Source organism: Rattus norvegicus, chromosome 4 (assembly GCF_021556685.1).
Source record: "Rattus norvegicus strain SHRSP/BbbUtx chromosome 4, alternate assembly SHRSP_T2T, whole genome shotgun sequence".
Lineage (NCBI taxonomy): Eukaryota > Metazoa > Chordata > Mammalia > Rodentia > Muridae > Rattus > Rattus norvegicus.
In genome coordinates this window covers 117242040-117384006 of record NC_141537.1, presented here as the reverse complement: position 1 = coordinate 117384006, position 141967 = coordinate 117242040, and the positions used below count along the sequence as shown (strand labels likewise).

The window sequence follows — 141967 nt, the reverse complement described above, 5'->3', positions numbered from 1 at the left end:
TATGGGGCAGCTCCACTGTGTTGCCCAGACAAGAGGCAGGGTCCTTTCCCTCAAGTGCTGGGGCTAGCAGAGGAGGGACAGGGCCAGCTCACCTGCTCTCATTACTCCAGGGCCAGCTCTCCTAACTGTCCCAGGTGGTGAGGGAGGAGGGGGGGGGCATCACACCTGCACACACCTCATGGCAGACAAGTGGTTAGGCCAGCTTTCCCTTACTCTCATCCTCAGGGATGGCTCACCCACACCCATCTCAGCCAGGGCCAGTCCTATTGTGCTGCCCAGGAGAGGTGCAGGGCTTGCTTTCTTAAGTGCTCCAGCCAGTTAGGGGCAGGGCCAGCTCTCCTGAGCTCATGACCTTGTGGGCAGCTTTCCTGACTGCCAGAGGTGATGAGAGGCTGGGGGCATCACCTCTGCACCTGGGCCACCCCACCCATGGCAGATGAGTGGCAGTGCAGCTCTCCCACACTCATACCTTGGGGCCGGCTCACCCACATCCCTGCCGTCAGGGTCAGCTCCACTGCACTGCCTGGGCAAGGTGCGGGGCTCACTCTTTCGTGTGCTGCTAGAGGTGAAAGATGGCATCAGCTCTCTGGAGTGCCACATTAGTGAGGGCAGTAAGGGGTGCGTCAGTTTTGCATAGCCCCTGGACATTCACGTGGTCCCCAATGGTTGCCCTGACCAAAGATATCCCCATGTTCTCTGATGGTGGTATGAGTCAGGGACATCAATATTCAACCTCTCCCACTGTGTAGCCATGGACTCAGACATGGTTTTCAGCCGCAGCTCTGGCTGGGACCTCACCATGGATGGCTCCAGGTGGCGAGGATGGCCACGCACAGAAGGCTGCTGCTCTCTACCTTCAAGTCTCCAGTTCCACCTCTCTTCATGATGCTCAAGCTGTTCTGCTTCTCTTTCCCTCCCATCTGACCACCATGGACTCTCACACTGTGGTGGCTCCAGCTGCAGGCTGACCACATGTCTGGCAGGCCCCTGGGTGACAGCCCCCATCTGTGCTGCATGGTGTGTTGGCAAGCAGGTGTCTCACCTGTGCAGGGCACTGTGCGCACACCCACAGGTGTGCGGGTGGCATGGCGGTCCACAAGTCTCTGTCTGTCTTTCTCATGTGTTATGTTGCCTGGATTTGACTTGATTTGATTTATTTTTATGAGTCCTTGGAGTCTCTGGCCACCAAGCCAGGCGTCAAGCTAGATGCACAAAGGACTGTCATCTGCTCTGCCCTCGACTGATACAAGAATAGCTACCAGGGTTGGAGAGATGGCTCAGTGGTTAAGAGCACTGACTGCTTTTCCAGAGGTCCTGAGTTCAATTCTCAGCAACCACACGGACCACAAACATCTGTAATGGGATTCAATGTCCTCTTTTGTGTGTCTGAAGACAGAGAAAGTGTACTTATATACATATTTTTTTTAAACACCACCACCACCAATAAGGTGTCTCTTTGCCCATTGCCAAGGGATGAGTTTTCTAGTTGATTATAACAAAAGGACTCCTCCAGCTATGGCAATGTACAGAAGTGGGAATCTGGGGGCTAGAGAAATGGCTTAGGAGCTAATGAAGAGTGAGCATTGCTCTTGTAGAGGCCACAAGTTCAGTTCTCAGTAGTCTTGCTAGGAGGCCAACGACTGCCTGTAACTTCAGCTCCAGAGCATCGGACGCCCTCTTTTGACCTCAGTGGGCATCTGCACTCATGCACACACACGTCATTAAAGTAAATTAAAACTTTGCAAACGTGGAATCTGTTAGATCTCCTGACCGAACAGAGCTTTACCTCATTGACACTATTTTATTATCTTTGTTTTCTTCTTCCTCCTCCTCCCCCTTCCTGTGTGTGCATAGCCATATGGCTCCATGTTTTATTTTGTTATTGAAAATTCATATAATATATTGATTATTGTTCCCTTCTCCCCTTTCCTCTCACATCCTCCCCATCTTCCCACCTATCCAATGCCATGAATTCTCTCTCTTTAGAAAACATACCAGACAGCCAAATAACCATATTTAAAAATGGGGTACAGAGCTAAACAAAACATTCTCAGCTGAGGAATATCGAATGGCTGAGAAGCACCTAAAGAAATGTTCAACATCTTTAGTCATCTGGGAAATGCAAATAAAAACAACCCTGAGATTCCACCTCATACCACTCAGAATGGCTAAGATAAAAAACTCAGGTGACAACAGATGCTGGTGAGGATGTGGAGAAAGAGGAACACTCCTCCATTGTTTGTGGAATTGCAAACTGGTACAACCATTCTGGAAATCTGTCTGGCAGTTCCTCAGAAAATTGGACATTGAACTACCTGAGGACCCAGCTATACCTCTCCTAAGCATATACCCAAAAGATGCTCCAACATACAACAAAGACACATGCTCCACTATGTTCATAGCAGCCTTAGTTATAATAGCCAGAAACTGGAAAGAACCCAGATGCCCTTCAACAGAGGAATGGATACAGAAAATGTGGTATATCTACACAATGGAGTACTACTATGCTGTCAAAAACAGCGACTTCATGAAATTCATAGGCAAATGGATTGAACTAGAAAATATCATCCAGAGTGAGGTAACCCAATCACCGAAAAACACACATGGTATGCACTCACTGATAAGTGGATATTAGCCCAAATGCTCAAACTACCCATTATACAATCCACAAACCACATGAAGCTCAAGAAGGGAGATGACCAAAGTGTGATGCTTCACTCCTTCTTAAAAGGGGGAACAAAAATATTCATAAGAGGGGATATGGAGGCAAAGTTTGGAGCAGAGACTGAAGGAATGGCCATTCAGAGCCTGCCCCACATGTGCCCATATGTATACAGCCACCAAAAACTAGATAAGATTGATGAAGCTAAGAAATGCATGCTGACAGGAACCGGATATAGATGTCTCCTGAGAAACACGGTCAGAGCATGTCAATACTCTGAGGCAAATGCTAGCAGCAAACCACTGAACTGAGAATGGGACCCCAGTTGGAGGAATTAGAGAAAGAATTGAAAGAGCTAAAGAGGCTTGCAACCCCATAAGAACAACAATGTCAATCAACCAGAGCTCCCAGGGACTAAATCACTACCCAAAGACATGGGCTGGCCCATGACTCCAGCTGCATATGTAGCAGAGGATGGTCTTGTTGGGCACTAATGGAAGAAGAAGCCCTTGGTCCTGCCAAGGCTGGACCCCCAGTGTAGGGGAATGTCTGGGGGGGTGGGAATGGGGGGTGAATGGGTGGGGAACGCCCTTATAGAAGAAGGAGAGAGGGAGAGGAGAGGGGCTTATGTCCAGGAAACTGGGAAAGGGAATAACATTTGAAATGTAAATAAAAAGATATCCCCCCCCAAAGAAAACAGTCAAATAAAACAAGTAGATTTTTTTTTAAATACAGAGGTTTATTGGTGAGAAGGGAAAGGTGGAGGGGAGAGAGAGAGAGAGAGAGAGAGAGAGAGAGAGAGAGAGAGAGAGAGGAACAGAACTCATAAAAACACAAAATCAGAAACTAAGATATAAGCAAAGACCAGTAATGTAAAAATATGCCCAAACAAAGCAATATGATTTAAAGTTTATTTTGTGTTGGCCACCTATGGCCTGAGACCTACCCTTAAATACAGTTTATATATCCAAAGTGACTCCACTGGAGAAGATTGAAATTTTTCCTTGTGATCATTGTCAGTTGGAAATAGCTTCATGATTAGATATGGGAGCCTGTGTCTGCCGCCCACCCTCACCCCCCACTCAGGGTTGGGACCTTATGTGGCTTGACCCTGTGCAGGCCCAGTTCATGCTGCCACTTTCTCTGTGTTTATGTGTGTGTCAGTCCTGTTGTGTCTGGAAGACAGTTTCTCTGGTGATCCATCCCTGCTGGCTTTACAACCTTTCTGCCTCACCTCCAAATTGTTCCCTGAGCTCCAAGGGGAGCAATTTGATGGAGACATCCTATTTTGGACTGAATACTTCAAGGTCTCTCACTCTCTGCACATCATCCAGTTGTGGGTCTCTGTATTAGTTCTCATCCATTGCAGAAAGACGGTGGCTGAGGGAGGCGTTGCTCTATCAGCATAGCAGACGCTCATCAGGAGTCATTTTACTTCATTGTTGGTTGGTTTGTTGTGTTTCTCTAGACCGTCCTCTAGATCCTCTAGGTCCAGACCTCCAGATCAAGTCTCAGTTTCTTGGCTTCACAAACTCTGTCAGGCATGGATGTGATCTCATGGGGTGAGCCAGAAATCCACTGAGGGGCTGTTGGCTACTCACACAATGCTCGTGCCACTATTACACAGTGTGTCATTCAGGCAAATCACCGTTGTAGGTCACAGGGTTCGTGGCTGGATTGGTGGTTACCTTTCTCCTCTGGCAGTGTGCAGAGTGCCTTCCAGTACCATAAACGTTAGTTGGTAGCAGCAAAGATTCTCATTAGCCACCAACTCAACTTCTCTGTGTTCAACGAGAGATGCCTGTGCTGTCTTCAGCAATAGGGCTTTACCATCAGTTTGTAAAATTCAACTAAGAGCCTTGACAACAGCCTGAGATGTCTGGGTGTTTCCACTGGACTCCTGTGGCCAATGACTTGAGTAGATGTTATCCATTCCTGGCACAGTAAGTTTTACTTGGTGGAAAGTTGTCTAGTTGGGGCATTATCTCCCTTGTTATTTGGTGACTCGATTATATGTATATATTTTAAGCAGCTTCTTTAGTAGCTTCCCATATGACCCCTCAAAAGTCCCTTAGTTTTTTGCTTTGTGTAGTAGTTGTATAGGAATGTCCCCCATAGACTCATGTGTTTGAATGCTTGGCCCATGGGCAGTGACACTATCAGGAGATGTGGCCTTGTTGGAGTCCTCTTGTGGGAGGAAGTATGGTATCATGAAGGTGGATGTTGAGGGTCTCTTATGCTTGAGCAACATCCAGTGTGGCTCATGGTCTTCTGTTGCTTGAGGTTCAAGCTGTAAAACTCTTAACTCCTTCTCTAGCAACTGTAGTTTCTAACCTCTGAAACTGTAAGCTAGGCCCAATTAAATGTCTCTCTTTAAAGAGTTGCCATGGTCAACAAAACCCTAACTAAAGCAGAAATTACTACCAAGAGTGGGGTATTGTTGTAGAGACCTGACTCTGCTTTTGTTTGGAGGAATTTTGACTTTGGGTTAGGAAAGTCTTGAGGTGCTTTAAGTGCTGCTTAATAAGTCATCCTAGTAGGAACATGGAAGTCAGCCGTGCTGAGGTCAATTTGAACTGTGGGGGCCTGGTTCAAGAGGTTTCAGAGGAGGAGAATTTTAGTTTGTTGCCTAGAGATTGTTTTTGTGATATTTTGATGAAGAGTGTGCCTGCTCCTTGTCCTTGTCTGAAGAGTCTGCCTGAGGCTAAAGTGAAGAGATTGGATTAATTCCGATGGCAGAGGAAATCTCCAAACAACCTAGGGTTGATTCTGTCATGTTGTTATTAGTGTTCGCTCTTATGAAGATCTGCAATGAAAAAGACCAAGCTGCACAAGTAAAAGTTCAAAATGTACAGATTGAGGAGAAAAGAGTCACAAGCAAGAAGAATCATGGAATAAAAGGAGTGGTGACCTCAGGGCGAGACCCTCACCAGCTAAACCTCCAACTTCTGAAGAGGAATTAAAGTTGGCATATGTCTTTAATGCCAGTACTCAGAAGGCAGAGGCTAGCAGATCTCTAAGTTCAAGGTTAGGTTGGTCTACAGAGTGAGCTCCAGGACAGTCAGTCTTAGGCAGTGAAGGAAACCATCAAAATCACAGACCTGGTGAAGTGGTGATTGAGTGAAGGTCATGTTTAGCCCCAGAAAGCAGCAGAACTTGGCAGTTTCTGCCACATGGTTCAGGCTTTCCAGTCAAGGATAGGAGAAAGGGATTATGGAATGGGTTTGAATGCTTGGCCCATAGGGAGTGGCGCAGCTTCCCACAATGAAGGAAAGATGCTGAGGCCAGGTGTGTGCTGAGTGTCCCTGCATGGAGGCCTAGAAAGGCCACTGTGTGGGGCTGTGAAGGTGAAGCCTAGGTCATCTTGGAACTCCCAAAATGTCGGAGATGTCAGACTTATGGGATACCTGCTGAGGAAAACTGCTTCCAGGGAGTGGAACCCATGCAAGAGAAAGAACTCTGTTGTAGTCAACAAAGCTGGAGGGGGTTGGAGATCTGAAGAGCACTTTGACATTAGACATGGAGATGAAGAGTTTGGAGTGTGCTCAGCTGGTTTTGGGTCTTCTCTGGTCCAATATTTGGTCCACCATGCTCCCTTCCCTACCTTTTGGAATGGTAATGTTGTAAGTCCCTGAAGTGGCCTTACCTCAGGAGTGCAACCCACAGAACACAGCTTGAGAGACTGCTGCAATGGCAAGAGGTTTAATGATCCACGTACGTGGGGTTGCTGATCACCCGCAGAGAGAGGCACACAACTTTTATTCTTTACAGAGGGCAGTCTTCAGCAACAGGGTTAGCTGGCTTATTCTCATTGGTGGTACACAGGACAAAGGATCTGGTCAGGTATTGGCTGGCCTGTTCAAGGGGCTGTTCTTGGCTCAGTTAGACACTTTCCTTATCCAGCCCTTCACCTGGCCTTGGAAATTTACTGGGAAAGGGCTAAGTTGGAACTGGTGGTCAGGCAGGCTCAGGATGACCTCTTGTGGTTGTTCTTGGGATTTACCACAGGGAGGGGTAGGGACGTCTTTCCGAGAACAGTTAATCTTTTGTTTTGTCCTAACTTATGGTCAGAATAGGCTGGTCATTCTGACTACTAAAACTTTGTCATAACATTAGGCAACATGACATCAGATGTATTTCTCAAAACCTTGTTTTTATAACTTTGTTTCTCATATCTATGAAACTTTATTTCTTCAGTAACATATATCCTGTGCCCTACCACTACCTGGACTCAAGAGTCCTCTTCTATCTGTCTTTGTTCCCTGAAACCAGGTCTCTCACTAAATCTGGGACTTAACAATCACTCTTGAGGGGCTGGGGATTTAGCTCAGTGGTAGAGCGCTTACCTAGGAAGCGCAAGGCCCTGGGTTCGGTCCCCAGCTCCGAAAAAAAAAAAAAAAAAAAAAAACCAAAAAAAAAAAAAAAAAACAATCACTCTTGAATGGGTTGCAGAACCTACCAAAATGATAATAAAGTTTCTTTCATTGTGAGACATGATAGAAAGAGAAAATTACAGGGACCTTGGTAGGGACAGGAGCCTCTTACTCAGGAATCTGGTTGGAGCCTTTTCTAGGCCAGTTGAGAATCCATATCCACACGTGGGTATGTTACACACACACACACACACACACACACACACACACACACACAGAGTCTATTTCTTTCTTTTACCCCTTGCAATTAGAAATTCATGTTGAATATCTTTTATTAGATTATAATTCCTTCTTTGGTAACACCCATATAAGTGCATTTATTAGCTTTAATAAAGCCTAATTCTGCTTCCTACTGGCTCACCCTGACGTGTATGTGTGTGTGTGTGTGTGTGTGTGTGTGTGTGTGTGTGTGTGTTTTACCTGAAAGATGAAGGGATCTCCTCAGATTTCTGCAGGTGACTGTGGCATTGCACTTCTGTCCCTCCTGCTGGGACAGTACTTTAACACAGTAGGCAGAATTCGTCATTCTTGAGAGCGAAGTATCTTTTCCAATTTGAATAGTCATATTTTTTTCTTTTTCTTTTGAGGCAGGGTCATACTATGTAGTCTATAAACTGTGTAGTCTCAAACTTTTCTTGCCTTAGCCTTCTGAGGATTCCAGTGCTGGGATTATAGACATGAACCACCATAACTGGCCATGATATTCTTTTAATATTTTGCTAGATTTAAATTATAATAGTTCATTTGTCTGTATTTCACATCTATAGCCATAGTAAAATGGCTTGTTTTTTCATCTCTGTACATACATCCAAATGTGCACACAATATTTTAATTAAAAATAATTATTTATAATTTTATACACATATATAATATTTTTATTATATTCCCACCTCTCTAATTATCTTCTCTTATCCCCTTTGTAATAGATAAGTACTTCCCTCCTTATTTTGTGTCTTTTAAATTCTGGTAGCTTTTGTGCACATGGGTGTGGGGTTCTTTCCTGGATCATGGGTGACTTCCCGTTCTCCAGCAGCCATTAGCTACCGAGAGCTCCTCAGCATGAGGCGAGCATCATAAGCCCTCTCCCGTCTATGCTAGAACTCAGGATGGCTCGATCCTGTGTAGACCCTGAGCAGAGAGCCACAGATGCTGTCAGTTCATGAGTACAGTGGCCTTGTCAAGTCTAGAAGACTGCATTTTCCCACACTCCTCTCCATTTTCAGACTCGTAGGTTCTCTCTGGCCCCTCTTTCCCGACATTATGCAGATGCTTTGTTTAGGCCTGAGCTCTGACAGTCACTCCTCTCAGGAACTGATGTTTTCCTTGATGTACTTTGATCCTTTATCTAGGGCTTTCCTAACTTTGTAGCATCAGGAGTCAGTATTGAATAATGTCCTGCTTCAGGAACATTTTCTAACTATATGAATTATTTTTATAGATGTCCCATGAGCACATTATTTAGATTCTGTTTACCATTTATTATACAAATTATCTTCTTTCAGGCAAAATACAAATTTATCACAAAAAGTATTGCTTCATTATGCAAATTACTATTTTATTATGCAAATGCCATGCATCTTTATTTATGCTTTCTCTACCCAAGCTAGCAATTTCTGTAAATTAAAAAAAGAGAGTCTTTTACTTTTTAAAATGCAACTATGAGTGTTGTGTGTGGTTGGGTGCCCCTGAGTGCAGTCCTTTAAGTGCCCAGAGAAGGGCACTGGATCCCATGGAGGCTGAAGTTACACATCGGTGCTAGGTACCAAACTCAGTGTGATGGTGAAAAGCTCTCAGGGAGAACTTTCCCTCGGGATGGAGACCCTCCAACTCTAAAGACCAGACCGAGACACCACAGGATGCAATCAGCAAGAGGATTTGGTTTATTGTCGGGATACACAGGCACAGGCACCTGTGGGCGCTTCAGTCACTCGGGGGACTGTGGCGCACCCTGGGAACCAAGGATGGGCTTTTTATAGGATTTTGGGGAGCAGAAGCAAGCATACAGAAGCAGATGCATGGTTACAGGGATATAATTGGTGGATTCTAATATGGAAAGGGTTTAGCCCGGGGGCAAGTTTCCTAGCTATTTTCCTGAAACATAACGGCTGACTCGGCCCCCCAAGGGTTCAGCCCGGGGGCAAGTTTCTTAGCTACCTTCTTGGAACATAACGACTGACTCGGCCCCCCACCAGGTTGTGGGACCTCTCCCGGGGCTTTTTTTCATTGTCAGGTGCTCAACCGAAGTCGTCCTGTTGCCAGGCCTTCAACCAAACACATCCTGCTTGGCAGCCGCTGTGTACTCAGTGTTCTAACCTTTCCCTGAACCAGTCATCTTAAGTACAGCCTTGCAAAATGGCGTTACTGCTGCTAAGCTGGGGTCTTTCAATGGTTTGTATGTGCTCAGCCCAGGGAGTGGCCCTATTTGGAGGTGTGGCCTTCTTGGAGTAGGTGTGGCCCTGTTGGAGTAGATGAGTCACTATGGGTGTGGGCTTTATGACCCTCATCCTAGTTCCCTGGAAACTAGTATTCTACCACAGCCTTCAGGTGAAGATGTAGAACTGTCAGTTCTGCCTGCACCAGGCCTGCCTGGATGCTGCCGTGCTCCTACCTTGATGATAATGGACTGAACCGCTGAACCTGTGAGCCAGCCCCAATTAAATGTTGTCCTTATAAGAGCTGCCTTGGTCATGGTGTCTCTTCACAGCAGTGAAACACTCAGGTACATTCTCTTAACTACTGAGTCATCACTATGGCCTCTATGATTTCTTTTAAATGCTTCCTCTGAGGAAGTTCACATTGACATGCATTCATTTGAGGAATATTCACTGTGTATGTTCTGTGGGCCAAGTACTTACGTTTTAGGGACTCAGCAATGAACCAATATTACAACCCCAGCTCTCACAGTGCCAGTCCTGTGGTAGGGAGGAGAGGATGCAAATCTATAGGAAAGACTCTGTGAGCTAGGGGCCCAGGGTATTTTGGAGTACAAAAAACCATGTATCACTCAAGATACTCACTGTCAAAAGACATTAGGGCTAGCTGGGCGTGGTGATGCACACCTTTATCCCAGAACGTAGGAAGCAGAAGCAGCCTCTTAAATTGTGAGCCTTAAGCGTACAATTGACAGAAGCTTGGGTTCTACAAATTGATGGGAGAAAATGACTCTAAAAGTTTCACAATTGGTTTTCTGAGGATGAGAGACAGTTTCTTAGTCAAGAAATTGAGCACTTTGAAAGAATATGGCCGGGGTTTGGGGATTTATCTCAGTGGTAGAGCTCTTGCCTATCAAGCGCAAGGCCCTGGGTTCGGTCCCCAGCTCCGGAAAAAAAGAAAAAAAAAAAAGAAAGAAAGAATATGGCCACAAACTCACAGAGTCTCATTTACATAGTGGATTCCAGGACAGATAGGCTATGTAGATTAGAGCCTGTCTCAAAAAACAAAACACACATCATCGTCGTCAACGATGACCACCAATGGGGTGGAGTGAGGACAGAGCTGTTTCCAATACCCCAGAATCAGTGCTCAGTTCCAGGCTGGCTACTTCTCCTCTAGAGGTTGACAGAGGCAGAGGGATGAAATTCTTCCCAGACTGACTGGCACCACTGAGGAGACAGATCCTCAGCTGACTTGGGGGAAGTGGGCAGCTTGTCACTGTGAAGTGCTTGTCCACCCTGTCTGTCCAGTGAGAACTCCATACAGCTGCTGTCTGTGACACGAATTGCTAGGGGTACAAGCAGGCTGTGGCAATGCCCTCCACCTATGTATACTGATGGTACTCCAGGGTTCCCAGCCCTAAGCTTGCAGTTGATGGAAGCTTGGGTTCTACAGACTGATGGGAAAGCATGACTCTGAAAGAGAAGTGGTGGACCTCACAACTGGTTTCTTGGTATGAGAGGTGATTTCTTAAGAAATTGAGAACTTTGAAAGAAAACGTAACAGAATTAAATAAACTTTTACTCCTGGGTGTGCTGTGTGCTGTGTGCTGTGTGCTTGTAGAAGTAAAGGCAGCCCTGTGAAGCTGGTTCTCCCTTTCCCCTTACATGGGCTCCAGGAGTTGAACCGGGTCAAGCCTGCACAGCAAGTGCTTTTGCCTACTGAGTCGTCTTGAATTCCGTGACAGAAGATGAGGAAGGTTAGCAAATAAAAGGATCAAGTAACACAGTCCTCCAGCAAGTCATCCCCACATGGTGGGCGGCAAATTTGTGTAATTAATGTTCAATCCTGAAATTTAGGTCCAGGACAACTCCTGCCTGAGTGCCTGGGTGGGCGACACACCCAATAGGGGTGTCTTCCCTCTTTCTTGCCTTCAGTTATAGGAGCCATTGATTCTCTGGTGGGCCACAGGATACTCCTGGTGCAGGTCAATTACCATTTATCCCCGAATCCCCAATCCAAGCTGGAAGCCTCAGAGACAGTTGGTGAGAAGGGAAGAAGCCTGGGCTGCATTTAGGATGTAATAAGGCCCATGAGCTTTAGATGAGGGAGGCCCTGGTGGCTCTCCTGCTGTAGAACTAGGCTGTGATCTGTAGTGTTCATGGCACAGTTCTGTTTCTATTACCCTCACCCCAGTATGCATTTGTGTGTGCATGTGTGCATGGAGTGCATGTGTGCATGTGTGCATGTGTGGAGGTCATGAGATAGCGATGGGTGTCAGCCCTCAGGCATCTCTACCTTCAGTTTGACACAGGGTCTCTCAGTAGCCTAACTTTGTCATGTGAGTCAGGCAGGCTGAAACCTGTACGTGCCCCTCAGACTTACATTCTTAGGACTGAAGACATGGTGCCTGGCTTTTCTGTGACACTCAGAGATCAAGACTCAGTCTTCAGGCTCCTGAGGCTGAGTGCTTTACTGATTGAGCCTTCTCCTCAGCCCCCTGTTGCCTTCTGAGCCTCCCCCAAGTCCTGCCTTTCTTGCAGTCTTCCCTCTCAGATCTTCTGCAGATCTCAGGGTGGCAGTCTAGGTCCTCCTCACACTGTCTCCACGCACCCTTCATTGCACCTCTGGAAAAGTCACCTGCACAGTCGTGCCCCTCAGCTATGGCTCGCCCAGCTCTGAGAGCCTTCTCACAGGTGCTCTGGCCACCTTCTGCCTGGGCCGTGTTCATCTGGACAACAGCAGAGCTCCTACATTATCTGTTTAGAGACCATCTTTGCCATCAGAGTCAATTTACCTCATGGGGCAAGGGGCTGGTGCAGCTCCACCTGAGTCTCTGTAGCTGGGAGAGCCAGCTTCTCATGTCTGTTTACTCCTCTGTGGGATGGCAGGAGCTGGAGAAGACCCTTGTGGGGCCGCTGTAGGAATTGGAGCCACGGCATAGAACCCTGCCTGGGGGTACATGAATGTGATCCCCATCTTGGGAGTTGGAGGCAGAAGAATCGGGAGTTTGAAGTCATCCTTCATGACAGCAAGTTCAAGGCCAGCCTGGACTACATGAGACCCTCTCTGTAAAGACAAGTCATATATAGGATGGATTTGAATCAAACTCTCCACATAGATCCTATCACGCACGTGTCCTGTGCTCACTGTGCTGAAGATGGGCTTTCTGACTCCTACTCACTCCACAGAGAGTTCTCTCTAGCCTGGCCCTCAGCAGGTGGGGAGACGATTCTTTGGAGCTTTAGAATGTGCACACAGCTGAGTCCAGGCTTCTCTGGTCCCCGTCCTATGCTGTGTCTCCCAGCGCTGCCTGAGTGGCAACTCCTCTGTGGTCAAAGCACACACAGGGCCCTGCACTGGCATTTTCTTGTGACTCATGGCTCTGAATGCCCTTGTGGGGGAAGTGATCTCTGGGTGTTCCCTATGGAGGAGACCAGGGCCAGCAGCTGAATGTCTGTTCCCTTCTCTGTTTCTGTGGAGATGCTCTATTGACCCGCTGTGAAGCTGCTGTGTGGCCAAGACAGTCACCCCAGCTTACATCTGGTGAAGGTGCGGGAAGGGCAGGCAGGGAGAGGAGAAGGTTGACTCTTTACTGCATGCCCTCTGACTGCCCAACTGAACAAGCAACCTCCCTATTTTATCTCATTTTTTATTTCTTTCTCAGTGTGGGTTGACCTGCCTTTGACTCCAGTATTCTGGAATCTGAGGCAGGAGGATGACTTGTGCCCAGAAATCCAGATCTACTTTAGGCAGTGAAGGTACAATTTAAAAAAATATTTAAAAACTAATTAAAATAGTTTTTGGAAGCGTAATGAAAGTGGTAAGCCAGGAAAGGAAAGAGGTTGTAGCCTAAACAAGGGGACCTCTCGCCAGGGAGCTCCGGAGTTCACTGCACTGTGAACTCTGTTTGCGATCTGGTAGTTTTGTCTGGGGATAGAACCCAGAACTTTATCAGTGCTGGCTGGGCAAGTGGTATATGTCTGAGCACTTCTGACAGATCCATTTTAAAGCTTTACAATGTGGGTAAACGTGTATTTGTAGCTATTCGTGTGCAAATGCCCAGGAACTCAGACCCATGAAATCAGAACCCTGGGCAGAGGCACCTCAGTGTCTCTCTCTCTCTCTCTCTCTCTCTCTCTCTCTCTCTCTCTCTCTCTCTCTCTCTCTCTCTCTCTCTGTGTGTGTGTGTGTGTGTGTGTGTGTGTGTGTGTGTGTGTGTGTGTGTGTGTGAAAGGAAACAAACCTCCCTGGTGATTCCAGCTGTTGGGATAACCCGAGAACTGCTGTGGTGACCCAGTGGTCACAATCAGCATCTGGAGGTTTTAGGTGATGCCAACCTGTGCAGGTGGTGAAGCCTCGTGGGTCCTGCCCTCCTCCAGATCCTCCCAGACTCATCCTTTGTCTCCCTTCTGCCTTTTGAAGCTGGAAAGTGTAAGGCAGGTATAAGGCCCTTTGATTACCCAATCTGACCCTTCACACATTCTGTTTCTTCATGGGTCCCTGCCTAGGCCTCCTGACAGGGTAAGAAAGGTATAGACCAGAGACTTCCTTGTGTGCCATCTTGTACCTAGATCTCCCTCCTCCCAATAGCATGTCCTAACTCATGGTGAGTCCCACCTTGGCCTTCTGAGCTCAAGGGGAAAGTATGGAAGGTCTGGGCCTGGATCTGTGACCATCTAACTTAGCCCTGTAATGCACAGAGTTCATGAGTGCAATGGCCCTGCTGTGTCCAGCACAGCAGTCACACTCCCCTCCCACCCTCAGCTCTCAACATCCTCCTGTCATCTCCTCACCAGAGTACCAGGGATTATGCACTCTTGACACAGATGCTCTTGCAGAGCCAGGCTCTCAGCTATCACGTATTCTCTGCACCTCGACAAGCTAAGGTTATGTATTACAAGTGGAGACAGCACTTCACACACACACACTCAGGCTGACCTGCAATTCAGAATCCTCCTGTCTCTTCCTCCCTAGTGCTGGCATTGCAACCATGGCAACTGGTCTAACTGTGGAACTTTTAAAAAGCTTTAAGGAAGCAGAATACTGAGAAGGAAACATACCACAAACTGTGTTATTTTGGATTGTTGAAGTTATGTCTGATTGTTTTGACAAATGTTTATATTCACATCACACACCATATATATATATATATATATATATATATATATATATATATATATATATATGATTAAAATCTAGATAGTACCAGCATCAGCTGAAAACAGAAAATTCAAGAGCAGGGACAAACACTTAAGAGAGAACCAACTGCAAAATGACAAAAAGGCCCTGGCATCATTCAACGTTTAGTTACCCCAATGAATCAAAAAGAAAAAAAGGCAAGGCATTCAGAGGCACAGGCAGAGGCTCTTCTGCTTTAGGCCAGCCTGTGGTCGACAGTGAGGACCTGTGTCAGCAAAAAGCCCACACAACAACATGCACATGAATGGATAGAACCAGGATCACCCTGGTTACGTGAGATGCACAGCAAAGGAACAGGGACAACATGTTGGAACACTGTCACCTTCAACGGCGAGGTGAGACTTCTCTGGTTCCTTCTTTAAAGAGTGCTTTGTTTTACTTATTTTGAACTTTCTACTGTGAACAGCAAAACACCCGGATCTACAATATGGGGAAATGGTTGCTTGTGTTGTCTGGCGCCAGAGGAATCTCCAGGAACTCTCAGTGCTTGTCGAGTGTAATTCACCCACGCAGAAAGTCTAAGAATCAGAGGTTATTAGGGGCTGGTGTTGGGGGAAGGAGGACAGTGTTTCATGCTTACCGAAGGTCACTTGAGGAGAGGGACTGTACTTAGGCGCAATGAGTAAACATTACAGTTCTGTTTCTCTCTCCAACATCTCTTGTGTCTGCATGGTCTTGTGAGTACATGTGTGTACATGTGCTGGTGTGTACACATGCACGTACATGTGCTGGTGTGTATACATGCATGTGAAGGCTGATGATCAACCTTGAGTGTCCTTCCTCAGGAGCTATCCACCTTGCTTTTTAAGTCACATGTCTCTGATTGACCTGGACCTCCTCCCTGAACTGTGTAAAACTTTGACTTTGCTATCTCCCCAGTCCTGTTCCCCACCCCAAAAGGTTTTATTATATATCCCAGGCTGACTTTGAACTCATAATCCTCTTGTTTCAGTCTCAAAGTCCTACCCTCCATTTGAGACAGCAAGCAAAATCCATGTAATTAGGGAAATCAGTTTCCCTATCAAAATCACCCATGAAAGAAGGCTAGACTTCACATCAGCATAAGGTGGAGAGCAATGAAAACAGATATTTAGAATACGAAGACAGAGTTCTGGGGAAGAAAAGGCTCGGGGCAAGCATAAGGCCCAGAGTTCAGACCTCAGCACCTAGGGAATGCAGTGTCCTTGTGCATCTGTGAGCCTGCTCCTGACCAAGATGGAGACAGGAAGACTGTGTGTCCTGTTCAATTCCAACCTAGCTGAGAGATCCATGAACTCCAAGTCCCAGGAGAGACCCAGCCTCAAAGATCTCCCAAAGGAATAGGGAAAGGGTGATAGAGAAGGACACTCAATAACCCCACTAATCTACATATGTGCCCCATGCAGACCCACACATACATACTCTACAGTCACACACGTGTATATACGGTCCTGTACACCGAAAACCGAGATTCTTAGAAAATAAAGGTGTTTTACTTCACTCTGCTTTGTGATAGTGTTTCATACACGTTGAATCAATGGTCAGATTTTGTTAGAAAGACCCAAAGGTGAAGAGCGCTCTTCAGGAGAAGCTTCACTCTGGGCGTCTGTTAGAGAACGAAGCGAGGGAGAATAAGCACACGCTCAAACTCCGCGATCACCTCATGCAGTTCTTCCAGACCTGTGAGATGGGCACACAATGAGACCCCAAAAAGGACAGGTTCCACTCTCCGGGAAGCTGCCATTCCAGTCTCTCTTCCAGGCTGACAAGAAAGAAAACTCACTTTCAGGTGTGAATGTCTTTGTGTAACTTGGCGTGTGTGTGTGTGTGTGTGTGTGTGTGTGTGTGTGTGTGTGTGTGTGTGTGTTACATGCACATGTGTGGGTGCATGCAGTTGTGCACATGTGTGTAGAGAGTAGGGCAACACATTGGGTGTCTACCTCTCCTGCTTTCCACCTATGACCTTGCTACAGGGTCTCTCACTGAAAGGAAGCTCATCATTTTAGCTAGGCTAGCTGGCCAGCAAACTCTCAGAATCGGCCTGTCTTCCCCCAATCTCTGTCCTGGGGTTACAGGAACATGCGATCGTGCCTGGCTATTTACACAGGTGCAGGATATTCAGACTGAGCTCTCCACACAAATTTTGGATTCTTTGAGACAGATTCTTTTCTGTAGTTCATGTTGTCATGAGTTTACTTTGCAGACCAGGCTGGCTTAGGTGTTGTAATCTCCTCTGACCTGTCTCCAAAGTGCTGGGGTTACACACAGTACCACAATGCCTTCTCTGATACGCACACACGGAAACATATTCATCTATATATTTCTGTGCTCTTTTGCATCCCACTCCTGTATGAGTTCAGAATGTGATTATTACTATGGGGGAGTCTTGAACAGGGTTTCTAGTGCTGCAATGGAACACCATCGCCAGGAAGTTGTGGAGGAAAGGGTTTATTCAGCTTACACTTCCACATTGCTGTTCATTACCAGAGGAAGTCAGGACAGGAACTCACACAGGGTAGGAACACAGAGGTGGGAGCTGATGCAGAAGCCAAGGAGGGCGCTGCTTACAGGACTGCTTCCTCTGGCTTGCAGCCTGCTTTCTTATAGAACCCAGAACTACCAGCCCAGGGATGGCACCACCCACAATGGGCTGGGTCCTGGCCCTTTGATCACGAGTTGAAAAAATGCCTTGCAGCTGGATCTCACAGAGGTATTTCTTCAACTGAGGCTCCTTTTTCTCTGTGACAACTCCAGTTTCTGTCAAATTGACACACAAAACCAGTCAGTACAAGGGGGAAAGTCTCTATATATTTGTTACTGAATGTATAACTTGCTTTCACAAAAGTTCCCCACAACTGTAATTTTCATTGAGTTGCAGTAACGACCATCCCATTGACACAGGGAATGCTATACTAATGTTTCTAGTGTAGCCAACACATTCACACACTGAAACACATTTTCATAAATTCATTTTATTCTTTATATCATAGTTAGGGCATTACATTTACAGTCTTTCCTTAAAATTATAAGAATGTAGATTATACTGATCTGGGAATCTCATTTCAGGTTAATAAAGTGACATTACCAAGTATTATAAGAAACACCAAAACAAAAACAAAAACTAGGGGCACCTGGTTGAGAATGTCCTACAAGGAGAATTTAGATTCCTGAAAGAATCCTGAATTAATTTTCACTTACCTTTTACAAAGGAACTTTGGTGGTGATTTCCCCCAGAAGTTCTTTTATTGTTGAGGAGAGTTTTCGATATCCTGGGTTTTTTGTTATTCCAAATGAATTTGCAAATTGCTCTTTCTAACTCTATGTAGAATTGAATTTTGATGGGGATTGCATTTAATCTGTAGATTGCTTTGGGCAAAATGGCCATTTTTACTATATTAATCCTGCCAACCCATGAGCATGGGAGGTCTTTCCATCTTCTGAGTTCTTCAATTTCTTTCTTCAGAGACATGAAGTTCTTATCATACAGATCTTTCACTTGCTTGGTTAGAGTCACACAGAGGTATTTTATGTTATTTGGGACTATTGTGAAGGGTGTCATTTCCCTAATTTCTTTCTCAGCCTGTTTATCCTTTGAGAAGAGGAAGGCTACTGATTTATTTGAGTTAATTTTATACCGAGCCACTTTGCTGAAGTTGTTTATCACGTTTAGTAGTTTTCTGGTGGAACTTTTGGGGTCACTTAAGTATACTATCATATCATCTGCAAATAGTGAAATTTTGACTTCTTTCCCATTTGTATACCTTTGACCTTTTTTCGTTGTCTGATTGCTCTGGCTAGAACTTCAAGAACTATATTGAATAAGTAGGGAGAGAGTGGGCAGCCTTGTCTAGTCCCTGATTTTAGTAGGATTGCTTTCCATTTAGTTTAATGTTAGCTACTGGTTTGCTGTATATGGCTTTTACTATGTTTAGGTATGGGCCTTGAATTCCTGATCGTTCCAGGACTTTTTATCATGAAGGGGTGTTGAATTTTGTCAAATGCTTTCTCAGCATCTAATGACATGATCATGTGGTTTTTATCTTTGAGTTTGTTTACATAGTGGATTACATTGAGAATTTCCATATATTGAACCATCCCTGCATACCTGTGAGAAAGCCGACTTGATCATGATGGATGATTGTTTGATGTGTTCTTGGATTCGGTTTGCCAGAATTTTATTGAGTATTTTTGTGTTGATATTCATAAGGGAAATTGATCCGAAGTTCTCTTTTTTGTTGGGTCGTTGTGTGGTTTAGGTATAAGAGTAATTGTGGCTTCATAGAAGGAATTCGGGAGTGCTCCATCTGTTTCAATTTTGTGGAATAGTTTGGATAATATTGGTATGAGGTCTTCTATGAAGGTCTGATAGAATTCTGCACTAAACCCATCTGGACCTGGGCTCTTTTTGGTTGGGAGAGTTTTAATGACTGCTTCTATTTCTTTAGGAGTTATGGGGTTGCTTAGATGACTTATCTGTTCCTGATTTAACTTTGGTACCTCATATTTGTCTAGAAAATTGTCCATTTCCTGCAGATTTTCCAGTTTTGTTGAGTATAGGCCTTTGTAGTAGGATCTGATGATTTTTTGAATTTCCTCTGATTCTATAGTTATGTCTCCCTTTTCATTTCTGATTTTGTTAATTTGGACACACTCTCTGTGTCCTCTTGTTAGTCTGGCTAAGGGTTTATCTATCTTGTTGATTTTCTCAAAGAACCAGCTTTTGGTTCTGTTGATACTTTCTATGGTCCTTTTTGTTTCTACTTGGTTGATTTCAGCTCTGAGTTTGATTATTTCCTGCCTTCTACTCCTCCTGGGTGTATTTGCTTCTTTTTGTTCTAGAGCTTTTAGGTGTGCTGTCAAGCTGCTGACATATGCTCTGTCCTGTTTCTTTCTGCAGGCACTCAGCGCTATGAGTTTTCCTCTTAGCACAGCTTTCATTGTGTCCCATAAGTTTGGGTATGTTGTACATTCATTTTTATTAAATTCTTTTTTTTTCTTTTCTTTTTTCCGGAGCTGGGGACCGAACCCAGGGCCTTACGCTTGCTAGGTAAGCGATCTACCACTGAGCTAAATCCCCAACCCTCATTAAATTCTAAAAAGTGTTTAATTTCTTTATTTCTTCCTTGACCAAATTATCATTGAGTAGAGCGTTGTCCAGCTTCCATGTGTATGTGGGCTTCCTGACATTTTTGTTATTATTGAAGAGCAGCCTTAGTCCATGGTGATCTGAGCAATAGTGATTAAAACTGCATGGTATTGGTACAGAGACAAGCAGGTAGATCAGTGGAACAGAATTGAAGACCCAGAAATGAACCCACACACCTAGGGTCACTTGATCTTTGACAAAGGAGCCAAAACCATCCAATGGAAAAAAGACAGCATTTTCAACAAATGGTGCTGGTTCAACTGGAGGTCAGCATGTAGAAGAATGCAGATCGATCCATGCTTATCACCCTGTACAAAGCTTAAGTCCAAGTGGATCAAGGACCTCCATATCAAACCAGATACACTCAAACTAATAGAAGAAAAAGTGGGGAAGAGTCTCGAACACATGGGCACTGGGGAAAATTTCTTGAACAAAACACCAATGGCTTATGCTCTAAGATCAAGAATCGACAAATGGGATCTCATAAAACTGCAAAGCTTCTGTAAGGCAAAAGACACTGTCATTAGGACAAAATGGCAACCAACAGATTGGGAAAAGATCTTTACCAATCCTACATATGATAGAGGGCTAATATCCAAAATATACAAAGAACTCAAGAAGTTAGACTCCAGAGAGCCAAATCACCCTATTAAAAATGGGGTACAGAGCTAAACAAAACATTCTCAGCTGAGGATTATCGAATGGCCAAAAAGCCTAAAGAAATGTTCAACATCCTTAGTCATCAGGGAAATGCAAATAAAAACAACCCTGAGATTCCACCTCATACCAGTCAGAATGGCTAAGATCAAAAACTCAGGTGACAGCAGATGCTGGCGAGGATGTGGAGAAAGAGGAACACTCCTCCATTGTTGGTGGGATTGCAAACTGGTACAACCATTCTGGAAATCAGTCTGGAGGTTCCTCAGAAAATTGGACATTGCACTACCTGAGGACCCAGCTATACCTCTCTTGGGCATATACCCAAAAGATGCTCCAACATACAACAAAGACACATGCTCCACTATGCTCATAGCAGCCTTATTTATAATAGCCAGAAGTTGGAAAGAACCCAGATGTCCTTTAACAGAGGAATGGATACAGAAAATGTGGTACATCTACACAATGGAGTATTACTCTGCTATCAAAAACAATGACTTCCTGAAATTCATAGGCAAATTGATTGAACTAGAAAATATCATCCTGAGTTAGGTAACCCAATCACAGAAAAACACCCTTGGTATGTACTCATTGATAAGTGGATATTAGCCAAAAAGCTTAAATTACTCAAGATGCAATCTACAGACCACAGGAAGCTCAAGAAGAAGGATGACCAAAATGCAGATGCTTCAGTCCTTCTTAAATGGGGGAAAATATTCATAGGAGGGGATATGGAAGCAAAGTTTAGAGCAGCAACTCAAGGAATGGCCATTCAGAGCCTGACATACATGTGGCCCATATATATACAGTCACCAAAACTAAATAAGATTGATGAAACTAAAAGATGCATGCAGAAAGGAACTGGATATAGATCTCTCCTGAGAGACACATCCAGAGCATGTCCAATACAGAGGTCAATGCTAGCAGCAAACCACTGAACTGAGAATAGGACCCCCTTGTGGGGAATTAGAGGAAGTACCGAAAGAGTTGAAGGGGCTTGCAACCTCATAAAAAAAACAATGCCAACCAACCAGAGCTTCCAGGGGCTAAACCACTACCGAAAGACTATACATGGACTGACCCAGGGCTCCAACTGCATATGTAGCAGAGAATAGCCTTGTTGGGGCACCAGTTGGTCCTGCTAAGGTTGGACCCCCCCGTGCAGGGGTATATGGGGGAGGGCAATAAGGGGGATGTATAAGGGGAATACCAGTATGGGGGAGGGGAAGGGGAGGGAATGGGGGCTTATGGACAGGAAAGCGGGAAGAGGAATAACCTTTGAAATGTAAGTAAAGAAATATATAATAAAAAATTTTAGGGCTGGAGAGATGGCTCAGAGGTTAAGAGCACTGTCTGCTCTTCCAGAGGTCATGAGTTCCATTCCCAGCAACCACATGGTGCCTCATAACCATCTATAATGAGATCTGGTGCCCTCTTCTGGCCTGCATGTGTACATGCAGGTGGAACGCTGTGTACATAATAAACAATACTTTAAAAAATTTTTTTTAAAGAATTCCTAAAATTATATCAGTAATTATTAAGCTCTTTTATAGTGGGACTGCTATTAGGTCCTTTTCTGGTAGTCAAAACTGCAATGAAAACTCTGCCAGTCTCCCAAGTGTCACCTGTTAATTGCTCGTAGATGGCAACCAGACTTTCTCCTACTCAGAGCACATTCCAAGAGGTTGTAAAACAACCAAAGGTCATAAAAGGGGAACTAATGATTTATTATAGGTGCTAGGACAGAAGATGAAGTATTAACTGGGTTTATGTATACAAAACTTCACTAATAACTTAGTTATGATTTTAAACCTTCAGTGAACTTGTGGAGCTGTGACAGGTGATGGATGTTTAGCCAGATAATTACTCCTGATGGGTAGACATGTAAACATTCTCTGTTGTAAACTTCTATTTCAATTTATGATTTGATTTTTTGTGTGAAATTGTGATGAACTTTGTAGCATGTGACCATGTATTCTGAAAGGTGTATAAGCACTGAGGACAAAGAGACGAGAGAAGAGATAGGAGGAACTTTTTTCCCTTAGGAGAAATTTTTTGCCTTTCCCCTCTTAGAGTAGAAACTTTTCCCTTTCCCCAGTTAGGATCTTTCTGCTTTCCCCTTAGATAGCTTTCATAGGAAACTTTTTACAACCAAAGTACAAATGCTGCAATTACTTTTCAAAGTGTCCCTTTTTCTTCATGTGACGTCCAACTAGCAGCCTGAAAGTCAGAGGCCAGCGGTTGCTGCTGAGAAGGAACAAAGGCTGTGTGCTTGATCCTTTGCTGTTTTAGGAAGAGGTGCTGGGTGCCCCAGACGGCAGTTTCTGGCCTCAGAGGAACACAGAAGGCAGGTCAGCTGCAGTAGCACAGTAACTTAGACTTAGATAAGTAAACTTTTTACTATACAGCAACACTAAATATCTTCTAAGACAAAGTCTTACCCTCTGCCGACGCTTTCCCTCCTCCGCTGCCTCAAGAAGGAACAACAAGAAAGAAGACCCCCGCTGTGGCTGGCTCCCGGGCAGACAAGGAAGCAGTAGGAGAGATCTTTGGTGCTACAGATGAGGACTTCGTTGAGATCATAGCAAGTGCTTCGGAACAAGAAGCCATGAGAATTAATGCCATCCTGGATGTTATGGGGAAGCAGTGAAGAGGGTCACAGCTTTAGGATCCTTTGTGCTAAGGTTGGGAACCATTGCCCTAAAGCCTTTTGTAGCCACTGATCTTCCCAGGGGTATGCAGTGAGGCTTACTGGGTACCTGAGGTGGTCCAGAGAGAGTCATAGCCTTCTGCAGCCGTGAGCCTGTGCAGTCAGAAGAGCACACACTGGCAAAATGTGATGAAGGAGCAGGAGCCAGCTGTTCAGTTCCTGTTCATCTGGGAGAAATAATCGGGAGAGGGGTGACTGACTCCAGCTAAGCTGAGGACCTGCCGCTGTGGCTGTGCTGGGCTCAGTGCACGTTCGCTTTCACAGTTGGAGTCTCGGGCTGCAGCTTTGCCAGGCTGCATGAGCGCACGATCGGATCGCCCTGCAGTTCCAGGGCCTCAAGGGGCTGCCCCGTCCCTACAGCATCGCTCTACTGGGGACACTCTGTGGCGACATGCCTGAGCATCCCTACAGCAGGCTTTCTTCAGGCGGACACTCTGGAATACTGTAGCTTGGCGCAGCCCATGTCTGAAAGGCACAGACCAGGGAAGCCACTTTTGTGAGTCTCAGTCTGAGAATCTGAAGAGACTAGAGAACCACACGCTCACTCCTCAGAGTGAACAGACTTGGATATCTGATGAAGAAAGCTAAAGCAAGCATGTCTATCCCAGGAGACGCAGAAGAAGTGTCTGCTCCACACTGCTTCTCCCAGTGAGGCTCTCAGATGGCTTCACATTGCTGCCTGAGTGAAGGGTGGGCCTTGCCTACCGAGTCTGTGAACCACACATAAGTTTCTTCAGAATCACTTCACAGTCAAATCCAGAAATATCACTCCATCCACTCAAACTGAGAGCAAAGTCCACAGTCACAGCTCCCAGTCAGCCCTGGCCCGACTTGGAGAATACATTTTCTGCCCACTGTGGGTCATTATGGAGAAGAGGGACTTGTGCAGGGAATCCCAGTGACTTAGAATTTCGATCCTAGGCAGTCTGTGTTTAGTGACACAGGACCCTGTGGCCTCAGGCTACTCTTTTGTGCGTTGCAGTTCTGAACATCAAAGTCATGTTCCCTGTGGTCAGCATGATCTGTGGACACAGGTCCTCCATTTGCCCAAAGGACCACTCAGAGAGGAATAGAAACATGTGGTGTCCTCTGTGGAATGCTGGTAAAGAATGAGAACTCCTCCCTGATCTGAGACTGTCTTCTCCCTTGACTTCCCGTGACTCTCCGAGAACATATCCAGGGTCAGCGTCTGTCCTTATCACTGCACAGAAGGAACAGTGCATGGTAAGGCCTGGCCATGCTGGATTAATGACTTTGTATTTGGTTCATTTTCAGAGACCCTTGAATTAACAATTTGCCTCAATTCTAGTTAGAAATATTTATTCTAGTGGTGGCTGATGCTGGTAATCCCAGCCATTTGCAAACTGAGGCTGGATGTTTCTTACAGGTTCATGGCCAGCCTTGGATAGAGAGAGAGATGCTGTCACACAGGAGAAGCAGGCAGACAGGCAGGAAGGCAGGCTCAGTGACTGATTCTTAGCAGAGGAGGACTCAGCTCCCTCTGTGTCCCGTTCTGAGCTCCTCAGTGGAGGGCCTGGGAGTATAAATCATGTAAGGTCTTCGTATGCAACGTGTGCCGTCCTTTGCAGAGACAGGAGAGACACTGGGATAGAGTGCTGAGCAGTTAGTCTGCTAAGATTAGGAAGGCAAGGCCACTGAAGAGAGAGCTTGAACCTGTTCCTCACTCCCAACAAGCCAGCGAGTGTGTGAAACAAACCACACCTAGGCCTTAAGTGAGGGGGCCTGAGCAGGGAAGCTGCTTCTGGCAGTAGAGAGCATTGGGGCCCTCTCCACAGCACCTCAAGACTCCCGAGCAGACCTGCTGGCTGCTGCAGGAACAACCCCAGGCCTAGGATGTGCTCAGGCTCAGCTCAGTATTGGCGCCTTTCTGTGGTACTCAGCAAAGCACAGGAGCAGTCAAGGTTGTGAAACTCTGAGGAAAGAGAAGGAATAGAATCAGTCATTGAGGTGGGCAGGGCTTCACTGATGTGTGCTGTGACAGCAGGATTGAGAGCCCCAGGGAACTGTGACAAGTTTTCTCTTGGCAGGTGAGAGAAGTGTACCTCATAAGACATATGATTATCCCAGAGCAAGACAGAGGCCCTGATTATTGTCACACGAAGAATGAGGAGAGCTGTTCATGATTCAGGAGGAACTGGGGCTGCTCACTATAGGCTGGATTCATGTAAGCAAATATGTCCTCCCCGAGGGTGGGCCTCCTCCTCTCTGCCTCTTAGAAGCACACTGGCCAAGTCTCTCAGCAGAGTCAAGCCATTCGATCTCTTTGGTCTCTGAGCACATGTTAGTGACCTGTTCCAACCTTGAGAGCTTTTGAAACATTTGTAAACTTTCAAGCTTCCAGTTCCTTTTGAATCTGGATGGTGATTGAGAGTCAAGATCATATGTGAACAGGCTATAGAGATCATACCTAAAAGCTGTACATATTAAACATTAAACAAGCCAAGGGCGTTCATTCTAATGACTGCATTTCTCTCTATGGAGCAGCACTTGCCTTTGTGCACATCCAAGCGCTCCCGTGTGCGTATTCTCTTCTTGTTACAGGACCTGAGACTCACACAACAGTCTGGTAGGCCACAACCAGGTGGCTTATTTCTAGATCCGGAGAGATCCCAGTCACCAAACTCAGATCTCGGGAAGGGCCGACCTGTGCACACGGCGTTCTCCTGTGATTCCTTCTTCTCTTTCAATTGTGTAGAAAGATCTTTACTGGTTTGCATGTTGTGCCTGGGGACACAAATGGGACATGACACAGAAAATGAGTGCCTGGTCACAGGAGGCAGAGTGCACTGTGTGCTCCAGGAGGCAAAAACAGGCCACCGTAGGTTTAAGAGCAAGAGGGTCACCCTGAGGTGACTTATGAGGACTTGTGAACGAGAGGGGCCAAAGAAGAGTTTCATGGGGAGGGGTCAGCGGTATGACCCATCAGAGCCATGCTCCCCACTGTCCCACGGGGAAGGAAGAACAGTGGTGCTTTAGAGTAGAGGGACAACTCTTCAGGGACTGCAGGCAGAGCAGTGCTGTGACCAAAGCCAGTGCAGATGTTGAGAGGAAGGAGCTGCAAGGCTGGGTGAGGTGGGGAGGTCAGCGAAGGTTTGGGAGCTGCTAACATGGTATGATGAGAGGGTGATGGCTGAGTGTGGGGGATTGTGGGATTTCAGAGATCCAGGAAATGATAGAAGGTGACAGGCCTGAGACAAGGCAGGCTTGGAGCTGGGCTCTCGGGGATGGCAACGATCCTCTCAGCAGCATGTCAGGGTGTCCAGAGGAGGACGGCCTTTGGAAGGGGGCTTCAGTCCCTGTGTGGAACTTAAGGCACTGTGCAATATCAGATCCGTGGAGCCATTGTTGGCCATTGGAAGCAGGTTCCAGGAAGCCAGGTGAAAGTAGGAGAGGGACCTGGAAAGCTTCCACAAGGAGCTGGCCCATGAGGCCAAGGAATGGGGACAACTGACTGCAGGAGAAGTGATTCCCTCATTTGAGGAGGAGGTCTACAAAGACAAGCAGGGAACAGTGGGGGTGACAGAGGACCAAGGCTGCAGAAGAACTGGTTCTGAGTCTCACAAGAGCCACGCGGCAGGGACAGTGGGGAAGGAACTCAGGATGGGACCCAGGGCCAGGCTCCAGCAGGAAGAGCATTCAGATCTGCTGATGGAGTTGGGCTCATGGAGAATGTCGGCTTCCTGAGTTTAGGCCATGGTGTGCAGAGACTGCAAGGTTTAAAGGAGTCATAGGATGCTGTGTGCACTGGTACACTCCTGGAATCCTAGCTCAGGAGGTTGACACTGCTGGATGGTGACATTGTTACCCCTTCATGCTACACAGGAAGATCCTCCCTCAAGAAAAAAGTCACTGGATGAGAGTTACGGTTATGGGGGAGTCTGTCCGGACTGTCATTCTGAGCCTGCCATCTGGGTGTTGGGAGAGCGATGAGGTTGCTAGGGACAGAGCTGGGCTAACCGTGCTGGCAACTGTGAAATGCTGTAATCATGGTTTGAGTTGTTCCTTTCCTTGCTCTTTGTTTTTTCTTTGACTTGACTTTAGTTATGCAAAAGCTCACTGTTTTAAAGTACAGTTACTTGTGAGTGTACAGGGACTAATGTAGTTTGCTGATTCTCTAAGCAGCCATGTGCATACACCATGTAGGGAGGAAACAGGACCCTGCCAGGAACACTTTCCCACTTCCTTCCACTGAGACTGAACCCCCTGCTCCCACCATCCCTTCCTCCCTTTCTTTAGAGTTCACCCCCTTAGTGTGCCTCCTGCCATGATGTACCTCAGCACTGCGTGGATCACACCTTGAAATGCAGTGGTTGGGTGTGTAACTTTACACCGCCATGGCTTCCTTGCCCTAACGTCCTCGAGGTTCATCCCCACTCAGCCGTGCAGTTGAGCCAGTGGCGGAGGGGAGGGAAGGGATGAGGGGTAAGAAAGTGTGACAGCAGTGCAGTACCACACCGGGAGGGCAGAGGAGCTCCTCTTCACACAGGGAGAAGTCACACAGGTCCCAAGACTGAAGGTGGGCAGCTGAGGACCCCGAGAGATTGTGGAGCTCATGTTTGGAGTAGTCATGGTAACCCATGGCGAAGATGGAATCAGAGTCAGACGTTGAGGAGGGAAGCAGCGGGGTTAGAGGTGGAGAGCAAAGGTCGGAATGGTTTAGACATCACGTAGAACATGGATGACTCGAGTCTTGTCCTCAGTGAGGGCCCAGCTAGGAAGAAACTGAGAGAAGCTCAGTTTATTTTGACCGCCATGAATCAGGAGGACAAAGCAGATCGTCCCTTCTTCTCCACCTGGCAGACCAGTGTTTCCCTGGCATGATCTGGGGATCCATGGCGGGGGCCAGTTCATGAAGCTCCCTTGGCCTACCTCCCTTGATGGATCAGGCATGGCTGGCTGGGCTCACTGGGAATTCCTGGCTTCATTGTCTTCTCAGACCCATCATCTGATCCATCAATCCCAGACGCCTTCTTGTCCAATGTCAATTTACACATCCATTTTAGATATCAAAGGATGATATCTGAATCAGTCCCAGTGCTGTGTTCCCAAAGCAGTGAGTCTGTGGGATTCAGGTCTGGAGGGTACAAGAACTACTTAAAAACGTAACATCCACAGAATGTCTTAACTGGCTGCCCTAAAAGCCTTCCTTTCAGGCACATAATTTAATTAACACCTGCTGCTTTGAAAAGATATGGTGACATCATTGATGATTTTCTTTTTTTTTTTTTTTTTTGGTTTTTTTTTTTTTTTTTTTTTTTTTTTTTTCGGAGCTGGGGATCGAACCCAGGGCCTTGCACTTCCTAGGCAAGCGCTCTACCACTGAGCTAAATCCCCAACCCCCCATTGATGATTTTCTAAGACAAACCCTGAAGAAGAGCCCTCAAGAGATGGGGGTTGAAGACATTCCAGGCCAGACACCATATCTGAGCGTCATTCATTTTCATTCCCAATGTCATGTGTACTCCGAATTCCTCAGCAGAGCACTGTAGTGTGCAAAGCATTATAGCGATGAACCATGCTTCTTTCTCTTTAAACAAACATCTGTACCCTGCATATTGTCCCACAGGGACTAGTGACTCTGGCCTTAGCATTTCCCTCTCTTGTTTCTCATATGTTGATCTGAACAGACCTAATTCTCTGCTTGATTCTTCTTCCCAGTCATCTGTACTGTTGAGTTCCTCTGCTCCATTAGGTCATTGTACAAGAACGGGATCCAGAGAGATGGAGACAAACAGGGAAGGGGTTGGCATACAGGAGAGAGAAGGAAGAGGAGAGGAAGGAAGAAAGGGAGGAAGGAAGGAAGGGAAAGGAGGATGAAGATGAGGAGGATGAGGGCAAGGACAAGGAGAACAAAGATGACAGTGATGACCAGGAGGACTAGGAACAGAAGGAAAACCACATGTTCTAGAAGAGAAAGGAAAAGTTGTGTAGAGAAGAAGAGATAAAGGGGTTGAAAGAGAGGGGGCAAGGTCGAGGAAGAAGGGGAGAGAGAGGAGGGAAGGGAAGGGAAAGAGGGACGAGAAGATGGAGAAGCGGGAAGGATATTTGGGGCATCTCTGCCTACTGTGCATTTGCTTTTCCTACTTCAGAATTGGAGTTTTCAGGGTTGGGGATTTAGCTCAGTGGTAGAGCGCTTGCCTAGCAAGCACAAGGCCCTGGGTTCGGTCCCCAGCTCCGAAAAAAAAAAAAAAAAAGAATTGGAGTTTTCATACTGACACCTTCAGATTGAAGGAAATAGTCTGCCGACTGAGAGGGTTCCATTCCCACAAGTAGGATCCATCTCTCTTCTGGGTATGTATCTCTGTACAAGAAATGAAGGCAGGTTCCCAGTCAGGACACAGAGCCGATGAGGTTTATCATCACACCTGGACGTTCAGTCCCATCACTCACCTTCCAGAAATCCATAATGGCCGTGTACCTAGGAGGCAGTGGGCTGTGGGAATGGGTTTTCTCTGGTTTGCAACCTGGTTATTTACCGTCCGTGAGGGTGCTGGCCCTTCCCACCCCTTTAGCTGGTATCTGGTGGGTATTGGTACTATGTCCTTTTCAGGATGTTGAGGGGATAAAGGAAGTAGGACTAGGGTATACCTCAGATTGTGTGCTCAGCGTGCTTGAGGCCCTGGATTTCATCCCCAGTAACATGGAGAAAAGCAGTAACAAAGTATGGAGTCCATTAGCTTATTCAGTGCTTACTGAATGTTACTTTGCTCTTCATCAATGTCACGTAAGATAGGTGAATTTACACAACTCTTATAGATCATTTAATCGGGGCTTGCTTATCGTTTCAGAGGTTCAGTCCATTATCATCACTACGGGGAGCATGCTGGCCCACAGGCAGACATGGTGCTAGAGAAGCAGCTGAGAACTCCACATCTGCATCCACGGGCAGCAGAAATAGGGAATCACTAGGCTTGGCATGGGTTTTTGAAACCTCAAAGCCCACCTCCAATGACACAGTTCTTTCAAAAAAGACCACAGTAGTGCCACTCCCTAATGAATAAGCACTCAGATCTCTGAGCCTATGGGGGCCGTTCTTATTCAAACCAGAACAGCCAGCTGCCTGAAAGCAAAGGAGAAAGCCAAGGAAGATGGCAGAATTGATGCTGGGATTTACCCTAGAGAGCAGGATCCCACCTCCCTGGGAACTGGTTCCTTCTCCCTGGCTGTGTGTGCTCATATTTCACTGTCAGGTCAGCCTCAGATCAATGACTTCTGGTGCTTTACTCCACAACAGCTTGGATTTTCCATTAAGATTGGATTCAAAGGAAATGCATCAACAGAGCAAAAGGACCAGGACTCTGTCCCCGAAGTTGTATAAGAACCAGGGATGCAGCTCTTCCGGTCCCAGGTGCTGCGGGAGCCACGGCTTACTGTGCAGACATGGCCAAGTCCAAGAACCACACCACACACAACCAGTCCCGCAAATGGCACAGAAATGGCATCAAGAGGGGTTGGGGATTTAGCTCAGCGGTAGAGCACTTGCCTAGTAAGCACAAGGCCCTGGGTTCGGTCCCCAGCTCAAAAAAAAAAAAAAAAAAAAAAAGAAAGGAAAAAAAAGAAAAAAGGAAATGGCATCAAGAAACCCCGGTCACAAAGATACGAATCTCTTAAGGGGGTCGACCCCAAGTTTCTGAGGAACATGCGCTTTGCCAAGAAACACAACAAGAAAGGCCTGAAGAAGATGCAGGCCAACAATGCCAAGGCCGTGAGTGCACGAGCAGAGGCCATCAAGCCCTCGTGAAGCCTCAGGCCATCAAGCCCAAGAAGCCAAAGGGCTCTAGCCGCAAACTCAGCCGTCTGGCTTTCATCCCTCACCCCAAGCTTGGGAAGAAGATTCGAAGCTACATGGCCAAGGGTCGTAGGCTCTGCCAACCAAAGCCCAAGGTTCAAACCAAGGCAGAGGCCACAGCTCCAGCTAAGGCCCAGGCCAAAGCTCCAGCCCAGGCTCCCAAGGGTGCCCAGGCCCCTGTGAAGGCCCCATAGAAAAGGCTCCTGCCAGTGTGAAGACAGACGACTGCTGTGACACACCCACCTACACTCTATTTGCAGATGACCAGTGTCCTATGCTGTTTTTACAAATAAATTTGAGACAAGAAAAAAAAAAAAAAAAAAAAAGAACCAGGGATGCAGCCACAGTGACCCAAGGAAGGCTAAGATCAGGATCAGAGTGTTAACTCCAAGAGGTAGAACTCCTGTGTGTGTGTGTGTGTGTGTGTGTGTGTGTGTGTGTGTGTGTGTGTGTGTGTGTGTGTGATCATAATAAATGTGGGTGCATACTTATAGTTTGCATAATACTGCTGATCCTAACAATAAATATCTAATAAACTATCTGCTTTCCTTTGTAAAATAGGTATATAATTCATTACTTTTATTTCTGTAACTTCTTGTGTAGTCTTTAAAATCAGATGATTTCACCTTATTTCTGTGTGGCTGTGGATTTGTGCACGTGGGTTCAGTGCCTGCTGTGGTTAGAAGAGGTGGTCGGAGGCCCTAGATCTGGGTCACTTGTTGAGCACTGCCTGCTCCCCCAAGAGCAGCGGGAGCTGTTACTGTGCGGTCTCTGCAGCCCCACTGTGCAGCCTCAGGCATCAAATGCAGATAGGGTTTCCAGATGCGTGCAGGGAAGAACTTTCCAACAGATCTGTTCACCGAGCTCTGGTTTGGGATGTAATGTTTAGGTACCAGGGTATTAAATAGAGATTACACACACACACACACACACACACACACACACACACACACACACACACGGAGCCTGGAACACCAGTGCCAAGATTCCCAATGTAAGGAACCCTTCCAAACCTGGCCATGGTGAAACACATCTGCAATGCCAGCACTAGGGCAGCTGCAGCAGGAGGATCATCAGTTTGAGGCCAGGCCAGGGTACACAGCCATTCTGTGTCAGGTTTCTAAATCCTACAGGGTTGCCTGTCAAGTGTGAGCATCCCCTCAGGGCCTATTAGGTCACCTTATGACTCCAACACTACAGTGACGTCAAGGGTCCCTTTTCATAAAGAATATTTCACGAGCGACTCTGGAAAATATGTGCAGAGATAATGGGGAGACACTAAGACCATGGGGGGACTGGGTGGGGGTGGTGGGTCCTGGACCCATTGCCATGCTGTCACTGACCTCACCTCTAGGCTGAGGACTATCGGCCTTCCGTGAGCTTCTTACACCAGAGGCTTGTGTATGGGGATGTGGGTCAGCTGAGAGAGTGCTCCTGTTTCAAGCACTAGAGCCGGGCTTCAGTTCCTAGCACTACTGAAATCTGTCCTGGTGTTTGCCTGCACTGGGAGCTAGTGGCAGGAGCATAAGTTCAGGATCCTCCAGGGCTGCCTAGGTTACGTGGTCTAGCCTGGGTCACATGAGTCTCTCTTTTGGTATACTATGTAAAGTATGTGTTGTTTCAAAAGGGAGTTTTCCATGCCTTAACCACATTTCCTTTTTTCTAGTTGCAGGACTGCGGCCATGTCCCCACCCTGAGCAGCATGGGGACCGTCTCAGATTTGTGATGAGTGGAATCCTGCACACCTTCATCAGTGTGTGTGTGTGTGTGTGCGCGTGTGCGTGTGTGTGTGTGTGTGTGTGTGCGTGCGCGTGTGCGTGTGTGCAGACTTTGTGTGTATGTGAGTTTGGTGTATGTGTGTGGGGGGGATAGTGTAGATATCTAAGTATATGTTCAACCTATGTCATATGTGTCACATCTGTGTCATGTATGTTCACTGGTATGTATGAATGGCACATGTGCTCATTCACAGAGTCCAGGAAGACACTTATTGTCCTCTATTGATGAACCTTACTTCAGAGTAGAACAGGGTGTTAGGAGCTCATAGTAACTAGAAGTTGATATTGGTAGATGGTATTTTTGCTAAGAGGTTAAGATGGGATTTTGTGTCTGGGAACCAGTAAGGACCCACTGCTCAGCTGCCTTGTCTGCCTCAGGATGCCTGAGGATGCTCACAAAACAACTGAAGGACAGAGGACTCAATAGATCCCAGACATGGGCCGTAGTCTGACTCTGCTCAGAGGGTTTCTGTGAGAGACAAAGTCTTACCTAAAAAGTAAGGCGCAGAACTTAAAGCCAACTGACAAACACGTAAAGTGAAGTTCCTGACTCAGGTGAGCTTCACTGATGTTCCACAAACCGCAGTTTCAGGGTGGCGTCTCCATAGGTAAGATGCTTGACAGTAGCCCGGTACCCCAGCACCATGGAAACTGGGAAAGAGATCGGTGTTTATCAGAGAATATCCTGTTGATGGGTATGCTCTGCTGGGCTCCCAGAAGAACCTTTGAGGATGCTGTTTAGGGGCTTAAGCCCTTAAAAGTGTTGACCTTTGCACTTTGGTGATCACGGACTGACTATTGAAGCTCCAGAGTATCACAGGTATGATAAGGATTTCCGGAACAGAGGGGACCCCCTCACAAGCTCTGTGAGACAAGAGGAGATGACTGCAGCCCTGTGGTCTGCATCAGGGTTGTCTTATGTAAAACTGCATGAGGCAGCCCTCTTCCCCTCCTCGTACTCCACGTCAGCCCTTCAGATTGTCCAGTCCTGCAACCATGTTGTCCTGATGACCATCATCCTGACTGAGCACTGTGACCGCTGATCACAACACAGTACACCATGAAAATCTGTCTGGCCTAGAGAGGGTCTGCTTCCTGAACATGTTTCCCGGAAGTCTGGGGTTGCTTTGAAGTTGTAACGACCTCACTGCTGAAGGCAGTGCTTGCTTCTGCCCAGCAACAAAGTTGGTGTTCTGCAAGGGGATGACGACAAATTCAGTGTCAGCGGCGGACTACAGTAAGAAGCTCACTGTGGGCTCTGAGTGGGTGCAGTCTCTTCACCGCTTCTGCTAATGATGGCCCTGCCTAGAAGTGAAGCTGCCCAGAACACAGCCATTCTCCATAAAGTTCACGGAAACTCTTATTTACTAAGTGTACTTTGAAACAGACTCGCAGTTTCTTAACACCATCTAATTCTACAATAAAAGTTGCCTGGTGTGTCGTGCTCCTGAGTCTTCGCTCTGATCCGGCGTCATAGACATTAACTGAGAGGTGTGATTGACAGCAGTGAGGATTAGCGAGGTGTTGGAGGCGACCTTGTCCTAGTTGCTCATCTATTTCCCCTTACCTCATTTTCCCCTTTTCTGTCTTTATTGTCTTTGTTGTTTATTGTGACTGGATCTCAATGTGAAGCAATTTCTGGCCTGCAGCTAGCTAGCACAGGCTGGCCTGGGACTTACAAAGATTCTTGCCTCCCAAGACTGGGATTAAAGACTTTTAATTCCCATGGCTCTAGACTTTAAAATTTATTGTCTTGCATGTCTATTATATAGACACACACAGAGACAGACAGACAGACACAGACACACTTAATGTATTTCAGAAGTGAGCTATTGTGTGGTTGATGAGGTTGCTGTGAATTGAACTCAGGACCTCTGGAAGAACAATCAGAGCTGAGCCATCTCTCCAGTCCCAATGTATTTTGATCACATTTGCTCACTACCGTCTTATATCCTCCTCCAACGCCTTCTGAAACCTCTATTACCAACTCTCTCTCTCTCTCTCTCTCTCTCTCTCTCTCTCTCTCTCTCTCTCTCTGTGTGTGTGTGTGTGTGTGTGTGTGTGTGTGTGTGTGTGTGTGTGTGTGTTCCTGTGTGCATGTGGGGTTCAGGATAGCTTGCAGGAATCATTTCTCTTGCAGGAATCATTCCATCATGTGGGATCCCTGGATTAAACTCTGCTAGTCATACTGGGTGGCAAGGGTCTTTCTTATCCCATCATGCCGGCCCCCCTTTTTTATGTTTTAACAACCCATCAAGTTTAATTGTGGTTTTTTGCATGTTCATGCTTGTGGGGTTCTATTAGATCCTAGGCAACTTTCCAGTCTCTACACCCCTAAAGAAAAATGACTCCTCTCTCCATGAATGCTGGGATTCGGAAGGGCTCCACCTTGTGGGATTTTAGTGGAAGTAACCACGGCTGCTGGGCTTTCATGAGTGCAGTGGCTTCTACCTGTGCAGAAGAGAGGCTGTCACAGCACTCCTCCCCAGCATCCATCTCTTACATTGTTTCTGTGCCATTTTACAACATGCACCCTGAATGGTGAGGTGTGTGCATGTGTGTGCGTGTGTGTGCGTGTGTGTGCGTGTGTGTGCGTGTGTGTGTGTGTGTGTGTGTGTGTGTGTGTGTGTGTGAGAGAGAGAGAGAGAGAGAGAGAGAGAGAGAGAGAGAGAGAGAGAGAGAGAGAGATGTCTCATTTGGGGCTTATCAGTCAATATTTGTTCTCAACCCTTTAACAAGTAACGAATCTATACATTAACCACTCCCTGAGCAGAAGCAGCTTCTCCGATCTGGGAAAGCAGCACTCATCCATGGACACACATATTTAGGAAAAGAAGCTTCTCCGATCTGGGGAGAGCAGCACTCATCTATGGGCACACATATATAGGAAGCAGTTTGTTCCTCCCTGGGCCTTGAATCCTTTTCAGAGTTCCGGATGGCATCCAGCTTCATGGTTCAGTTGTCTAGACACATCCACCCCGCTAAGGCCACCTGTTGACTCCCCGAGAACAACAGCTAGGACGGTGTTCGAAGCTGAAGTCAACACTGAACTTTTCTTTATGAACCGAGCTGGTGTTCCAAGGTCGTCAGTCATTCCTGCCTGAGAAAGATGAGCTCTCACCCATCTCGGCAGTCAACACTCAACAAATGGATCTTACATGGGAGCCATCCTGACAACCAACCCTAACTACAGCACGCCGTGTTCTTACCACTGGCCCGGTGGATGTCTCCGACCACATGAGTACAGGAAGTCCAGCAGTAGGTGTCCTCTCTGCGCATACTCCCATTCCACCCGCTCCCGCCCCAGAAACCCTCTTCTTTCCACTTCTTCCATTCTGCCCTTCCCTACCATGCTCTCCCCTGCTGCTGGCTGGTCCGGCCTTGGTGAAGACAGAGCTGATTTCTCTTCACATTAGAGCTGGCCCTGGAGACACAGATATCCCTCCCCTGCTGCCGCTCACCACGCTGCTGCCCAGTGCAGAGCTTTAGGAGCGGTTGCTCTGTTGGTACAGGACTGGGCTGAGCATCCAAGGTCATCACTTGTCCATGCTCCCAGATAAACAGATCGGGAGAAAGAAACCCTTTTGCTTTGCAGTGCTCTCCAGAGCACCATTTACTTTGAAGACAGTGTGCGTGTGGCCTCTAAGGAAGGCTTGGTGCTGACAATTGGGCTCACTTGTGAGGACCAGAGTTTGGATCTCAGAACTCACACTGCCCTGTACTCCCTAGTTCCTGGGGATCTAACTCCCTCTGGGACCCTCAGCTGTCACCAGGAATGCACATACCTACACGCAGGCTGAACACAGAGAAAATAGTCTTCTAAAAAAAAAAACCAAAAACAAAAAAAAAAAAAAAAAAAAAAAAACAAGAAAAATAGAGACCCATAAGCACAGGACTCTGGAAACGTTTCTGCACACAGGTCTTGCTAGGTGTGCTCAGGCTTGAGGCAGATCCCTCCTCTGGATTTCCCAGCACTGGGGCACTGACAGCAACTCCAGGAAGGAGACCTGGAGAATCTGGAGTTCCTGTGGAAGTTGAATGTGCCTAGCTAGCCTGAGGCAGCAAGACAGTGCAACGAGTGGAAATTTTCTCCTAGTGCATGTGGGATTTCCCCCTCAGCCTTCAGCTGTTCCAGGCTGGCACCAGACAAAGCACAATGGCACCCATTCTGTGGGCTCTGCAGTCCTGGGGCAGCAGGCAGAGGGCCTGAGGAAGGAGGTGGGACACAGGAGGCCATTTCTGTTCTTGCCATTGTTCATTGTCCCGAGGCACAGCCCCCTCAGGCCTCGCTCACTTACTAGCTCTGGGATGAACTTTGTCTATGTGTATATATTCTTGGCTGAGGTAAACACAGAATTTAAATAGTGTTTTTGAATCATGGGATGAGGAGATTCAGTGATGAAGTGTGGGGAAGTGTCCTGGGCTTCATGTTGTTTTAGGGTTAGAAGGTGGCTAATATCTTCTCCTTTGTTTTCACTGAGGCCTGTGGCAATTAGGTAACTCTCCAGAAGACAAAAAAACAAATGGCTTGCTGGGTGTGCTGGCTCAGTCCTGCAGTCCTGGTACTCGGGAAGAGAGGCCTTGGGGAGGGGATGCTTTCTTGAGGTCGGAGGACAACTCTGGAGTCATTTCTCTTTATCTACATTTACATGGCTCCAGGAACCGATGGGGGGTTTGTCAGGATTTCACAAAGTTTAGGGGGGAAAATGTATACTGTTCTGCTTTGGAAGCCTCAGGCCTCCCTGACTAAAAGTGCAGATGGGTTGTCCCAAATGGGGACTGGAATTTTTCTGTGATAGTACCATGCAGGTGTTCTCTCAGGTGGATCTTCCCGTTTGCTTTCTGGTAAGACACCCCATATGCAGCTCGACAACTCCATTCCTGTTTTAGTATATGGATCACACTGGTCTTGAACTCCCAATGAGGACAGCTGGCATATTTGAAGAAAGGGTTCTATATTCCTTCTGCCAGCCTATGTCCCGCCCCACCCCCAATTACTCCATACTCTAGCTTTGTGCTACACTTCTCAACCAATCAGGCACAAGACAATCCCTACCTCTGTGCCTGCACCACACCCAGTGGAGGGATCCTTCACTGGCTATACTGCTGCACAGCCTGCGAGCCTCTCAGCACAGCCTCTTCCAGGAGACAGGGGTGAGGAGGCTGGGCTGCAGGTGGGAGGAGGGAAGGTCCATGCCCCAGAGGAATGACTCTGTCGGTTCATTCTGCAGCACAAGGCTGAGCACTGCAGTGTCTACTTCCCAGCCACTTCTCCCCTCACTCCTCTGTGTGACCCAAGCAGTTGTGCTCTTTACCATTTGGTGGTGTGCATTGTTGTGGGCATGGGAGCACATGTGCCCAGCATGTAGTCATGGAGGTCAGAGGACAAACTCGGATGTTGCTTTTCGGGCACCTTCCAATTTCTGAGACAAGGTCTCTCCATGGCCAGAAATGTTGCCACATGGGCCAGGTTAGACATGGTGCCTGGCTTTTCTGTAACACTCAGAGATCCAGACTCAATCTTCAGGCTCCTGAGGTTGAGTGCTTTTCTGATTAAGCCTTCTCCTCAGTCCCCTATTGCCTTCTGAGCCTCCCCCAAGTCCTGCCTTTCTTGCAGTCTTCCCTCTCAGATCTTCTGCAGATCTCAGGGTGGCAGTCTAGGTCCTCCTCACACTGTCTCCATGCACCTTTCATCGCACCCCTGGAAAAGTCACCTGCACAGTCGTGCCCCTCAGCCATGGCTCGCCCAGCTCTGAGAGCCTTCTCACAGGTGTTCCGGCCACCATCTGCCCAGGCCATGTTCATCTGGACAACAGCAGAGCTCCTGCATTGTCTGGTTAGAGACCATCTTTGCCATCAGAGTCAATTTACCTCATGGGGTAAGGGGGCTGGGTGCAGCTCCACCTGAGTCTCTGTAGCTGGGAGAGCCAGCTTCTCCTGTCTGTCTACTCCTCTGTGGGATGGCAGGAGCTGGAGAAGACCCTTGTGAGGTCTCTGGGAATTGGAGCCACTGCATAGAGCCCTGCCTAGGGGTACATGAATGTGATTCCCATCTTGGGAGTTGGAGGCAGAAGAATTGGGAGTTTGAAGTCATCTTTCATGGCAGCAAGTTCAAGGCCAGACTATATGAGGCCCTCTCTGTAAAGACAAGTCAATATAGGATGGATTTGAATCAAACTCTTCACATAGATCCCGTCACTCACCTGTCCTGTGCTCACTGTGCTGAAGATAGGCTTTCTGACTCCTACTCACTCCACAGAAAGCTCTCTCTAGCCTGGCTCTCAGCAGGTGGGGAGATGATGCTTCAGAGCTTTAGAATGAGCACACCGCTGAGTCCAGGCTTCTCCGATCCCTGTCCTATGCGGTGTCTCCCAGCCCTGCCTGAGTGGCAACTCCTCTGTGGTCAAAGCACACACAGGGCCCTGTACTGCATTTTCTTGTGACTCATGGCTCTGAAGGCCCTTGTGGGGGAAGTGATCTCTGGGTGTTCCCTATGGAGGAGACCAGGGCCAGCAACTGCATGTCTGTCCCCTTCTCTGTTTCTGTGGAGATGCTCTATTGACCCGCTGTGAAGCTGCTGTGTGGCCAAGACAGTCACCCCAGCTTACATCTGGTGAAGGTGCAGGAAGGGCAGGCAGGGAGAGAAGACTGCATGCCTTCCAACTCCCTGGGTGAACAATCAGCTCCCCTATTTTATCCCACTTTTATTTCTTTTCCTACCCCATAAAGGTGTGAGTCGATCTTCATGTGACTCCAGTACACATGGGCCTGAGGCAGGAGGATGATTTGAGCCCAGAATTTCAGACTTAGACTAGGCAGTGCTGGATGGAGTCTCAAATAGTGGAAGTGGCTGGTAAGTCAGGAAAAGAAACACACTGTAGCAAGTGGCAGGTGCAGCCTGAACCACACGAGCTTCGGGCTCAGAGGCTCCTTGCCCTTGTGCTGGCAACTTTGCAGCCGGATGGGGTTGTCTGGGAGAAGAATCCAGGATTTCACCAGTGCTAGGCAAGTAGTCTACATCTGAGCTACATTTTGCCAGCTTCCTTTTAAGTGTTTACAAAGTGTGTAAATGTATCTGTATCTGTGTATACTGCTGAGTACAGCCAGAAACTCAGATCTATGAAGTCAGAACTTTTGATACAGATAGCTCACTGTTTAGGGATGAAGGGAAAAGAAAAGCTCCCCAGTGAGTTCAGCTTGTGTGCAAGCCTTCAAACTTACGCTGTGACCCAGTGTTCGCCACCAGCGTGTAGCAGCTATTGGGATACTCTCAGAGAACGCACAGGTCTATAGCATTGAGGCACAATACCTGCGCATGGTGGGTCCTCCTGGCCCCTCCTCCTGGTGCTCACAGTCTCTTTCTCTGGACTGCCTTTTGCAAACCTAGAGAATGAGACAAGCATAATGCTCTTTGATCAATACCTTCCCAGTGTCCTCCTCTCCACACACGTGGCTCCTTTTTGGCACCTTGGCTAGACCTCCCTCATGTTGAAGGTAGGTTTAAGATCTTGATACACTCAAGGAGAAAGTATGGAGGGTCTGACCCTGGATCTGTGACCATCTAGGCTAGCCCTGTAATGCACAGAGCTCATGAGTGCAATAGCCTGCTGTGTCCAGAAGATGGCAGTCACAGCTCTCCTCCCACCCTCAGTTCTCACTGTCTGCCTGTCACCTCCTCACCAGAGTGCCTGGAGTGGTGCACTTTTGACACAAATGACTTTGTAGCGCCAGGCACTCAAGTTAGGGTTGTGTATTACCAGGGGATTCTGAGACAGCATTTCACCACACACCCAGGCTGGCCTGCTACTCAGGAACTGTGATACCAAGACTGAGTCTTTAAAAAAAAAAAAAGTGGGTTCTAGGAATTGAACTCAAGTCCTCGGGAACATATCTCAATACAATAATATCTATAATAATAAACCAATAGCCAACATTATAATAAATGAGAAAAACTCAAGCCATTTCTGCTAAAATTGGGAACAAGACAAGGTTGTCCACTTTCTCCACTCATTCAATAGTCTGAGGTCTTAGTCACGTCACCAAGACAAGAGAAGGAAATAATGGGGACACAAATTAGAAAGAAGAAATCCAGGTGTCCTTATTTGAGGGTGTGAGTCAATGCACAAGGACCAAATACTCCTCCAGGAAACTGACAAACATTTTCAGCAAAGTTGCAGGATGCAAAATTAACATCAAAACTGGCAGGGTCTGATGCAGAGAGTGCAGCTGGAACTAGTGGGGGACTGTGGAGAGAAAAATCAGTGTGGGAGCAGAGGTCCAGGGCAGTCCCAGGACTTGCCTAAATGGAACTGAACACTTTAATGTGTAAAAACAGAATTTCTACAAAAGCGATTCCACAAGCTGTTGTGTTAAATGTTTAGTCCCTAGCTTAGTTCCATTGGAATATGGTTGGAACTGCTATAGCACCTGTCATTGTGCACGCAGTGATGTTTGGGGTGGAGATGTTTGACAGAGGTCATGGGAACAAGCCCATCTTCTTCCCACCCCCTCACTCTCCCCGTGCTTTGGTACACATCCCGTCTTATCTAACCTAGGCTGACCTCAAGCCTACCACGCAGCCAAACATTACCTTGAGCTTCCTTTTTAAGGCTTTGATCGGTTTTTCCGTGTACATAGTGTATTTTGGTCGTTTTCACGCCTCCTCTCATCCCCTTTCCACTCCAGCCGGCCCTCTTCTTTCCTATTCACACGCCTCCTGCTTTTAGACCCAGCCTGTACTATCAACCACAGAGCATGGAACCCCCCCTTCCCTCTGAAGAGGAAAGAAGAGAAGCCCCCAACTCTGCCATGTGGTTGTCCGTCTGTCTGTGGCATTAGTGACTTCTAAGAAATCAAGGACAGTCCACCTCGGCAAACCCCTTGAGACACAAACCTCCCAAACATTCACAGAGTCCACAGGAACACCTTGGAGGCAGTTTTATCAGATATGACGCTGAACTAAAAAGAAAACCTCGTGAAAGCATCGCATATATTCCACAGACCCACATCCTCCATACATGATCATGGGAAGAATGAACACTTCTGACTATATATACAATGTTTACCATTCGAGGTCTGTGCTATAGTTCTGTCTCTTGTAGCCCTTGGAATCTCATGTAAATTGCTTGCCTCTACTATATTACTTACATTGCTTACCTGATACCCTTATACAATTATAATCTTATATTACCTGCTCATTTATACTAAAGAAGTCCCACATAGATTTTCCTAGGCATCCCCAAAAACTTAACAGCCCAACAAGGAGTATATCTGTAGATTTCCTACCACACAGCCACTCACTCCCCAAGTCATTGGCAACTCAGTCCCGACTCACTCTCTCACTGACACAAGAAGCTCATGAGACCTGCTCGCCGCAGACGCACTACTCAGGGCCTTAAAGCAAAGGGGGTTAATGGTAGGCTGAGCTGCAGGTGCCTGGCCTTGCACTTGAGGCACGGTGTACTTTATCTGCATTTCTCAAGAGCCTTTCTTCACTGCTTCCCATAAAGTCCATCAGGTCAAGCTGGTTTGTGCTGTTATAAAACAAACAGTTCTCACGAGAAGAAAGCGCACAGTACACCTCACTGTGTTGCTTTCCCTAAAGATAGTGATAGAATTGGAATAGCAAAGCATGCATGTAGTAAATTCTAAGTAGAAAATAGTCTTTAAAAGCCAAGTACAAGGTTTTTCCAAGTCCTGTGTTGAGCCTTTGGCTGGCTCATAATGCAACGGCATTACCGGGGAGGGAAGAAACTAGCGAGGGGGGCCTTATAAAAGGCAGTGTGTTGCAAGGGCTGTGCTCTGAAGTGTGGATCTTAATCCCGCCCCTTCCTGTCTCTCGTTTGTCTCCTTCCCAGACTCCTCCTGCTGATGCTCTGTCTCTGCCTCACCACTGGTCCACAGTGATGAGGACAGTGACAGCCTGAAGATCTGCAGCTACAGAACACAGCAAACATCTCCTCCTTAATCACTCATTGAGAAAATGCCTTACAGCTGGGTCCCATGAAGGCATTTCCACAACTGAGGCTCCTTTTTCTGTGATAACTCCAGCTTCTGTCAAGTTGACACACAAAACCAGACAGTACAATTGACCCCTTGTCAACTTGACACACAAACACATCACTATTAAGCCTCAACCCTACTGTCTTATTCATCCCCAAGATCTAAATAACTTTAAGAGTCACACAGTCTTTATATATTAAAAGTTCAATCCATTTAAAATACACAATATCTTTTAAAATTCAAAGTCTTTTTAAAATTCAAAGTCTCTTAACTGTGGAGTCCACTAGAATACTGTCTTCCTTCAAGAGGGAAAAATATCAGGGCACAGTCACAATCAAAAGCAAAATCAAACTCCAACCATCCAATGTCTGGGATCCACTTACAATCTTCTAGGCTCCTCCAAGGGCTTGGGTCACTTCTCCAGATCTGCCCTTTGTAGCACACACCTTGTCTTCTAGGCTCCAGATCCCTTAACACCCAATGGCTCTTCTAGCTCAAAGTTCCAAAGTCCTTCCACAGTCCTCCCCAAAATATGTTCAGGTTGTCACAGGAATACCCCACTTCTGGTACCAATTTGTCTTAGTCAGGATTCCTATTCCTGCACAAACATTATGAAGCAGGTTAGGGAGGAAAGGGTTTATTCAATTTACTTCCATGCTGTTCACCACCAAAGGAAGTCAGGACTGGAGCTCAAACAGGTCAGGAAGCAGGAGCTGATGCAGAGGCCATGGACGGATGGTACTTACCGGCTTGTTTCCCCTGGCTTGCTCAGCTTGCTTTCTTATAGAACACAAGACCAGACCACCAGCCCAGGGATAGCACCACCCACAATGGACTGGGTACTCACCCCCATGATCACTAACTGAGAAAATGTCTTACAGCTGGGTCTCGTGAAGGCATTTCCCACAACTGAGGCTCCTTTTTCTGTGATAACTCCAGCTTGTGTCAAGTTGACACACAAAACCAGACAGTACAATAATTAAGTGCGTACAGTTAAGACAAGGCAGTATCTTTGTTGTTGCTCTTGTTGTTTTAGGCTGCTAAATATGAACTGTGTATAAATGCCTTTGTGAACCATGAAAGTGACCTATCATCTACATGCATGCTAATGGAAGGCATAACATGAGAAAACATGTTAAGATTCCCTCTCTGGTGTGCAGATTTCACTGCCATTTCTGGGCCCTCTTGCTGTGTAAAGAACATCAAATTGCCAACTCTGAAAAATACAAAAGGAAGCAAGGTGAATTGGTTCATTTCCCAAGTAAAACAAAACAAATCCACCCAAATCCCTTTTTTTTTTCCTGGGCCTGTACTTTACCTGACCTTCACTAACGTTCTCTTTCTTTGACTCTCTAGTTTTTGCCTGATCTTGCACCCAAGCATGCTACAGAATGCCAGAGGGTCAAGATTCCATGCCGGCAGTTTGCAGGCTGATGTAAGCTTGTTATAACTGCCATACCAGCTATGGCCAGGAGCTGTAGCTGGGCTGGTGGCCCATGCCTGTGATCCCAGCACTTATGAGGCTGATACAGAAGAATCGCCCATGTGTCTGTTGCTTGCCCAGCTACCTGGTGAGTTCCAAACCACACTGGACTGTGAGTGAGACTCTGTGTCAAAAGGGGAGAAAGGAGAGAAGCATCTTCAATGCTTTTCAAGCATGAAAGCTCCAAACAGTGGGATGGCCTAAGGAATGAAGGCATCAGACAGAGTATGGGCAGAATTCAACCCAGAGGGAGGAAGGCTTGCATTAGGTTGCTTCTGCCTCTCTACGGATTGCTTCTGGTGGGTGCAGTTCATTTTCAAAGCATCTGGATATGGAGAAGAGCCCTGCTTCTGGGAGTTGACAGGGAATATTGTATTTATGAGTTTAAGAATGAAAAACAGGTGGAGAGATGGCTAAGAGGTAAAGAACACTGGATGCTCTTCCAAAGGTCCTGAGTTCAATTCCCAGCAACTACACAGTAGCTCATAACCATCAATAATAGGACCTGAGGTTCTCTTCTGCAGGTGGATATGCAGATAGAACCCTCATACTTTTTTTTAAACATGCAAAACAAAGGCTTTTCCAACAAACATTTCCCACAATAATAGAAAGAGTGGAAGAGAAATAAATGCATGCCCAACCTTTCTAGCCCAGTGTAAGGAAGGTAGTTATTATGAAGAAAACAGAAGATAAGAATGTTGGACCACATTGTTCCGAGAGGTGTGAGAGGTGCACCAGACCACCTTCCCCCCACTCCTGACCCACTTTAAAGATATAAAAATATCTCTTTCATCTCATTGTTTGGTCCCTGAAAAATGCCAGCAGTTCATTGATCTGCTAATTCACTCTAGTGGTCTTCCTTGATATATACTAATGTCACCTGTTAGAAGGGCGGAGAACTGATGCAACTGACTAATACCTTTATTAATGAACAATTAAAAGAAACATTGCAAAGCTCTCCCATCATGTCTGGCTTAAGCATTTTTTTAACAAGACAAATAACACACTGAAGATCTTTCCAACGAGTGTAGGAACTTACTTCCCTAACTAGTTTGTTCTTGGTTATAGGAAAAGCCTGTCTTCAGACAACATGGAACTTAGAACCACAAGCCCGTCCCGATGTTGCAATAAGTTTGGCCTTTGGAGATTGGAGCCAGTTCACTGAGGTGTGTTCTACAGCTGGAGATGAGTATCGGGTATAAAATGCACAGGCAATAATTGGGGGCAAATTTTAAGTCTTGGTGGCTTTTCCTGTGTTTGAACCAGTAAACTCGACATCTCCCCCACCCCTGAGTGGTGATGTCTTTCTACCTTTTCGTCTCTTTCAGTCGCAGTGAGCTCACAGCAAAGAGGTCAATGCTGTGACCAGCTAGTTCTCTTTAGAACGCACTGCACAAACATGCTCCTCCTCAAACTGGCTCACTCCTCAGCAGGGTCTAAGACAGGCTTGTGCAGTGCTGTGGTGCAGGGAACAGCACGGCCTGGTGGGTTTCCTTCTGTATCTCACAACTGTAGCCTTTCAGAGCAGGAACTGAGGTTTCCTTCCTCAACGTTCCTCAAGCACTCCTGCAGACTTAGTATGATAGACACCTACTAAAGTCATGAGTGCACCCCATCTTCATGAGTGCACCCCATCTCAATGCCTTCTGCTCCTGGCTCTGATTGCCTCGTAGAGAAGATCTGGCCCCAAGAACAAAATGATCAGCCTGTCATCTCCACTTTTCACAGTTGATTAGTCCACCCCTGCCATCCTGGGGACCGTGAGTGAGACAGACGACCTTTCCCTCAGTGCACATCCAAGAATGTGTATTGAGTTTGGGACCACAAGTCATGGAGACGGAGCTAAGTAAGTCAGAAAATCTCCCTTCTCCTGAGAAACCGTATTTTAGGAGAATCCTACAGGACTGAGGACTATGAAGAGAGCTAAAGCAGAGCCAACATGGGCTAGTGAGAAGGGTCAGAGGGTAGAGGCACTTACTGTCAGGGCTGATAGCCTGAGTTCTGTCCCCAGAAGCCGTCCCACAAGTTGTCCTCTGACAATCACCATTCTGTGGCATGCTCCCCACTCCCACTTCCACACAGCCTCACCGACCGCATCAACACACACACACACACACACACACACACACGCATACGCACGCGAGCGCGCGCGCACGCACACACACACACACACACGAAAAAAATGTATGATTAAAAAGCAAAAACAAGACTGACTGGCAGAGGGTGTCTGCTTAGTTAGGTAGTCAGTGATGTTTTGTTTGAAACAGTGATGTCAGCTCGGCTGTGAATGACAAGACAGATAGCTATCCCCCTTGAAATATTAAATTGCTATTATTCTGATGGCAGAGCCATTGACAGAAAACTCAAGCTTCGGAACCCGACCCTTGGAGGCTCTCTGAGAGCCAAAATGCATAAGTGGGCTGGACTTAGGCCCCCGCACATACGTAGCAGATGTGCAGCTCGTTCTTCATGTGGGTCCCCCAACGACTGGAGTGGGGGCTGTCCCTAAAGCTGTTCTCTGTCTGTGGATTCCGTTCCCACAACTGGGCTGCCTTCTCTGGCCTCAGTGGGAGAGGATGAGCCTAGCCCTGCAGAGACTGGACGTGCCACGGGGGACGGAGGGAGGGCGGTATAGCCAGGGGTGGGAGGGATTATGCGGGTGAGGGGGAGGACTGGCAAGAGTGGGGGAGTTCAACGATAAGGATGTAAAGTGAATAAAAAAATAAATGGGGGGAAAAACATACTGGTTTGTGCTGCTTGTGCTGCAGTTCCCTCTTTCACTTGGTTTCCTTTTCTTCCTGGTTCGTTTTTCTTTACCTAAACGACTGCTGCAGCGCTCGCTCTCATTGGTGGAAGATTCCAGCCCCACCCACCGTTTCTCCACACCAAGTCCTAAATCCTTGGAGCGTAATTGAAGGAGTGGCGAGAGTGGGCGTGTCATCGGAGGTGACGTTTCCGGAAGCTCCGACTGTCATCCTTCAGGAAAGGTGGGAAGGGTCCCGGGAATGCTGCGGGACTGGGGATCCTGGCGCGGTGGGACCCCGCGGGGAGAGGCCGTGTGTGTGGGGTCCATGTCCCTGGCCCCGGCCGGCCGCGCGCGAGCTCCGGGATGGCCCTGTCTTCAGGGCTGGCTCCTGACCAGCCAGGCCTGTTCTCAACACTCCTTGCATTTTCGAGAAAACTGAGTGCCTTCTAGATGGGCGCTGCCAGCAGTTACTGCTGGATCCCTCTCCGATGCACAAGCTCGGCAGGGTTGCTGAACCCTATGTTGTCCCGAACCACTCGATGGCTTCTGGGGGATAGTCCCTTCTTTACCCACAAGTGCCTCTCTCTCGAGGTGCCTGGCATCCCATTCCAATGAGCTACTCTGGGCTGTGCCCAGTTCGGCGGTTAGGGACACGGGCAGGTTTATACTCACAATGCTCCCACACCCCTAGCAGCCCCCAACTTTTACTAGAAAAGGGAGTTTAGTGGGGAAACTTCATGGACAAAATGCCACCCCAAAGTTAAAGCAAGCTAAGCAGAATTGGCCTAGAGAAAAAAATCTCTGAGGACAGGTGAGTAGAACTCAGAAAAACAACAGCTAAACGAACCACTGTAATCTGCGGTTCCGGGGGTTAGGGGGTGGGGGACAGATGGGAATCCTGACTGAGGAATAAGGAATAAGATGGAAAAAACAAGACCTCTGAAACCTAAGACGAGTGTATTCTAGAACAGGCTGGCTAGGGTGTGCCGTTATCCAGTGCACATGGACAACCCCATTTCACCCCGGATTATGTGCAATGATGGGGTCACAGAGCCCAGAAGCAACATCTAGGAAGACTGTAAATTCCTGGAGTTTGGGCATCAATGAGTAGGAACTCCTAGAGAGTCCCACCCCAACTGAGGTACTGTCACTCAGCCGTGCAAGCCCTGCTTGGCTTGTGGAGACAAGTATACTTTGATGCTTCCAGGTACTAACTACCTAGCCCCGAAAACGGTGACTGTGATGGACTGAAGTGAAGGGTGGTTTAGTGAGCAGAGTTGGTAATATTCGCCCTAGAAAGGACCCCCTCCCATTAACCTCATGTTCAAATCTGAGGAAGTATATCCTGGTAAATACCACCATTTATTCTCTATGAGATGAAATGGTCAGTGTGAATTCACCAGGCAGTCTTTTTTTTTTAACATTTATTTATTTATTTATTATGTATACATCATACAGCTTTCTGCCTGGCAGGTCAGAAGAGGGCACCAGACCTGATTATAGATGGTTGTGAGCCACCATGTGGTTGCTGGGAATTGAACTCAGGACCTCTGGAAGAGCAGACTGTGCTCTTAACCTCTGAGCCATCTCTCCAGCCCCTCACCAGGCAGTCTTCATGAGGGTGCAGTGAACACACTCTGCCAGGTACTGGGTAAATGGAAGTGGGTATCTGCACAGAGAAATGAGTAGAAGATATTTCTTAGCCCTACGGTGGGCTTCCTACTGAAACTGAGGGAGCCACAGGGCCATCCACAGTGCTGTTAACAGCTGCATTCCTTGCAGGGTCGAATTGCAGGACGAGGGTTTGTTTTTGATTTTTTTTTTTTGTTGTTTTTTGGTTTTTTTTTTTTTGGTTCTTTTTTTCGGAGCTGGGGACTGAACTCAGGGCCTTGCGCTTCCTAGGTAAGCGCTCTACCACTGAGCTAAATCCCCAGTCCCTGTTTTTGTTTTTTTTAACCTGTCAGTCCTCAAATCAAGATCTGGTTGTTCTTGAAGCCAGGAAGGATAATTTGTTGATAAGAGCCATTGTATGTAGTGTTTTATTTTCACTAATGTTTTGTTTGTCCGTTTTGTTTTTGTTTTGAGACGGGGCCTTTCTAAGTAGCCTTGGCTGTCCTGAAACTTGCTATGTAATCTAGACTGGTCTGGAACTCGGAGATCTAACCTGTCTCTGTGATCCTCAAGTAATAGGATTAAAGGTGTGCTACACCATGCCTGCCTCTTTCTAACTTCTTGGGAAGTTTGTGATACGCTCATCCTGTGCTAGACCACTGGGAAGCTGTGACCTTGACGTTGATGTTACCTGTTTTCTCTCTTCTGTCTCAGAACTCATCGGTCCAATGTCTGACCATGCAGATGTGAGCCTCCCACCCCAAGACCGGGTGAGGATTCTGTCGCAACTCGGGAGTGCAGTTGAGTTAAATGAAGACATTCCGCCCCGTCGCTACTTTCGTTCCGGTGTTGAGATCATCCGCATGGCATCCATTTACTCTGAAGAAGGCAACATTGAACATGCCTTTATCCTCTACAACAAGTACATCACGTAAGACACCTGCAGTTCTCTTTTTGGGTCCTGCGACTGAGATCTCTTGTATTCTGCCCCTGTGGTTCTCAGAGTTGCTGACACTAGGGTGCGTGACAATGTCAACCACTGATCGGTTCCAGAGACCTTCCACATGTGAGTTGTCCTTGCCATTGAAAGGCACAGGGACAGAAGGTGGTGTTATTTGAGTTTCATGAGTAGAAGACTTGTTGGTTCTCAGTCTGTGACCACAAGTCCCAGCTGTTAGACAAAGGAGCTGGCCATTAAGCAGGATGTGTCCGCACTGTTGAGTGTCCCGACTGCCCTTTCTCTGCTCGGGCAGGCAGTTACAGGATCACTGCTGGTGTGTAACAGAGCCCAGATTCCTGTACTCATCATGTGCCTTTGGAGTGGCATGAGATAGAGGTTTCCTTCTTAGCCACCACCGTAGTCACAGCCTACAGGAGACGATGGACCATTTGCTGTCCGTGTGACTCAAGCACAGTGAGACCTTTCCTGAGCTGTCCATTCACCATACTTGGGTGGGCAGCATAAATACATGATTTCGAGGCCATCACCAGGGGAACGATTCCCTAAGCTCCAGCGACAGGAGCGGTGTGTGGTCGAGGGAGGGGATGATGTGGCAGAGGTCTTGCTTGTCGATTCTAGTCATAAGTTTAGTACGACGGGACCTGAAAAGTTGCTGGTAACGCAGAGGAGCTTGGGGGCTCAGGAGAGGTCTCCCTGGGATCGTTTCATTGATCTTCACTGGCGCTGGGTGCTAAGTAGGTGCTTCACCCTCCGGCTCTGTCCTACAGAGGAACAAACTGGGACTTAAGGAGGAGCCTGGGTTTCAGTTTGCAGTGACACCTCCACGGTTTTGCAGCTCCTGTTTCAGGTTTCTGTCCAGAGCATGTTTTTTGTTTTTTGTTTTTTGTTTTTTTTCCATTTAGTCTTAGAAAAGGCAGTCTCTAGAGACCATAATAAACCTCCCTCCACTTTCTTCTCCCTACAAGAGACACTCTTACCAGCCCCACGTGTGTCCTCCCAGACACAGGCACAGCAGTCATCTCACACCGAGTTTATCAGTCAGTACACGACTCTCGCTGAGCTTCTCGTCAGTCCCTTCAAGCACGGCTCTGACACTGCAGGGACTGCTTGGTCCTGTCCTTGATCTGAGTGTTGAAGGAGGTTAGCAGCACCCCTGGTTTGTGCCCACTAGGTGCCAGTAGCACCCCTCCTCTAGCTTTGGCAAACTTCAGTGTCTAGATTTTTTCCAGTTATTTTTGTTTGTTTCTTTGTGTACAAGAAAAGATGGCTAGCTAGGTTTGGATCACTAGTTTTACTTTGCCAAACCCTGTTGTAGGCAGGTTGGTGTTTGTTTGCTCGTATGGGGATTTTGGTGTTTTGAGTGTTTTTTGGTTTTGTTTTTCAGATTTTTTTAGGTTTTGGGAGGGGTGGGGATTTTTGGTTTTTAGGGTTTTTTTTTTTTTTTTTTTTTTAAAGACAGGATCTCTCTACATAGCTATGGCTGTTCTAGAACTCACTATATAAATCAAGCTTGACACACAGATGCTCCTTCCCCTTACTACTAGGATTAAAGATGTTCGCCACCACACCCAGCTTAGACAGCTCTTTGTAGAAACTCAGGTAAGATACAAAGTAAAATAATGAGGAAGTCACTGAATGGAGATAAGAATCATGAAAGCGCTGTATTTTTTTTTTTTTTTTTGGTTCTTTTTTTTCGGAGCTGGGGACCGAACCCAGGGCCTTGCGCTTCCTAGGTAAGCGCTCTACCACTGAGCTAAATCCCCAGCCCCAAAAGCGCTGTATTTTTAGGGCGGCAAATTCTAGAGCATGTTTTCCCATAAAGAAAAGATCCTGTGAAAAAGTGGAGGCTAATGGTCCGAAAGAGAGTGTCAACTGTGACAAGCTCCTAAGAAACAGAACCAGATGTATCAATGCTGTTAAGGTCCGTGGAGGGCTGCAGATGCAGCTCAGCGATACAGAATCTGTCCCATGTGGCTCACCCTGGGTCTGGTCCCCAACACCACCACCAACAGTAACAGCCACAATAATAAGACTAACGGATGCTTAAGAAATTGGTTCTTATCTTTTTATTCATGACCTGGTGTTACCCTGAATGACAAATGTCAGTATTAGTGGTGAGGCTAACATGGGGCGGGGTATCTGTCCGTGTCCATGGTGAGCTAGGCCTGGGGCAGAGTTATGGATGGGGGCATGCGTTTCATTTGCTGGATTCGTTGGCTTTAGGATTTGATTTGGGACTGTGTTGTGTTGACTAAGCCTGAAGCCACAGATGCAGCTACCTTCGTTGGTCTGGCACCTGCATTCCACACCCTGATTCTGAGCCTGCGAAATGACAAGCGGGTGGCAGCTGAGAAGTGCTAGCCTGGCGAGGCTCAGACCGGTCTTCACTTACTGTGTTCCTGCCAGTTTACCGGTTACTACAGCTGGGGCGTGGGGGGAGGGGCATGGAGGTAGACATCTACATCGCTGCCCTCCCGCCTCCCCCACTCTTAAGACTCTTGTTCTGGACCTTTCATGGATACTTTAGTTCAGGATTTAAAGGGCATGCCTGTCCTTCCTCCAGGAGCAGTTCAGGCATCTTAATGATGTCAGGCAAATCCCCCCTCCCCCGTGTGGTAGTAGTTTTCCTGCTGAAGGAATGCGTTGCCTTTTGCAGACCCCAGTATAGAAGAAAGATCTCCAGCGTGTGGGATCAGTACATAGTTTCATGGTGAGCACAGACAACACGGCAGGCCGTGGATTCTTCCACAGCTTTTTATGGGCATCGGACGGCTGCACAGAGGAGACTCAGAATATTGAAGCAGCCCTGGTCTGCTGCACCGTGTGAGCCTCTTCCACACCGTGTAAAATCCTCCTTCCGAAAGGGAACCGCCACCAGTGTTGAAGGCATTTACTGGGATTGGGGTTTATAGACCAAAGAAGGCTGGTCCATGCTCAGACTTACTTCAATAAGTAACTTCAGAAACCAGAAAACAGGAGATAAGTGTCCTTAGCGAATCCTTTTATTGGCCGTCCACGTGACTTTCTGAATGAATATACTTGTTCATGATCATTTTCCCTCAAACATTAGAAGGGAGGAACTCAAGTTTAAAAAAAAAATTTAATGTCAGGCTGGTGAGATGTCTTGTGGGTAAAGCACTTGCCATGCAAGTGTGGTCTTTAATCCCTGAAACCTATGTGAAGGAAGAAGGACAGATCTGACTCCACAAGTTGTCCTCTGACTTCCTCACGTGTACTGTGGCACATGAAAGGCCGTGTGTGTGTGTGTGTGTGTGTGTGTGTGTGTGTGTGTGTGTGTGTGTGTATTCTGTTCTAAGCTTGTTCTCTTAGTGATACTGTATTTCCACATGGGGACACATGGAGCCTTCTCAACCCCCAACAGCCTCCTGGATCTCTTCATAGCCAACTGTCTTCCAGTCCCTACTCAGATGTCATCTCTTATGCTTCCCTTAGCTACCCCATCTCCAGTCTCCACCTGTCCCCTTTCCTGTTACTAATAACTTTCCTTGCACTGATTCCTTTTTTAAAAATTGTATGTATTTTTGTTATATGCGGGGGATGTTTTATCTGCATATATGTCCGAACCACATATATGCCTGGTGCAAGAGGAAGCCAGAAGAAGGTGTCATATCCCATGGGACTAGAGTTAGAGAGTGCTGTGAACCTCCATATAAGTGTTGGGAATCCATCCCACCCAGGTCCTCTGGAAGATACGCCAGTACTCTTAACCTTTGAGCCATCTCTCCATCCCCAATGTTTTTTTTAACATACTTTTTTAAAATGTCTGTTCTCCATTGTAATGGGTGCTCTGTCATGAGGAGAAAGCTTGAACGGACCATTTACAATGTATCCCCAGCCCTTGGAGCCCAGCTTGGCACCTTATGAACATGCTCAGTACAGTGTTTTTGAATGAATGAGTTGTTACATTGTTTCACATTTAGACATGTAGTGGTTTGTTGAATTAGCCTGTCTTGGTGGACATTGATGCTTCCCTGCTTTTGTAATTTCATATTGAATCTTCTTGTATGTGTATTTCGGCATGTGCATATGTAGTTATGTTGGTCTTGAGTTCCTTGAGGCCAAGCTGTAGGTTTTGTGCACATGTACGTTGTACGTGTTGAGTAATTGTCTTTCATCTTTTCCTTCCAATAAGGAAAAAGTTGGACCTATGTATAATCTTGATAGCAGTGAGAACACACATTTCCCTACACCCGAGCTTGTGCCAGGCACCAGCCTGCCTCAAGGCCTTTGCCAATCTGATGGTAAAACCGCTACCTCGCATTCACTTAGAACTTCTTTCATCAGGGATCGAGCTGAGTGCCATAGATTCACTGTGTGTCCTTTCGCATTTGTTTCCTGGCCTTCTCGGTGCTCTGCCAGGTGGTTTTCGTGTCTTCGCTTTGATGTATTCGCTTTCTCTAGTCTGCAGCCCATATAACCCCAGACAAAAGCATCCGTCTGTACCACTGCTGTGTCCTGGTGCATCCAGGAAGTCTCCAGCCCTGGTGCTAAATCTCCGAGGTGATTCTCATGCTCATCTTTGTTCCCGTGTCTGCTACTGATGATAGTCATATGCACACATGGCAGGCGCTGGCTGTGTACACCATCCTTTATTTACTTATTATCATCACTGTCATTAGTTAGTAGTCATCATCATTGTCATTGTAGCATAGGGAGGTATGCAGATAGTAGCTTGTTGTATGTATGTTCAGAGGTGAAAGGACAACTTTCAAGTGTCACTTTCTGCTTCTGATGATCAGGCTAGGCTCAGGAATTTTACCCACAGAGCTCTGTGTTGTTTGTCAGCCTCTATTAAATAAGTTAATGATTTGCGTTGAGCTTCCTTCATAGTGACCGAGGCACAGGCTGCATTTGCCTGGAGGTGGTGCACAGCATTCTTCTCTGAAGGATTATGAGTCCCAGGAGAAACTTCTAGAGGTCAAGGTCACGAGAGCAACAGCGGTCGTGGTTTTCTCTTTATTTTATCCCTGGCTGCGGAAGTCTTAGATTCTGATTAGCATTTCTGTTACTGTGATAAGCCACTGACCAAAAGCAGCTTGAGAGAAAAGGATTTATTTAGCTTATAGGAAGCCAAGGGAGGAATTTGAAGAGAAAACCAACAGGAATGCTGCTTACTGGCCTGCTCCCTGGCTCATGCTTATCTACCTTTCTGATGCGGCCCAGGCTCACCTGCCTAGGGATTGCACCACTCACAGTGGACTTGCCCTCCTTCATCCATTACCAGTCAGCACACTTGTCTCATAGACAGGCCTGCCGGCCAGTCTGATGAAAGCAATTCCTCAATCAAGGTTTCCTCTTCCCACATATGTCAAATAGACAACTTAGATTAGCCATCACAGAATGAAGGGTGCTTTATGACAGAGGCCCTTTATGTCATATCACAAGAAAAAAAAAAAACCACCTTTCTCTTCAGAGTTACAATTTGGGCATAGGATGGGCTTTTATTTAAATGAGGTGGGGGGATCTTTTCTTCTATTTTAGACATTCTCACTATGTAGTTTAGCCTAGTTTAAAACCCGCAATGCCTCCTTGGGATTGGAATTCTAAGCATCAATGGAAGCTATGTCCTTCTTGGTCAGTATTTTTTATTGGGGTGGGGGCACCTTCCAATGTGGCGTTCATGGAGGATGGTAATGTACTTGGTGAGGGATTCTCTTCTTCCACCACATGAGTGCTGAGGGTTAAACTCTGGTACCCAGCCTTGGTTGCAAGGACCCTTTACCTACTGAGCCGTCTCAGTCAACCGTCTCAGTCACCCGTCACAGTCACCCGTCAGCTCTCCTTTTTGATGTAGGAATCTGGTGTTTAGTGTTACTCGCTGTTTTGGGAGAAAAGAGCAGGAGGACTTCTATGCAGGAATGAAGCTGGTGGGAGACGAGTCGTGTATGCTGTGCCTGGTCTAACTCCCCAGCACCCCTAGAAACTCTTCTTTCAGTGGCTGCATTACCTCAGGGACATGTGGCATTTTCCGTGTCCCCTAACCATTCTGTTGTGTTTCCTTAGGCTGTTTATTGAAAAACTTCCAAAACACCGAGACTACAAATCGGCCATCATTCCCGAGAAGAAAGACGCGGTCAAGGTTGGTCCTCATTTTCACTGGTGTCTGTCTCTGAGCTCCGCGCAGCATGGAGCAACGGACACGCAGCTGTGGAGCACTCCTCTGCCCATCAGAGCTGGAAAGAGCTGGGCTGCCTCCGCAGTGTGGGGGCAGAGTGGTGGGATAGCAGGATGGAGGGGTTCGAGTCCCGTGTGAGACGACTTACCTTCTTTCTCTCTCCCTCAGCTGACGTTGGAGTGCTCTGGTTCTCAGGTTCGGTTTTGTATTTCAGAAATTAAAGAATGTCGCTTTCCCTAAAGCGGAAGAGCTGAAGACAGAACTCTTGAAGAGATACACCAAAGAGTATGAGCAGTATAAGGAGCGAAAGGTGAGCGCCAAGCACGCGGGCTGCTTAGCCAGCCTGGGTCAGCTGTGCCAAAGCAAATGGAGCCTGTGATTTCAACGGGCTACTTCGTTGTGAGGGGACACAAAGGCCAGTGACTCACAAGAGCCACCGACCAGTAGGGATGTGAAGGTTTCTAACAGATTTGGCCTACGTGTCCAAGAGGGCGACTTGAGGACAGACACCTGTGACCTTTCTGCCATATCTACAGCAAGAAACCTGCCCACCGGGAAGATTCTTCTCAGAGCATAAGGCATTTCAGACCTCAGGAGGGGGAGGTTTAGGTCATGTGCTTATCCCCAGAAGTTTTTTTTACAGTCCTTGACTTTCCCAATGGTATGCAGTAGGTCTTGTTTAGAACAGTTAGTTTCAGCTTGCAAAGAAACGCTTGGGGCCCTACAGTGTTTGCTCGTAGGGCAGAGATACACACTGGAGGGATACCTACATGCTAATGTCTAGCTGTCTGCTCTGCTGTCCTGCACACTGGTGCTGGCAATCAGCAGAGGGATTAATAGCTCTGAGCCATACATTCCTAAGTCATTGAGTGGAAGGGCTCTGTAAATTGGTATTTTTTAGTTTAAATATTACTGTGTTTAAATAACCACCAGAAAAGTTTTGGAGGCACCAAGTTAGAAGGCCTAAGCTTGGATTTTATTTTATAGCCTTGTTTGGGATAGCAGGCGTTTTATATAGACATATCTGAGACTCAGGTATCTGAGACCCAAGTATATCAGATACAGGTAGAGGTTATGTGGCACGGACAGCGAAGGTGCATCATGATTTAAAGTAAAGAATAGGGGTTGGGGATTTAGCTCAGCGGTAGAGCGCTTGCCTAGCAAGCGCAAGGCCCTGGGTTCGGTCCTCAGCTCCAGAAAAAAAAAAAAAATAAGGTAAAGAATAAAGGGCAGTAGAGTGCCACGTGCCCTCGCTGCTTCCACATTACCGTGCTAAAGCACCCGACAAAGCACCCTCAGGGAGAAAGCATGCATTTTAACTCACAGCTCCAGGCACAGCCTACAACAAGACCTTAAAGTAGTTGGCCACATTTCTTCCATAGACAAGAAACAGAGAGGCTCACAGGGTAAAAGATGCTTGCCTCCAAGTCTGACGACCTGAGTTCAATCCCTTGACCTACACAGTAGAAGAAGAGAGCTGAGTCCCATAAGTTGTCCTCTGGACTTCACATATGAGCCTTGGCCTGTGTCCCCAACCCACTAACATAAGTAAATGTAACTTTTGAGATTAGAAAACAAGGGAGCGACATGAATTGTTTGCACTCTGGTGTCCCGCTCCCTCTTGCCATTTCGTGCCTGCTGGGATCCCCTGCATGGAGAGTGGTCCGACTCGTAACTGGGATAGGTCTTCCATGAACCTTGAAGATAGGAACTTTTGCGGTCCTTGAAAATAGGCTTATGGTGGCTTAGTAGAATGTGACTGTATCCCATGGCTTTAAGAGGTTATGGAATGGAACATGAATTCTGGATTGGGAAGTGAGACGGGAGCAAAACTGTCCTTTGGACATCTCTGTAGCGATGCCTTTCTTGTGAGGGACAAAGTGTTAGTCCAGAATCCTTACTTTCTCTGCAGAAGAAGGAAGAAGAGGAACTTGCCCGAAATATCGCCATCCAGCAAGAACTGGAAAAAGAAAAGCAGAGAGTTGCACAGCAGAAGCAGAAGCAGCTCGAGCAGGAGCAGTTCCATGCCTTTGAGAAGATGATCCAGAAGCAGGAGCTAGAGAAAGAGCGGCTAAAAATTGTTCAAGAGTTCGGGAAGGTAGACCCTGGCCCGTGCGGGCCTCTGCTCCCTGATCTGGAAAAGCCCTGTGTAGATGTGGCCCCCAGTTCACCTTTCTCGCCCACGCAGACTTCAGACTGTAACACAACCCTGAGGCCAGCTAAGCCACCTGTGGTGGACAGGTCCCTCAAACCTGGAGCATTAAGCGTCATAGAAAATGGTGAGTCCCCTTGCTGATGCCTTCTTTCCACCTCCATGGTCCCACTCACCTGAGTCTGTCAACAGAACACTGTGTGATGAGTACTGTCTTTTTCTGACCTACCACCTGACTTGTCTTTTTTTTAAAAAGACCTTGAACCTAAGTTAATCTTACTCAGTTATTCTAAAAATTCCTGAAGTCAGACCCTCAGCTTTAATATATATATATTGCAGCTGTCTTCAGACACACCAGAAGAGGGCACCAGATCTCATTACAGATGGTTGTGAGCCACCATGTGGTTGCTGGGAATTGAACTCAGGACCTCTGGAAGAGCAGCCAGTGCTCTTAACCACTGAGCCATCTCTCCAGCCTGAATCTCAGCTTTTAAAGATTCTGTAAAAATGTGAAGTGTTCAGTGAATTAGAGATCACAGGTAGCCCTTCCTAGAAGCAGTTTTAAAATGTTTAGTGCCACATGCAAAGCAATGGCTGACTTCTTTAAAAGGCCACTCACCCCAGCCTGGACTGTTCCTACTCTGTCAAGAGCTTGGTCAGTGTGAGTATTGTGCTTGGCAGACGGTCGTGTGGTTCATTCACAAAAACTAGTGTCCCATCTTCAAATGCGTGTGAGGAGGAAGGGCAGCTGGCCCTGAAGGCTGACCTTTCAGACCCCTCCCTTGTTTCCTCTGAAGTGCACACCGTCCACTCTGGGGAATACTTTCTAATGTCTTGCCCACCGGTCTGTTAGCTTCTCTCTCGACTTGGCTTCTGACTTCCCTGTTTGCTTGAGGCTGCTGCAGCTCCTCTCTGTTCAGTCAGATTGATCCACCCTGCAGGACTCCCAGAGCTCTTCTTAGCCTTGGTATTTTTTAAATTATTTCCCTAATAGCGCCATCATCTGCCGGTAACTAGATTGTAACTTCTGCACGCCCGGCCTTAAGTCTTGCTCATTCTGTGTTTCCTGTGGGCTGAGTGGTCACTGGGTTGGTTGTGTGTACCAGGCCCTAGTCCGTTATCCAGAGATGCAATCGTCACAGTGTTGTTGCTCAGTCTGCAGGTTTGTGTTGACCCCGTCTCTGGCTTTCTGGGTCTCACACAGCCTCTCTGTGGAATTCATGAATGGTTCTTGATGTCTTGGATAGGTGTTATAAGCTGCTTTGGTAATGCCTACTTAGGGGACAAACTATCTTCTTGTGGGCCAATTTGGTTTTCTTCTAGCAGTGTTCCTCGGCACTAGGAGGTCAGTTAACAACCCTGAGTGTCAGTCCTCAGCTTCTACCTCGTTTGAAACAGGGTCTCTTTGTTGTTCACCGTGAGCTTCTGACGATCCTTCTGTTCCCACCTCTCATCTTCCCGTAGGCTTGTAGCTACACCCTGCTCTACCTGCATTTTATGAGGCTTCTGGGGATTTGAGCTCAGAGCCTCACACTTGTGCAGCAGTCTCTGTAGCCATCGTCTTCTCAGTCCCTGGGTTTTGGGTTTGTTTTTTCCTGAGTCTCACATTATAGCCCGAGCTTGAGATTCCCCTGGCACACGATTCTGAGAGCCAAGATAACAACCGTCTGCCAGCATACTTCATTCTTCAAAAACACTTTTAAAAGATTGTAGGTGAGCCTCGTCTCGCCTGGAATGGTTAAAACCTTCTCTTTTTGAAGGATCAGGATCTTAAAACACCAATGCAGAGATCCATCTGATCCAGATGAGGCAGCCCGCCTTCTCCAGCTGCAAGTGTGTACAGTCAGTAATCCACACCTCCAAAACACAGCAGAGAGGCAGGAGGAAGATAACACTACTCCACAGGGAGAAATAGTCAGGAGAGCGATGACTGCTCCCAACCAAGCCCAGAATCCTGTGACCCAGCCTCACCGAGCTCAGTCCTCCAGCTGCAGCCATTGCTGGAGTCTCAGCTGTCAGCTCTGATGGCTGCCCAGGGATCTCTGACCCTGTGGCCCCAGACTTTTCCCTCTTGTCCATTTCAGTTCCCACCATTGAAGGCCTGCGCCACATTGTGGTGCCCCGCAATCTGTGCTCAGAATTTCTCCAGCTTGCCAGCGCCAACACTGCCAAAGGCATCGAGACCTGTGGAGTCCTCTGTGGAAAACTGGTAAGGATGGCTTCCCTGTACGGGGCTGCTTCCTCTGAGGCCTCTCCTGTGACTGGGTGTCTGAAGTCTGACTCTGTACCAAGCCCTCCACAGAGAGTGCACGGCATGGTCCCAGGAGCAGGGGAGGCAGAAGTTTACAGGGCCAGACAGGCAGCCTACCTGATAAGTCTTAGACCAATAAGAGACCTCATCACAAAAACAAATTAATTAAATGTGAAGAAACACACAAAGTTTTTCTCTGACCTACACATGCCTGCGCGTACACATACACTGTAACACTTACTAGTCAGGAATGATACCCATGCCTGTAATCCTACCCCTTGGGAATCTGAGACAGAAGACTTTCCACAAGTTTGAGGTCAGCTGCATAGTGAATTCTGGCCAGTATTGGCTATATAATATAACTTTGTCTTAAGAAAGAAAGGAAGGGAGGGTGGGAAGGAGGCTTGATTCTAAATGGAGAAGGACTCAGTTCCCTTTGTAGCCTGTGAATATAAATTATCTAAGGCTGGCTTTTGTTTGTGTCCACAAAGTGTGCAGTCCTCTGCAGAGAAGGAAACCCTGGGATACAGAGTGCTAAGCAGTGAGTCTACTAGGAGATGTAGGACCCAGAGGAAAACAAGCCCGCTAAAGGAAAAGCTTAAACCCATTCCTTGATGCTCCAGAAAATAGTGACTTAGAACAAATCACACTTGGACCCTAGGTGACAAGGCCTAGGGAACTCTAGACATGTGCAGAAGACACTCTGGAGAGTGTCCCAAGATCCCTGAGCAGACCCGTTTAGCTGTTACAGGAAAGACCCTAGGGCTATGCCGTTGGCCTCGCCTGTGATAAGAGGGAGATCTGGGGCCAGCCTGTGCTAAGAGGGTGATCTGGGGCCAGCCTGTGCTAAGAGGGAGATCTGGGGCCAGCCTGTGCTAAGAGGGAGATCTGGGGCCAGCCTGTGCTAAGAGGGTGATCTGGGGCCAGCCTGTGCTAAGAGGGAGATCTGGGGCCAGCCTGTGCTAAGAGGGAGATCTGGGGCCAGCCTGTGCTAAGAGGGAGATCTGGGGCCAGCCTGTGCTAAGAGGGAGATCTGGGGCCAGCCTGTGCTAAGAGGGAGATCTGGGGCCAGCCTGTGCTAAGAGGGAGATCTGGGGCCAGCCTGTGCTAAGAGGGTGATCTGGGGCCAGCCTGTGCTAAGAGGGAGATCTGGGGCTTATCTCCGTCTGCGACTTTATGGACTACACAGGTAAAGTACATGAACTCTCGGCCTTGTGGAGTAAGGGACTTGGAGGAGAATGAGAGCCATGCCCAGGGTGCAGAGTATGAGTGAGTGGGGCTGAGAAGCCCCAGGGAATTCTTACCTGTTGTCTTCTCCTTTGCAGATGAGAAATGAATTCACAATCACACATGTTCTCATCCCCAGACAAAATGGTGGGCCTGATTATTGCCACACAGAGAATGAAGAAGAAATTTTCTTTATGCAGGATGATCTTGGACTCCTCACTCTTGGCTGGATCCACGTAAGCAAATGTGACAACCTGGGCTTGGGCTCCTCTTCTCTGTTAGAGCACACGGCCCACACCCTTGTCTGAGCAGGGAAAACCTCTCCAAAGCATTTGTCTCTGCACACATGACTAGTGCTCTCGTAGCAACTCAAAGTACCACCAAGAGCTTTTAGCTTTTCTCTAAACTTAATCTTTTACTAAAAAGAGCTCTTCGATGTTTTGGTGTCTCTGGCTGGTTGCGGGGTGGGGCGTGGAGTGGGGTGGGAACTGGCCTAGAATGTCTGTGGACATGCTATAGAGACTATGTACCAAAAAGCTGCATACGTGAAACTATTTCAAATAAGCCAAGGGACTCTGTTCCAATTGATGGCTGCACTTTGTCTTTATGGAGAAGCACTGCCCTTTGCACACACAGTGTTCAGTGATTGCTCATACACTGTATGCTTCTGAGGTTGATCTTCAAGGCAACACAATGTAACTCCCTCCCTAAAGAGTACTTGTGAATGTTTCTGGAATTTGTAAGGCCTCGAGCTCACAGAGCAAGCTGTTTTTCTTGGCATGTGACAGGTGTAAGTCACAATCAGGTGTTTTACTTCTAGATTCAGGAGGTCACACACTCGTAGTCAGACCTAGAGGAGTACTGGTGTGCGGGGCAGTCTTCTGCCCTTGCGTCCTGTAGAAGTACTCACTGGTTTGTCTAATTCACGATATGAAACAGCACATAGAAAACTTGCCGTGTTGTACCTGAGGACCCATAGAAGACCGCACAGAAAATGAGTTCACATGGGGAGGCAGAGGGCGCTATGTTCTTCAGAGGGTGAACAGAGGGCACTACAGGGTTCAGAGGAAGAGGGTTCACACCCAAGGTGACGTGTAATGAGGGACCAAAGGAGAGCTTTGTGGGCGAGGAGCCAACACTGGACAGGTACACCATGCTCCCACAGCAGTGAGCAGTTCTCTTAGCTGGGATTTGTGGTTTTCATCAGAAAGAGATGCAGGGTCAAAGCAAGAGTGCTATCTGGGGGCTGGAGAGATGGCTCAGCTGTTAAGAGCGCCCGACCGCTCTTCCAGAGGTCATGAGTTCAATTCCCAGCAACCACATGGTGGCTCACAACCATCTGTAAAGAGATCTGATGCCCTCTTCTGGTGTATCTGAAGATAGCTACAGTGTACTTATATATAATAAATAAATAAATCTTTAAAAAAAAAAAAAAAAAAAGAGTGCTATCTGGGAGGCTTCTGTTGCAAGCTGGTCCTGGAAGCCTCGAAGGTGGGGAGAGTTGACAGCAAGAAGTTATTCACCAGCAGCTGGGGAGCTGCTACTAAGGGACCAAAGAGTCAAGTGCGTGGTGGAAGGAAGCGAGGATGTGGGGGACTAAGGAATACCAGAGCCACAGAGCAAGGATACTGAAGGAGGAAATTCAGGACGCTCACCTGCGCTGGGCTCTAGCCTGAAAGGATTGAGTACCTGCTAGAGTTGGGAGCTCCCTGACAGTATTAATCCAGTGAGACCCACTGTGGCAATAGTGGGGCAGAGACTGTAAGGTTCTATAGTCATGGGAAGCTGCAGTCCTCGCATTCAGCAGGGTGAGATAGGATTATGAGTTGTGGCCAACCTGGGCTTCATAGCCAGACAAAACAAAACGAAACAAGAAAAACAAAACAGAGGAAGTCCTAGCATGAATGAAGGGATGGTAGAGGCTGCTGTTTTGAAGCTTGGCTCTAAGGGAGAGGGGGAGAGATGAGGTGCTCTTGGAAGAGCTGGGTGGACAGACTGATCACCTGTTGTTAAGTGTGGAATGGCTTGGTTATGTTTTGTTTTGACTTGGCTTTGATGATGCAAAAGCTCTGAGTGTACATGGACTAAGGGTGCAGTACACTGAATCATTAAGCCGACATCTAGGTGCACCCACTACCCAAAAAAGGAAACAGAACCCTGCCAGGAGCATGCTCCGCCCTCCCACTTTCTGTCTCCTAGAATGACACCCTCTTGCCCCCACTACCCCTTCCTCCCTCCCTTTTGAGTTTACCTCCTAAGTATGACTCCCTACTTTCCGTGCTTCAGCTCTGCTTGGGTCTCACCTTCTTGAAATGCAGTTAAAAGATATGTAATTCTTTACATGCAGCTGCCCAGTGTGTTTTTATACCTGGTGAGCAGTACAGAAGGAGAGAAAAGGCAGGTGGGGCAAGATAATGTGGCTTAGGACAGCACCACCTCAGAAGGGCACAAGGGGCTCCCGTTTGAATAAGGATGAAGCACACAGCCCTCAGTCAGAGAGATTGTTGAACTGATGTTGGAAGGCTGCCTCTTCTCAGGCAGCCTAAACCTCAGTGAGGTTGGATGAGGCTCTGTTGCTGGGCAATGGGGAGGCAGAGGGGCTTAGGAGGAGGAGTGGCTGGAGGGACGGCTCAGTGGTTAAGAGCTCTTGTTGCTCTCCTAGAGGATCTGAGTTTGGTTTCTAAAACAGCCTCCCATAACTCCTTCACCAAGCGATCCGACACCCGTGTCTGGCCCACCCGTGACACCTGTACACACGTGGTATCTATTCACACAGGCGTGCACACATGGAAACATAAGTAAGACCAGGTTTGTTTAAATAAATCTTTTTTTAAAAGAAACTAAAAGAGCGGCTGGCTCCACAACGGTTACTATTTAGACTCCAAATGTAGTTATAGTTTAGACTTGAGGAAGAACTTAGCATGGATGACTAGAGGGGTCTATTTCTCCATGAGGGCCCAGCTAGGAACACACGGAAAGAAGTTTGGCTTGGTTTTCTCTCTGACGTGTTTGCACCATTTCTTCATAATTAGGGGTTTAAGACAGCAGGACTGGCTGGCTGGATCAGCAGGTAAAGCATCTGCTGCCAAGCTCTCACTGGTGGCCCATCTCCGATGGCAGGAGAAAACTGACTCTCACAAGTTGTTCTCTGACCTGCACACGCACCCACGACACAGACAGGCAAACACGCACGCATGCATGCATACATATGCACACTCACACACACATAAATGTAATTCGTTTAATGAAAAAAAAAAGGCTATGGTTCTTCTCCGATCTTTAAATTTTAAGAGAAAATATAAAGGTCAGTTCTTTCCTTCAGTTCACCATTTATTTCCTACCTGAAGGCCATGACCTCAGCCTCAGACATCTCGATCCTTGCTGCTTGTTTCTCAGAGCTTTTAAAAGCTGATTTTTATGCCATGTTTTCAAGGCATAAAGTTGACAAAAATCATACAAACCCCCTATGATGTGTAACATGTTTTGAGACACGCAGACATTGTGACTGCTAAGTTGACCGTGCTCTTTGTATGAAAGGAAAATACAAACATCTGCCCACTCTAGGCCTGGAAGCTCACAGCTCTATCACAGGACTTGGGAGGCGGGGGCAGGAGGTGAGTTTGGGACCAGCCAGGGTTACATAGTGAGTTCTAGGGCAGCCTGGGCTTCAGAGTTAGATTCTGTTTCCAAATAAATACAATTCATCCCAGTCATTTGTGGCTCCGTGTTCTGCCTCGCTGCTGGGGTGTGTGAACAAGGCTCAGGCAGACAAAACACAGAGGCACTGGGCTACAAACGTAGTCTAAGATGAGCTCCAGCCCAGGTAAGAAAGACAAGACAGGCTGGGGCCGAAGTGGGGTGTCCAAACTCCTGGATACCCAGACACTGCTGGGAACTGAGGAGTCAGGAAAGGGGGCCTGAAAGCCAGCAATAAGCCTGGGGCTGGGGGGAGAGGGAATCTGGCTTAACTCAGCGGTGAGTGTCCGGAGCGCAGAGGGACCTTCTGTGGGAGACGTAGGCAGCTCAACTCTGTATGATGAAGGCTTACCCCACAGTGATTCTTGATAATTAACAGCCCTGACTTTTCAAACCTGTTTATCGCTAGCGAAAATGGATGCATAAGACTTACTCAGGGTAGGCCTGGAGTTTTTTTTTTTTTTTTTTTTCCGGAGCTGGGGACCGAACCCAGGGCCTTGCGCTTCCTAGGTAAGCGCTCTACCACTGAGCTAAATCCCCAGCCCCAGGCCTGGAGTTTAATACCTTTTGCAGGAAGGAATGTCTGGGAAGGGAAGCTTATTGGATAAACCCTTAGGGCTCATCTAGACACCTCATTGGCATAGAGAACTCTGTGTTCTGTGCCATGTGACCATCCTCATGTGGTGTGTATGGTCACGTGCTCCAGGACAGAAACTGGGTACAGAGTAGATGAAGCACCTACCATTCTCAGATACGAGAATTACTAGGGTTTCTGAATCCATTCAACCTGCCCAGTTTTTGTCTGGTGAGACAGTTCCACTTGCCCCACAGTCATTTTCCAGTTTATGGTACACAGTCTTGGACTGTGGTTGCTGTATTACAAACCTCTTGATCTTTCAAGGACCTTTAGAGTCCTCCAGCTTAGAGTGCTGGGAAGACACTCACTATGAGGGTCAAGTGTATTCCTCCTGGCTGCAACTCGAAGAAGGGGTTGGGCCAGTTATTGGGAGCTCCTCAGACCTGCTTCAGTGGGCCAGCCTGGCAACTGGATCATTGGAAATTCTCTGATCTGTTTCATCTTTCAGACCCATCCAACCCAAACGGCCTTTCTGTCCAGTGTGGATCTGCACACGCACTGCTCCTACCAAATGATGTTACCAGAGTCCATAGCAATTGTCTGCTCCCCCAAGTTCCAGGAGTGAGTACCAAGGAGGTGATTCTGGGTCTTACAAAGAGCAAAATCCTCTTTCTATGGAAAGCAATTGTGCGTGCATATGTGTGTGTGCACATGTGTGTGTGCATGTGCCTGCTTGTGCTGGTTTGCTTATGTATGCACATGAGCCTGTGCAGGAGGATGCCTGTGCATATATGTGGCGGCCAGAGGTTGACTTGAGATGTCTTTCTCTTGCTTTTCTACCTTACTGTTTTTGACCCAGGGTCTCTTGCTGAGCCTGGAGTTCGCTGATTCAGTTGGAGACCACCACTCTCTGCCTCCCTAGCCTGAGGACTTTAAATGCCCACCGCATGTCAGGCTGCTTCTGCAATACTAGAAGTACCATCTCAGGTCCCCATGTTTGTATGTCAAGGATTTTACCAACTGAGCCATCTTCCAGACCCTAAGACCTTTTAAAAGATAAAATTCATCAACTGTCTTAATTGACTGCTCTAAAAGGTTTCCTTTAAGCTCCGTGTTCTGATAAACATGACTTACTCTTTAAATGATATGTTAGTAATGTTGATTTTCTAAGAAAAACCTTCAAGAAATTTGAACCATTTAAAGTTACAGGATCTCAAGAGCCTAAGGTTAAAGGGTAAAAAATTCCCACATGGGGGGTTGGGGATTTAGCTCAGTGGTAGAGCGCTTGCCTAGGAAGCGCAAGGCCCTGGGTTCGGTCCCCAGCTCCGAAAAAAAGAACCAAAAAAAAAAAAAATTCCCACATGGTACACTCTCTCCAAGTGTGGCTTCTTTTCATTCTAAATGTCCTATTTACTCTGAATTCTCCTGCAGAGCTAACATGGAGACAGTGATGAGCTAGCCTTTTATTTGTCATTTTTCCAAATGTCACTTTTGTCCACTTAAGTTATACCACAAGGTCTGGTGACTCTGCACGCCATTCCCCCTCTTCCTCAGACTGAAAACCTTAATGGACCTAACTAACTAACTGTTTGTTGGCCCTTCTTTTGTTCCTGCTTAAATCTGTTGTTGATTTGCTCAAAGGAATTTTTCACTTTGGTTTTAATTTTCAACTAGAGAATTCCTCTTTGGAGACTAGAGAGATGGCTCAGCAGTTTACAGCACTTGTTGCTTTTGCAAAGGACCTGGGTTCAACTCCCAGAACCTACATAGTGGCTCTTGCTTTCCTGTCACCTGTCACTCCAGTTCCAAGGCTTCTGATTCTCCTGACCTCATTGTGTCCCAGGCATGTAAGCCGAGCACTCATAGAATAGAATAAATGTCTTTATAAAGAAGAATTCCTGTTTGATTCTTCTTTATAATCACCAGATAAATTACTCTTTAACTATGACCCAGTCTCCAGAGAAGAGAGCTATAAGCCAGTATACTTACTGTGAAAGCTGTCTCAAAATTACCTCAGCCTGCTGAATCAGTGTGCTTGCCTGGAATGTGTGTGTGTGTGTGATAGAAAGGAGAGGTCTTAGTGAGAGTTTCTATTGCTGTGAAGAGACACCATGACCACAGCAGCTCTTATAAAGGACAGCATTAATTGGGGCTGGCTTACAGTTCCGAGGTTTAGTCCATTATCACCATCGTGGGACACGGCAGGAATGCAGGCAGGCATGGTGCTGGAGAAGGAGACGACAGTTCTACATCTTGATCTGCAGACGACAGGAGATTGTGTGCCACACTAGGCATATCTTGAGTATATAAGACCTCAGAGGCAACCTCCATGGTGATATACTTCCTTTAACAAGGCCACACCTACACATCTCCTAATTGTGCCACTCTTAGTGGCCAGGCATCCAAACACATGAGTCTATTGGGTCCATTCCTATTCACACTGCCACCGGGAGGGAAACAGACAAGATGGGTGTTAAGGTTGAGGAGATGGACTCCTCTGCTTGACTCCAAGTCTACCCTTTCTTGTTTCAGGACTGGATTCTTTAAATTAACTGACTATGGCCTTCAAGAGATTTCAACCTGCCGGCAGAAAGGCTTTCACCCCCATGGCAGAGACCCACCGCTGTTCTGTGTACGTATCTATGTAGAAGCCAGCAAGTACAGTGTACATATGTATGTAGAAGCCAGCAAGCACATGAAGTTCATGAGGTGCATGGTCCTTTCTAACCCACATGCATTCAGTCCTATCACTCACCTTCCCAGAGTTCCATAACCACATGGATGCAGGAAGCAGTGGGCATGGGAAGCAGGCTTGGCTCTCAGCTGTCACCTGGTGACTTCGAGTTTGTGAGGCTGCGGACCCTACCTGGGTCTTTCATCTGATCTGTGGGATAAGAACACTTACTTTACAGGATCGTTGAGAGGATGAAATTAGTGGCACGCTACTGACAGAATGCACGCTCAGCATGCCTGAGGCCCTGGGTTCAATCCCCAACACCACTGGAAAAGGAAGTAATAACAAAGTACCCGATGCATTGTCCCTTATCAAATGTTACTTTGTTCTCCATCAGTGACTAAGTCTCTGTCAGCCACTGCTTGAGAAGGGAAAAGAACAATTCTAGAATTTTGCATAGAAAGTGGGGTCTCCCCTCCCCAGGAAGTGGTTTTTTCTCCCGGGTTGTGTCTGTGATAGTGTGTTTAGCTGATCAGATGTCAGTGGTCAGATGAGCCTTGGAACAAAGAGATTCTGAGACTTTCCTCCACACCACACCATTTCTTTTGGGTCCAGAGAAACACAAGCAACATAGAGAAAGGAAGCAGAGCCATGCTCCATAAAATATGAAAGATCTAGGGATAGGAAGAAGTGAGACCCATGGGAGATTAAGATCATGGGATCTGGGAGCTGATTTTGTGTGGTAGAAGAGTTATTATGTATGTATATACATATGTATATATGTATATGTACCCTTTCATCAGGGGAGGGTGTGAAATTTCTCCCACGCTTCAGAGCACGAGTAGAGCTTGGTGGGAATGATGATTCCCAGACCCATTACTGTAATTGCCACTGACATCATGGTCTGGCTTCCAGACCAGGAGCCACTGACCTCGAGCCAGCATTTTATTTACTTATTATTTTTCAGAACTTCAGAAGAGTACTGCATCTATATCATTCCCACCCCTGCCTTCCCTTCCAGGCTCTCCCATGTCCCCTCTTCTCCGTCCCAAATTCATGATTTTTTCTTTATTATTGTACACATGCACACACACACATACACACACAAACACACACATACACGCATGCACATACACACACATGCACACACACACACACACACACACACACACACACACACACACACACACGTATATACAGCCTACTGAATCCATTTACCTTTGTTCCCATATCCATGTGTCCTGGGCTGACCACTTGGGGTTAGACAATGGATGTATTCAGGAGCTCAGCCCTGGAGAAAACTCGTTCTCCCTCTCTCAGCAGACAATGCGCTCCTGTATGTAGCCTGTATGTAGTCTGGGGAGGGTGTGAAATTTCTCCCATCCATGGCATGTCAGACTGATGCTGTCAGTAAGCTTGTCTTGTTCATGCAACTGTATTGTTGATTTTTCATGGATGCATCTTCCCCGTGAAGTCTAGGGCTCAGTGTGTAACAGCAGGCATCCTGTGCCTCTGGTCCCTTGTCTGAGATCATCCCTAAGCCTTGGGATTCCTGGGTGTACTGTAGCCATGTCATTTGTTTTCTGTGTTTTGATCAGCTGTAACTCTCTGTTACAGTGTCCATCTGCTGCAAAAGGAAGCTTTGTTGGTGAAGGGTGAGAGCTACACTTACTGTGGGTAAAAGGATGTTTAGAGCAGTCAGAACGATACTCGTTTAGGAACCCAGCACTAGTGGGTTCTTCTCTCAGGTCTGTGACCTCTCTATCCATGGCTAAGCTCACAGTACCAAGTACAGGTTGTCTCCCACCCAGAAGGCCCTGAGTTCCATTAGGCAACTCTTAGTCATCCCTGAGATAAAAATGCCTGCTTCACCAGTGTGGATGTCTGTCTCCCAGTGTGGATGTCTGTCCCCCATGGCAGATGTCTCCCCGTTCTGGTCATTGCTGTGGCTCATAGGTTTTATAACTGGGTAGGACATCCAATTGCCCCTCTTCCTTACCAGCTTGCATAGTGCTTCTCAATACTATGAGAGCCTGTCCTGAGCAAAGAAACTTTCCAGGTCAGTTCCAGCTCAAATCCTCCAAGTACTGTGTCTTAAAGAGTGTGGTGTCTTCAGCAATAGTGTCTTACCTTCAAGTTCTGGATGGTGACCAAGGCTAATGCTCATATTGTTTTAGGAGACTTGTATTCTCCAACCAACAACTCAGAGAAGTTTTCCATGCCTGGGGAGCACTCTCAGCCCACATTGTGTGTGTGTGTGTGTGTGTGTGTGTGTGTGTGTGTGTATTTTTTATATATACAGTTACATAGTTATATATATATACATATATATATATATATATATATATATATATATATATATATGATCTCAATATGTAACCTGGCTAGCTTAGTGCTCACTATGTAGACCAGACAGCCTTAAGCTCACAGAAATCCGCCCCACCTGCTTCTTGCCTTCTGCCTCCTGAGTACTGGAATTAAGCATGTGTGCCACCATAGCTAGCATATTTTATGTATATTTAAAGTAAACTTATAAAATGGCATGCTTCCATGTGTTTTCAAGCACCCTTAATGTTATTTATCTTGTCTTCCCTCTCTCCCTGTATTAGCCTTCCTCCCCATCCCCAGCCAAGTCCCCCATTACTCTCTTAAACCCCTCTGTAGCACTTGCTTCCTCCTGCTCCCCTCTCTAGAGCTCTTGATCTGCCTCCCTGCCATGGCCCCGGTCTACTCTCCTGGCTTCTTCTCATCTGTCAGGGTACAGACTCCAATGTAAAGATTCAGAGCTAAAATTGACAAAATGTTTGACATTTGTCTTTCTGAATCTGGGTTACCTCTTGAGCGGGCATTTTAAATGAGAGGTTTGAGACCAGAGATAGAGCTCAGCTGGTGGAGGGCTTTCCTCACACGCCCCAGACCCTGGCTCCAATCCCCAGGACTAACGAACGGCGCATAGTAGTACATACTTATAATACTAACACTCAGAGGTAGCACCACAAAGATGGAGGCCATCCTGGGCTACCTAGGGAATTTGAAGATAGTCACATGACCCAGGCTCAAATAAATATTTTTTAAATGGACGTAAAGATTTTCCACAACTTCATTGTTTCTCCTTTTTCTCTGTTTCAGGACTGCAGCCATGTCACTGTCAAAGACAGAATTGTGACGATCACAGACCTTCGATAAATCTCAGTCATGAACCAGGAGGTGGCCCACTGGGTAAACACACTTGCCACCAAGCCCAACAGCCCAAGTTCTATTGCTGGGATCCCCCCAAGTTGTCCTCTAACCTCCATTTGTGTACTGTGGTATGTGTGTACCCACATATACACACACAGACACAGACACACACACACATATTAATTAATTTAAAACAAATAAATGTAAATTACAAAAAGAATCCTACCCTCCTCTTAAGCTGCATATTCTGTTCAGTTTACTCCCCCTCACCCCCATGGAGTTAAGTAAGCTTTTAAGACAGAATAGGGAAGGGTCAACACTGGGGGGAGCCTTTTTTTTTTTTAATTTGAAATCATCTTAATTTTTAAGACAAATATGGAAATGAGCAAATCACACCAAGCAACTAACTCAAAAATTAGGATGCAAGAAAAACACCTCTAGATCCAATCACTGGCCTTCTGCCCTCTTGAAATGTATCTACCAACTTGTTCATCTTTACCCTTGGACTACATAGGGGCATCTGTGCAAGACTGTGAAAGCCATTTTGAAGGATTTGGCTTTTTATTGTTTGTGGCATTACTTAGGGAGCGTACCATTCTGCTGGGATGTGCATGAGGAGCTCCCAGCCCCCATACGCTGATTTTGTTTAAAAGTATATCGTTTAAAAGGTGGGGGTGTTATTTTCTTCTATAATAAATCAGCTCACTTGTGTTGTGCTCTAGAGTGAGCTGTCCGACCGAGCATCCCATAAACACTTAAGTCTGATTGTGGACACGTGGGATGGTGTGTGCCGAGCTGACCTGTGTTCCTCCTCCACAAGCAGGAAGTCACCTCTCATTTTGCTGTTGTCTCAAACCGTGTCTTCCTGCTTTCTCCTTAAGCCTGACGGCCTTCAGCCGAGGCACTGTAGCATTTCAGAGTTCCTGGTTACATCCAAGTCCATGGCGTGGTTGCCTAGACAACCACCCTGCTAAGTCCACGGTGCTGGCTTCTTCTCGAGAAATTCCTAGGATGGTGTGGGGGGCTTGTTTTCACGATAAGCGGCAAACTAAAGGTAGCCTAGAAATCGGTGGCACAAACATGGGAGAGGAGTGAATATGTTAGAGAATAGAATTAGTTTTTTTAACATGCGTGCATGCATGCATGTGTGCATGTATGTTGTGTGCACTGTGTGCATGCACGTGCCTGAAAAGCCAAAAAGGGATTTGGTGTCTCTAGAACTGGAGTTTCAGGCAGTTGTGAGGTGCCGTGAAGGATGCTGGGAACAGAGCCCACCCAGGTCCTCTGTAGAAGCAGAAAGTGTTTTTAATTGCTAAACCATTTCTCCAGCTTCCCAAAATGATACTCTGAATCATACCAACAATGCTGCCTTCCTAAAATATAATGTGGACACGTGCGTTCAGAAAAGGACGAGTTCATATCAAAGGGTAGGATTGTGAGATCTTATTCCCCCTCTGTTTTAAATTTTTCCCAACTAGAGAGAACATATACTGCATTATAACTGGACAAAAAGGACAGTACCTTTTATCCAGAAACCAAAACTCCACTGCCCCCTCAATGTGGGAACCCAGCCAAGACCTGCTTCCTGGACAGGCCCAGTGAGGGGGCCTTGGTAATGCTCTTGGGCAAAGCAGCAGACACATGTCATATATGGAAAGCTTCCATAAGGCTGACCTCACTGCTGGAACTTGTTCAACATAAACCTTGCCTTCGAGAGCGAGCAGAAATCTTTGGACAGAGCCCAGTGGATGGAGAGCTGAGAGGGGCCTAAGAAAGGAATTGCTGCTGTTATGCCTGCAGTCCGGACCACAGTCCTGGGCCCTTCAGATTGCTCAGTCCCCTGGAAGGACTGCTTTTTACAAAGCCACTGTCCTCTGGAGAAGAGCTGCTGCAACGGGCCCTGCATTGCTTCTGCCTTCTGAGCTTGGAAAACACAGGCATTGCTTAAAGGAACACCAGGATGGTTACTGGTGGGTGGCGGAAGTGGAACCATCTCCTACACAAAAGGAAGCGAAGCCATTCTTAGATACTCCTCTGCCTGTTCCCTGCCATTATAGCTCTGCAGCCCCCAGCATCCCTGTTTTCACCTCATCTTGCCTTTAAAAAAAGGTAATGGTTCTGGGCATGGTGATGTATGCCTGCCATTCCCACACTGTGGAGGCTGAGGCAGGAGGCTCAGCATGAACTACTCAGTGAAACCTTTTTAGGAAATGCTAATGGCATTGCACCAATGCAGAGTTTATCCCAGTGTGCCATCCATGCCAGCTAAGCACTGGCCATACTGCCACCTTGAACAGCCCTTAGCCCCCATGTCCAGAGCATCTCAGACCCAGTAAGTCTTTGCCCCTTTCCCAAGACTTGGAAGCTTTGAAGTTTTGTCCTTAATTGATTCATGGTAAGCCCAGGATATGGTCACACAGTATTTTCATTCCCAGTGGCAGCATGGCTTTGAAAGCACACCATCAAAAAGTTTTTAAAAGAAAAAAAAAAAAAAAAAGCTCACCATCGCTCATAATGATGAGACTTGAGGCTTTAGCTGACTGCAGAGAAAGGAATTTTATATTCAAGTGATTTTCATTGCACTGACAGAAATTCCAATTGATGTTCAGATGTGGCTGAATCCAGTGTCTACCATTCCCTTGTTTCAGGATTTGGTCATTTGAGTTACCCATCAAAGTAACGTAGACAGTCATGGTTTAATAGCCTATTGTCCTAATAAATCTAGCTGAAAATGATTTCTGGGTTTCAACACAACTCCTGGAATTGAGTTGTTGGGTCAAGACTTTGGCCACAACTCATCTTGGGACCAGTCTCTGTGGGCCAGAAGTATGGAAGGTTCTGATTGGTCAGGCCTGGGTTGAAAGCCTATATCCCACCCAACCTGCATGCTTTGAGATCAGGGAGTTTTCTTTTCCAAATAATACCATGGTAGCATTAGACGCAGAAGTGGGTACTGATCAGGGGAGGCAGCAGATGTCTATAACAGATGACGGATGAGAGCGAAAGGCCACAGGTAGTCGTCCCAATGGTGTGAGTTAAGCAGACTCAGTAGTACCATCCAGTGCTGTGGAACTCAGGTAATAGCAGCTGGACTGGGGGTCCTGACATGCTCCCCAAAACATGAGTCCTACACCCAGACCGTGACTCATTCATTCAAGGGTGCCTACTATGTGCAGATCACTGAAATATGAAGGAAAAAATATACAGATGTGGAGAAAGGAGCTACACTCCAGTGCCAGCACAAGACCAATTTCATCACAATTGACAAAGTACACAGGACGGTGACTGAGAGACCCGGAAGAGATTCACCGCAGCCATTTCTATTCCTCTTTCCATCCATTCAGCAAATTTCTAGCACGCACATACTAAACACCAAGTCCCGCTTTCCAGGAGGCCAGAAAAGGACACCAGATCCTGGAGCTGGAGTTACAGGGCTGCGATTTGCCTGCCGGGGGTGCCGGGGAGTGAATTTTGGTCCTCTGTAAGAGCAGCAAGGGTCTATCGAGCCATCTCTCCAACCCTGAGTCCTACTTTTCTCACACTTGGATAAAGAAGAACTCTTACTTAGGCAAAATCACCTTTAAAAAGTCAAACAAAGCTGAGAGAAAGAAAAGGCTACAGAGGATCTCCTAAAAGCCAAAGTGTGCAGTGTATTTTCCACTCACTGCCTTAAAAACTTCAGCGAGGTAGCTGCTGCAGAACATCCCTCAGGCAGCGCACAGAGCCTGTCTGCTTCCGTCTGTCTGAGCTCAGAACGGCTAACTTCTCCTTCTGTCTCCCTGTCTCTGTCCCCCCAGATACTGTCCAAACTGTCCAAACCCTGGCGCTCTTGCTTTCTCGTTCTTCCTCTGAAGCCCACCCATCCCTTCCTCCAGGATACTGCATGTGTCCTGCATATGTGCTCATGCAAGCCCACACTCTCCTGCCTGGAATGTACACACATACACACACACACACACACACACACACACACACACACACACACACACACCTAAATAAATAAGCCTAAAAACAAAATATAAAGACAAAACAGTAAGTGTGGGGCATGGCGTTATGTATACATCTGCATGTACTCATCTGTATGCACACACCTGTGTGTGTACTCATCTGTATGCACACACCTGTGTGTGTACACATCTGTATGCACACATCTGTGTGTGTAACATCTTTATGCACACATCTGTGTGTACACATCTGCAGTCCCAGCACCGAGGCAGAAGGACAAAGGCATTGACACCCATCCTTGATTGCATAGTTAAGTTTGAGGCCAACCTGGGTCACATGAGACCCTATTTCAAGAAATCACCACCACTATTGTCGACAACACCACAATAATGATGATGACGACCCCAGTACTACTGCTACCAAAAAGGAAAGAAATTCTTTACAATACAACAGAGCTTCCAGGTATGACAGGGTTCATACACTAAACAAGTCACAGACATCCAGGTGTCTCAGTTGGAACCTACCGTGCCCATCCCAGTGCCAGCATAGTCCTCTTCCTCTCCCAGAGATGCCATAATTCACATTGGGAATAGATCCTGATGACCAGATGGTGCTGGGTTTACTATACAGATGATTATGACATACCTCACGTAGCTCATCCACTGTGGAAGTGATTCACACTTAAACGTGTATGAGTGTTTGCCCGTATGTATGTCGGTTTACCATATATGTACTTGCTGTCTACAGGGGCTACAAGAGGGTGCTGGATCCCCTGGAACTAGAGTTGTTGACTATAAGCTGTCATGTTTGTGCTAGGTCCAACAAGGGTCCCCTAAGAGCAGTAGTGCTCTTAATCACTGAGCCATCTCTCTAGCCCATGGTTTATTACGCTTTTTTAAAAAATTACTGAATCAATTTGTCTGTGTGCTTGATTTCTCCATCTCTTTCCCTCCACATTCAACTAAATTATTCTCTGCAATGATTTATATATCCCAGATCTGTCTGAAATCTTCTCTGGAAGTTCTCTAGAGCCCATCTCTATTGTGCGTGCACACACACACACACACACACACACACACACACACACACATTTAAAAAAATTAAAAACCAGGTCTCATATCTGCAGGTTTGTTTTCAAATGAAAAGTGTGGTAGTTTGAATGAGAATGTTCCCATATAGACTTGGGTATTTGAACCATTGGTCCCAACTGGGTTTGGGAGGGTTATGGAACCTGTGGGAGGTGGAGCCTGGCTGGAAACGGGCTTCGAGTGTTACAGTCTTTCCTGTTTGCTTTCTGTGCCTATGGTTGAAAGTGAGAGTTCTTCTGCTATGGCTGCCAGCTGCTGCTACTTCTCCTTGCCATGATAAACCCAAATAAACCCTTCCTTCTCTAAGTTGCTTCATAGTGATATTTTTATCACAGCAACAGAAAAGTAACTAATACAAAAATGAATCTGAAATTATTTGCACTGTGTGGTGAACTCTCATCCTTACAAAACCACAAGTGACCACTCCAAAAGTGCTTCACAAACACCAGGTTCTCTCAGCACTAGGAGAGGAATCGTGCTCAGGCTCCAGGGTGGGATTTGGTGCTAGACTGACCCTGAAGAGATAGATTCTTGGTTTCCTCATTATGGTGTGACTTCCATGAGAGATTTCAGCTCTCTGGGCCTCAAAGTCTGCAACTCTTTTTCTTTTTTCTTTTTTTTTCTTTTTTTTTTTTTTCCGGAGCTGGGGACCGAACCCAGGGCCTTGCGCTTCCTAGGTAAGGGCTCTACCACTGAGCTAAATCCCCAGCCCCCGCAACTCTTTTTCTTAAAAAAAAAAAGGAAAAAAAAGTAATGCCAAGATTAAATATGATTACACAGGGCCCAGCAAGATGGCTCAGTGTGTAGGTGTGCTTTGTATAGCAAGCCTTCAACTGAACCCATGGGAAGAGAGAAGGAACCCACACACGCACTATGACACAGGAACCCACTTTCACATATCATCAACACACTCAAATTCACACAACAATAAAATTTTAAGTAGATGATTGTATAGACATGGTTATGTACTATAACACACACACACACACACACACACACACACACACACACACACACATATATATATATATTTAACAAATGGCAGCTCCAGTAGCAACAAGGAAGTATAATAGTGAGATCTGGGTCAGCGACTTGTTGGAAATCACCCTTAGAGACTCAGCCTTTTAGAACACACTGGTCTTGTCTCACAGGTGGGCTGAAGCTCCTAACCAGATTTCGTCCTGTCCCGGCGGGTTCCATGCTCTTCTGAAGGAAACTACAGTGTTGATCAAAAAAGAAGGGCCCTGCTTCCACTTAAAGCCATCTTCCTGGTGTGAAGGGCCAAAGTTTCATGTGAAGCGTTTGATGTGGTTTTGTTTTAACTGTTGTTTGTTTATTGTAGCCCAGGTTAGCCTTGACTTTGTGATCCTTCTAGATGCTAGGATTATAGTTTTTCTTAGTTCCAGACTGAGGATAGGAGTCCCCGGTGGCTTGTGGGAGGATGAATGTAGTGTGGGAGTGAGGAAGCCCTGTGATTGGGAAGGAATGGGATTATGGAAATGAAGTGTTGGCTCTACCTGAGGTGTGCCTGACTCACTATAAAAGGGGCTGCTTGCCCCCTCCTCACTCTCTTTCTGTCTTCTCCTCTTGCTCTTGCTTCCTTACCCTCTTCCCCCTCTGCCTTAGTTAGGGTTTTATTGCTGTGAAGAGACACCATGACCATGGCAACTCATATAAAGGACAACAGTTAACTGGGGCTGGCTTACAGGTTCAGTCCATTAACATCAAGGCAAGAGCATGGCAGCATCCAGGCAGGCATGGACATGGAGGAGCTGAGAGTTCCATCTCTTGTTCCAAAGGCAGCTAGCAGAAGACTCACTTCCAGGCAGCTAGGACTAAGGTATTAAAGCTCACACCCACAGCGACACACCTATTCCAACAGGGCCACACCTAATAGTGTCACTCCCTGGGCCGAGCTTATACAAACCATCACACCCTCTCTCCCCATCCCCCTCACCGGTCTTTCTTCATGTGCTCATGGCCAGCCTCTGCTACTCTCCCTCTCCCTCTCCCTCTCCCTCTCCCTCTCCCTCTCCCTCTCCCTCTCCCTCTCCCTCTCCCTCTCCCTCTGTCCCTCTCCCTCTCCCTCTGTCCCTCTCCCTCTCCCTCTCCCTCTCCCTCTCCCTCTCCCTCTCCTGCTCTCCCTCTCCCTCTCCCTCTCCCTCTCCCTCTCCCTCTCCCTCTCCCTCTCCCTCTCCCTCTCCCTCTGTCCCTTTCCCTCTCCCTCTCCCTCTGTCCCTCTCCCTCTCCCTCTCTCCCTCTCCCTCTCCCTCTCTCCCTCTCCCTCTCCCTCTCTCCCTCTCCCTCTCCCTCTCCCTCTCTCCCTCTCCCTCTCCCTCTCTCCCTCTCCCTCTCCCTCTCTCCCTCTCCCTCTCCCTCTCCCTCTCCCTCTCCCTCTCCCTCTGTCCCTCTCCCTCTCCCTCTGTCCCTCTCCCTCTCTCCCTCTACCTATCCGCCCCCTCTCTCTTTCTCTGTCTTCTCTGTTTCTACTCCTACAACTCCCCTCCCCATGCCCTGAATAAACTCTATTCTCTACTATACCATTGTGTGGCTGGTACCACAGGGGGAAGGGATGCCTCAGCATGGGTCCACAGAGGTATCCCCATCCCCCACACCATACCAAGCCTCCACCAAACGTATCCCTGGCTTCTCTCTCTTTTTCACAAAACACAACACAAAGATCTTGAGGCTACCCCCAGGCCAGCCTTAGAACTCTTGGAAAGTAAGAGCATAGTCTGTTTCTAGCTCTTCTGGAGTTCCCACCTCAGGGGGTGACAGGAGAAACAAACATGTCTTTTCACCTAGCTGATTGGCAAGTTTGAAATGTTTCACTTTGGAGTCCAAATGGTGGCTCTGCCAGCATCCACATAGGCAATTCCTAGAAATTCTGGCTACCTCTTTTGATAGCGAAGTCAGTCTAGTCCGAAGCTTCCATTGGCTCATTGCTGACCCTTCCAGGGGACCACTGGAAGGCTTTTACTGAAGGAGTCCTAGGTGGGCTGGGTGTCCCCTGGAGCTGGGGATGACAAGAAGACCCAAACCCAACCACCTGTCCTGTGCCCGTTTGACAAAGCTAGTAGCCAGCCAGGCGCCCACATTCTCAGGCGAGCAGAGGGCACGTCTGTGTAGCTGGGCCTGAGCAGGCACCCAAACTAGAATGAAGTATTATGGCTGCTCTAAGTCTCCAAACCTCCCTCTTGGGGCTTCCTTAATCCTTAATCCCCTTCCCACAGAAAAAGGAGAAATTCCTCTTGTTCACACACACTGTTCTCAAGAACATAAGCTCAAGAACTCCGCTCCATCTTTCTCCACAGCCGGGTGGAGAGCAGGAAGCTGACCCTGGGGCAGTAGGATGCTCTAAGTGTGTTTGTGTGGGTATGGGTAACCTGAGGTGGGGAGGAGTTCTATTCAGGGCCATTTCCCAGAGCCTGTTATTTACAGCTGGGGGGAAGCATTGACAAGTTCACATCTGCCACTGTGCTCCCTAAGAAAGATCTAATCCTGTTGTTTAAAGATCTGTGTCCTTTCCCGTTCCTCTCTCCTCCCTTGCTCTCTCCATTCCTGAAGAGGTTAAAGACCTAAATATGAAGCAGGGTGTGCTGACACTCATGCCTGCCCGTAATCCGTACTCAGAAGACCAGCTGGGGCTACAAGGCAAGGCCTTGTCTTACTTTGACACTTATTTGTGTGCTCATGGATGAGTTTATATTTCTTCAAATAAAATATAATTACATCATTTCCTCCTCCCCTTTTCTTCGCTCCAATCCTTACCTTGTACCCTTCTGCCACTTTTTATAAAGTGTCTCTACCTTTGTAACTGCTTCTTACCTTAAAATTGTTATGTGTCTAGAATTCATAGAACTGTGCCCAGGTGCCTGGGGCGGGGGGTGGGAGAGAGAGAGAGAGAGAGAGAGAGAGAGAGAGAGAGAGAGAGAGAGAGAGAGAGAGAGAATGCTTCTAGACTGACTGGCTTTCTTGAAGGGCAGAGTGAGAGGAAAGACTCTGAAGGAGGGAATCAGGGAATGTGGCAGTTGGAGGGATAGGGAGAGGCCGGTTTTGGACAGCTGAGCTTGAAGAACCCACATTCACTTGGATGCAGGTCCCTCTCCAGTCTGCAATCGATCACTTTGGTCTGGATCAGGTGTGAAGTTGAGACAATCTGCCACAGAGGTAGTGGTGGACATTGTGGGACTCGGGACAGCTGCCCGGGGAGAGAATGAATTACACAAGAAAAGCCAGAAGCACAAGAGTCTGGAAACGTATTCCTGCTGATGGGCCTTGCCTAGCGTGCTCTGGCTTGAGGCAGAGCCCTCCTTCTGCTCTTCCCAGCATTGGGGAACTGGCAGAGCAACTCCAGGAAGGAGACCTGGAGAGTGTGACAGTCTAGAGGAAGCTGAAGGTGACTGGGGATCCCAGAGTATCAGGACAGTTGGGACACATGAGATGTTTTTTTGCCAAATGCAGACGGAACTTCCCCTCAGCCTTCTGCTGTCCTACACCAGGCAAACCGCAATGGCACTGGCTCTACAGGTCCAGCATGGTGCCTCAGGCAGACCTTGAAGCAGCAGGCAGAGGGCCTGCAGAAGGAGGCGGGACAGAGGAGGCCACTGCCATTCTTGGTATGGCTCTCTCTGCCGGAGCACAGCCCTGTCATGCCTCACTCTGGACAGCTTATAAGGCCTGGTGTAATTTTTGTTTATACAAGTATGGCCTAAAAGGAACAAATCCACGGTCCAGAGTCTGTTACCACCGAATCCTTCTGCATACATTTTTCAAATGATAATTCACTCTACCCACCCTCCATCCACGCCCCGCAAGGCTGGTTTATTAAAAAAAACCCACCTTATATGGTAATATTGCTACCACACCGTCAGCTGGCCTTTTTAGGGACTCTGTTTAAAGAAGATCCGCCTTGGGGGTTTTATATTGCTCTGGTATTTCTGCCAAAGACACCACGGCCCTCAGTCTCTCGGAGAAGGACTTCTCACACCCTTGGTGAGTACTGCCTTCCTTTTGCTGCCTCTTCCTTTTGGGGTCAGCCAGGCTTTGCGTGCCTGTAGAACTCCAGGTTCGCTTGGTTTCTATGACACTGGCCCAGATGACATGTCAGGCCCTTGGTGGCAGTGGTGCCTGGAACACACTGCTGCCTGATGGGAAAGGGTATTTCTGGTCATGCATGGGGCAGCCTGGGGACAGGACAGTTTCGGGAGCCCCACGGTATGGCTCCTCCGGGACATGTCCCATTCTCCTTACCAAAGGTCAGCATGTCAAGGAGCCTGTTTTAGGGGAAACCTCAAAAAAGCAGCTTCCTCTTGGGTATTCAGGCCATAGACAGCAGTGGCCCTGGTATCCATGAGCTACCAGTATTGGGAATAGGAAGGGACATCCTGCATTTGGCTTTGGATGGTCTCTCTCTCTCTCTCTCTCCTCCAATTTGTGCTTAGCTGAGGAGAATGGAGGGAAAGCCGTAAGGTCATCGTGGGATGAGGAAAGTCAGACATGAGGGAGAAGCAAATGCCCTGTGGCTTTCTTACATTTTAGGGCTACAAGGCAGCTAACTTGTTCTCCTCTGATTAGGTCACTGAGGCTCTGGGCAATTAAGCAGCTCTTCTAAAAGATGCACACTTGCAGTTCATGGTGGCCCATGCTTGTATTGAGTGCTAGGGAGTCCAGAGCAGGTAAACTGCCCAAAGCTCAAGGCCAGCCTGTGTTACTTAGTGAGTTCCAGGACAACCTGGGCCTCAGTGAGAGACTCTGTGTCAAACAAAACAAAGCGACTCACACCAGCTATGAAGTAACATGTCAAGACCACCATCCCTGCAACACGCACACACACACATACACACACACACACACATGCACACGCACATACACACACATAAGCACAGGCACACACACGCGCACACATGTGTGCACATGCACAGGCCCCCACCACTTTTGTGAGCTGTATCCAGGTGGAGCAGACTGGGGTCAGGTCTTGGAGGCCAGCAGCTTAGTACCCAGCGTTACCAAGTGACCTCCATGTGCTCGCCCAATAGCGTGAGTACCCAGAATACCTCCCTAGTGAGGACTAAATGTGTAGAGTATAGCTCCCAGCCCAATGTGGCTAGGCTCTAGCCTTGCATTCTCAAGCTTAAGCATCATCATGGGGAGTGTGATGACGCACACCTATGTTCCTAGCTCTTGAGAGGGAAAGACCAGAGGATCAGTTCAAGGTCATCCTTGCCTACATAGTAAGTTTAAGGCTAGCCCAAACTTTATGAAATACTGTATGAAAATAAAATATGATTAAAAATAGAATCACGGGGTTGGGGATTTAGCTCAGTGGTAGAGCTCTTGCCTAGCAAGCACAAGGCCCTGGGTTCGGTCCCCAGCTCCGAAAAAAAAAAAAAAGAGAGAGAGAGAAAAAAATAGAATCGCAATGGAGTATCTAAATGTGGGAAAGGGTAAAGCCCAGGAGAGGCTCCTCATTTAAGCTGTAGGCGGGGAGGAAAGGCTTCCTTGGGGAATCGTGCCTGAGCTGAGTCCTCCAGAGGACAGTCCCGGTCAAAAATAAAAAAGGAAGCCTGGGGGCACAGAGAGCCTCCACTCCACTCCAGTTAGATTTCAAGGCCTAGGAACTTTAGAGGGATAGGTGGTCCTACGGTTGTTAGATGCTAAGTGTAAGAAAGGAGCAGTGGGGTAGCACAGAAGGGGTTAAAGTGAACAGCAAGAGTTTATCCTGTGGAGGGACTGCTCTGGAGGCTGAGAAGACTGGCACAGGGCAGACGTGCCACCACCGTGTGGGTGGTGTGGAGGGAGAGTCAAAGAGGGCTATGGTCAGTTAGGAGGGAATGTTGAGAGCACGAGGCTCTGGGTTCTGGCGAGGGTGGAATGCCTCTCTGAGTATAGCTCCAGCCAGAGCTGATGTCGTCAGTCATCCCGGCAGAATGGCTTAGATACCACAGGCTGCATACATTTCATAGAGCTCGATCAACACATCTGGAGGTCAGAAGAAGGGTCTAGCCAAGAGCTGAACTGAGACCCTGGGTGGGAGGCTGGATGAGGAGCAGAAGAGTAGGTATAGCCATCTTACATGTGATTATACACTCCTGTGATCCAGCACTGGGGGTTGGGGGGATCTAGAGGTAGGGTAATCCCAACCATGTAGTGAGGTCAAGGTCAACCTGGGCTACATGAGACACTTCCACAAATAAACAGAAACAAAAACAGAAAGCCAGCAAACCGGTCCATCAACCAATCCATCAATAAGAAATATTTCCAACCAGAAGTCATGTTTTTCTTTTGAGACAGGATCTCATTATGTAGCCCTTGCTGGTCGAAACTCCCTGTGTAGACCAGGCTGGCCTCAACTCACAGAGATTCATCTGCTTCCTAAGTACTAGGACTGAACTAGGCACCACCATGTTTAATTGTATGACCAGCTATGATTCTGGTAAAGACTCCCTGAACTCAGAGTGCCACTGGCCTCCCACTGTGACAAGTGGGAGAAATGACTCCTTTCTGCTAGCCTTTCTGGTCATGTGTGTGTCAGGGACCTTTCTATCCATATAGTGAATCACCTGAGATAGATAAGTTATAAACAAACAAACAAACAAACAAAAAAAGGTTTATTTTAGCTGCTGGTTTTGAAGGTTCTAGTCTGTGATCAAATTGATCCGGTTGCTTTGGCCTGCAAGTCCTGATGGGAATGCAGGCCAGAGGAAAAACTGCTTACTCCACAGGCAAGGGAGACAAGAGTGAGGGAAAGCCACGTTCTACAGCCTTCTTCAAGGGAACACCCGAGGGACTCAGCCCCGCCTTCTAAAGACGACCCCCAGGAATAAAACTTTAGCATAGGGCTTTTGGGATACACTCAACTACAGCAGCATGTTTCTACGTCAGTCAGTTGAGGGCAAACTGGCAGGCGCCTACATGTCACCCGAAGCCCTCACTCCAACTAGATACCCAAAGTGTCCTTTGAAATCCTACCACCCAGAGCCCTCCTTCTCAGGGACGAAACTCTCTGCTAAAATGGGAAGGTCTTGGGAAACCGGCATGAATTGGTTTTTCCGTAGCCATTGGTTTCTGGAATCTAGGGGAATTCTTTCAGTGGGCTAAGCTCCATCCCAGGAGTTAGTGTTGAGAGCGAAGCCTGAGAGGCTAATAAAACATTTTATACTTGTGACGCCTGAGGAAAAGGGGTGGCAGAATTTTCTGAAGATGCCCAGAGGGCCAGCTTTTAGGCTTTGGAGGTCTGAAGGTCTGTCACCACCACCCTCAGCCCACAAAAGGAATCTCGGGCCACGAGGGCAGAGACTGCTGTGCCTGGGCCCCAGTGAGATGATTTGCAGAGGAGTTAGGACTTCACTCCTGTGATTTCAGCTCTGGGGGCGGAGGCAGGAGGAGCAGGGAATTCAAGGTTGCACTCAGCTACATAGTGACCGCAGGGCAGTCTGGCAGAGGGATAAAATAAATACTCATAGGCACAAACCCTGAATCTTACATAACCTTCACAGATCAGGAGCTATTAGTCTTCCATTGCTTTTCCTTCAACCATTTTAAAAAGAAAATACGCTTCTTTTTTATTTTTAACTTTTTATTCTTATTTGCAGGCATGTGTGTTAGTATATGTGTATATGTGTAAGTGTGTGTCTATGTGTGTGTGCATGTGCATGTTCGTGTTTGTATGTGCGTGTATGTGTGTGTATGTGTGTGTATGTGTGTGTATGTGTGTGTGTGTGTGTGTGTGTGTACACGTGTGTGCAGGTATATGTGCATGCGCCCTTATGGTGGCACATGTATGCCTGTGGTGGTCATCGATCGGTTGGCATTTGGTGTCCTCTAGCATTTTCTATTTTATTTTTGAGACCGAATCTCTCACTGAACCTGGAGCTGACTCTGCTAGCTTGGCAGGATGGCCAGTAAGCTCACTCTGGGGGTTCTCCCAGCTCCATCTGCCCAGAACTGGGATTTCGGGGGAGCTGGCAGCAACCCTGGATTTTCTGTGGAACAAGAGATCTAAGCTAATGTCCGAATACATTCACAGCATGCACTTTGCCCACTGAGCCATCTACCAAGCCTACCTTCAACCACTCAGAAAATATAAAAAGCATTTTAACGTTCAATCTATGAGAAATAGGCCAGAGTTTGCATGTCCTGTGTTAAAATCTGCACAGCCCTTTAATACCCTTATGTATGTTTAACCCATGTTCTTTTTTTGGAAAGTATTTTTTATGGTTTTTAAGGATTTATTTGTTTTGCTTTATGCATAGGATGTTTCGCCTGAATTTATTTACCATGTGTGTGCCGGGCACCCTCAGAGGTTACAAGAGGGCATAGGATCCTGTGAAACTGGAGTCACAGTGTGAGCCACTGTGTGGGTGATTGGGAGTGAACTCAGGTCCTCTGCAAGCACAGCAAGTGCCCCTTACCACAGGGCCTTCTTTTTCTTTTTTTTCTTTTTTTTTTTTTCCTTTTCTTTTTTTTCGGAGCTGGGAACCGAACCCAGGGCCTTGCGCTTGCTAGGCAAGCACTCTACCACTGAGCCAAATCCCCAACCCCAGGGCCTTCTTTCCAGACCCTAATTGTTTTCCTGGATGACAGGTGGAAGAAACTGGAGTCTAAGGAGGGAAATGGGGCAGAGCTGGGAGACAGAGTCCCAGGGAGGATAAGGGTCAATAAGGAGAGGTGAGACAACCAGGGCCAAACCTGTCCCGTTGTAGTGGCAAGGATATTCTCACACCCCTGTCCTCCTACTGAGTTGAGGTCCACAGGGAGATCAGCGAGGGAGCCAATTCTTTGTACTCATTCTGTCTGGTTCAGGACTGCTTTGGAGTGAGAATAAAACTCAAGAGCTGTGATCTAACTGTGAGAATTTCTCAGTGAGGTGCGGATGAGGTACACGCTGAAACAGCCACGACAATCTGTACAGCTTTCCATGAGTGCAAAGCCACGGCGACCCCTGAAAACCATGGCTACTTCGGTTCTGGATCCGATGCTATGCTCCAATCAGCCACAAATGACTGAGGGTCAAGAATCCCCCCCTGACAGATACATGGCAGGAGGTGGCCCACCTCCCTTCTGGGCCTCTAGCTCTCCCGTCTGCCTTCAGGGCCCTACCTCGCCTCTGTCTCTGCCACAGAAAGGGGTTCTGGGACTGGAGGACGCCTCAGTGGTTGGAGACGCTCAGTGTTCTTGCAGAAGATCAAGGTTGGGTTCCCAGCAGTTACCTGGTAGCTCACAGCCACGTGTGTAACTCCAGTTCCAGGGGTTCTGACCTCAGCAGGCACTGTACACTTCTGATACACATACATACATACATACATAGATACATAGATACATACATACATACATACATACATACATACATACATACATACAGGCAGGCAAAATACTCACACACATAAACATGAAGAGATCTGGAAAAGACATTTTAAAAAGTGGTTTATTGCAAGGATGAGTGCTAACAGTTTGAAGTTGCTCTGTGGATGCCTTGGTGGCCAGAAAGCCTAGGAAGCTAAGCCCAGGCCTGAGGGATGGGGGGCTGAGCTGGGTGGGGTAGGATTTGGTGAAACCAGGGAGGAGATGAAAGATCACTGAAAGCCAAACGGGAGTCTGCCGGGATGTGGCTCAGTTGGTAGAGAACATACCCAGGTGTGCACAAACCCTGGGGTTCCATGCCTAGAGTTGCATAAACTGAGTACAGGCACCACACACCCTTAATCCAATACTGGCCGGCTGGCAGGGGGATCAGAAGTTCAAGACCAGCCTGGGGTACATGAGATCTGTCAAAAGGAGAGGCATCAAAGAGAAACCAGGCTTGTGGCAAAACATCTATAATCCCAGCATTTGAGAAACTAAGACAGGAGGATGGCTGTGAGTGGAAAGAAGCTACCTGTAACAGAGAACTCTGACTCAAAAAATCTAAAACAAAGTTAAAAAGGAACAAAAGTCAGAAGCGCCTGAAGCATAAATAAACCACACAGTGGGGGTTGGGGATTTAGCTCAGTGGTAGAGCGGTTGCCTAGCAAGTGCAAGGCCTTGGGTTCGGTCCCCAGCTCCGAAAAACAAGGAAAAATAAATAAATAAAAAATAAACCACACAGTGGTACAGTGCTGAGGGGCCCTAGAGAAGATAGCCACAGAAGCGTGGCCTTACCCCATGGCCTCCTTCTGCCTTTTAAGGCCCATTTCCCCTCAGGATCGTGCTTACTAGATCAGGCAGCGGACAACTAGCTTGGGGAGAGAAAGCGGAGTGCTTGAGTATCCCAGGCACAGAGCAGACAGGTCTAGGAGGAGGCCCACTTCATCAACATTTATTGTGCACCTACTGTGTACCAGATACCAAGTTATATGTAAGAGTAAGCCTGGTCCTGCTGCAGAAAGAGCTCAGAGGAAGAAGAAACAGAGGTCCCTTTGTGTGAAGGCCTGAGCTGCCAAAGAGAAGGAGGCAAAAGGAAAATGCCATACAAGGAGAAGTTATGTCGTTTTCACGGCTATGGCGAGGGAGGGCAGTACAACACAGGCTCAGGCTCCACACCTGTCGTGGATCAATGCCAGGCCCGTGCACTCGCTTTTTCTAGCTAAGAGGTCTCTGGCTGAGTTCTTGAACTTTTCTGAGTCTTGACTGTCAAGTCAACAGAATGGGATTTAAAAATATATTGTCCCGGGGCTATTTTTGAGGTTTAAGTAGGTAATACTATAAATTGTAAAATCGAGGTAAAGATTTTAAAATATTTATTTTTATTTTATGTGTACATGTGTTTTTGCTTGCATGTACGTCTCTGCACCATGTACACGCAGTGCCCAAGGAGCTCAGAAAAGGGTGTTAGATCCCCTGGATCTGGAGTTATGGGTGGTTGTGGGTGCAGGGAACTAAACCTGGGTCTTTGTAAGAGCAGCAAATGCTCTTAACCACTGAGATATCTCTCCAGTCCAAAAAATCTTTTCTTGTTAATTAAAAATAGGGCTTGGGGAGATGGCTCAGTGGTTAAGAACACTGGCTGCTCTCCCAGAGGTCCATTACAGATGGCTCACAACCATCTGTAACGGAATCCGATGCCCTCTTCTGGTGTGTCTGAAGACAGCTACAGTGTACTCACATACATAAAATAAATAAACAAGTCTTTTAAAAAATCAAATTACATTAAAAATACATTTTGCTAGATGTAATCATGCCTGTAATCTCGGCACTTGGGAAGTAGAAGCAGGAGAATTGCCCTAAGCATGGGCCACATAGAGTATATATAACATTTAAAATACATGATAAATCATTCATATGTACACACACACACACACACACGCACTCACACACACACACACACTCACACACACTCACACACACACACACACTCACACACACACACTCACACACACACTCACACACACACACTCACACACACACACACTCACACACACACACACTCACACACACACACACACACGCACTCACACACACACACACACACGCACTCACACACACGTAGCCAAACTTGGCAGCACTGGGTACAGCGTGACGGAAGCAACCTGACACCGTTCTCCTGACATTAGGTAGTTCACTTTCTCCTCTGGGTGGTGGGTGGACTTTTCTAGCAGTTCACAGCCAACTAACTTATTCAATAACTTCTCATTATTAAGCTGGCTCTCCGTTCTGATCGTTTTAAACACGGCTAAGCTCACAGGATGGCTCACAGAGTAAAACATTTGCTGCCCAAGTCTGAGTTCAATCCTCAGAGCCCACATAAAAGTGGAAGGAGAGAACCAACTCCCCAGTTCCCTCTGAGCTCCACCTCATGCCAAAGAGCACGCACACCCCCGTTGTACACATGTGTAGTAGTGTATTATCTAAGTCTTTGATTTCATGTGGATGAGTGTTCTGCCTGCCTGCGTATCTGTCTGTGTATCATGTTCATGCCTGAGTCCCAGGAGTTCCCCCGGAACTGGAGTTACAGACGATGTGAGCACCCATGTGGGGGCTGGGAACCAAACCCAGGTCCTCTGTAAGAGCAGCTACACTCTTAACCTCCTAGTACCAGCTAGTACTCTTAACCCCCGAGCCACCCTTCCAGCCCCCAAATTATTCTGCTCTGACCCTGTCTAGTCTTCTTGATCTTCTGAACAAAATCCCAAGACATAATCTTTTCGTCTGGCCTCAGCATAAGGCTGTTTGGGGTCAGTCAGTTGTCTGTAGAACTTCTCTCCTTCCATGCATAACGGAGACAGTAGAGACATTTGGATCCTTAGTGCTCAGTGGTCAGGCTGCCGGGTCTATTTGGAGAGCTTAAGGCCACGGAGAGACTGTATCTCAAAAAAACAAAAAACTGCACCTGAGAAATAACACCTGAGGTTGTCTCTTGACCCACACACATGCACATACGTGGGCACATATCTGTACACATGCCACATGCACTCGCGCATACACACACACACACACACACACACACACACACACACACACGATTTTACTTGATTTGCCAGAGAGGCTGGGAGTCTTCAGTTGGAGGGACTTTACCTTCCTTCTTTGTCAACTGACTTCTCACAGTATTTCTTTTTCCTTTGGGCTGTCTACTTATTGGTTTGTAAGAGTTCTTTTTTCTTATAACTACTAATCCTGCCTTAGGTATACTATAAAGCTTCTCAACTTGTTTAATAACTGCTAAGGACTCTCACAATTCTCTGAATGAAAGTGTTGTGGCTATTTCATCTTTAAAATTAAAGATAATAAACTGGGTATTATGATGTGTATTTAATCCCAGCATTCAGGAGGTAGATGCAGGGCAATTTCTGTGAGTTTGAGGCCATCTTGGACTACATAGAGAGTTCCAGGCCAATCAAGGCCGCATAGTGAGACCCTGCAAATGGAGAGGCGGCTCAGTGATTAACAGGACTTGCTTTTTTGCAGAGGACCTGAGTTCAGTTCCCAGCACTGACATGGCAGCTCAAAACCACTCTGAACTCCAGTTCTAGGGAATCCAAATCTGTCTGCTGGCCTCCACAGACATATACATGGTATACATCGTGAGACCCTCTCTCAAAAACTAAAATCAAATAAAAACAAAATGCGTTACTTAGTTAACTGTCATAACACAAGCCACAGATGATGAGGGCCTTTAAGGACAGAAACTTGTTTTCCAGCCATCCTGAACACTAGGAGCTTGAGGGTCAAGAGGCATCAAGGTTGGCTCCTCCTCGGGACCCTCCCCTGGCTTAGAGATGACTATCTTCTGGCCATGTCTTCACACAGTCCACACTCCACATACATCTGTATTCTAATCTTCTTTTCTTACACAGATACCACCCTATGGAGTAGCCATATTGGACACTAGTCATATTGGATTTATGACCTCCTTCTAAACCCTTCTGTAAAGACCCATCTCTAAACCCAGCCACATTTGGGATACTGATGTACATTCTGTATGAATGTAGGGTGGCATTATTCAGTGCCTAACAGCCAAATGGGGGTATGAGACACAACGTCCAGAGACAATGAGGCTGAAACTATGTGTCTCCTAGAACCGAGCCCCAGTTGCAGTGACATTTTTGAGAATTCAGAAAATTTTTGTTTCTTTAAAAACACAGAAATTTTGTTAAGTGCTTTCATTTTAATCCCAGTGTAGGGATGTGGGCTGGTTTGAACTGTCCGTAGCAGCCGATCATGACTTGCCCTGTGCTCTAGCAGAAGCGTGCAATTATGTGAGGTTTGGAATTCCAGGAACTTTTCAGAGGGTACCTAAGTGCTAAGGCACGGAGGAGGTAGGGCTGGTGGTCATTTAGGGCAGTGGATGGTCAAAGAAGAAGCAAAAGGAAAGAAATTTGATTCAAGGTTCTCTTTCCACTCTATCCCTGCTTCTCTCCTATTGAGTGTTAGAGGGTGAAAGTGAAGGGAATAAAGACTAGGAAAAAGAAGAACCCACAAAGTAGCAAAGACCAGATATACCCAGTTGCTCAGACGCAGAGCCACAAAGACTATCTCCTGTCTTACTTGACAACCGTTCTTTTCTCTTCCACCCTAAAGGTGCTCCAGCCCCCAGCTCTCTCCACCGCGCCCACCATGTGTGAAGAAGAGACCACCGCCCTTGTGTGTGACAATGGGTCTGGCCTGTGCAAGGCAGGCTTTGCAGGAGACGACGCTCCCAGGGCTGTCTTTCCCTCCATTGTGGGCCGCCCTCGGCATCAGGTGTGTGGTTCCTGGACCCAAGACTGTGATCCACCAGGAGTGAGCTGTATAGGAACTTCAATGAAAGAACTATACTGAGCGCTCTCTCTCTCTCTCTCTCTCTCTCTCTCTCTCTCTCTCTCTCTCTCTCTCTCTTTCAGCAGAGAGTATAAAATAAGGGGGTTGAATATATAGATAGGCTTTGTTCTCTCTCAGAAAAGCCCATGAGGAACCTCCACCTCCTCTTCCTGTCACGCCCACCTCCATTTCCTGCTCCCTTTCCTCAGCTCTTCTTTGGGAACATTCCAGTGACTAAATCTCTATGTGCGGACCCCTCCAACGATTCACTTATCTCTCCTTTTCTTTCTCGTCACAGGGCGTGATGGTGGGAATGGGCCAGAAAGACAGCTATGTGGGGGACGAAGCCCAGAGCAAGCGTGGGATCCTGACCCTCAAATACCCCATTGAGCACGGCATCATCACGAACTGGGATGACATGGAGAAGGTATCCGAAGCCTCCAGTGTGTTTAATAGAGAGATAGCTCACCTCGACCTTCCCAGACCACACCCTCTCTGTGTGTGCCTGTCCTATAGCCTTCCTCCTCCCCTTCCCATTCCCTATTCATTTCCAGCCTGGACCTTTAGCCTCTGTTCCTGGACCACGGCAGTGGCTTCCCACATTTGCCTTGTCTTAGTTATCCACATAATCTGTCTGTCCCTAACGCTTTCTAGCAGCCTCTGAGGATCTGGTCTCTCTCCTGTTTGCCCTTCCATGTGATCAGGCGAGGGAACTGCTGATGTAGAATTCCGATTCTCCGATGAAATATTAAGTAATATGCTAGGAGTTCTGGAAGTTTCTCATGTTTGCTGTTGGTTTGGTGGTTTTGTTTTGACTTGTTTTATGAGATAACGCAGGAGGTGGGACAATGGTGACATCACTAGGGGAATGTCAGCAGCACCTTCCTAGTATTTGTCTTACTGTGGTATGCTGACGGCTCCTCTCCATCTTCAGGGTAAGCTGGGCTGTACTGTGATGGCTCTCACACTGCAGAAAGGCTGGCCTGTACTGTGACAGCTCTCGCACTGCAGAGAGGCTGGGCTGTACTGTGACGGCTCTCGCACTGCAGAGAGGCTGGCCTGTACTGTGACAGCTCTCACACTGTGGAGGGGCTGGCCTGTACTGTGACGGCTCTCACACTGCAGAGAGGCTGGCCTGTACTGTGACGGCTCTCACACTGCAGAGAGGCTGGGCTGTACTGTGACGGCTCTCGCACTGCAGAGAGGCTGGGCTGTACTGTGACGGCTCTCGCACTGCAGAGAGGCTGGCCTGTACTGTGACGGCTCTCGCACTGCAGAGAGGCTGGGCTGTACTGTGACGGCTCTCGCACTGCAGAGAGGCTGGGCTGTACTGTGACGGCTCTCGAACTGCGGAGAGGAACAGGCAAAGAAGCGTGTGTACAAACCCCAGCCTTAGTGTCTTCATTTGCAAGCTGGAGATCTAAAAACAAGCAACTTTCTTTTGAAGTACAGGGGTTCATGCCTGTAGACCCAGAGCTTAGGAGACTGAGGCAGGAGGATTGGCACTTTGCTGTGAATTTAAGGCCAGCCTGGGTCACAGAATAAGACCTCCATCTCAGATCAAACCTCCTTTTCAACAAAAGTGCTTTAAAAATTAAGTTGGGGGGTTGGGGATTTAGCTCAGTGGTAAAGCGCTTGCCTAGCAAGCGCAAGGCCCTGGGTTCGGTCCTCAGCTCTGGAAAAAAAAAATTAAGTTGGACATTGATTTAGTGTGATCCCAACGTGTGGAGTTGGAACTGACACTCATTATCCACACACATTGCCCAGAACTTAATTTGGAAACATAAGAAACAAAACATTTTCTCACAGACGGGACAGTGTATATATGGTACATCTTTTTTTTTTTCCCCGAGGTACATCTTTTTTTTTTTTTCCAGAGCTGGGGATCGAACCCAGGGCCTTGTGCTTGCTGGGCAAACGCTCTACAATTGAGCTAAATCCCCAACCCCTACATGGTACGTCTTAAAAGGAAGGCAGAATGGGAATTTGGTGGTTGTTCTGAGGTAGCCACGTAATTATTTATACATGCAGAGTCTTACCTCATACCACGTCTCCAACACGTATCATTTGAATCTAAAAGTTAAATATAAAAATTCAAAGATACAGATACAGTAAGGTAGGTGTAAACATTTAGTCAAGCTTTCTGGTGAGAGTTGTCATAGAAGAAAAAAATAACAGATTTGACTTCCTAAAAAATCCTAACTTCTAGTGTATGTGCCCAAAAAATAAACTCTGAAAGTCAAACAACATATGGCAAAAATATTACAAGAGACATATTGAAAGACTGATAAATAGGTAGTATAGGTTTATCATTAAAAATACACAGTGCTGGAGCTGGAGAGATGGCTCGGCAGCTTAAGAGCACAGGCTGCTCTTGAGGAAGACCTGAGTATCTAGCTGCCAGCATCCACGTCAGGTGCCCCACAGACACCTATAACTCCAGCACCAGGGGATCCAATGCTGTCTTCTGGCCTCTGGAGACACCTACACTTGTGTGCATGACACACAGATACACACACACACACGGATACACACACAAACACACACACACAAATACACACAGATACACACACACAGATACACACACAGATACACACATACACAAACACACACACACAAATATACACACACATACACACACAGATACACACGTACACAAACACACACACAAATACACACACACAAATACACACATATACACACACACAGATACACACACACAAATACACAAGATACACACACACAAACACACACACACTCTTTTTAAAAATCTATCTTTTTTTAAAAAAAGAAATTACTCTTTAAAAAAAAAGAATTAACATTTCAAGATAAAATAAAAACAACCAAGTGTAAGTGGCTCACGCCTTTATTCCAGCACTAGGGAGGCAGAGGCAGGCAAATTTCTAAGTGTTTGAGGCCAACCTGGTCTACATAGCAAGTTCCAGGCAAGCCAGGGCTATATAGAAAGACTCTGTCCCAAAATTAATTAATTAAAACAAAATTTAGTAATAATATTAATAATGGAGATGAAGTGAATACGTGATAAAAATTTACAAGTAGCATAAAGACAAGAGTCACAAAAGAAAGATTTCAAAATGTTACCTAGTGACAGATGGGTATAAAATTTCCAAATATTTTAATTTGGCAACATTTCTAACTTTTGAGGGACAGTGCTCTGAAAAAATGAAGTGTAGTGCTTGGACCCACTCTAAACGACCGGCAGGTCTGGGAAAGAGCTAAGCCACCTCTACCTACATTCACAGTCCCACATGAAGCTGAGGTAGGCATATTTCAACCCCACTTCCCTCCGCTGAGGCCAGTTACTGTCCCCCATCTCCCTGTGAGACTTCAAAGCCCCAGGCCTGTACTCCTGTCGTTCCGTGTCTCGGGGACCCTTGAATCCTCTGGGGACCTTGTTTCCAGTCCATTCCAGTCTCCCGGACAATGATCACTTCCACCTCTTCCTTTGATTTAGCTGCATCTTGGCATTTTTGTCTTTTGGACTTTCTCCCCTCCAGACTTTGAAACGAAGAACTAGACACCAAGTCCAGTCTATATACAGCCCCTATTGTCGTGTTTACTAACATCCCCGCAAAGCCCGTGAATACAGTGGTCTGATTTGGCCCTGTTGCTAAAGAAACCAAAACCCCAAGCCTCCTGACGCTGTTTGTCAAACACCTCTGAAGTAAAGACCCTTGTCTAGTCATCTTGGAGCACTGAAGAACCTAGGTGGACCTATGTGGGTGAGGAAACCTTCTCTAAGGCAGGGACAGCTTTACACACACACACACACACATACACACACACACACACACACACACACACACACGTAATGTCTGGAGATGTGACCAAACTTGGGCCACAAGTAACATCCAGTGGGTGGAGACTAAGGATCCCACTAAGCCTCCCATGGTGCACAGGTCTGCCCACTACAACACCGACTGAGCTAATCTAAGATGACAGTGCTGACGAGGAGAGACCCTGCTCAAATACCAGCCTGGTCACCTGTAAGCAATGAGAACTGGGCCTACATATATGTGCCAGGATCACAGCAGAAGACGGTACACACTTCTAGTGAGGTTGACTGAGGAAATATGTACAGGGGTGTGAGCAGGATTAAGGCAACCAGAACTGGATGAGCACTAGTTGCCATAGGAACTCTGGGCTTACCAGTGCCCCCTGCGGGGACTTGGCGTGGGTAGGCAGTGTCCTGGGAGTCCAGTGAGATAACTGGAGAGGTCTGTCTATGGGCCACGCCCTGGCTTTTCTCTCCTTCCACTGCCTAACCTCTTGCCAATGCCATCTGTCAGCCAAACACAACCAGAAGCCGGGAAGCCATAAGAACTGAGTGCAGCCTGCTTCCCTGAAGGCACCAAATGACAGGGAAAAGTGAGAAGAGGAACAGAGAGGAAGGGTCAAATGACAGAGTCAGCACACACACTGGCTCTGTGTCTGGCATGAGTGGAGAGGAGGAATAGACTCCATGTCCATCAGAGACTCCCCAGGGCTGACCACTCTCTCCAGATTTACCTTGTCCTGAGTAGCATTTAACCACCCTCCTCCAAGATGGACACACCAGTCAGATATTTTCAGACCCCTGGGAAGTCTGCAGGGCTTATCTGGCTTTTGTCTCAACTAGATCTGGCACCACTCCTTCTACAACGAGCTGCGAGTAGCACCAGAAGAGCACCCGACCCTGCTCACAGAGGCCCCCCTAAACCCTAAAGCCAACAGGGAGAAGATGACCCAGGTAAGAGCACTGTGCACAGGGACCAGCTTGGCCAGATACTTCTTCCCCCTTGTGTACCAATGCAGCAAAATGTCCTAATGGACCTGCCGTAGTTGGAGGCCGGGGTGGGGGGGGGGGTACACCAAGGTAGGTCCTGTGGAAAGCAGATATGGGATAAAGAAGGACCATTGAGTTGGCATAGTTCTTGCCTTTAATGAAGTTACAGACCGGGGTTGGGGATTTGGCTCAGTGGTAGAGCGCTTGCCTAGCAAGCGCAAGGCCCTGGGTTCAGTCCCCAGCTCCAAAAAAAAAAAAAAAAAAAAAAAAAATGAAGTTACAGACCATTCTGTAGGCCAGGAGACGCTGTGGTGTTTTTCAGACAGTCCTTCCCTCTTTGCTGTCCTTCCAGATCATGTTCGAAACCTTCAATGTTCCTGCCATGTATGTTGCCATTCAAGCTGTGCTCTCGCTCTATGCATCTGGCCGCACCACAGGTCAGTAGCATTCCTCTTTTTGGCTCCAGGTTTTCCTTCGCAGTCCTGAAAATGATCTGTTGTGGCCATACCTTCTGTTTTGAAAGACAGGGTCTGGGGTTGGGGATTTAGCTCAGTGGTAGAGCTCTTGCCTAGCAAGCGCAAGGCCCTGGGTTTGGTCCCCAGCTCTGAAAAAAAGAAAAGAAAAAAAGAAAGAAAGAAAGAAAGAAAGGGGGGCTGGGGATTTAGCTCAGTGGTAGAGCGCTTACCTAGGAAGCACAAGGCCCTGGGTTCGGTCCCCAGCTCCGAAAAAAAAAAAAAAAAAAAAAGAAAGGAAGGAAGGAAGGAAGGAAGGAAGGAAGGAAGACGGGGTCTGTGGCAAGTTTATAGCAAACCAAAGAAAGAAAAAGAATAAATAGCCAGAGACGGATAGATCAATAGATAACAAAACATAGTTAGCTTGGATATTCAAAACATCCAGTAGAAATCAGCCAGGGAGGCCCCACTGGGGCAGTCAGCTGGAGTCCCCAGTAGAGAGTCCTGGGCAAAGTCACCTCCGAGTAAAAGAACAAGTAACAGCAGATACCTGAAATCATCAAACTGGGAGCTTAGAAACGTCCAACAGAAACTGACCAGGGAAGTTGAAGCAGTCAGCTGAGGTCTCTGAGTTTCTCTCCATAGCTGACCCTCCGGCTTCCCTTTCCCACTGCAGGCACTTTTTTTTTTTTTTACTGTGGGACAAACAGTAGAAACCTTCGTTGGGAGTGGCTTAGTTTCTAGCTATCCACATGGACATGGTGCCTTTACTCTTCTGTTCTCTTCTCTTCCTGCGCTGAGTCAGGGCCAGCCCATCTGCAGACAGGGCCTTGGAAGGCAGTTTGAGACAGACACACTTAAAGCTGAACTGGAGGAGAGGAACTCTACTTCCAGAGCCAGTTTTTCAGTGAACTCGAACACCACGTGACACTTTACCAATAGAATGTTCACTACAGCAGGGAAGGTAGGGTCAAGTCGGGCTCCTACAGAGGTGCGTGCTTAGATCAAAAGGAACGCCATGACCAGGGAAAGAACAAATGAGTGCCCTTGGAGCAGGCTGAGTGTGAGCCTGCTTATACAGTTGGAAAGAATTTCCATATACAAGCCATAATTGATACATGCAGCAAGAGCTGTTTTCCTTTCCTGGTCATGCCAGGCAGCTTACCCACATGTCCTCACCACGCCTTTGCCTCAGGAACAGCAGAACCTACGATGACGGTTATGTAAGCAGGTGACCTCCATATAGAAGGATGCCCAGCAGGCAGGAGAGCCCGCAGTCCTCAATAGGAACTTGAGCACTGTAATAAAAGCTGTTTAAAATGTATTCTTTTCATATGTTCACTGCTTTCCTGAGCACTCATCCCTCCAGGGTTTTCCCACAAAGTCTGTATAAAACAATAGGCATACTCAACTGGAGAGGTGGCTCAACAGGTAAGAGCATACATACACTGCTTTTGCAGAGGACCTGAGTTCAATTCCCAGCACTCACGTTAGGCAGCTCCAACTCTGGGGGCTCTGACATCCTCAGAGAAGGATGTAGTCTAAATGTGAAAAACAACAGAGTGTGCGGTCTAGACTTAAGGTAATTTGACAAGTATCCCTTACCATGTCTGCATTTCAAGGGATCCAAGATATTGAGACAGTTCTTGCCTTCTAGAAACCAATCTTCTCCTTTAGGAGAAGAAAACACACACACACACACACACACACACACACACACACACACACACACACACACAACTGAGAGTACTCATGCCAGAAAGAAAATATGATCATGGAAAATCACTCAGTAACAGACCCCAGAAACAGACAGATGAAAATAAGGTTTGTCTTCTCTGTCCACAGGCATCGTCCTGGATTCAGGGGATGGCGTCACCCACAATGTCCCCATCTACGAGGGCTATGCACTGCCCCATGCCATCATGCGTCTTGACCTGGCTGGACGGGATCTCACAGACTACCTCATGAAAATTCTCACAGAAAGAGGCTATTCCTTTGTGACCACAGGTACCTGCCCCTTTCCTCCTTCAGAGTTGAGCTCAAACTCCCATCTCATCCAGGACCAGAAGTTCTTAGGACTGGCAGGAATCCTGTGGCTCTGTCCTTAGGCTGTCTTGGGGTGAACTGGGAAGCCCCGCAGTGTTAAGACACCCTAGTTGGAGGATGAAGGTTCCCCCTGGAGACGCTCTGGGGAGGAGAACCTTCTAGGCATTCCCTTCTCCCAGCACCCACTGCTTGTGTTCATGTTGATGCAGCCCTGGGGTTTCAACAATGTTTGGCTGTACTGGAGAACCGGTGACATCCTTTTCTCCTTGGAGGTGTCTGGTATCCGAGAACAAATGATATAAAATGACCTAAAAGGAGCGGGGTCATGAGGCTTGCCTAGGTTAAGTAGGAATTTTTGGTAGTAATTTTTTTTTAGATTCTGTCAGGTCATCAGGGGTAAGTCCAAGTCTGCCCCGTAATGTGCCTGTAAGGACCGCAGGAGCACCTGTGGCATTGTCAGCACAAAATGACAGAGTGGAAAGAAAATCCCTCGGCTTCCGGCTTGAGAATCGAGCCTTTTTGAGGAATGGGACATTAGCCCAGCATGGAGCTTTGGGGGAGTTCTATGCTCTTCCTAAGGCTGGACTCAGAGTAGACTAGAAGTTTCCTGGAGAACATCTGTTAAGGCAGAGCTTGCAGAGCCCAGGAACCACTTTGCCATTTCTGCGCCTTCCAGCTGAGAGAGAAATTGTGCGAGACATCAAGGAGAAGCTGTGCTACGTAGCCCTGGATTTTGAGAATGAGATGGCCACGGCGGCTTCGTCTTCTTCCCTGGAGAAGAGCTACGAGTTGCCTGATGGGCAGGTCATCACGATTGGCAATGAGCGCTTCCGCTGCCCGGAGACCCTGTTCCAGCCTTCCTTCATTGGTGAGGTGCTGCCCGCAAAGCCCGCTCGTCACTTGGGGGCAGGGCACAGGGGTCCGAGGTAGAATGGGACGAGGATACGGAGCGCAGGGTGAGGGTTGCAGGACAGAGGGTGTGGAGTAGAGGGGACAGTAATTCAGCTCCACATTAAAGGACGAAAAGAATCTTCCTCTTGAAGTAGTTTAGGCCAAAAGTGGGCCCAAATTTGAATTCTCCCTGTCTTCCATCTGTCCAGTGTCTGTAGCCTGCGTTCAGTCTGTCATCTGTCTGGTGTGTGTGGTGCCTGTCTGGTGCCAGTGCCTAGAAAAAGTTTCTCTCTGTATTTACGGAACAGCACAGAACATATAGTGTGGACAGGGAATGAGGAATTCTTTACAGAAATCCTTAACAGTTTTCAAGGGAAAGAAGTTATTTTGCTGACCCCAAATAACCCAGAATAACACGCAGAACCACACACAGATGCTGTCTTAGTTAAGGTTTCCATTGCTGTGAACGGACACCACGACCAAGGCAACTCTTATGAAGGACATTTAATTGGGGCTGGCTTACAGGTTCAGGGGTTCGGTTCATTATATCATGGCGAGAAGCAGGGCAGCATCCAGGCACACATGGTACTGGAAGCGCTGAGAGTTTTACATCTTGTTCTGAAGGCAAACGGGAGAAGACTGACTCCTCAAACAGCTAGGAGGAAGGTCTCAAAGCCCAAGCCCAGAGTGACACACTTCCTCCAATAAGACCACACCTCCTCATTGTGTCACGCCCTGCGGGCCAAGCATTCAAACACATAAGTCTATAGGGGGCTAAACCTATTCAAACCACCACAGATATTATCAACCCAAATCCTCATATTGCTTCAGAAAATAGTTACCAACACACACACACACACACACACACACACACACACACACACACACACACACACACAATTCTGTATCATGGGCATGAAAGCATACATAGTTTAGGATTAAAGCTATGCACTTAGCTTATGTTGTAAAAAGAGATTACATAAAAAGTCCTAAGAATAGTAAGGTTGATGACATTGTTAGACAGGCTGAGTACACTTCACCACAGCAGATCCAGTATATAGTTTTAAATCATCTCAAGACATATTATTAATGTGGTTGCAAGGTCTAGTAAAAGCTCAGTTTCTAAGGGTAAGAGATACTTTCAGAAAGAGCTGTTCCAACAATCCAGGGTGGAGGTCAAGGCAGAGAGTTATAAGACAGAAGAAAGCAGGGCAGATGGGTGCAGGACAGAGGGTACAGGGTGGAGGAGGCAGGGTGGAAGGGTGCAGGGCAGAGAAGTGGATGGGATTTGGAAAGAGAAACACCTGGACTCACGGGCACTCTGTTACTTTTATCTGCCTTAAATTTTCCCAAGAAGAGACATAAATGATTACATAAACTATTAGATAAAAACATAATTTTGAATAGAAGAGTAAATAAATCAAATAAAGAAAAGAAACAGGATGGGATGTGCAGTGATAGCTCGACCCTTTAATCCCAGCACTTGGGAGATAAAGGTGGCTGAATCTCTGTGAGTTCAAATCCAACCTGGTCTACAGAGTGAGTTCAGGAACAGCCAAAGCTATACAGAGAAAGTCTAAAAGAAAGAAAGGAAGGAAGGAAGGAAGGAAGGAAGGAAGGAAGGAAGGAAGGAAGGAAGGGGTTGGGGATTTAGCTCAGTGGCAGAGCGCTTGCCTAGCAAGCACAAGGCCCTGGGTTCGGTCCTCAGCTCCAGAAGAAAAAAAAAAAACCCTAAGGAAAGGAAAGGAAAGGAAAGGAAAGGAAAGGAAAGGAAAGGAAAGGAACAGCTGGAGATATTTTAGACCACTTCTGTATCACTTAGCATTTAGGTCACAGAGGCCTGTGTCTGGACAGTGGTATAGGTGAATCTGGTGTCAGTTTCCATGCTGATCCTGTGCCTCCAGGCACTGTCACACTGTCATACCACCTTCTTCAAGCTACAGCTTTCTCTTCTACAAAAATGGAAATAATGGGGTGTGGTCCAGAGAGATGGCTCACCGTTTATGAGCACTAAATGATTCCTTCCAGAGAGCCCAGGTTCAATTCTCAGCAGCCTCATGGCAGCTTCTAACAGCCTATAGCACCAGTTCTAGGGAATCTGACTCCCTTTTCTGACCTCCACAGGCATTTATTCACACGTACAAAACCCATACTCAGACCCATAAATAAAGTAATAAGACCAACAATGAATGCTTTAAATGTGGAAATGGTGATCTGTAGTTACCAGCAAATACTGTGACAATACTATGACAAGGACTAAATGACAATACTTGCCAAAGGAAACCATTTTCTTGAGGAGAGTTGAAGTGGGAAACGGGAAATGGCTGCTCATGGCCTTGGAATTTCTCTAGAGCCATTAAAATGCTCTAGAGCTGGGTGTGGTAGCATACCTGTGTAATCCCAGTGCTTGGACTGTGGAACTAGAAAGATCAGGAATTTAATTTAAGATCATCCTCAGCTGCACAGTGAATTCAAGGCCATCTTGTCTTTAAAAATTGATATCATGGTGGCACTTGCCCAACTGTAGATATAGTAACAACTACTGAACTTTATTTTTTTTAAAGATTTACTTATTTATTACATATGAGTACACTGTAGCTATATCTTCAGATACACCAGAAAGCATCAGATCTCATTACAGATGGTTGTGAGCCACCATGTGATTGCTGGGATTTGAACTCAGGACCTTTGGAAGACCAGTCAGTGCTCTTAACCACTGATCCATCTCTCCAACTCCACTACTGAACTTTAAAAGGGTTAACTTTGTAGCCTATGAATTACAGCTCCTTAAAGCTCTGGAAGGAAGTAGGATGCTTCAGAAATGTGCCTTGGACAACAGTGAGAAACATCAGCTGAGGCATGAGGAACTATGGATGGGGCCATGATCAGTAAAGGTTTCTAAGTTTGTAATCCAGTTGAGAGTTGATCAACTGCAACGGAGGAGGATCTAAGGGCTGGACATATATATATATACACTCTGCAACTCAGGCTGGCCCTGAGTTTATCGGCTCTCCTACCTCAGCCTCCCGTATGCCTGTCATTACAAGGGTGAGCCCTATGCCCAGTATGAGCTACATTTCTGAAGGCATGGGTGTTGACTAAACTCTGTAACCTCCCCTAGGCATGGAGTCAGCTGGAATTCATGAGACAACATACAATTCCATCATGAAGTGTGACATTGACATCCGCAAGGATTTGTATGCTAACAATGTCCTCTCTGGGGGCACTACCATGTACCCTGGGATTGCTGACAGGATGCAGAAGGAGATCACAGCCTTGGCTCCCAGCACCATGAAGATCAAGGTCGGTTGGGCCTTACCCCACTTCCCTTTTGCTGCTCTATAAACAAAGACCTGCCTATGTGGGAGATGTTACTGGGCCTTGGAGATTGGTGGTCTCCTGGTCATCTTTATCCTCCTGGGCTGATGTTCCTTAGAGCCACTATAGAATGAAGATAATCTTAGGATGGCTAAGTCCATAACACAGACATCTTACGAGAAGACATTGAAAGAATTCGAGGTGACAATATTGAAGAAGTTGAAAGAAAAATTAGGATGAAGGAAGCAGGAAGGAAGAAAAGAAAGTGATTGGGATTAAAGAAATGACTCTGCCATTAAGAGCACTTACTGCTGGGTCAGGCATGGTGGTTTACATAGGTGAATCTCTGTGAGTTCCAGGATAGCCTGGTCTACCTACACACTGAGTTCAAGATCAGATATGTTTGTTCTCTCCCTCTCTCTCTCTCTCTCTCTCTCTCTCTCTCTCTCTCTCTCTCTCTCTCTCTCACACACACACACACACACACACACACACACACACACACACACACACACAGCGCGCGTGTGCCTGACCAGGAAAAAAAGATAGAAAGTTCTAGACAGGGGATGTGTGGCCATGGGGCTGGGCTGGCTGTCACTTCAAACTCCCAGGAACATTTTCTAGACCTTGGCTAGGAAACTATGATCTACTGACCACTGTGATTGCAATGTCCCCCATGATACCTCTCATGACAACAATTAATCTCAGGGAGCTTGACGGAAAGGGATCCCATTTGTCTGGTGACACCCCTGGCTTCTGGTCTCCAAATACTCACAGAGATCTCTCAAGGACTTCTGGGGCCTTTACTGTTAGTAGATTTTTTTTAAGAATTGAGGGCTTAAAAACTTAAAAAAAAAGAAGAAGAAGAAGAAGAAGAAGAAGAAGAAGAAGAAGAAGAAGAAGAAGAAGAAGAAGAAGAAGAAGAAGAAGAAGAGGAAGAAGAAGAAGAAGAAGAAGAAGAAGAAGAAGAAGAAGAGGAAGAAGAAGAAGAAGAAGAAGAAGAAGAAGAAGAAGAAGAAGAAGAAGAAGAAGAAGAAGAAGAAGAAGAAGAAGAAGAAGAAGAAGAAGAAGAAGCAGCAATTAGGCCTAGTGGTTCAGGCCTTTAGTCCTAGCACTTGGCAGGCAGAGGTAGGCAGATTTCTGAGTTCAAAGCGAATCTGTCTCCACAGTGAGTCCTAGGACAGCTAAATCGACATAGTAAGACCTTGTTTTGAGAAGAATTTTTTAAAAGTGCCCTGCCAACGAAGCCTGAGGGCCTGAGTTCACTTCCCAGGATCTGCATGAAAGGAGAGAACTGACCCCAGTGGGCTGTTCTCAGACTTCGACAGAAGCATCCCAGCCTGTATATACCTCCACCACACTCCACAGCCCCCACAGTCAGTCAGTCAGTCAGTCAATCAATCAATCAATCAATCAATCAATCAATCGAGTTGAGGGGTAGATTGGTGATACACATGTAATCTTGACACTAGAAAATAGAGGCTGCAGGATCAGGAATTCAAAGTCATCCTTGGATATGCAAGCAATTCAAGGCCAGCTAAGGGTATGTGAGACCCTATCTCAAAAAAAATTAAGGGGTTGGGGATTTAGCTCAGTGGTAGAGTGCTTGCCTAGCAAGCACAAGGCCCTGGGTTCAGTCCCCAGCTCCGAAAAAAAAGAAAAAAAAATTAACAAAAGCACTTTAGGCACTTCAAAAATTAGAAAGTGAGTGGAAGTTCAAAGCTGTCTAAAATGTGGGAAGGATGAAAAAGGAGAGCTTCCCAGACATAAGTGGCCATTGCCAACGGAAGTTCAAAAGGTTTAAGAGACTGGCATAAAGTTGAGAGTGGAACCTGCTGAGCCCAAAGCATCCATGCATCCAAACCCCAGGCAAGGGCAAAGCAAGGCTCTACTGATTTTGGTATTGGTCAGCTTTGCTGAGTAACAAACACCTACAAAATCTCTGTGGTGCATAACAAGGAGCATAGTTGCTTATGCAGCTGTGGGTCAGCAGAAAGTTAGCTACTCCAGGTCAGCTTCGGCCAGACAGCTACAGGTCCACTCAGCTCGGGTCAAGCCTCCACCTCAGATCTCAAGGCTGGGGGTGAAGGACTAGCAGCTCCAACAGAGAGGCTCTTCTCGTAGAGGGAAGAGGTACAGAGAGTATGACCGACTATGCAAATACATTTCCACTCCTGTTTGTGTCATAGCTGCTAGCAACCATTGGAAAACGTAACACATGGCCCAGCCAAAAGCCACAGGACAGAGGAACCCTCTCACTCTATGGAGGAGATGGGATGTGGCAAGGTAGAGAATACTTTGAGTGACAATCTAGTCATCTTCCAATGTTATCTTATTGACTTATTTTTAAATTTATTCATTTTACATGTGTATTTGCCTACACAATGTACCTCATGGAACTGGGGTTACAGAAGGTTGTGTGAGCTGCTGTGTGGACGTTGGGAACAGAACTCAGGTCCCCTGCAAGAGCAACAAGTGCTCTTAGCTACCACGCCAGCCCTCCGGTTCCCATCCTTTGGTTCTGACCACAAAGGCTGCCCTTTTCGGGAGTGGGCTAAGACCCTCCTTGCTCATTTTTTTTTTCGGAGCTGGGGACCGAACCCATCCTTGCTCATTTTTGTTTATTTTTTGTTTGTTGTTTTTTGATATGGGATCTTGTGTTGATCTGGATGGTTTAGAATGCTTCTGCTCATTTGAGCACCTACTTTTGAAGCTCCCCGGTATCTGAGGCCACAGCATGCAAAGCTGTACCCCACTTCTTACACAGTCTTGGGCGGATGGTCATAACTTGCCACGTTTCCCTTTGCAGATCATCGCTCCTCCGGAGCGGAAGTACTCAGTCTGGATTGGAGGCTCCATCCTGGCTTCTCTCTCCACCTTCCAGCAAATGTGGATCAGCAAGCCAGAGTATGATGAAGCGGGGCCCTCCATTGTCCACAGGAAATGCTTCTAAAGTCACAGGGCCTTCTCTGGGGATCCCTGCAAGACTGCTGTCACCAGTCACAGATCATTAAAACCTTCAAGCCTTATTTCTCTGTGTGGGGCTCTTTTGTTCCTGGTTGCTCCTATGTGTGTCTCACAAACAATGCTAAGGGATTTTCAGGCATCATTATTGTTTCTCCTCATCCTCACCCTTCCTGTTAGATGTATTTGTGTATGGGTGTTTTACCTGTATTTCTGTGTGCTTCATGTGTGCAGTACCCAGGAAGGACATTGCATCCCCTGTGACCTGAGTTACAGATGGTTGTGAGCTGTCATGCAGATGCTAAGAAATGATTCTGGGTTTTCTGTAAGAGCAACCAGTGCTCTTAACCACTGAACCATCTCTCTAGCCTGTTGTTGTTGTTGTTGTTATTGTTGTAATTATGTGTTTGTGTGGGTACATGTGCATGTGAATGCAGGTGCCTACAATGACCACAGGATCCCACGGAGCAGAAGTTACAGTCACCATGAGCCACCAATAAGGATGGCAAAGTCCAGGTGTTCTATTAGAGCAACGAGTGCTCTTACCCACTGAGCCATCTCTTGAGTCCCTCATGAGACATTTCTAATTCCCAACACTGCTCCTGAGAAGTAGATGCTATAATTATCCCCACATCACTGACAAGGACTCACATTTCTGAAAGCCTGAGTTTTCTTATTCCCACATTGCCAGATATGTGGTTCTTGTTCTTGCTGACGTTCAAGGAATGAAAATAAAATGGCATTGTAGACTAGCTTTGGTGCCAAATATACTTGAGTTTCCTTGGTTCTAGGAAGGCTTCCCCAAGACCTTAACTCCTCTGGGCTTCCATTTATGGGGAGTCCCTTGTCACAGCTAACTCACTAGTGACTAGGCCATCATGCTAGTTAGTATCAGAAGTAGGCACTCATTTCTGCTGGATGTCCTTTTCTTCATCTTCTTGGCCTTGTCCTGGCCCCCAGTCATTGCAAACATACAAACTTAAAGGCAGTGGGGCCAGTGGCCAAGAGGAGAGACCTCAAATTCTTAGGCAGTAGCTCACACTTGAGTTCTGTGAGTGAGTGGGATAGAGAACGTGTTTCAAAGCCTTCTTGGAATGCAGTCTTAGGGTCTATTTCCCAGAAGCAGATCCTGAAATCCTACAGATGTCTCTGGGGAGGCCCCAGTAAGCATATCTTGGAAGAGGCAGAACAGGAAGAGGAAATGGGGGAGCTTTGGTCAGCAAAGACCCTTTGAGGGGCTGCTTGCTTCTAACTCATACACATATCTCTAGAATCTAAGACAAACCAGAAGTAGAAAGCCAGCATCCAAACCCAGCCTTCCAGGGGCTAGTGAGAGTGCACCCTGGGAGCACAAAAACTCTTTGACTTATGTGTGTTTCCTCAGGGACTCCTCCAAGGGACTGGCTGCTGGAAGGCCAAGCTCAGCATACATACAACACACACTGCATTCACTATACATGTAACACAGAAATCCACACAGCACACACAAAAACATACACGTGCACACACACACATGCACACATGCATGCACACAGAAGATCCAAGAATAGGTAGAGACGGACTTACTCTGGACAAGTGCTCTGGAACCTCCACCTGTCCACCTTGGGGGACAGTGGGCAGGCTGACTAGTCTCATCCTCCCTATCCTCCATACCCATCCAACTTCCTGTATCCCCCTTTATCCCTATCCTACTGTTTCTCCACTTGAAAAACATCACAAAAATGCCATCGTGAGTTCTTCAAACTTTGGATTTATTGATAGAAGATAGATAGATAGATAGATAGATAGATAGATAGATAGATAGATAGATAGATAGACAGACAGACAGACAGACAGACAGACAGACAGGTCTATGTTAGTATGTGCATATGTGGGTAGGCTTGTGCATGGAGGCATCCAGTGTCCTCCTCTGTCATTTCCTGCCTATTCTTCGAGGCAGGGGCCTCTCCCTGAACCTGGGGTTTGTGCTTTCTCATCTAGCTGGAGACTAGCCAGCTCCAGCAATCCTCATGCCTTCACCCACCACGTTTTCAGATTATGGGAATGCCTACAAATGTAGCAAGTGACATAGGTCCTGGGGTCTGAACTCTAATCCTCATGATGATGGAGCAGTGGTCTCAATAGCTGCTCCATCCATCTGTCTAGTCCCCTGTCCTAGACTCTTTAGCTGATGTCATATTATCTGCTGATAAAGAGAGGTCCTGTGATTTGAAAATATCCAAAAGGAGGCTAGAGAGATGGCTCGGTGGGGAAAGCACTTGCTGTACGTGTCAGGTACCTGAGCTGAGATCCTCAGAACACACATAAAGCTGGATGCAGTAGCACCAATCTGCAATCCCAGTATTTCTACAACTAGATGGGAGCAGACATAGGTGAACGCTCAGGAACTCAAAGGCCAGAGAGCCTGGCACGCACAGCAATAAACAAGCGACCCTGTCCCGAACAACATAGAAGGCAAAACCCCACACCTCAGGTTGTCCTCTGACCTCTGTGTAGATGTGCACTGTGCTATGTGCATTCACACATATACAAGTATATATAAACACATGGATATGCATGTACACCACACATTAAATAAGTAGATGTCCAGGCAACAGAAGAAAGCCACCTCTTCGGACATTTGTCTCAATACTTTTAGTGATGGCATGGTCTTTAATGTGTTGTCAGCCAGCCTTGCTTATGACTGCAGTGTTTATACACCCTTGAAAAATAACTGTAGGAGTAGCCAACCAATGACTGGTCCAACTTGAGACCCAGGCCATGAGAGAGTCCAGGCCTAACATTGCCTAAAGGGCCAGAAACCAGAGGCTAGATAGACCAGAAACCTAGGATAGAACCAAACATGACTGGCTAGTTAATTAAAAATTAAAAATCAATCAAATGATTCCTAATGATGCTCTGCTATACTTATTATAGGCCTGACCTAGCATAATTGTCATCAGAGAGGCTTCATTCGGCAAACATTGGGAGCAGATTCAGAGGTCCACAGCCAATCAAACATTAAACAATCTGATCCTGTGGGTTGGAAGAAAGATAGCAGGAGCCAGAGTGGTCAGGAACATAAGAAAATGGCCCACACAATCAACTAACTAGGGCTCATAGGTGCTCACAGAGATTAAACTGACCATCAGGGAGCCTGTCTGGGTCTAACTTACGTTCTCTGCATATATGCTGATATACTGTAGTTGTATAGCTTGGTTTTCTTGTGGGACACCGAAAAGTGGGAGCAGAGTGGGGGGTTCTCTCTGACTCTTTTGCCTGCCTTTGAGATCCTTTCCCTCCTACTTGGTTCCAATTTTAATGTAAGGATATGTGCCTAGTCTTATTGCAACATGATATAGCATGTTTGGTTGCTATCCCTGGGAGGCTTGCCCTTTTCTGAAGAGAAATAAGGGTGGGGTGGGGACTGAATCTGGGGGGATAGCGGAGGCGGAGAGGGGGACTGGAAGGAGAAGAGGAAGGGGAGCTGGTAGGGATGTAGTATATGAAAGTAAAATAAAATTCAAAAAGAAAAAAAGAAAAACAACCCATCCTTCAGCGCTGCACTCGGAGAGCTCCAGGGTACCTGACACAGAGCAGATGTTTAGCAAATGTGAAATGAGTGGCGGGAAACTCCCAACCTGTGTCTGGCGTTAACTCCAGCAGATGTCTCGCAGCCACCAGGAGCAGAAGTGCCTTATTCCCCAAGGTAAGCAGAGTGAATCCCATTACACAACGCACCTCTGCCCAGCTTCTGGCTTGGAAAGACTCTATTGACACCAGCCAGTAGGAACTAATCATTCTGGGGAGGAGTTAATGATGCATTTGATTGCCCTTCCTCAGGCATAGGATGGTGCCCTGATCCTGGAAACCAATTGTCACTCTCAGGTTAGTGTTTGGGATCTGTTCCCAGCCTAGGACACTATTTTGAAGACCTTTGGGAGACAAGGCCTGTCTGAAGGAGTAGGTCTGTCTCTAAAGTGTGCTTTAGTCCGTTGTCCTAGACTGAAATCCTCCAGAAACCAAGAGCCAACAAACCTTTCCTCCAGTACCTTGCTTCGTCAGGTATCCTGCTACAGCAACGAGAAGGGTAACTAATCCAGTTCTCAAGTTTGTTCCATAAGACCCTAGCTCCTGGCCACAGGCTCTTTCTCTTAGGAATTCAGAATTAGGACCGAAGAGACACTGAAAAAAATTACACCAGGTCTTCTGTAGCTCCGGCTTGACCTCAAATTCCTTATGTAGCTGACAATACCCTGAACCTTTGATTGTTCTGCTTCCACCTCCAAGGGTCCAGCGATTACTATTATCATACCCAGCCTAATTAATTTTTATGAATGGCATAGCATATAATAAACATTAAAAAGGATTAAAAGATCATTATTAATAGTGGCACCAGGGTAACTGGCAGGCAACTAGGTAAAAATGGTTTGGTTCATTAATTCACACCATAAATTCAAAATTAAAAACGATAGGCATGATGACACACCTGCACTGAGAAGGCTGAGGAGACATCTCCAGCCCCATACTAATTCATACACACACGCATGCACACACACACACACACACACACTGTAGCTGTCTTCAGACACACCAGAAGAGGGCATCAGATTCCATTACAGATGGTTGTAAACCACCATGTAGTTGCTGGGAATTGAACTCAGGACCTCTGGAAGAGCAATCAGTGCTCTTAACCACTGAGCCATCTCTCCAGATTAATTCATCTTAATAACTCCACATTTTTTAAGGCAAGGTCTTCCACTGTAGCCCAGGCTGACCTGGAAGGCCTGAATTGGCAATACTACTCCTGACTGACTCTCAAGTATTGGGATTACAGACATGGGCTACCGTACCTGGCTTTCCTTAGTACATTTTTATGTTTGTAAAAAAAAAAAAAAAAAAAAAAAAGCTCTTAGACACTCTTTTTTTTTTTTTTTTTTTTTTTAGTTGCCTTTATTTACCTTTATCTGCAGACAACTTCGTCACTAAATTTCACAATGATGCGGAGGACAGAGAGACTCTCAAACTTTGAGGAGGGGGAACATTAAGTGTTTCCCAACTCTGATTTTATACAAGCAAAGGAATGTAATCAGCATTTTTACAGAGATGCTACTGGTGTATGGCAGTGGCAATGGACAGACTGTGGCAGCTCCAATCTCCACCAGCATCCTACCTAGGTTATCCACAATGTTTTCACGTATTCTAAGTTTTTTTTTTTTTTCTTCCAGAGCTGGGGACCAAACCCAGGGCCTTGTGCTTGCTAGGCAAGCGCTCTACCACTGAGCTAAATCCCCAACCCCGTATTCTGTCTTAAATAATGAATGTTTATTTCATTTTCACTTGTTTGCAGGGGAGGTCACACAGCCAAGGCATTCTGGAGCTGGTCCTTTCACTTCACCATGTGGGACCTGAGGATTGCTCCACTGAGGTGAACAGGCCTAGCAGCAAGTGCCTTTAGCCAACTTGCCAGGCCCCTCCTCCTTTGTGAGCTAGCCTTGTGTATCCCAAGATGTCTTCAAATGCACCATGTAGCCAAGGATAACTTCGAACTTCTGATCCTCCTGCCTCTACCTCTCAAGCTCTAGAATTACAGGCTTGTGCCATCATATTGGCTTTTCTGCTGGAGATCCAACCCACAGCGTTGTCTGTGTTAGGCTCCACGGGTCACAGCTTTCCAACAACTGCTGGATTGTTGGTCTGGGTTTTCTTGGTTTTTTTTTTAAAGATTTATTTGTTTATTTAGTGTATGTGATTACACTTTCCCTGGCTTCACGCATACCAGAAGAGGGCATCAGATCCCATTACAAGACGGTCATGAGCCACAATGTCGTTGCTGGGATTTGAACTCAGGACCTCTGGAAGAGCAGTCAGTGCTCTTGACTGATGACCATTTCTCCAGGACTGTAGGTTTAATGTTCCAGAAAGTCTCTCCTCACTCACTGCATATCTCATTCTGTGACCTTGGCACGTCTCTCCAGGATTCATTTCCATGGAGCCAACTCCATGCTTAATCCGACTCGTTTTCCTGATAAGAGTCTTCCAAGAGAACACTTACCTATTTAAAAGTCAAAATAATATGGGGTTTAATAAACTGATTCCTTCACATATAAAATAATGGTCCAACATTGTGCTGGCAGTTACACAGAATGAGAAACATTACTTATGTACATTATTGGATTGTGTTCCCTTCCTGCTTAAAATTGTCTAGTTTCTTCTGTAGGCAATAAAGTCTCAAAGTATGGAGGAAGAAGCCATTTATCTTAGGGCCAGTGAGACGGCTCAGCAGGAAAAACACTAGCTGCCAAGACTGACAGCCTGAGTTTGACCAGACTCTTATAAGTCTTCCTGATGGTGCATGTGCACCATCAACCTGTAAATAAAACAATACAGAGTGGGCATGGTGGGGCACACACGTAGTCTTACCACTTGGGTGGGGGAGGCAGGAGGACAAAATAGCACTACATGAGTCCTTGTCTCAAAATATCAAAATAAGTATAACAAAATTTTTGTTGTTGTTCTGTTTTTCAAGACAGGATTTCTCTGTGTATCCCTGGCTGTCTTGGAACTCACTCTGTACACCAGACTGGCCTCAATATCACAGAGATCTGCCTGCCTCTACTTCCCAAGTGCTAAGATCAAAAGCATGTGCCACCATCACCCAGCAGTTTAAGATTTTTAATTACAATTTATATGGTGTGGAGATCCAACGCAGGGCCTGTGCATGCTAGACAATCATTTTACAATTGAGCTATATCTCCAACCCTCCATTTATTTTCACTTGTCTCTAGAAATGCAAAGGTTAGCATGCTCAAAGCCATAGTTTCTAAAAGTACTTGCCTGACAACCTGAGTTTGATCCCAGGGACCCACATAGTGAAAACAGGGAACCAGTCCTGCAAATTGTCCTCTGAACTACAAATATATATAACATACATACATACAACTATATATATATATGACAAAAGGGCTATACATATATATGTATCACACATATTAATTAAAACAACGAAAGGGCTATGAACGCCTGAACTCTACCTCAGCACACCCTCCTACACCTCAACACCGAGAAACCCCATATCACCCCCGCAAACATCGCGAGAACAGAGCAGTCCCTGAGGCCTCACCCGCTTAGCGAGCTAAAACCAGCCATTTCCTGTCTGACGGTCCTCTGACGTCAGAGATGCGCAGGAGTCGCTTTACCGCAGGCGGAAGTGCCCTCGGCGGAAGTGCCCGCCTTGCTAAGCTTGGGTAGGATGGCTGCAGGTCGGTTCCTTCTGCGTAGACTCCGAGCGTCTTTCCGTTCCCAGCCTCGGAACGCGCTCGTGGACGCACCACGCGCCAGGGGCATGCACGACGGGGGCGGCCCCCGAAGGCTCTGCATTGAAGGCAACATCGGTAAGGGCCAGAAAGTGGCTGTCAAGCCGTGGCCTCCGCCGAGTAGGTGACTGAGAGGCTGGGAAAAGAAGCTGGCCTCAGATCCTGCCCTAGCCCTGCCCACCTGACCCCCCTTCTCGGCCACCGCCAGATCTGCTGGTTCTGCTTGTTAGGCCTTTCTCCCACAGTGCACCATGGGTTTTGATTTGGGAGACATTGGGCCTCAGTGCCCGCCCACCTCCTCACCCACGGGGACGTAAAAGCCTGACGCAGGCTTTAGATAGCCCCAGAATTATACTGGTTTACTGGCATGTTTCATTCGCTAGAAATAGACAGTGTGCCGTTTGTTTTCCTAAAATAGCATCAGCAGATTTAGCAAAAGTAAAAATAAATGTCCAGTTTACATAGAATTTAAGATAATTTTGGTGTGTCACATGTAGTATTTGGGGCATACACTTAAAAATGAGCTATTGTTTATGTAGACTCAATTTTTTTTCCCTGAGACAACGTTTTTCTGTGTAGCCTTGGCTGTCCTGAAAGTCACTCTGTGGACCAGGCTGGCCTGGAACGCACAAGAGGTCTACTTCCCTCTGCCTCCCTTGTGCTGGGATTAAGGGGGGATGCCATCACCACTCGGCTTAGATCAATTCTTAACAGATTCCATTTTCACTATTTTGCTGTACCCCCATGTTTATTGCACTATAAATTATTATGGTGGTGTTCTTTTGTTTTGAAAACAGTCACTATGTAGCCCTAGCTGGCTTGGACCTTGCTGTTGAGACCAAGCTGGGCTCAAACTCACAGAAAGTTGCCTGCCTCGTTAGGAAATAAATATTTATTATATATTTTGTTATAAGTAACCCAGTATCTTACACAGAAAACAAGAAAGCAGCATGGAAGCAAAATGGTTCAACTCAATGTTGCTGAGTTCTGAGGGTACTTAGCTGTGGGCAGACACTGATTCATAATGGGATCAGCAGATATGGGGTGCTCAAGACATTCTAGCAGCAAATAGTTTCTCATTGTATTCATTCAACAATCACCCCTTGAGTTTCTTCCCTCTGCTGGCACTGCTCTTGGCTCTGAGGATACAGCCATGAGCAGATCAAATAAAAATTCTCCACTTGTGGACTTTTAATAGGGAATGATACATCATAAAACTACAGAAATTGGGGCTGAGGATTTAGCTCAGTGGTAGAGCGCTTACCTAGGAAGCGCAAGGCCCTGGGTTCGGTCCCCAGCTCCGAAAAAAAGAACCAAAAAAACAAAAAACAAAAAAACAAAAAAAGACTACAGAAATTAAGCAGGGTAAATAATAGTGTATTAGATACTGAGTAGGAGGAGAGGTTGAGGATGGTTGTCTATCTTCTAAATAGGGTAATCAGCAAATTCCTCGCAGGCGAAGGGATGCTTGATCAATAACCTGAATAAAGTGAGGGAGTGAGTGGACCATGTGAGTAGCTGACCACATTATCCAGAGCAAGTCCGAAAGCCTGGGGGATAGGATGGTGTGTTCAGTGAGCCGGAGGGAACCCATTTCAGCTGAAGTAGAGTCACCATGGAGAGCAGTGGAGGGAGATGATCAGGTGGGCGAAGGAGGACTGGATTGTATAGATCCCAAGACCATTGTGGGTTGTTTTTTTATTTTAAAATTTAGTCTCTTATATATTACATCCCAACTGCAGTTTCCCTCCCTCCTTTCCTCCCAGTCACTCTCTCCCCACCCCATCCATTCCTTCATTTCTCATCAGAAAAGGGCAGGCTGCCCAAGGATAGTGATCAACAGTGTCACAGGCTTTCAACCTGAGACAGGAAGCTATTCAATGGTTTGAGGTGTTGAGGGACAAAAGCATCATCTGCCCAGTGCATCGGAAGTGGAAGGTGTCAGTTAGAAAGCCATTGCAGTATAACAGGGTAAGCTGGGCCCAGTGAAAGCATTTAAGGCAGGGCAGCAGGACCAGGTGGTAGATGAGGTGTGTGTTCTACAGGAGCCAGTGATGACCTCAGTCATCTCTACTTGAACAGCTTGGAAGACTTAGTTTGGATTGTTTTCTAATGTGTATGTGTTTACTTATTTTATCATGGGATTGTGTGCATGCTAGCCAAATGTTCTGCTGCTGAAGTGCAGGGAGAGTTTTGGGTGCTTGTGAGTGACTGATATGGGCTCTGGGAACCAAGTTCAGGCCTTCTGGAAGGGCAGGAAACACTCTTAACTGCTAAGCCATCTCTCCAGCCCAGACTGTGAGCTTTGCTTTTGATTTGTGCTCCCCTCCCCACATCAATGTCTTGTTGGGGATTTGGCTCAGTGGTAGAGCACTTGCCTAGCAAGCACAAGGCCCTGGGTTCGGTCCCCAGCTCCGAAAAAAAAAAAAAAAAGAGTTGGGTTTAAGCATATTGGGTTTCTGTACAGCTGTTGGATAGCTAGGGAGAAGTGTTCAATGTGCTCTTGGGTGTGTGAGTGGAGGATGCTGAGGTAGATCTGTAGATGGTATTTAAAGCCAGAAGACTATTGAAGGAAAAGACTGAGGACCTTGATGTTTGAGGTTATTTTTCTTTCTGTGAAAGATTGAAACCCATTAGTAAATTGTTTTTTAAAAATGGTCTAGTCTTATTATTAAGTATTAAATAAATTAAAAAAAATGGTCTAGTCAAGAGGGGAAATTAGCTGGGTGGTGGTACAAGACATAATCCCAGCACTCAGGAAGCAGAGACAGGCAGATCTCTGAGTTTGAGGCTAACCTGATCTACAGAGTAAGTTTCAGGACAGCTATGGCTACACAGAGAAACCCTGTCTCAAAAAGTGGCAGTGGGGGGTAGTGACTTAGAGAATTACTGGAATGCATCCTTTTACATTTTTATTATATTTATTGACTCTGTGTGCTATGGCTCCTAAACAGAGAGTACCAGCATTCGTTTCTTCCCCCACTTCCTTCTTGGGATACAAAGCTACCTTACCCTCCTGATCCTGGGACTTTCCCACCATGATGGACTCAAACCGTGAACCAAAAGAAACCCTCCCTCCCTTCAGTTGTTTCAGTTGTCAGGTAGTTTGCTCCTGTGACAGAACACTACTTTAGGAGGTGTTGGCAGTAGGTGGCTGCCTGAGCTACTAGAGAATTGAAGTCAGCATGTGCCATAACCAGATTTGTTTCTAGAAAGTCACAGGCTACATTTAAGTGTATAAACAAGTGCTTATAAAGTGGACACTTCTTATGTCACATTTGTTGCAGTACCCATAATGTTTTGTTTCTAGCTTGTCCAATGCACAAGTAAGTGAGGACAGGCCTAGAGTAAAAACTAGTTTCCATGGCTATGGAAGTTGTAGGCGGAAAGATGACACGGGCCTGAGTATAGGGAGAAGGAAGGGACAGTTGAAAAGGCAGTTGGGAATTGAGATTGCCAGGACTTGGTGGCTGCTTGGAGATTAGTAGAGGAGGAGAATGCTCAGGTTTACAGTTTGTATTGACTCAGGAGGCAGAGGACAAAATAAAGGAAGAGATGTTCTGGAGAGGTGAGAGTGATGCTTTTTGTCTGTGGAATCTGTGAGATGCACAGAGGAGATCCGAGTTGTCTCGAGTGGGTACCCAAGTGCAGAGAGACTTAAGATGGGACGGAGTCCAGGCATGGAGCTGGTGACAGATGGGGGTAGGTAAAGCCTTGCAGGTGCTGCAGAGTGACCTGGGAGACTGCATCTGACTTGGCTCTAGTCACTAGCTGCTTCCCTCACCACACACTCAGATGGCAGGTCCCACACTGAGTTCCTCATCCTGTGTGGGCTGGCAGAGCTTCGTACATGACTGTGTGCACTTGAGTGCTGCTGAGGTTGCTGACATGCTCAGTACCTTCCCTGGGTCAGAGCCACCAGTGCTCTGCTCATCTCTGTGTTTCCCTGTCTTTGTGTTCATGCAGTGACTGCCAGGGTCCTGTCCTAGCACATTTATGCTAAGTTAGTCATCATCACACAGGAAAGGGAATGGCTTCCGGTGTGATCCTGAAACCAAGCACAGTGTATGACTGCAGTTCAAAGCTTGGCACACAGCTGAGAATCCAAACAATAAAATACCTAGCAGCTCTTTTAGTTCTATTCATCACTAAGGTGTGTCCCTCAGTGCTTCCTAAAGCCCATTACTACAACAAAGCCCAGTTGAACTGTGGGTTGCCAGATGAGATAACTGTCAGCAGGTCATCTGAGCCCATTCCGTTATTTCACTTTGACACACCTACCTTGAGAAGGGGAGACAGTAAATTCCTCCCATTCTGGAGACTTGGGTGTAAAGCAGCACAGGGCTTTGCTAAAGACATATTGCTCATGCATTCAGAAATAAGTGTCTTCTGCACACTGTTGTGTCTTTTCCTCATATCAAACTTTAAAAAATGAGCAAAGAATCCTGGTGGGGATCCTGTTTCTAATACTGGATCTTGGACTCTCTTGTCTCTGTAAGTCACCTACCTCATTCTTATCCCTCCAATTCTATTCTTAGTCCCTGGCTAGGCACCCAGCATAGGAAAGGAGAAAGGTACAGAGCGAGCTCCCAGCCTGCTGGTGAGAGAGGAGGAGGGAGCAAGTGATTACAGTCTGTTGCCTTGGAAAACTAGAGCAGGCAGTGATGAATTCTGCCTAGGGATGAAGTTGAGATGGACAGAGTTCAAGGAGGCTTCAGAGGGTGACAGTGGTCAGATGAATCAGAACAGCTACAGTGGGAGCACCGGCCGGCAGACTGGCAGACAGGCAGGCAGGCAGGCAGGCAGGCTCATTCTTGCAGAAAGGCTGGTTTCATGTTTTTGGTTTTTTTGTTGTTGTTTTTTGTTGTTTTTTTTTCTCTTATAAATAGTTTCCCATGAAAAGAAAAAAAGAAAAGGAAGAAACTAAACAAACTATATTAAGTTTTCTTTTACACTTCTGATTGATTTACTAAATTTTCCCAGAAGTGGTTTTAGGATTAGAACCTTTATGATCCTGAGCTTAGTTTCAAGGTTGGAGAAGAAGATCCTTGGGGGCCAGAACTCAGCCTACTTCATTGCTTTAGCTCCAGTGGCATGTAGGAGGTGCTCCAAGAGCTTCTGATGAGTGCACAGCAGCAAACGCAGTTCCTCACATAGAGACAGTGTTCTTGGGAAGAACTTTCTAACATGTCGGGCTTATATTTACTACCATTAATTGACTTTAGTAAAGGCTTTTCGCACTGAACCTTTTCCCCTCACATTTTCCATCTTATTGAGGAAAAGAAAGTGCTGGGCATTTTAATTCCACCTTTAATCCCAGCACTCAGGAGGCAGAGGCAAGCAGATTTCTAGGTTCAAAGCCAGCTTGGTCTACAGGGCTAGTGCCAAGACAGCAGAGCTACACAGAGAAACCACACACACCCCTCCCCAAAAGTAAAGACAACAGAAAATGCCCAGGGGAAACTGTATATTTTAGGATTTCTGTGAGATGCCAGTACATTACATTTAAAATAAAAGAAAATATGATCTCTGGGGCAGTAGGTCCATTTCTGTCCCCACTGCATTGCAGCTATAACAGCATGCAGTTTATAGAAAAGTTTGTGCAAAGCAAAAGCCAGGACTGGAGAAGGTAAGCAGTCACAACAGGACTCCATCTAGCTTGTGAATGACTGCCTTAAAGTTTAAAAAACTCACATGTTCCATTCATAATATACTCTTTCCATGTAATCAAACTAGAGTGCACCACAGGTAAGGCTCTTAAGGAAGACTTGATGCACCTCGAGAGGTGGGATACCCACGAAAGACAACAGATCTAATGACAGGAAGATCTAAGTTATGCTAAGTTCAAGATGTGGAGAAAAAGTTATCTGAAGGGAGGCTGGCTGTAGGCATGTGTATTCTTGTCATTATCAAGCCTCTGTGGCAGTGGAGAACCAAACCCAACTGTGAAGCCTCTGAGAACACTTCAAGACTTTTGTCTTTAAAGATTTTATTTTTAATTATGTATGTGCAGGTAAGATATGTCTGTGTAGGGGTACATGTACTCGCATGCAGTGCCTGTTGAGGCCAGGAGAGGGCGTCTGATCCCCTGTAATTGGAGTTACAAATTATTGTGAGCAGTCCGATGTAGGTGCTAAGAATTGAACTCAGGTCCTCTGGAAAAATAGTAGCTATCATAACACTGGAAAGTTACGCCATTTCTGGGTTTTATTTAAATACATAACCTCGCATCATTGAAATGATTGTTCCACATGTGTCAGTACAGCTCAGTTCTAATGGCATTTACTTACCTCTGTGTAGGTGAGCATTCGTTCAAGGAAATGCTACCCTATAGTGAATTTCCCCAGGCTATTCCAGCCCTAGTACAATGCACAGCATAGATCTCAGAACCTTCCATCACTATTTACTGTCTTTCTGTGCTGATGTTGCCTTCTGGTTACTAAGCTTACTTTCTAGAAACAGTGGGAGCTGTGCACAGGGTGCTCTGGACATTAGAAATGATTCTCCCAGTGACTGGAACTGTAGGTTCCCATTGTATTTGTTAGCATCTCAGGTTGAGTGTGTAACTGGAATGACTCGAATGCTCAGAGTTCTGATGCCCTGAGATGGACTAATACTACCCGCTCTCAGCAAAGAAGCTGGTACCCCTAACCTGAAGACCCCTCCAGCTTTCACTTTGAAAGATGCAAGCTGGTCTAATAGTCATTTACTTCTAATCAGCAGAGCAACTGCCTTAATTTTTTCGTTTTATTTATTTACTGTTTGTTTGAAACAGTCTCACTTTGAAGCTGGGCTATCTTGGAGCATGCTCTGTAGCCCAGGCTGTTGTCCAACTCTCAGTAGTTCTACACTACTCTTGACCTCCCAGTTGCAAAGCTTGTAGGCACAAGGCACAGTGCCTTGCCTTTTCATATTACTTGTAATAGTTTTCAGGAGCTGGCAAGATGGCTCAGTGGGTAATGGCACTTGCCCAAGGATGTGAATCCAGTCCCCATGGATTCAATAGTGTAAGGAGAGACACCACTTCTGCAAGTTGTCCTCTGTCCTCTTGTGTCATGACACACAGAGTAAGTAAATATTATTTTAATTGCTTAAATAGCTTTTTCCCCTAAACATAAGAACTGTCTTTCAGACTTACTGAACAACCTATAATCTAGGTATTAGCTACCTAGGCCATATATTTAAAGCAAGGGCCTACTCAGCACAGGCAGGTTTGAAAAATCTGCACTTCAACCAGTTGGTAAGTCACCAATGTGGTAGGAGTTGGGAGCTAACTAGAGAAGTCACTGACACTTGTGGTGAGATGTTAGATCTGGGAAAGGAAGGTTTAAGCCACTGGCCTGGAGCTTCGAGGGAAGGGAAGACATTTACTCTCCTCTGTGTGGGAAGTGCAGAGGCAGAGCAAGATGAACAAGCACAAAGTTGAGTGGAGGTGGGACAGAAGCGTGACTGTGCAAAGCTGTTAGTACTACTGTGCTCTGAGAGGAGTCGGGTGCTGTGTGGTGAGTGACAGATTGATGGGTGGGCCCCTGTGTTGAGACCGGGGCTCCAGAGTACTCACACTCTTTCTTGGTTCCAATTAGTTTACCCCAGAGGGTAGAACTCACTTGAGAAGGACCACTTCTGATAAAAAGATTGAGCTTTAGATCACCTGAAGGCTTTTTCTTTCTCTCTTTGAAAGAGGTTCTTAGTACATAGCCTTGGCTGGCCCAGAACTCAGTGGACCAGGTAACCTCAAACTCAGATATGCCTGCCTCTGCCTTCGCCTCCCAGGTGCTGGGATCACAGCTATTCAGACTCGTCCTGTTTGGAGGGAACTGAAATTAATGTTTTGTTTGTTGAGATAGAATGTGAGGCTGTTTGGTTTTCTGTCCTAGCAAAGCTCCATCTTCCACCTAGAGAAACAGTTGTCATTGTGGTGATAGAGTCACATCTAGGACATCAGGCCACTCAGAAAGGATTAGCTAGCTCAGTTTAGAGGTATCGGTGTCAGCAACTGCTTCACACAAGAGGATCATGTGAGCAAAGCCTGAAAGGTTGAGCTAGGAGGTGACCAGGTGTAGAGAGAGCATGTGCTAGCGAGTGGGGAAGCAGTGCAGTCACACTTTGAGGAAAGGTCATGATATGACTGGAATTATAAGGAGCTAGGGCCAGTAGCAAAGCTGAGATGTGAGAGGGTATGTGAAGGGGCCAGGTCTTACTATATATTTATATATCATATCCAGACTGTACTCAGAGGCTTAAATTTGGGGTGGGGGAGTGTTTTCAAGACAGGGTTTCTCTGAGCATCCCTGGCAGTTCTGGAACGCACTCAGATCCACCTGCCTCTGCCTCCCAAGTGCTGGGATCAAAGGCATCCTCCACCACTACCACCCTGGCTGTTGGCTTAAATTACACAAGGCATCTCCTGCCAACCCTGACCACCCAAATGCAATTCTCAGAACTCACATGAAAAGAGAGAAGTAACTCTTATAATTGGCTTCTGATCTCCACATGCCCACCATTTTGCAAATAAATAAATGTAATTTCAAAATTTGAGGCTGTTGAGATGGCTTAGGAATTAAAGGTGCCTGCTATCAAACCTGATGACCTTCCTGAGTTTGAGCCCTAGGGCCCACATAAGGGAATCCAGTTCCCACAAGTTGCCCTCTGATCACCACATGCATACCATGGCATGCCACCTCACCCCCACATGATGAAAGGACATATATACTTTTTTGTTGTTGATGAAAGCAAAAGGATTTTGGTTTTGAGACAGTGTCTATCTTAGGGTTTTACTGCTGTCAGCAGACACCATGACCAGGGCAACTCTTATAAGAACAATATTTAATTGGGGCTGGCTTACAGGTTCAGAGTTTCAGTCCATTATCATCAAGGCAGGAGCATGGCAGCATTCAGGAAGGCATGATGCAGAAAGAGCTGAGAGTTCTACATCTTCATTTGCAGGTCTCTAAGACTGTTGTGCAGGCAGCTAGGACCTAAGGTAAAGCCCACGTCCACTGTGACACACTTACTACTCCAACAAGGCCACACCTCCTAATAGTGTCACTCCCTAGCCCAAGCATATACAAACCATCATGGTGGTTTCTTAATATGTATCCAAGCTTGCCTCATATTCACTGTCTGTCCCCCCACTGGCCTCAAATGTATGAACTTCTTCTCCAGCATTCCTGAGTGCTGGCATTACAGAGGTGCGATAGTCCAGACAGGATTTCAAGCCGTGCTTCACATGCAGTGCAGGTGCAGTGTGGAAGTTCAGTTACAGAGAACACAGCTGGAGTCAGAGGCCAGGGATGCAGAGGATCTGGTCCTGGGTGTGGAGATGCAAACAGGAAGGACAAACAAGGAACAGTTAGGAATACAGGCAAATGGCCTTGAGGCCTCTGGAGGTCTGGCAGAGGATATTCTGACAGCAGTGGATGTTACCATACTCTAGATCTAGAGGATAAGGACACTCCACTGGGTGGGTTGGTTAGCATTTATTTGGGGAGTACACTGACTTTGAGCTGTGCATGGGCTGACCAGAAGGTTCTGCCCACCATGAGCTCAGGACAGATAGGCTAGATGGCCGTGTAAATGGAAACAGATAATCCTAGCCTTGTGGGACGAGGTCATTCCACCTCCTTGCTATCACCCCAGTCAAGCCACAAATCACTTGTTACTGTTTTACTGACTTTCACTTTGGCCATTCTAACATAGCTCTTGGCATAGTCTTTAAAAGCTAAGGAAGAGTCAGAGGAATGGTTCCGTGGTAAGAACATTTTATTAATATTATAGAATACCTGGTAAGGGTTCAATTCCAAGCACCCCGCCCCCATCAACTCACAGTTAACCAGAACTCCAGTGCCAGGGGATCTGACTCCTGATCTCTGTGCTCCAGGCACTTAGGTGGTACACAGGTCATATGCACATTTCCCTGCTGAAACCCACTGCACTGATGTAGCCCTGCCCAGAGAGGTCAAACCTGGGGAGCTGCACTTCAGTGTTGTCTGCCTGGCCACCCCAGTATTAACCACTCTTCTCCTGCACTCTCGGTTCTTCATCCCTGCCAGCTGCTTCTGGGGCTGCAGCCATCTCTTTCTCGCCTCTCCCTGGCCTAGGTTCATGCTGCTTCCACATATGAGTTCTCCCTCCCCCGCCCTCAGCTTAACTGAGTGCTCAGGGCTTCCTTTGGGGCTTCCTCAGACAACATTTCTTCAAAGGAGCATTTCCCAACCCCCTGAGCTGCATCCGAAGCATCCTGCATTTTTCTTTCTCAGCACAGCATGATTTATCAGTAACTTCCTGTGTGTTTGCTTCGTGCCCATCACCCAGTCCTCAGGGGATAAAATTCATCCAGTGATTTATTACCCTCATGCTCTAGGGCTTGACAATCCCAAGAACAAGTTAGCCCTCCATGAGTGTTGGTTAGGTTTGTTGAATGAGTGAGGCTCATAATGGTTTTCCCTCAACTTAAAATGTCTACAGTCTCAGCCCAAGCTTCATAGCCACCTTTTGCCTCCCTTTGAAAGTTGTTATATTCTCAATAGTTACTAATGTTCTGCCTCGGGAGGTTGGCTCATAAAAACTGCAGCCTAAATCCTAAGGTTGTGTCTGCTCCGTTGCCCGTGCTCACTGTAATAACTGGTTAGCTGCCCAAGCCATCACCAGGCTGACAGTTGTACAGCTGCCAAGGTTTGAAGCTGGGAAAGCTGGCCCTTGGTCCCATGAGATGGGCCATCATGGCAGAGGTTAGTGACGGCCCCCTTTACCTGGATTTGGGGAACATCCCAACATGTGGCATTTGCGTTGCAGCTGTGGGCAAATCCACCTTTGTGAAGTTACTCACGAAAACTCACCCAGAGTGGCAAGTGGCTACAGAACCTATAGCAACATGGCAGAATGTCCAGGCTGCTGGCACCCAAAAAGTAAGTTTTCAGCTGGGGTTAGGGGGTGGGGGGGCTGGGGGGGGATACTTGGCAGACATGCAAGCAGTCTAATTGGAGTAACTTAATTTACTCCGAGGACATGAAGTAGCTCAGCTTGTCTCCTTCTTAAAATAGCTTCATTCTAGAAAGCAGGCCACAGAGGAGATGACTTGTTTGAATATGTTTAGTTTTGATTTTTGTGGCTTCTGTATGTCTGTGCAAGTGCCTGCCTCCTGTCTTTGTGGTTTCCCAAGCATGCCCAACCATCCAGGCTTTGAAAATGAATGTTGTCATTCCTACCCTTAAGTATTTATATTGTTATTGAGGCTGGCTGGCAGGACTAATAGTCAATGAGGTCATCTTAGATGTGGGAAGGGACCTTACTGAGCATCTGGTCACCCTTTGAGTCAATGCAGAGACAACAGCTCATGTTTTTTAAGGCACATACTCACTGCCAGGCCTCTTCCAAGCTGCACTAACCCCACATGTCTCACTCATACCTCACAGCTCGGTGTGAGTGGGGAAGGCTCAGTTGGACAAAAAGCTTAGAATAGCTGAAGGAGTGGCAGCGTGTGTGCTGGCCTCCTGAGCTACACATACCTGGAACTTGTGTTGAGTGGCTTATGGCCTGCTTTAGCCACTAATTATTGGTTGGTTTTTTCATGTGTTGAGCTGTGTTGGACCTTAGCATTTTTGTACTACAGCAACCCTTGTGTACAGTTGAGGCTAAGAGCTTTCTCTCCTCAGACCTAATTCTCGAGGATCCCTCAAGGTTTCCTCCAGGCCGTTTCCATTTTGAAGCCACTTTGTGTGAGTGATGAGCTGCTCAGTCCGTTCTTTTCTACTCAGTTTACCAAGAGCCCAGTGACGCTCTCCCCAGTGCTCTGTGTGGGAGAGCACCTTAGCGTGGGATCTGGTGCCAGGGCTGCTACTCTGGTCCCCAGTGATGCAGCCTGTGTGACTGCATGCTATGTTGATTGGAGGTATGTTTTCCAGTCATCTGTTCATATGCTTCTATGTATGCAGTTCTGTATTTGTAAAATTTTCCATTAGAAACAAATTATAATATCTTTTTCTGAGTATGCCAGAGGCAAGTAGTGACATTTTAAAATTTGCTCACACAATTTTTGCTACTCTACCGTAGGAGTTATGGAGCTGAGTTCTCCAAACCTTGGGTGCTCTTAACCATTTAACCACCTTTCTAGTCCTCTACTTATTTGGTTTTCAGAGACAGGGCCCTTTGTAGCCCAGGCTACCTTGAGCTCTTGTTCTTCCTGCTTTCACTTCCCAAGCACCAGGATTGTGACGGGGGTCATTACACCCTATACCACACCTGGCTTCTTTATGTGGGTTCTGGGAATCAACTCAAGTCCTCAGCCTTCTTTTTCTTTTTTCTTTTTGTTGGGTGTGGTGGTAAGAGAGTATGAGTGGGATATATAAATATATAAACTATAGATAAATCTATGATTTGATATAGATTTAAGCTCAAGGGTAAGAGATCAGAGGACAACTATCAGGAGTCAGTTCTCTCCTTCCAACATACAGACTCGGTCCTGGGGATTAAAGTAAGACTGGCAGGCCTGGCAGCCGGTTCCTTTACCTGCCGAGCCGTCCTGGAGGCCCTGGTTTATGCTGCCAATAGCTCAAGGTTTTAAAAACATCCTCCTGTATTTCTTTCTGCTGTATGTGCATTTTAAAAGTTGTAACGTGTGTGTGTGTGTGTGTGTGTGTGTGTGTGTATGCGTGTGCATGTTTGTGTGTGTGTTTTATGTGTACTTGCCTGTGCACTTGAATGGGGAGGTCATCGGGTGACCTACTCTTTGACTCTTTACCTTATTCTTTTGAGACAGAATCTCTCAGTGAGTCTGGAGCTAGGCTGGAGGCCATCACCTCAGTGATCCTCTTGTCCCCACCCCTCAGTGCTGTGGTACTAGCTCGCACGCATGCAGCCTTGCCCAGCTGTTTACCTGAGTGTTAAGGTTCTGAACTCAGGTTCTCATGTTTGCTCTTCAGACAATTTGACCCACTAATCCATCTCTGTGGCCTCTCTGCTTTTTTTAAATTTATATTTGTTTTATTTTATATGTATGAGTATTTATCTATATGTCTATATTCATGCCTCGTGCCCTCAGAGGCCAGAAGAGAGCATTAGTTCCTCTAGAACCTCGTTACTAATGGTTGTGAGCTGCCGTGGTGATGCTAGAAATAAAACCTGGGTTACTAGTTCTCTCCCTCCTGAGTAGATAGATAGACACTGGGCCGTCCGGGATGCCTATCCTCATCTTTTCAAACTCCTGTTACTGTTCTGATAAAGCGGTTGATTTTATTTGACTAGTATGACTCAATTCTTTTTTTTTTTTTTTTTTTTTTTTTGGTTCTTTTTTTCGAACCCAGGGCCTTGCGCTTCCTAGGTAAGCGCTCTACCACTGAGCTAAATCCCCAGCCCCATATGACTCAATTCTTATATGGAATCCTTTACTCAGACTTTAGACAGTAGTAGTGGCCTCTAACTGGAATCAATTAGAAGTTTTCCAGTTTTCATGACTCATCTCTGTCGTCCTGCTTGCTTTGGGTAGAGCTTGTAGAAAAATATTAAATAACTGTGGGAGGATGACCAATCTTCTCTCCTCCAGTGTCAGCACCCAGTCCTCTGTTACTCCTTGTCTAGAGCCTGGAAGGACACCCCTACCCGCCCCCTGCTTACTTTTTATCAATAGCAATTGTTCAGTTTTCTTCATAAATCTTCTTAACACCCCCTTTACCATGAGAGAATCATGGCAGCTGCTGCTTTTCCTCTTAAAGGTAGGGTCTTATTATGTAGACCAGGCTGGTCTGGCATTTGGTAACCCTGGCTGGCCTCAAACTCACATGGCTCCTTTCTGCTTTGGCCTTCCATATAGAGCATTAAAGGTGTGTACCATCACACCTGGCTTTGTCAACTTTGTAGAAGATTGCTTTATAGGTAAAGTTTGAGGTGATTCATCAGGGATACGATGCTGCTGTTTGCAGGATGGAATCAATTTAAGACTTGTAAGGAAAATGGGAATCTCTTAGGTTTAGTTTAGTAACCATTGAGTATGTAGCCCAGGTTCAAAGACATGGGGGACAGAGGAGAATGGGGCTGGAGAGATAGATGGCTGAGTGGTTAAGAACATTGGCTTCTCTTCCAAAGGACCTGAATTCAATTCCCAGCACCCACTGGCAATTCACAACTGTTTACATTTCCAGTTCCAGAGGATCTGGCACCCTCACACAGGCATACATGCAGGCAAAATACCAGTACACATAAAAAAATAATAAATAAAAAATATATGGGAAAATTTGTTCCCTATGAATTCTCATGTTGGAGGTCTACTCTTTTTGTTAACTCTAAAGACAAATATTAACCTTTGTGATTTTTTTTCTATTCCATATGTCTTTCCTTATAATTTCCCTTGCATTTTAATTGGTATTGTTTTACATTTGTAGATTTCAATACTGCTTTATTCCCTATTTTAAGTCTTTGTGGGGGAGTCTTCATTAATTTATTGGAATTAAAGGGGGAAAGACTTGTATTTAATTGTTCTTTTTCTTAATACAGCAAAACCATGCCTGCTCTTCCTTCTTTTTCCTTTCTTTCTTCCTTTATTTTAAAGATGTACTTTTATTATTTTAAATTATGTGTATGTGAAGGTGGGTATGTGTACAAGTGTACACACACAAACATAGCCACATATATACACACTCAATTTTTTAAAATATATTTATATATGATAAAATATATAAAATTGGGCTGGAGAGATGGCTCAGTGGTTAAGGGCACCAAGTGCTCTTCCAGAGGTCCTGAGTTCAATTCCCAGCAACCACATGGTGGCTCACAGCCATCTGTCATGGGGATCCGATCTGGTGTCTGAAGACAGTGACAATGTACCCACATACATGAAATAAATAAATCATTTAAAATATATATGATTACATATAATAAAATTATACACACACACACACACACACACACACACACACAACGGAAAAGGAACAAAAGTCAGTATCAGTGCTGAGAGGACTATTGCCCAGAATAGGAAAACAGAAAACAAAAACATAACTATCTCAACAAGAGCTAAGATATTGCCTCACTGATAGAATAAGAACAGGCTGTCAAAAACAAAAGATCAGAGGACAACCTTGTGTGTAGGCCCTCACTTCGATTTTGTTGAAGACGGTCTTGTTCACCACTGCAGTGGACACCAGGCAAGCTGGCCCAGGAGCTTCCAAGGATTCTCCTGTCTGCCTCCCATCTTGCTGTAGGAACACTAAGATGATATGCCTGATTGTGCCAGATTTATGTGGATTCTGGGGATTTGAACTTGGCTCTTAACCTTCAAGTGATGATCACTTTAGCCACTGAGCCATCTCCCCAGCCCTTCTATTTTATAGCCACTTATTGTCTCCAGGTTGACACATTTGAACAATGTTTGCATTTTCTGTGAAGATTCTGCTTGTCATTTACTTCCAAAGTTAATGATGTTCTTTGCTAGAAACTAATTTCAGTTCTGTACAGCATAAATGACAGCATTGGTCCCACGCTTGGCCTGATATTATGTTCCTACTCACCCTCATTGTGAAATCTGGGAACACAGTTCCTCATCTTTTCATCTTTATAGGAGAGGTTAGGATGAAGAAGCTAGAGAAAGCCCACTGTGAGCCCATTTTCTGTTTACTCCCTGTGGAACCTTGAGCAAGTCAGTTACTAGCCTCTCAATGGGTTTTCCCCTCTGTCTAATGGTTTTAATAGTACTTACCTCAGGAAGCTGTTGGGAAGTTTAAATGAAATAACAGTCCAGCAAATTCCGAAATATTACTTTTTTTTTCTCTACTCCTTACAGTACCCAGCCCATGTAGTTCTTCACCCACACAGGCCTTCTTCAGTCAGCAGCAGTGGAATGAATGAATGAATGAATGAATGAGTGAGTGAATGAATGAGTGAATGAGTGAGTGAATGGGTGAATGAATGAATGAATGTACAAAGTGCTTTGCTTAAATTTTTCTTTTGCATTGAGTGAGTCTAGAAAATAAACCTGGGCCCATGAGTGTCCACCACTTGTCCCACCAGTACATTCAGAATCGGTGAGACTTCAAATTGCATTTCATGGTTCCTAGAATAAAGAAGGAACTGGGTTTTGTTTGGATAAAGTATGACCCTTCCATGAAACACAGAAGTCTGTTTAACTCATTGATTATGTAGATTCTCAAATAAGCAGTTGTTTTCTTTTTCATCTGCCTTGAAGTTTGAGAAATAACCACAAATGGAACTTGAAACTCAACATTGGTATTTGTAGGATTTGATTCAGAGGAGAATTGTAGGTGACTGTCTGCATACAAACTCCACGAGCCCAGGATTCTGTGCGTGAGTTTTGCTTTGCTCTTTCCTATTCTAGAGAATGTGGTATGTCATCTCCCTCAGTCAGATTCTTATCATACAAGGACGAATGGTCGTCGTCTTCCTTACCTTGTTTAAGCTCAGCTGGAGAGTCATGTCCTCTTTGTGTTCTCAGTGGAAGGAAGTAGCTATGGTTATTTTTCACATTAAGCATTGAACTTTTTTGAGGAACTGCAGCGGGTGGGGTGTATTGTGAAATAATACACCTTCTACAAAATTCTCTTCGTCTGTACTCCCCCATAGGATAGCACTTCCAGACGTCTTGGAAACTTGCTAGACATGATGTACCAGGAGCCAGCACGATGGTCCTACACATTTCAGACCCTCTCCTTCATGAGCCGGCTGAAAGTGCAGTTGGAGCCCACCCCAGGGAGACTCCTGCAGGCAGACACGTCTGTGAGGGTCTTTGAGAGATCTGTGTACAGTGACAGGTAAGACACCAAACACTGCCGACCTCAGACACCATGCTCACAGTGGTGTGGCTTTTGTTTGCACAGTCCCTGACCTTGGCTCACTAGTCATCGTAAAACGTCTGTGTGGCTGGCTTGTGAGCATCCTCTCAGAGCAAAATAGGCCGCTTTGTTAGTTATAGCTGCTTTGCTGCTTGCTGAAAACAGGGTTTCAGCTGTAGCCCTGGCTGTCCTGAAACTCAATGTCAACCAGGCTGGCCTCGTTCTCATAGGTAATCCTCCTGCCTCTGCTTTCTGAATTGGGATTGCGTTATGTGCCACCAGGCCTGTTGTTATTAAGAACTACATGGGACAGCAGGGCAGTTGTGGCTCACGCCTTTAACCTTCTGTGAGTTTGAGGTCAGCCTGCTGTACAGAGCGAGTTCCAGGATAGCCAAAGCTACACAGAGAAACCCTGTCTCAAAAACTATTTTAAAAAAGAAGGAGAACAACTCCCTGGGTCTTGACATTTCCTTATAAAGAAGTGGGCAGTTGGTCACTCTTTGTGCCATTACCCCATTGAAGCTACTTTCATTAAAGGGGGACATTTTCAGGCAGAAAGAATAACCTGGTACAAATTCTAATCTCAAGAGTATGAATCAGTGGTCCTTTTTGTGCCCAGGGCATGAGTTGAAGCCTCAGTGCCAAAGGGAGAAAGTATCATTCTTTTATTTGTTTGGTCAGTGTAGGTTTACTGACTGTCTCCTGCACTCAAGCTCCAGGCTCAGCTCCAGGGCAACACCAGAGAACACAGCCGTCGTCCCTGTTCCCTGAGAATGCTACTTCACCAAGGACTACATACATACTCACAAGTGTGGTGTGTGTTCCAGAGGACAGTGACTTCAGGGAAGAAGAAATAGAAGTAACAAAAACATCAGTGTGGCATTAGATCAAAGCTCAGGGTTGCTAGGTCCTTCAGCCTTGTTCTACGTGCAACTCCCCATCCCCCTCTCTTTACCCCCCCCCCTTCTGCCCATCACTACCAGCTATGGAGAAACAGGGCAAGCACCTACCTCAGGAGAGGCAAAGGCCCCCTTTATAGGCTTAGTCATTTTTGTTTGCAAGATGTAAGTTCGTCTAATATTGTCTGTGGAGAAGCTGGCAACACTGTTTAATTCTTGTCGCCCTCAGTGAGCTTTAGCTAAAACATTCTAGTCTGGGCAAGTTCACTTTTGGAGTTTGCAAATGAGCTACTTTGTGGCCTAGGAAAAACAGTTCCGATGGCTTGGAGCTGTGGGCTACTGAGTGGCAATCACCGTCCTGAGCACTTGACAAACATGATCTGCAGTTGTCACTCCATGTGTTGTGAGGCGCTGTATCTTCCCAAGGCAACATGGGCTGTGGAAGCTGCAACTGGGATCAGACTCTGCAGAGTCATTTTAAAGCCACTCTCTTAAAAATGACACAGCTTTGCAGTTTGCACTTCCCTGAGCCAGTCACACAGGAGTTTGGTTTTCAGTTTTTCAGAAGTGGCCAGTTGCTGACTGTTGCTTTAAAAACTGGGGTTCTAAATAAAATATTAAAAAAAAAAAATTTAAAAAAAAAAGGGCTAGAGAGATGGCTCAGTGGTTAAGAGCACCGACTGCTCTTCCCGAGGTCCTGAGTTCAAATCCCAGCAACCACATGGTGGCTCACAGCCATCTGTAATGAGATCTGATGCCCTCTTCTGGTGTGTCTGGAGACAGCTACAGTGTACTCATATAATAAATAAATAAAATATTAAAAAAAAAAAATTAAAAAAAAACTGGGGTTCATCGTTGCTGATGTAAATTTTGTTTTGTATCAAGCTTTAAAAGCAGAATTGACCCTTTCTGAAGCCATGGTTTATATACAGCTCTGATTTCTCAATTTACCAGATCCTCCTTTTCTTGTGCAAGTAAGCAAAGAGGGAAGTTAGTTTGATAATCAGCATTAGCCTTGTTTGATCTGAGTGGAAGCTCAGCAGAGGAAGCTAGGTTCCTATATGCTCTGGAGGGGAGGTTGCTCTCTTTGTCCTACTGAAGCCAGCTCCAGAGTTGACACCACAGGAAGATCACTCCCTTGCTTCTCAGCCACAAAGCAGGATGGCTCAGCAGCTGAAGACTCAACAGCCCTCACTCAAAATTCTTGAAATTCTCACTCGAAGGGTGGTTTTACCCTGCGTTCACTTGGGTTTGGTTTGGAGTCTTGCTGTAGTAATGAGGAAATCTCAAAGGTTCAGGCCTATGCACATGCTGTGTGTCTTGGTGTATTAGTCAGAGTTTCTGTTCCTGCACAAACATCATAACCAAGAAGCAAGTTGGGGAGGAAAAGGTTTATTCAGCTTACACTTCCACATTGCTATTCATCACCAAAGGAAGTCAGAACTGGAACTCAAGCAGGTCAGGAAGCAGGAGCTGATGCAGAGGCCATGGAGGGATGTTAACATACTGGCTTGCTTTCCCTGGCTTGCTCAGCTTGCTCTCTTATAGAAACCAAGACCACCAGTCCAGGGACGGCACCACCCACAATGGGCTGGGTCCTTCCACCTTGACCACTAGTTGAGAAAATGCCCTACAGCTGGGTCTCGTGAAGGCATTTCCACAAATGAGGCTCCTTTTCTGTGATAACTCAGCTTGTGTCAAGTTGACACACAAAACTAGCCAGTACACTTGCCTAGAGTCCTTTTCCTTATAATGGGTTACTGTGTGTGTGTGTGTGTGTGTGTGTGTGAGAGAGAGAGAGAGAGAGACAGAGACAGAGACAGAGACAGAGAGACAGAGAGAGACAGAGAGAGAAAGAAGAAGAAGGAGGAGGAGGAGGAGGAGGAGGAAGAAGAGGGGGAGGGAGGGAGGGAGGAAGGGAGGGAGGGATGTGGCATGGCCTGTGTCAGGTGCTGTTTGAGTAGGGTGGGAGCTGTAGAATGAGAATTCAGATTTCCAGGGCTGGAAAGACGGTCTAGCAGTTAAGAGCATTTGCTTCTCTTATAGAAGAGCCAAAGTTCATTCTCAATACCCAAATCAAATGGCTCAGTTTCCTGTATGTCCAGCCCAAAGAATACAATGGCCTCTTCTGGTCTCCACAAACATCCTCATGTACTTACACAAGCCCACACACAAACACACACACACACACACACACACACACACACACACACACACAAACAATAAAAATACATTTTTTAAACTTTGTATTGGTTTTTCGTGAGTTTCACATCATGCACCCCAGTCCCACTCATCTCACCGTCCCATTGTATCTGCCCTCCACACTTGCAACCTCCCCTCCCAAAAGAAAACACACAAACAAAAACAATAAATAAAACAGAGCATAGAAAACATCATGGAAGCTATAGTGTGCCACAGCATATCCCATGGTATACCTCTCTGTCCACACATCTTCACTGTAAATGTTTATTGCAATGAGTCATTGGTCTGGTTTGAGGTCTCTGGCTTCTGTCATACCATCAATATTGGGTCCTCACTGGGACTCCTTCTAGTTATCCTGTTGCTACCCTGTGCCATGGAGACCAGCCCTTTCACACACTCCCAACAGATAATGGGGTGGGCAAACTCAAATCCCTGGGTCTGGGCATGGGTGGTAGCTGAGCAGATCAGCCTGCTGGCCCTCCCACATCTGCACCTCCCTGAGGCTCTCCAGCCCTGCTCAGGTTAGGCCACCCAGTGCTGCCATCAGCAGGAGGCAGGGTCAGCTTTCCTACTGCCATGCCCTCAGAGCCAGCTCCATGGTGCCGTCCAGGCAAGCGCGAGGCCCACTCTCCCAAGGGCTGGGACAGCTGTCCAGCTCATACCCATCAGGACAGCTCCACTGTGCTGCTCTGGCAAGGCAAGACCAGCTCTTCTGCTCTCATGGCCTCGAGGACAGCTCTCCCAACTACTGCAGGTAGCAAGGGGTAAGGGGGCAAAAGAAATAGGGGTTTTTTTGGGGGGAGGGACGATATTTTTTAAATCAGATTGTTAAGGGCTGATAGGAACTAGGATAGTTAAGAGGTTTTAAGCTTGAAACAAGCCAGTTACTGATGTTCCTACTTCTTTCCCACTCCTGACTTCCTTTCCACTTCCCTTTCTTCCTCCACCCCAACCCCTCACTCAATAATTCCATCCAGGTATATCTTTGCAAAGAATCTGTTTGAAAATGGCTCCCTCAGTGACGTCGAATGGCACATCTATCAGGACTGGCACTCCTTCCTCCTGCAGGAGTTTGAAGACCGGCTTTTGTTACATGGCTTCATCTACCTCCAGGCTTCTCCCCAGGTAACTCTGAGCCTGAAAACCTTAGGTTTCACCTGGTGAAACTGAAAGCTGAGAGGTGATGGTGTTATACCCCTCAATCCCAGCGTGAGGAAGGTGGATCTTGGTGAGTTAGGGGCCAGCCTGGTCTGCGGATTGAGTTCCAGGACAGCCAGCGCTACCCAGAGAAACCCTCTCAGAAAAGAAAAAAAGTAATCACACTTAGTGTCTATACTGTTTGGGGATTTGTTTTGTTTTGTTTAAAAACCTAAAGAAATACAACTTGTGGTTTCTTGGTTGGAGAAGTTAGTTTCCAGACCTTACCCAGCACAGAGAGTGTAGATATATACCAATATTCCAGTACTGAACCCATCTCCCAGGGGCCTTCGCAGCTATAGTTGTAGTGGTGTGCTCAAACAGTTGCCTGTGTAGAAGTAACCGTGTTGGTGAAGAAACAGGCTAGAACAAACTGCATTGTTTTTACAGCTCCAGGTCTGCAGGTTGGGAACACGCAGATCTGTGGCCACTGCCATATGTACTGTTCCCTTCCTGTGTTGGGTCATCTGAGGCTTCAGTGGTACCTTTTGTTTTCTGACTAGGATATGGGGAAGGAAGGAATGTTTCCTCTCTTCATCCTAAATTGTTGCCCACAGTTTGGTCCTTGAGAAGTCCCTCGGGCAGGCAAACGGTAGACATGCCCCCTGGCTCTGATTCTGTAACTTGAACTTGGGACCAGCATGGCCCATGGGATGATGTCATGGCGGGAGCCCTCTGGAGACAGCCCTGGCCCTTGGCTCTGCTGACTGGCAGTGACCTTGACTAGACCCTAGAAGAGTTTCCACTGAGGGTCTTTGTCTGTAAAGGAGAGCTCTGGAGAGACGTGGAGGGCAGCATTCCCAGTCAGCGATACTGCTGTCAGCTTGTGAGAGACACTTTGCAAGTATGGTCAGATGCCAAGTACACCCATTGTTGCAGAAAGCAAGCCAGCTGTCCACAGGCAGGGGCTGAGGTTGTGGACAGAAGGGAGCCTGGGAGCACACTGAGCAGAGTCGGAGAATAAGTGAAAGAGATCCTGTCATGTCACATTGCCTGGGCCCCATAGTGAAGACCAGAAGGAAGGCGCGGCCAGGAGAGGGGCTTCTAAGTGCAGCTGGGACTGGACTTGTGTGTTCTTGCCTTTTTTACCTTTTTAAAAAGTGTTTGTTTGTTTGTTTGTTTGTTTGTTTGTTTGTTGAGACATGGTCTCACAATGTAGCTATGACTGTACTGGAGCTCACTATGTAGATAGGACTCAGATTCAGACTCATAGACTCTGCCTGCCTCTGCCTCCCAGGTGCTAGGGTTAAGGGTGTGCCCCACCACAACCTGGCTGCATTTCTTTCTTTCCTTCTTTCTCTCTCTCTCTCTCTCTCTCTCTCTCTCTCTCTCTCTCTCTCCCTCCCTCCCTCCCTCCCTCCCTTCCTTCCTTCCTTTTTCTTCATTTTAGATTTATTTATTTATTTTATGTATATAAGTACACTGTAATCCCGGAAGAGGACAATTGGATTCCATTACGATGGTTGTAAACTATCATGTGGTTGCTGGGAATTGAACTCAGGACCCCTGAAAGCAGTCAGTGCCACTGAGGCATCTTCTCTCCAATCCCACATTTTTTTTCTAATACGACATTTCCTCTTGCAGTAACTCCACTTCTGTCTTTCCATCCTTCCATGGATTTCAGGGATGGAACTTAAGTCACTGGTCCTTCTTCGCTAGAATGTGATGCTATCTTGCCAGCCCCATCAGGACTTTGTGGTATGGGGAGTTCCTAGATTATAAAGTAGAAGTTAGATCACAGCAAGGAGTAAGATTGTCTAGATAAAGTTTCAGGTCCAAATAAAATTGAACTAGATATTCAAAAGATTTAAGGGCTGAGAAGACTCTTCTGTGGACTGATTTAGCCAGCGGAGACACAGACCTACGCTTTCAGTGGTCTTTCCTGCTCAGGAGGAACAGAGGCACATTGTAAGGCTAGTGACTTCACAGGCAGACAACAGTCCCTGGGAGGAGCAGAGGAGCCAGCTGAGTCCTTCCTGGGAGTAAAATAGATCTGTTGGCTTTTTGATTCTGTGTTATGGAGGTTGGACTCAAACCCTGAGATCCATAAAAGCAAGCAAGTCCCCCTTACCTTCCTTCTTAATGTCCTTTGAGGGGCCTGTCTGAAGTGGCAGGGTGGTGGTGGTAATAGTGATTGTCACTGAGGGCTCGTTTGTCCCTTTGGAGAGACTAATTGAAGTGTTTCATCTCATAGTGAGACTTTTTGGAATAGTTTGAGATTTAAATGCTGTTTGGATGATGTTAGATAAAGGAACCCAAGAATGCCAGAGGATGAACAGGACACACATTCAAGCCAGTGCCCAGCACAGCTCTTTAGACTCCTGCAGACACTGGCTTTAGAGTGTGGGATGGGCTCCAGGCCCTGTCTACCTATCCTCCCCTTAAATTCAAGGAAGCTGGCAATCACAATAATAATAATTGGAGGAGAGATGGCTGGAATCAAGAAGAGAGAGAGTGGCTGGCCATGTGCCTCAGGATGCCCATCCCTGTCTGGGACAGTGAAGTGTGGGCAGGATGTTGGGGGTGGGGAGGATGCTGCATGGGAACAAGTGTCACCTGAGCTCCAGGCTAGAGGGTGTAGTAAGCAGAGCCTTCCACAGTCACAGCCTAGCAGATCGGGAAGCTTGGCCACAGGGTTCCTGCCACTTCTCCCCACACATCCTCCCTTCAGTCTGCTGTGTGCTCCCATGTGCACCGGAATGAAGTGGGGCCAGGATAAAACTGTCCCACAGGATCATTTTAAAATAATTCATTATAATCCTGTCAGTAAAGTAAGAATTATGCCAATATTCAAAATAGAACCTTGCCTAGACTTTAGAGGGAAGAAAAGTTTGCTCAGTTTAGCAAATAATGAAAAGGGAACTGCTAACTGATGTTAATAGATGCAGGCAGGTGTCAGTGGTTGTCTGTAGTCAATGGAGGATACATATAAATAGCTTTTGCAAGAATTGTTCTGTCCTTGTGTGTATTTGAAAGTATTATATTTTTAAAATGTTCATTTATTCCAATTCAAAACATATTTTTCTCTCAGGGGAAAAATTAAGTAACTTAGCTGAAGCTGCTCACTTGTGGGAATGCAGCATGGTTAACCTCTGGGAGGCAGTTGGGCAGTTGTAGTAGGAAGAGCTCACGCCTTTTGCCCTGTTAATCCTGGTGCTTACAGTTGAGTCCATAGATACGCTGGCACACGGACAGGCTACCTTGTTACACTGGAGATGACCCAAGTGCTTATTAGAGAGGCCTGGCCGAGTGTTCTTTGCTGTAAAACAGAGTACTGTACTGGGGGGTTTTCTTTGTTGCCACCTTTTTGTGACAAGATCTCATCACTCCATAGCCTAGCTGGCTTAGAACTCACTAGAAATACTCAGGTTTCTGCCACCCAGGGCTAGATTCATGGGTGTGAACCATGCTAAGTGAGAACAGTGAACCACGGTTAAGTGAGAAGCAAAGCGTAAGTGCGGGGTATGCTGTGGGGTATGCCGTGGAATATTCTGTCTCCTTTTCAGACGATGGCATAAAGCACGTGTGTGCATGAACTGCTGCCGAAAGCCCAGTCACAGTGCTGGGAGGGGGCGGGGGAGCCGAGGTCCAGAGTCTGTGGGAAAACATGCACTGCAGAGCTCCAGGTCAGCCCAGAGCACACCTACAACTACCTCAAGAAATAAAGTCAAAGAAGATAAAACTCGACAAGCAGTGGGGAGTAAAGGTGCTAAAGAGAAATTGTGTCGTTTCATTTCCTTAAGGGAAAGATGGGGCATAGGGGCTGGGAAGGGGGAGTCCTAAGTCAATGGGTTAATCAACCCACACTTTGAGGACAGTTGACATTGAATAAGGAAGTATTTGACCAGGCAGAAAGAGAAACAAGGGCAATTCAGGCAAAACAAACATTTGGAGCAGAGGTTTTGAAGTGTGAAGGAGCCTGGCTTGTCCCACGGGAAGGAGGCCAAATCTGGCTGAAGCAGTGAGCAGGGGAGGGACTAAGGAAGTTGAGGACAAGTTCCGTGGCCTTATGTGCTGTGGGAAGGAATCACGGTTCTCAGAGGCAGAGGAGAGCTCTGTAGGGGCGGGGAGAGAGGCCTTAGGGTCAATGAGTTTCACTTCATTTTGTGTTACCTTTGACTTATGCAGATGTTCAGTCTACTCCAGAGTGAGTGCTTGATCTAGAGATGTTTCAAATTGCTTATCTCTGTATAAGTAGAGTGGCACTCACTAGCCAGGCACAGTGCTGCATCCTATAATCCACCACCTGGAAAGCTGAGGCAGGAGGATGGCAAGTTGATAACTTCTTGAAGTCTGGTTATGAGAGCCTGTGGAGCAAAGTATTTTAAGCAGGGGCTCAAGAACCATAGAAGGCGGGGTTGGGGATTTAGCTCAGTGGTAGAGCGCTTGCCTAGCATGCGCAAGGCCCTGGGTTCGGTCCCCAGCTCTGAGAAAAAAGAAAAAAAAAAAAAAAAAAGAAGAACCATAGAAGGCTGGAGTGAGGGGCAAACTGGAAGGGCAGAATAGCTCCTGGCAATCCTAGTTAACGTGCCTTACCTCAGAGCAGTCTCAGCTACTTGCAGGTGGGTGGAGGATGAAGAAGAGGCAGCCCCCCGAAACTGCTTGCCCTGCACATGATAGCCGACTCTAAGGCCCGCGCTCTCTCCATGCAGCAGGCCCTTGAAGTGTCCAGGTGAGAGGCATGAGTGAGCACCAAGGCAGAGGTGAGAGGACAGGGCCAGCTGGAGAAATTAGAATCTCCTGGCTTGGGAGGAAGAGAAAGAAGGGTAGTTTCAGGCTCCAGTGTGGCTGGCTGGTGTTTGCCATTACCCAGCTGAGGCTACTCCAAGGAAGAGCAGTCTGAGGCAGAGGTGGACAGCATGGTACCAGTGCTCTGAGCAGGAAAACAAGGCAGCAGGTGCAGTCGCGGGCTGTGGCACCAACAAGGACATACTTTGTGGGTTGTTTGGCCCTGTAAGACTGAACTGTAACAGCAGGGGCATTGTCTTTTAGGTTTGCATGGAAAGACTGTGTCAGAGGGGCAGAGAAGAAGAGAAAGGGATTGAGCTGGCCTATCTTAAACAGCTACATGGGCAACATGAAGACTGGTTTATTAACAAGACTACCAAGTAAGTATGTAACAGACAGACCATGCTGAGCACAACCTTAGCTCAGGGCGGGACGGCAAGGATGCGGGTAGATGTGGCCAGCATCTCTCAGTTAGATGGCATATGGAATAGAACCCATTGGTCCCAAGAGACATCGGTTGGAGTCTCTCTCCCTCCTTTCCTCCCTTCCTTTCTTTTCTCTGGATTGTGACAAATGCTTGTCATGATTGGCTCAGGATGCAGGACTGGAGTTGTTTAGAAAAATGTGCATTTTGATTGACATTTGTAGGGTCTGCCTGACCTCTCTCAGGCTTGGGTTGCTCTCGTGTTTGAATGCCGACCTCAGTAGCAGTCTGAAGACTAGGGATCCGCTTCTGCCTTCCACTTTGCAGGCTGCTTTAGTTGAGACTGAATGGGTCGTGAGGAAGGAGAGTGACTTTACCCAGCGTCCCTCTCTTGCTCTCCAGGCTCCACTTCGAGGCTCTGCGGCATGTGCCGGTGCTGGTGTTGAACATCAGTGAGGATTTCTCTGAAAATGCTGCCAAACAAGAAGAGCTCATGGGGCAGGTGAGCAGAGCCTGGCTTCTCCTGGTTCCCAGTGCAGAGCTCTCGTCTTCCTGATCTCTGTGTCAGGCCTTGTTACTTTGTACTTCAAATTGCATTTCATACTCCAGAACCCTGAGATCATAGGCAAATTACAGGTAAAATTCCCAGCTCTGAAGTGCACTGGATTAGAATGTCAGTTAGGTGACTCTTAGCATGTGTGGGCCAGCTGACCCCTCCTGTAAGGTGTTGGAAAGTGAGGGACAGGAGGCACTGGGGCTCTGTTCCCAGCTTCCACTCCCTGCTGTCATGGGACTGGAGTCACATACCCTGAGGGAAGCACTGAGACTGCAGTGTAACATTAGCTCTCCTTTCCCTGCAGGTAAACACCTTCATGAGGAACCTGTAAGCAATAGGTAGACATCTTGACTGTAGTCTGGGCTCTGACTTTCAATGTTGACCTGCCATCCATCCCATTATACACATCTCCTCAACCCTCATGCACCCCCACACTTGGACTGTGCTGTCTTCATACTGCCATTGCCTTTTTTTTTTTTTTTTAATAATCTCAAGCACTTTAAAAATAAAGCTGACTTTGCTATTTTTCTAATCCAGTTGTCCATTTATTTCAGAGTATAGTTATTAACACTTGCTCTCATATCTGTAGTAGATAGCAGTTTTCACCTAAGAAAAGTCAGGCCTTTCTTCACCAGCACTCCTGTGTGATCACATTCCCTTTTGATAGTCCAGGGCAGGACTGTCCCAGAGCTACCAGCCAGCCAAGCCCTGCCTTGCATGAAGTTTGTGCCCCCCAGAATGGAGAAATGAGTGCATACCCCAAGCAGCTTCTTTAGCTCTTTGTAACCACTGTTCCCGATGCTGAGAAGGGATGAGGGAGTTAATCCCAGTCCTGGAGCTAAAGAAATTGCCCAGAAATGGGGAGAACAGCCTTGACGTTTAGGGTTGGCTGTCCTGGCCTTCTGCTTACCCTCAGTACCTCAGCAGGGAGATTCAGACAACAGGAGGGAGTGATGCTCACAGCACGGAAGACAGAGTGCGACGGTGCCAAGACTTACCATCCTTTATGCTTTGAGAAAGTGTTGGGTTCTTTACTAATAAATACATAAGGTTTTCAACAACACATCTAACAGTTTCTTTGTCACACATTTAAAAAATAAAGTTTCTTTCTATTGCTGGAGTAAACAACTTTGAGGGGAGGCTCATTTTAGCTTACTGCTTACAGTCCATCATGGAGGGAAGACACGGTGGGAGCTTGGAGCAGAAACCATGGGAGGACTGCTGCTTACTGGCTTGCGTGGAGGTTCGTGGCCAGTTAGCTTTCTTACACAGTCCAGACTCACAGTGAGCTGAGTTCTCCCGTTTCAATCAGGAGTCAGACAAGCTTCACACATGCCCACAGGTCAATTGCTTAGTTGAGATTTGCTCTTCATGGTTTCTATAGGTTTGTGTCAGGTTGACAGCCAAAGCTAACTATGACATACGGCAAACAAACGTATCCAGTTAAATTTCACAAGTCAGAATTTTCTTTGTGTAATCATAAGGTTGTATATTCACACAAATTCCAGAACATTCTCACCCCTTCAGAAGAAAACCTATACCTTGTTTTCTCCTAATTGTCCCTGCCTGCAGCCCTAGGCTACCAGCATCCACTGTCCATAGAGTGGGGATGAGTCTTCGTGACTAGATTCTCCCATGTGTAGTCTTCTGTGACTCACCTCTGTTATTTAGCTTCATGTTCAAAGGTTCAAGCAGATCGCGGCATGGATCCACACTTCCTTCTTCTGACTAAGCAAGAGTTT

General features: G+C 46.7%; 4 protein-coding genes and 2 long non-coding RNA genes across 32 annotated transcripts; 3 read left to right on the top strand and 3 right to left on the bottom strand.

Moving 5' to 3' along the window:
* Positions 1-26511: 26511 nt before the first annotated feature.
* LOC120102321 (uncharacterized) lies at positions 26512-47176 on the bottom strand. 6 transcript variants are annotated; one of them, XR_015686722.1, is made up of 4 exons: positions 46980-47176; positions 40060-40133; positions 33241-33401; positions 26512-28257 (listed from the first exon to the last, which is right to left on the bottom strand). XR_015686722.1 is itself a non-coding variant. In XM_087659772.1 (3 exons), the coding sequence occupies exons 1-3, from the start codon at positions 47174-47176 to the stop codon at positions 33313-33315; spliced, it is 360 nt and encodes a 119-aa protein (XP_087515898.1). In that variant the 3' UTR covers positions 33238-33312. The 6 variants fall into 6 exon arrangements, 1 of the variants encoding a protein (XP_087515898.1); XR_015686726.1 differs by lacking the exons at positions 26512-28257; positions 33241-33401 and adding exons at positions 37689-38888; positions 43136-43350 and having other exon boundaries at positions 46980-47058; XM_087659772.1 differs by lacking the exon at positions 26512-28257 and having other exon boundaries at positions 33238-33401.
* Positions 44208-71671, top strand: Stambp (Stam binding protein). 5 transcript variants are annotated; one of them, NM_001439648.1, is given in 14 exon segments: positions 44208-44323; positions 45304-45401; positions 45964-46081; positions 47070-47222; positions 48455-48625; positions 49307-49523; positions 55578-55653; positions 55904-55999; positions 57602-57968; positions 59926-60050; positions 61418-61555; positions 66101-66213; positions 68125-68224; positions 71396-71671. In NM_001439648.1, coding segments are annotated over 9 exon segments (1275 nt in total). In that variant the 5' UTR covers positions 44208-44323; positions 45304-45401; positions 45964-46081; positions 47070-47222; positions 48455-48625; positions 49307-49320; the 3' UTR covers positions 71453-71671.
* A 9760-nt stretch (positions 71672-81431) lies between these two features.
* Positions 81432-106214, top strand: Actg2 (actin gamma 2, smooth muscle). Its single transcript, NM_012893.2, is given in 9 exon segments — positions 81432-81474; positions 91474-91635; positions 91991-92119; positions 96332-96442; positions 96831-96915; positions 98776-98937; positions 99653-99844; positions 102989-103170; positions 105995-106214. Coding segments are annotated over 8 exon segments (1131 nt in total). The 5' UTR covers positions 81432-81474; positions 91474-91509; the 3' UTR covers positions 106139-106214.
* A 4836-nt stretch (positions 106215-111050) lies between these two features.
* Positions 111051-113297, bottom strand: LOC120102320 (uncharacterized). Its single transcript, XR_015686720.1, has 2 exons — positions 113252-113297; positions 111051-112183 (listed from the first exon to the last, which is right to left on the bottom strand). It is a non-coding gene; the product is annotated as an uncharacterized LOC120102320 (long non-coding RNA).
* A 28-nt stretch (positions 113298-113325) lies between these two features.
* Positions 113326-141290, top strand: Dguok (deoxyguanosine kinase). 18 transcript variants are annotated; one of them, XR_015685430.1, is made up of 8 exons: positions 113365-113522; positions 124239-124351; positions 130011-130198; positions 133907-134074; positions 134298-134445; positions 139510-139625; positions 139997-140171; positions 140530-140757. XR_015685430.1 is itself a non-coding variant. In XM_087656685.1 (8 exons), exons 1-8 carry the CDS (start codon positions 113381-113383, stop codon positions 141177-141179), a joined length of 1005 nt encoding a protein of 334 aa, XP_087512811.1. In that variant the 5' UTR covers positions 113365-113380; the 3' UTR covers positions 141180-141290.
* Positions 122205-129893, bottom strand: LOC134486594 (uncharacterized). Its single transcript, XR_015686721.1, has 2 exons — positions 129837-129893; positions 122205-122754 (listed from the first exon to the last, which is right to left on the bottom strand). It is a non-coding gene; the product is annotated as an uncharacterized LOC134486594 (long non-coding RNA).
* Positions 141291-141967: the final 677 nt, after the last annotated feature.

Excerpts from the sequence above, each read along its gene's own strand:
- Dguok (XM_087656684.1), top strand. The coding sequence starts at position 113,381 with ATGGCTGCAGGTCGGTTCCTTCTGCGTAGACTCCGAGCGTCTTTCCGT. Across the intron at positions 134,446-139,509 it reads ACCTCCAGGCTTCTCCCCAG|GTTTGCATGGAAAGACTGTG; the intron begins GTAACTCTGAGC and ends ATTGTCTTTTAG. Across the intron at positions 139,626-140,071 it reads TTTATTAACAAGACTACCAA|GCTCCACTTCGAGGCTCTGC; the intron begins GTAAGTATGTAA and ends CTTGCTCTCCAG.
- Stambp (XM_087655809.1), top strand. The coding sequence starts at position 49,321 with ATGTCTGACCATGCAGATGTGAGCCTCCCACCCCAAGACCGGGTGAGG. Across the intron at positions 60,051-61,417 it reads GAGTCCTCTGTGGAAAACTG|ATGAGAAATGAATTCACAAT; the intron begins GTAAGGATGGCT and ends TCTCCTTTGCAG. Across the intron at positions 66,214-68,124 it reads TGCTCCCCCAAGTTCCAGGA|GACTGGATTCTTTAAATTAA; the intron begins GTGAGTACCAAG and ends TTCTTGTTTCAG.
- LOC120102321 (XM_087659772.1), bottom strand. The coding sequence starts at position 47,176 with ATGACACGCCCACTCTCGCCACTCCTTCAATTACGCTCCAAGGATTTA. Across the intron at positions 40,134-46,979 it reads AGCACAAGCAGCACAAACCA|GTTTGCAAAAGGCAGTCCAG; the intron begins GTATGTTTTTCC and ends CTCATTCTCTAG. Across the intron at positions 33,402-40,059 it reads GGAGGACCCACCATGCGCAG|TTTCCATGGTGCTGGGGTAC; the intron begins GTATTGTGCCTC and ends TCTCTTTCCCAG.